Genomic DNA, 144,179 nt, shown 5'->3' with positions numbered 1-144,179 from the left:
GTGTGGAGTGATAGACAGTGTTGACTTGGAAGAGTGAGGGGGTGGGAGGGGAGCTGATGGTGAGAAATTACTTAATAGGTAAAAATGTATGTTATTCAGATGATGTATACCCAACAAAGCCCTGACAAGGATTTTGAAGCAGATGTCATGAACATACTTCAACAAGTAATTGAACACACTTAAATTTTAAAAATTACAATTCAAGAAAAAAAAGACATAGAAGGAAAAAATTTGAAATTTTAGAACTGAAAGTATAATTAAAATAAATTCATTGAATGGGCTCAATAGCAGAACGGAGATGACAGAGGAAAGTCAATTAATTTGAAGATAGATTATTACAAGTTTCTCAAACTGAACAACAAAAAGAAAATAGCTGAAAAAGAAATGAACAGAGATCCAGGAACTTGTGGGACAATAAGAAAATAGCTAACATTTTCAAGGGCTAAAATAAAAGAACTGTTCATCCTAATTCTATACCCAGTGAACTATACTTCAGGAATGAAGGGGAAATAAAAACATTTCTTGTCAAAATATAAACAAAAGTTACCCAGAAGAAACAGAAAGCCTGAATGAATTATTAGCTATAGAGAGAGTGAAATAATAAAGGCCTATATTTTAAAAGGTCGTAGATCCAGAAGATTTTAATCCCTGAATTCTTTCTGGCCTTTAAAGAAGGAACAATTCTTACAATGCCTAAACAATTTCAGTACTTGGAAAAAGTGCAAAGCTTCATTGTTTATCTTATAAGGCTAACATTGCTTTAATTTTTAAAACTAGTAAGAAATATCAAAAAATTAGAGTATATACCATTTTTATAAAGGGATACAGACACAAAAATTATAATCAAATTATTAGAATATGAAATCCAATGATATGGAAAAAGAATAGTACTCCTTAACTAATCAGGGTTTGAGGAATGAGAGGGTGCTTCAACATTACAAACTCAACTGACCAGGATTCCTTGGACAAATGGCTGATTCAAGGACTGCAGCAGGAATAGAGAAGGTAAGCACAGAATCTCTTGAAATGACAGGAAATAAAGAAGTGCTCCCAAACACAACCAAACCCACTTTGATGGAGGTTTGTCAAAGGCACACAGGAGCAAGTGAAAGAACTTCCAGTGGCCAAAGGAGGCATGATTGGAGCAACACCATAAAGTAACATTGGATTCTAACCCAAAGTATGAAATAAGTATCTATGAACAATGATTGAGAAAATAAATAAATAGGGGAGACAAACCTCCCATGCAGAAGAATTCTAAATGATTGATGTCAATATTTCACCCTCAAACAGTGGAGAGCATAACTCTCCAATCCTTAAGTGTGGGCTGGAAAGGGATCGGGATCCTGATCCACACCCTAAGAGAGGATTCTTGAATCTTGCACAAGAAAGAATTCAGGATGAATCTGCAGTGCAAAGCAAAAGCAAGTTTATTAAAGAAAGTAAAGTAGTGAAAGCACAGCTACTCCATAGACAGAGCAGGGCGTTCCTGAAAGCAAAAGGAGGAACACTTCCACCATAGATACAATGTTGGTATACACACACACACACACGATAAATACATACATATGCGTATATATGAGATAAATACATACATATGTGTATATATATACACACACATATGTATATATATGATAAAAAAATCTTGGGGAGATGTGCTCTGCTACAGGGGTTTGTGATAAAGCATTAATTTTCCTAATTACTGTATTTTGCAAGAATCGATATGTTTAAAGCAAAATTAGGAATGCCCTTGTTCTCCAGATATCGGGATATCTGGACACTCCCGAGTCTGCATCTGTTTAGTAAACATTATTAATCTGTTCCCTTAACCATAAACATCTAGGGGCTAGGAATTCCTCACTTTCTGGGAATGCAGCCCAGGAAGTCTCAGACACATTTTCCTAGCCCTCACTCAAATGGAGTCACTCCAGTTCAAACACCTCTGACATAAGGACTTCCTTCCAAAGAGTACAGTAAGGAAAGGGAAAGAAAGAGGGACTTTTCTGTGGAGAAACATAATGGACACCGTCTCAGCCAGGTGATCAAGGTCAGCATCAACAGGAATAAATCTCACCAGTATCCCCAAAACTGTCAAGGTCATCAGAAACAAGAAAAGTCTTAGAAACTGTCACAGCCAAGCGGAGCGTAAGGACACATGACAACTAAATGTAATGTGATGTCCTGGATGAGATCCTTTAACAGAAAATAATATTAGGCAAAAACTAAGGAGATCTGGATAAAATATTCACACTAGCTAATAATAACAAATCAATATTAGTTGAGTAATTGTTGCAAATATACCATACTCGTGTAAGATGTTGGTTATAGGAGACAATTGAGTACAGGGCATATAGGTGCTCTTTGTATGAATTTCTTAATTTTTCTGTAAGTACAAAACTGTCCAAAAAGTTAAGACTATTTTAAAAAAATATTCAACTATCACAATATATTAAATCAACAATTTAAACTAGGATAATACGATTAAATCAATAAATACTAAAAAGCTTGTTTCTGATCTTTTTTCAAAGTTTCCAAGTAAAGTGATTAAATATCATTAGTCATCAAGAGAAAGCTTTATACTAAACAGTAAAACACAGAGCCAATTTTATCCATCAGTTTCAAGCTGGAAATATCAGCTGCCACCATTATTAAACATATTTTTTCAAAATTCTACTCAATATAATTAGATCAAAAATTGAAATAATTGGGGCCGGGCATGGTGGCTCATGCCTGGAATCCCAGCACTTTGGGAGGCCGAGGTGGGCAGATCACTTGAGGTCAGGAGTTCGAGACCAGCCTGGTCAACATGGTGAAACCCCGTTTCTACTAAAAATCCAAAAAGAAAATTAGCCAGGCATGGTGGTGCGCACCTGTAATCCCAGCTACTCGGGAAGCTGAGACAGGAGAATCACTTGAACCGGGGAGGCAAAGGTTGCAGTGAGCCGAGATCGCGAGACTGCACTCCAGCCTGGGTGACAGAGGGAGACTCCATCTCAAAAAAAAAAAAAAAAAAAAAAAATTGAAATGATCAATTTAAATGTGGGAAAGTAGGCAAAACCATCCAAGATATTTTAGAAAAGAAACAAAAACAGGCCGGGCGCGGTGGCTCACGCCTGTAATCCCAACACTTTGGGAGGCTGAAGTGGGCAGATCATGAAGTCAGGAGACCGAGACCATCCTAGCCAACATGGTGAAACCCCGTCTCTATTAAAAATACAAAAAATTAGCCGGGTGTGGTGGCGGGTGCCTGTAGTCCCAGCTACTCGGGAGGCTGAGGCAGGAGAATGGTGTGAACCCAGGAGGCAGAGCTTGCAGTGAGCAGAGATCGCACCACTGCACTCCAGCCTGGGTGACAGAGCAAGACTCTGTCTCGAAAAAAAAAAAGGAACAAAAACAATCTTAAACGAATAAGTAAATTTGGTTAAATAGTTGCACATGTTTTCTCTATGAACAGAAATCAGAAATGGAAATGGAAAACCATGTCATTGAATAGCAACTAAATTCAAAGTGAAATAAAAATAACATCAAGGACATGAGTTTAACTTGAATAAAATTTTGTAGTGGACGTTAAAACTAAGTACATTGAGAGACACCATATCTGAATGGGGAGACTCACTATCATAGGAATAAAAATCCTCCCAACATTAATAATGTATGGATATTGCTACAGTTCTTACACAATGTGTTTGAGCTAGCTAAAAGGATTTCAAAAATTACATGGAAAAATAAATGCTTCAGAATCACCAAGACACTAAGTCAAAGAATAATGAGAGGGAATTGCCTTTATATCCACTATATAGTGGAGAATGCTAAACGCTGCCTGCATTAGTTACCTATTTCTATGAATATACAATCTAATGTTAAAATCTCAGAGAGACCAAAGGATCACAGTCATATTCGGTCACACAAAGGTCCCTTTAAAGAGATTAAGGGTGTTGCTCTCAGATTGTCTCAAACAATTAAACCTCTAGGGAGCTTAAGAGTATTTTTCCTCAGCCTCTCAGCAGAAGCTCAAGATAGTGAAGGGTTTATCCAGAGAGATTTGTAGGGTTTCGTCTAATGTAGTTAACACATTATGCAAGCAAACAAAAAGACCCAAAAATTTCCTGAGAAATCTGTGTGTCAGTTTGGAGTGGAAAAGGCAGACCCAGTACAACATAAAAAGGAATTGTTGGACCTCCAAAATTCTAGCAGGAAGCAGGCTGAGAAAACAGATGCTACCTTTTCTTTAAAAAAAAAAAAAAAAAAAAAAGTCCGGGCACAGTGGCTCACACCTGTAATCCCAGCACTTTGGGAGGCTGAGGAGGGCAGATCGCTTGAGGTCAAGAGCTCAAGACAAGCCTGGACAACATGGTGAAACCCCGTCTCTACTAAAAATACAAAAATCAGCCAGGCGTGGTGGTGGGAGCCTGTAGTCCCAGCTACTCGGGAGGCTGAGGCAGGAGAATGGCGTGAACCCAGGAAGTGGAGCTTGCAGTGAGCTGAGATCGCACCTCCAGCCTGGGCGACAGAACAAGACTCCTTCTCAAAAAATAAAAAAAAAAAACCATTCCATTTTGAACTCACTTCTTGTATTGCCTTGGAAGACATCTGGCCATTGGTACTCATTTCTGTTCCGGGTCGAAGGGACCTCGCCTTCTTTTCCACCAGCCATGAGACAGGAAGGCCTCAACTGGTATCCCTGAAAGGGGGAGAGTTGGACTCTTGCCACAAGTCAGGTATCTCACCTACTTCTCTCTCCCGTCTTGTGACCTTTTCTCAACTACTGCCCCCTAGTGTGGTTCCAATGGTAAATGACGGAATTGGAAGAGGAAATAGACATCCCTTCTCCGGTGGGTTTGGGATTGGAGTCAGAATGGCCACTGTGAGGACACCTGGTGATCCCTGGACCCTCACCAAGACAAGACTCAGAGGGACACCAAGCAGCAGGGGGAAGTCAAGAGAGAATAAAATGCTAAAGACTTTTTGCTTTAGGAGTTGAAGAGATATATATTTGATATATATTTATTATGTTTGGAAACCATAAAATGAAACCAATAGGATGAATGAATGGCTTTTATTCTTGTTAAACAAGTATTTATTTGGTACCCACTACATGCTTTGTATAGTTGGCTCAACCTTCAAACTCTACCCATTATGAAGCCACTGTTTACCATGTCCACTGACTATTTCTAATCTAGCCACCTTCACCTCTCACCTGGAGCGTGGGAACACACTACATCTATAACAGAAAATTATTGTTTAGAAACAACCCCATTGTTCCGCTATTACAGATAACAGTAGTAAATGTCTTTGCCGTAGATCACCCTTGTTTCTTTTTTAATTTCAATTTTTTATTTTATATATATATGTGTCTGTATGTGTGTGTGTGTGTGTGTGTGTATTTTTTTTTTTTTGAGACAAGGTCTCACTTTGTTGCCCAGGCTGGAGTGAGATGGCATGATCTCAGTTCACTACAGCCTCGACTTCCTGGGCTCAAGCAATCCTCCCACCTCAACCTCTTTTTTTTTGAGACAGAGTCTCACTCTGTCACCCAGGCTGGAGTGCAGTGGTGCCATCTCAGCTCACTGCAAGCTCCGCCTCCCAGGTTCACGCCATTCTCCTGCCTCAGTATCCCGAGTAGCTGGGACTACAGGTACCCACCACCACACCCGGCTAATTTTTTGTATTTTTAGTTGAGACAGGGTTTCACCACATTAGCCAGGATGGTCTCGATCTCCTGACCTGGTGATCCGCCTGCCTCAGCCTCCCAAAGTGCTTTGATTACAGGCGTGAGCCACTGTGCCCAGGCCCGCTCCCATCTCAAGCTCTTGAGTAGCTGGGACGACAGCCGTGCACCACCACACCCTGTTAATTTTTTTATTTTTAGTAGAGATGAAGTCTCACTATGTTACCCAGGCTGTTCTTGAACTCCTGAGCTCAAGTGATCTTCCCACCTCAAGCCTCCCAAAGTGCTGGGATTACAGGCATGAGCCATCACACCCAGCCTTGACTCTTGTTTCTTCTTAAAAATTTCATTAGAGTAAGTTTGAAACATGAGATTACTTGGTCAAATGATATGAAGCCTTTATGGCTCTTGCTCTGTGTTATCCTCTTGCTTTTTCAAAGGGCCGTGAGCTAACAGGGAGCACTTCATGATGAACTTTTACTAAAAGTATCACCATTTTTGTTTTCTTATTTTGTAGGTATAAAATGATACACAAAATTCAAATTTATTTTATAATTTTTGATACTGTTGTATCAAAAAATCTGAGTCTGATTCCTAAGGGAGATGAAACAGCATGAGTCATGTGTGTAGGGAAAGAGAAGAAGGGAGCTTTTCCAGGTTGATTTGCAGTTTCTTGTTCAAGAAGCTCACCAGATGGTCGAACAAGTGACAGGAAGAAGATAGTTGAAAAGGGCGTTAACGTTTGGGGAAGGTGGATCATTGAATTAATGAACTGAATTGAATTCATTTATAAAGAAAGCATGAGATCCAGGTAGAAATCAGCTATAAATCTAAAGCATAGATCAGAAGATTCTAGCAAACTGAAACCACAGCGAGCTGTCACTACACTTTTATTAAAATGGTTAAAATAAGAAGTGGTGACAACTCACTAAAGAGTGAGTTCAGCCATATTACGGGATATGAGAGCAACACACAAAACTTAATCACATTTTTATATGCCAACAATGAACATGTGGAAACCAAAGTTAAAAACACAAAACTACTTAGCTGGGTGCAGTGGCTCACACCTGTAATCCCAGCACTTTGAGAGTCCAAGGCGGGCAGATCACCTGAGGTCAGGAGTTTGAGACCAGTCTGGCCGACTTGCTGAAACCCTGTCTCTATAAAAATACACAAATTAGCCAGGCTTGGTGGCAGTCACCTGTAATCCCTGTTACTCAAGAGGCTGAGGCGGGAGAATCGCTTGAACCCAGGGGGCAGAGGTTGCAGTGAGCTGAGATCGCACCATTGCACTCCAGCCTGGGCAAGAGAGCAAAAATTCCGTCTAAAAAAAACCCAAAAAACCACAGTACTACTTACAGTCACCCTAGAGAAAATGTGATGCTTGGGTATAAATTTAACAAGACATGTATAGGCTCTGTGTGCTAAAAATAGTAAAATGATTATGAAGGAAGTCAAAGAGGACCTAAAGAAATGGACAGACATACTGTGTTCATGGATTGCAGGACAGTATAGTAAAGATGTCAGTTCACCCCAAACTGGTCTATAGGTTTATGTAATTCTTATCAAAATCTTAGCGAGATTTTTGTATAGACATGGAGCTTCTTTTAAAATTTACATGGAGGGGCCGGGCACGGTGGCTCACACTTGTAATCCCAGCACTTTGGGAAGCCGAGGCGGGTGGATCATGAGGTCAGGAGATCGAGACCATCTTGGCTAACATGGTGAAACCCCATCTCTACTAAAAATACAAAAAATTAGCCGGGCATGGTGGTGGGCACCTGTGGTCTCAGCTACTCGGGATGCTGAGGCAGGAGAATGGCGTAAACCCAGGAGACGGAGGTTGTAGTGAGCCAAGATCACGTCACTGCACTCCAGCCTGGGCAACAGAGCGAGACTCCATCTCAAAAAAAAAAAAAAAATTTACATGGAGGCCAGGTGCAGTGACTCACGCCTATAATCCCAGCACTTTGGGAGGCCGAGGCAGGTGGATCACCGGAGGTCAGGAGTTCGAGACCAGGCTGGCCAACATGGTGAAACCCTGTCCCTACTAAAAATACAAAAATTAGCCAGGCATGGTGGCGGGTGCCTGTAATTGCAGGTATTTAGGAGGCTGAGGCAGAAGAATCGCTTGGGCCCAGCCTGGGCGACAAGACCAAGACTCCATCTCAATAAATAAATAAATAATAAAAATTCATATGGAAAGGCACAAGCCCTAGAATAGCTTAAACATCTTGAAAAAGAAGAATATAAGTGAAAATGCTACCTGATATGAAGATGTATTTTAGAGCTATAGTACTTAATACACTGTAGTATTCATGAAAAAATAGAAACATAAATCAGTGGGGCCAGGCACGGTGGCTCTCGGCTGAAATCCCAGCAGAGGCCAAGGCGGGTGAATCACCTGAGGTCAGGAGTTCGAGACAAGCCTGGCCAACATGGTGAAACCCCATCTCTACTAAGAATACAAAAAAATTAGCCAGGTGTGGTGGCGCATGCCTGTACTTTCAGCTACTCGGGAGGCTGAGGCATGAGAATTGCTTGAACCAGGGGGCAGAGTTTGCAGTGAGCCGAGATCACACCACTATGTGACAGAGCAAGATTCTGTCTCAAAAACAGAAGAAACATAAATCAGTGGAAGAGAATAGAGAACTCAGAAATAGATCAAAACATATATGCCCATCTGATATTTGAAAAAGGTGCAAAAGCCATTCAATAGAGGAAGGATAAACTTTTCAACAAATTGTACTAGATAAGGTGGATATCAACAGGCAGAAAAATGAACATCAACATAAGCTTCACACCTCATACAAAAACTAACTCAAAATGGATCGTGGACCTAATAATTTTTCAGAAAAGAGGAGATAGGGCTTGGCAAAGAGTTCTTGAGCTTGACTCCAAAAGTATAATCCATAAAAGTAAAAATTGATAAATTGAACCTCATCAAAATAAAACTTCTGCTCTATGAAACACCTCATTAGAGGATAAAAATGAGTTACAAACTGGGTGAAAGGATTTTTAAGTCATACATATGACAAGGGACTCAGATCTAGAATATGCAAACAACTTTCAAAACTTAACAGTAAACAACAACAGACACACAATCCAATTAGAAAAAGAGCAAACAGTAAGACCCCAGCTCTACAAAAAAATACAAAAATTAGCCAATGTGGTGGCACACATCTGCATACCTAGTATTCCTGAGAATTGAAAATATATGTTCACAAAAACTTGTATGCAAATCTTATAGCAGCATTATTCATAAGAGGCAGACAAGAATGGAATCAATGCAAACGTCCATCAATTGATGACTAAATGAACAAAAATGACTCTTCAGCCATAGAAAGGAGTGAACATGATGCTAATACACACTACAATGGGGATGAGCCTTGAAAACTTTGTGCTAAGTGAAATTAGACACAAAAGGCCACATACTGTGTGATTCCATTTATATGAAATGTCCAGATGAGACATCCATAGATACAGAAAGTAGATTAGTGGTTGTCAGAAGCTGGGGTGAGGAGGGAGTGGTGAGTGACTGCTAATAGGTACAGAGTTTTTTTGGGGGGAGTGGTGAAACCGTTCTAAAATTAAACTGTAGTAGGCCGGGCATGGTGGCTCACACCTGTAATCCCAGCACTTTGGAAGGCCAAGGCAGGCAGATCACGAGGTCAGAAGACCAAGACCATCCTGGCCAACATGGTGAAACCCCATATGTACTAAAAATACAAAAATTAGCCAGGCATGGTGGTGCACGCCTGTAATCCCAGCTACTTGGGAGGCTGAGGCAGGAGAATTGCTTGAACCCAGGAGGCGAAGGTTACAGTGAGCTGAGATTGCGCCACTGCACTCCAGCCTGGGCGACAGAGTGAGACTCCATCTCAAAAACAAACAAACAAACAAACAAACAAATAACAACAACAAAAACTGTAGTAATGGTTTAAAACTCTTGAATATACTCAAAGCCATTGAACTGTGCACTTTAAAAGGATAAATTTTTTGTTATATGAATTATACTTCAAGCTATTAAAAAGGATATATCAATTATTTAATGTTAATGGACAATTCCAATGTATCCAGTTTTTTCTATTGCAATGCTGCAAGGGACGTACTTGAACATTCATCTTTATGCCTTTATCTTCCTGGTAGTTCGATAAGATATAGTGAAGGAAGGGGATTTATTGTTGTTATAGTCTTTATTGTGGTAGCCAGTGACCAGTAATAGAATGGTATTTATTTTGAGTGCTTAAGCACTTCGAATTTCTGTAAAACTGAGGTTTCATGGTTGTAGCCAGCCAAGATAGCGTTGACAACCCGTATGGAGAAAGAGTTGGTAGGACAATCCTGGGTGCTCTTGAGGGGAGAAGGGAGCATGTGGGAGACTGGAGTAAGGAAGGGAGGGAAAAAGGTGAGCAGGACATTGAAAGCCTCTTGTGGGGTTTTTGCTGTTCGTATTTCCTTTCTGGCTATACAGAGAGCTCTTGGTTTGAATTGGATTGGTTTCTCTTTTGCTTTCTCCCTGTTAGGTGAAGGCATTCTCATCTCCTCAGAGGCTTCAGAGCTTCTCGATTTCATAGACAACCAGGGCCAAGTGCACGTGATCCAGAAATATCTTGAGCACCCTCTGCTGCTTGAGCCAGGTCATCGCAAGTTTGACATTCGGTAATGCATTCATGTCCATAGCTTTTGTTTTTATTCATCTGAAAAAACTGCCATGGTATGTGGTGGGAAGGGGGACATGGAATATGAGGAAGTGTTTGACCATGTTTAATATATTACCAAAATTGAGCACAGCTGAATGGAACTTACCTTCTGTACCTAATTTTCTATTTTTCTTTCTTGTTTTTTCCATCTAGAAAATGTTACTACGATTATGGATTTTCTTTTTTAAAAAATATTCTTTTCTGGCTGGGCACAGTGGCTCACGCTTGTAATCCCAGCACTTTGGGAGGCCAGGGTGGGCGGATCACCTGAGGTCAGGAGATCGAGACCATCCTGGCTAACACGGTGAAGCCCTGTGTCTACTAAAAATACAAAAAAAAATTAGCCGGGTATGGTGGTGGTGCCTGTAGTCCCAGCTGAGGCAGGAGAATGGTGTGAACCCGGGAGGCGGAGCTTGCAGGGAGCTGAGATTGTGCCAGTGCACTCTAGCCTGGGCGATAGAGCAAGACTCTGTCTCAAAAAAAAAAAAAAACTAACTTGAAAAGAAAATTGAAGTCCCTATAATCCTACTTCCTAGATAGAATCAGTGATCTTGCAGTTTTAGTGTTATTTTCTGTCAATCATAGTTATATGTATCCCAATGTAATACATATATTACTTAACAAGAAAAATTTTAAGCACATAGAAATTTAAAGGAAATATGTTCATCTATGAATATTATAAAGCCACCATCTAGATTTAGCAGTTAATATTTTGCAGTGTTTAAATTTTTTTCACTGTAGTTTGAAGTAAATTACTTTAAACTTTTCACCCCTAAATACTTTAGAATGCATCTTTTTTAAAGAAGGAATTCTTTCACAATATAATCAGACAATTTTCACACCTAACACAAGTGACAGTGCTTTCTAAATGTTGTCTAATAACCAGACTATATTCACCTTTCCCTTTTTGACCCCAAAAAATGTCTTTGAGAGCTGGTTTGTTTAAATAGGGTTCTAATTAAGGAGCATAGGTTGCATTTCATTGTTTGTCTCTAAGCTTTTTAAAAATCAAGTGTAGTACCTGGCCCCCCCTTTTTTTTCTTGACTTTGAACTTATTGGAGAGACCTAGCCAGCTGACTTATAGAAGTTGGGTCAATGTTCTCACTTTCTGTATTTATCTGATTGTTTCCTCATGGTGTCCTTTAACTGTATTCTCTTTTATTTCCAGTAAAGCAGAATTTTAGGCTTGAACACAATTACATTAAACATGTTGGACAACAATTCTTCACCATTGATATCATTTTCTTTCTTTCTTTCTTTCTTTCTTTCTTTCTTTCTTTCTTTCTTTTTCTTTCTTTCTTTTCTTTTCTTTTCTTTCTTATGCAGTTTCACTCTTGTCACCCAGGCTGGAGTGCAGTGGCATGATCTCGGCTCACTGCAACCTCCGCCTCCTGGGTTCAAGTGATTCTCCTGCCTCAGCCTCCCACGTAGCTGGGATTACAGGCACTCGCCACCACACCCTGAAAGCTTTTGTATTTTTAGTAGAGATGGGGTTTCATCATATTGGCCAGGCTGGTCTCGAACTCCTGACTTTAGGTGATCCACCCACCTCTGCCTCCCAAAGTGCTGGGATTACAGGTATGAGCCACCACGCCCAGCCTGATGCCATTTTCTTCACATAATATCTAGTGTACCCACTATTAGAGATTCTAAGATTATAGGGTTAACTATTGATTTATCTTCTTGCCACTGGAAAGTATTCTACGAGTTGGAACACTGAGATCTTTGACATCTTTCCCTTAATGGTTTTAGCATGCAGTAATGATTCTTTCTCACATCAGTTACTTAATTAGAAGTTGCAAAATGGTGATTAAATTATCTTTTTTTTCTACATGTATTAACTGTCATTCTTACCTCTAAAGAACTTTCCCTCATCCACTGGGGTTATTTTGTATCTAAAACTTAGTTCCACTGCAGAGAAAGAATACATTATTCTTTATTTACCTTTAATTACCAAGTTTTAGAATAAGAACTTGAATAACAGCCACCCCCATCAGTGATGATTAAGATGGTTTGTTTTCATCTTTATTGAGTATGATTATGGACTCAAGAATTTTTATGCTTTAAATGTCTTCTAGTCAATTATGGTTCATTACTCTTATTGATGCTCAAACTGTCAAAATGTTCCAGATTTGGCCAAGGGGAGTCCTTTCTGTTGGCTCCTGGGACCTTTTCATATGACTCCATTAGTCTTTTAAATGACTCTTTTCGTCTTTTGGAGTTTTAATATAACTTCATTAGTCCTGGTTCACTTTGTACATTCCTTACCCCAGACCTGAAATAAGCATCTCTCAAGCCTCCTGATTCCTTTTACTATGGAATTATATTTACACATTTATGATTGTTATGTCTTCTTGTTGAATTGACCCTTTAATAATTATGTAATATCCTTCTTTATTCATGGTAATCATCTTTGTTTGAAGTCTACTTTGATATTAATATAGACACTCTCATTTCCTTTTTCTTTTGCTTATTTTTTTAGATACAGGGTCTCATTCTGTTGCCCAGGCTGGAGTGCAGTGGTGTGATCATAGCTTGCTGTAACCTCAAACTACTGAGCTCAAGTGATCCTCCCACCTCAGCCTCCCAAGTAGCTAGGGTACATTATACCATGCATGCCACCATGCTGGGCTATTTAAACTTTTTTTTTCATTTGTAGAGAAGGGATCTCATTCTGTTGCCCAGGCTGGTCTGGAACTCCTAGCCTCAAGAAGCCTTCCTGCCTTGGCCTCCCAAAGTGCTAGAATTACAGGTGTAAGCCACCACACCCAGCCTAATTTCCTTTTATTAGTATTTGCATTTTTCCACTTTTAATTTTATTTTTCTATATATATATTTTTGATATGAAGTCTCACTCTGTCACCCAGGCTGGAGTGCAGTGGCACGATCTCAGCTCAGTGCAACCTCCACCTCCGAGGTTCAAGCGATTCTCCTGCCTCAGCCTCCCAAGTAGCTGGGACTACAGGTGCGTGCCATTATGCCTGGCTAATTTTTTGTATTTTTAGTAGAGACGGGGTTTCACCGTGTTAGCCAGGATGATCTCAGTCTCCTGACCTCTTGATCTGCCTGCCTTGGCCTCCCAAAGTGCTGGGATTACAGGTGTGAGCCACCAAGCCCAGCCCATTCTTTTAATCAATTAAGTCTTTATGTTGAAAGTGATTTTCTTATAAATAGCATGTACTCGGGTCTTGTCTGTTTAATGTAGTCTGACAATCTCTGCATTACAGTTGGTATATTTAGACCATTTACATTTAATGTAATTATTGATTTGGTAGGATTTAGGTCTACCATTTCTAATCTGTCGTCAAGTTCACAAACTCCTATCATTGTCATCTGCATTCTGCTATGTAGCCCATTGAGTGAATTTTTGAAAACTATTGATAATACATTTTATTGTTTGAACAATTTCAGCTTATCAGAAAAGTGAGCAAACAGAAGAGAATTCCCATATGCCCTCTTACCCCAAACCCTCCCACCCCCGTTTCCCTTATTATTAACATCTTGCATTAGTATAGTACATTTGTTACAATTGATGAGCCATTATTAAAACTTTGTTAACAATAGTCGTTTGTGGATTACATTAGAGTTCATTCTTGGTGTTGTATAGTCTACGGGTTTTGACAAATGTATAATGACATGTATTCATCATTACAGAATCAAACAGAATAGTTTCACTACCCTAAAAATCAGCTGTTCTCCACCATTTATCCACCCTCCCCGCCCCCAACTCCTAACTCCTGGCAACCACTGAACTTCTTACTGTTTCTATGGTTTTGCCTTTTTCAGAATATATATATATAATATTATATATGATATATATTATTATATATCATATATAAAGAACTATGTTTTTGCAAAGATTTTTTCCCATTTAGTAGCTTACCTTTTCATTCTCTTAACAGTGTCCTGTGTGAGCAGAAAAATTTAATTTTAGTGAAGTCCAACTTACCAATTTTTTCTTTTATGAGTCATGTTTTTGATGTTATATATAAAAAGTCATCACCAAATACAAGGTCACCTGAGTTTTCTCCTATGTTATCTTCTAGGAATTCTGTAGTGTTGCATGTTACATTTAGGTCTACGATCCCTTTTGAGTTAATTTTTGTGAAAGGATTGAGATCTGTGTCTAGATAAGATATACTTAGGCAGGACTAGTGGCTCATGCCTGTAATCCCAGCACTTTGGGAGGCCAAGACAGGCAGATCACCTGAGGCCAGGAGTTCGAGACCAGCCTGGCCAACATAGTGAAACCCCATCTCTACTAAAAGTACAAAAAATTAGCCGGGCTTAGTGGCGGGGGCCTGTAATCCCAGCTACTTGGGAGGCTGAGGCAGGATAATCGCTTGAACCCAGGAGGCAGAGGCTGCAGTGAGCTGAGATTGCACCATTGCACTCTAGCCTGGGCAACAAGAGTGAAACTCCATCTTAGGAAAAAAAAAAAAAGATATACCTCGATGTAACATTTTTGTTATTTATCCTATATGGTGTTTTTTGAGCTTCCTGGATCTGTTCCTTTATGTCTACCTTAGTTCATTTGGGCTGCTGTGACAAAAATATCATAAACTGGAGAGTTTATAAACAACAGAAATTTATTTCTCACAGTTCTAGGGGCTGTGATGTCCAAGACCAAGGCACTAGCAGTGTCTGGTGAGGCCCTGCTTCCTCATAGATGGCACATTCTGGCTTTGTCCTCACATGGTGTCAGGGGCTAGCTAATTCCCTGGGGCTTCTTTCATAAGTGCACTAATCTCTGTCCTGAGGATAGAGCCCTCATAACCTGATTGACTCCCAAAAGCCCCACCTCAGTACTATCATATTGAGGATTAAGTTTCAATATAACTTTTGAGGAGACACAAACATTCAGACCATATCTTTATATATCATTAATTTGGGGAAATTTTCAGTCACTGTTGCTTCAAATGTTTCTTCTTTTTCTTTTTTTTTTTTTTTTTTTGAGATGGAGTCTTGCTCTGTTGCCCAGGCTGGAGTGCAGTGGCACAATCTCAGCTCACTGCAAGTTTCTCCTGCCAGGTTCACACCATTCTCCTGCCTCAGTCTCCCAAGTAGCTGGGACTACAGGCGCCTGCCACCATGCCCTGCTAATTTTTTGTATTTTTAGTAGAGACAGGGTTTCACCGTGTTAGCCAGGATGGTCTCGATCTCCTGACCTTGTGATCTGCCCGCCTCAGCCTCCCAAAGTGTGGGGATTATAGGCATAAGCCACCATGCCCAGCTTTCTTTCTCTTTTTCTTCTCTTTCTGGTATTTCCAAAAAGTCTCCATGTTCCACCTTTTGTAATTGTCTCACAGTTCTTGACTCTTGTTCTGTTTTTTCTTTTTCATTCTTTTTTCTCATCGTGTGTCAGCTTTTGAAGTATCTGTTGACATCTCTTCGAGCTCACTGATTCTTTCATTGGCCATATCCATTCTTTTGATGAACCCATCAAAGGCATTCTTCATTTCTGTTATGGTGTTTTTTATTTCTAGTATTTCATTTTCATTTCTTCTTAGTGTTTTTATCTCTTTGCTTACATTACCCATCTGTTCTTGCATGTTCTGCCGTTTTTACATTAGAGCCCCTAACATGTTAATCTTAGTTATTTTAAATTCCTGGTTGGATACTTCCAATATTTCTTTCATATCTGAGTCTGGTTCTGATGCTTGCTCTGTCTCTTCAAAGTGTGGGGTTCCTTGTCTTTTAGTATGCTTTGTAATTTTTTGTTTGAGGCTGTATATGATGTACTGGGTGAAAGGAACTGAGTTAAATAAGGCTTTAGTATGAGATTTTGTGTTTCTCTGGCTAGGAGTTAGGCTTTTTTTACTCTTTGCTATATAGCCATGGATGTCAGAGGCTAAAATTTCCTCTCGTGTCCTTGTGTTGTCTCCCCTGTCTTCTCTGGGGAGCTCCCTAGAGGCTTCTTTGTAAAGTAGCTCTGAGTCTTGCAGTGTCTATCCCTAATCATGGGAAAACATCAAACAAACCCATACAGCGGGACATCTGACAAAGTACCAAGTGTCAAGGATCATGGATTGAATCCTGAAACAGAGGAAGGACACTGAAGGAAAGACTGGGAAAACCTGACTGAGGTCTGGAGTTTAGTTAGTGATACTATACCAAGACTAATTTCTTAGTTTTGATAATTTGTTAACAGTTATGTTAACATTGGGGGTAGCTGTGCAAGGGGTGTGAGAAAGCTGTTATATCTTTAACCTTGGCCAATGGTTACGGTATTTCCAGTGTAATGTCACTGTTATTCCTTGTAGTTAACATATTTTTGGCACCACAGGATTCATTCTGGAATTCTCATTGGCTTATTTATAACTTTTTTTCTTTTTCTAGTAGTGAGAAACCTGGCTTTCATGCAGAGTTTACAAATGCCAGTTTAAACTTTTGTTTTGTCATATGCAATGATTTTATTACCTGTATTTATTTCAGAGCTTATGAATTTTTAATTATTCTAAGGGCTAACATAGAACTTTTTCATGTTTTCTACTCTTCAAGAGTAGGTAAGACTTTAGTTTGTAATACATTACAAAAGGAATCCTGTGGTTCTCTAAGAGCTAATTTGTCTTGGCAAAAGGCCTTAGTGAGCTGTGAGTGGTGGCTCATGCCTGGAATCCCAGCACTTTGATCTGAGATGGGTGGATCACCTGAGGCCAGAAGTTTGAGACCAGTTTGGCCAACATGGCGAAACCCCATCTCTGCTAAAAATACAAAAAATTAGCCAGGCATAATGGCATGCACCTGTAGTCCCAGCTACTTGGGAGGCTGAGGCAGGAGAATCGCTTGAAACTCGGAAGTGGAGGTTGGAGTGAGCCGAGATCGTGCCACTGCACTCCAGCCTGGGAAACAGCGAGACTGTCTCAAAACAAACAAACAAAAAAAAACTAAAAAACAAAATTAGACGGGCGTGGTGGCATGCACCTATAGTCCCAGCTACTCAGGAGGCTGAGGCAGGAGAATCGCTTGAACCCAGGAGTTGGAGGTTGCAATGAGCAGAGATCACGCCGCTGCACTCTAGCCTGGGTGACACAGTGAGTATCCATCTCAAAACAACAACAACAACAAAAACAAATTAAAAAACCCAACAACAAAACAACCAGCAAACAAAAAAACTAAACAGGCTTTAGGGAAAGAGCAATCTAATTATCTGATTATATGATTGGCACTAAGATGGGAATGACTCTGGCCTAATTTCTTCAATTTACATTTTAAAATAGGAGCTTAGTTAGCCCCCAAATAATATGTAATTGATGTATTAGGGTTGGGGAGTGAATATTTTTCAAAGCAGAAGATATTTCTCAATTTTTGCTTACTTTTAGAGGTTGAAGTTCAAGGAAGTCCCTGCCTTGGCACTGTATCCCAGGGAGGTATTTGGAGTTAATTTCAGGGCTTAGCAGTGACTCTTTAGAAAAGCAGTATACGATTGAAATGTAATGTGTTACAAATGAGATCACTACAAGTAATTTAAAAATGTGCTAGTAGTGTTTCTTTTTCTGAGACGGAGTCTCGCTCTGAAGCCCAGGCTGGAGTGCAGTGGCACGATCTCAGCTCACTGCAAGCTCTGCCTCCCGGGTTCGCACCATTCTCCTGCCTCAGCCTCCCTAGTAGCTGGGACTACAGGCGCCTGCCACCACTCCTGGCTAATTTTTTGTGTTTTTAGTAGAGACGGGGTTTCACCGTGTTAGCCAGGATGGTCTCGGTCTACTGACCTCATGATCCTCCCACCTCAGCCTCCCAAAGTGCTGGGATTACAGGAGTGAGCCACCACACCCAGCCTCTAGTAGTACTTTTATCAAAAGTAAATAGAAACATGAAATTAATTTTCACAATACATTTTATTTAAACTAATATGTTCACAATATTAAAATTTCAACATGTAATCACTATAAAAACTACTAGTGAGATATTTCACATTACTTTTTTCATGAAAGCCTTTGAAATCTGGTGTGTATTTTATATTTACTGTACATCCTGATTTGGAATAACCACATTTAAATCTTTCAATAGCCACATGTGGCTAGTTGCTACTGTGTTAGAGCAGTTCTAGAACAAAGGAGTCCCTTTCAAACTATTTTGAAGTCATCGTCTATAAGGCAATATGAAAGCTGATCTGAATGATTTCTCCTTTTCCAGGAAAGGAAACAAAAATGAAATCATGTTAGGGCTGAATATTTTATGGATCCCAGGAGAAATACACATAGTCTGAAAGAATGATCTCAGTCAGAAACTCAGAATGAATCATATGAATTAAACATTGGACAATGTCCAATGCTCAGCATGTGTTTTTGGTTGATACTAAGAACATATTATGCCACCAAATACAGATATTTACTATTATACTTAGTGTAGGAGGTATATTGAGACATTGTTCTAGACTACCACAGTTCCATATTTTGTGAAAAGTTATATTGCACTTTTTTTTTTTTTTGAGAGTGTGCCCAGGCTGGAGTGCAATGGCATGATCTCAGCTCACTCCAGCCTCCGCCCCCCCAGGTTCAAGGGATTCTCCTGCCTCAGCCTCCCTAGTAGTTGGGATTACAGGTGCGCACCACCACGTCTGGCTAATTGTTGTATTTTTAGTAGATACGGGGTTTTGTCATGTTGGCCAGGCTGGTCTTGAACTCCTGACCTCAGGTGATCCACCCGCCTCAGCTTCCCAAAGTGTTAGGAGTACAGGCGTGATCCACCACGCCCAGCCTTATATTTCACTCTTTGGGAATTGTATCTTACTGTAATCTTAAACTACACTAAAATAAATAATGTAAACCTTTTGTCAAATTGCTCAGAGTAGGTTTCTACTTTGGTTATAAGGAATAAAATTCATGCTTTTGTGTACACACTAGACATCTAAAGCAACCAACCATAGTTAACAAGCAGTGCTCTTACCAAAAGGTAACTCTTTCTAGAATCTGGCACACCATTTAATATCAGTATGAGCATATGGTGGGTTTAATAATTGTTTTCCATGTTTATAAGTTTTCCTTAGTTTTATAAGCAGTTAAAATGAATCCCTTTCACTGAAATACAATCTGTGGTGGGACTTCTAGCTTTTCTCAATCTTACGCTGCTAGATTTATGTCACTGCCAAAGCTATGCAATGGGTGATATTTACACTATCCTCAAACAAAACAACCAGAAAAACACATCACTGAATAATACAGATATTCTGAAGTCAAGCAAGCCAACTTTCATTAACAGATCAATTTCCTTAGAAAAGTTGATGAAACCAAAGACTGAAGTTCAAACAAAAAGCCCTCTCAAGGGGGTATGAATTTCTGGTAACTTATGGGGTAAGAAAAAGAGCAAGAAACTTGAAAGTAGGGAAGAGAAAAAAGAAAAGGAGCAAGAGGGGATAGCCAGCTCTCAAAAGAGTCTCCAATAGGAAAGCAAAATCTGTATCTAGCCAGTACCAACATGTGAAGAAAGAGTGAGCATAGCAAAATTTAGGAAGGTTGCTTGAAAACCAAACAAAAAACCAAATACCTGTAATCCTAGCACTTTGGGAGGGTGAGGTGGGCGGATTGCCTGCACTCAGGAGTTCAATACCAGCCTGGGCAACATGGTGAACCCTTGTCTCTACTAAAATCCAAAAAAAAAAAAAAAAAAAAAATTAGCCGGGCATGGGCTGGGCGTGGTGGTTCACGCCTGTAATCCCAGCACTTTGGGAGGCCAAGGTGGGCAGATCACGAGGTCAGGAGATCGAGACCATCCTGGCTAACACAGTGAAACTCCATCTGTACTAAAAATACAAAAAATTAGCTGGGCGTGGTGGCACGTGCCTATAGTCCCAGCTACTCGGGAGGCTGAGGCAGGAGAATCGCTTGAACCCAGGAGGTGGAGGTTGCAGTGAGCTGAGACCATGCCACTGTACTCCAGCCTGGCGACAGAGCGACACTCGTCTCAAAAAAAAAAAAAAAAAGTCTCTTTTGGCCAGGTGTGGTGGCTCACACCTGAAATCTCAGCACTTTGGGAGGCCGAGGTGGGTGATTCACTTGAGTCCAGGAGTTCAAGATCAGCCTAGGTAACATGGCAAAACCTCGTCTCTACCAAAAACAAACAAACAAAAATTAGCCAGATGTGGTGGTGCACACCTGTAGTCCCAGCTACTTGGGAGGCTGAGGCAGGAGAATCACCTGAGACTGGGAGGCAGAGATTGCAGAGAACTGAGACTATGCCAAGGCACTCCAGCCTGGGTGACAGAGCAAGACTCTCTCTCTCTCTCAAAAAAGAAAAAATAAAAAGCCTCCTTTAAAAAATGCAGTTTGATGCTATAAATTTATCAGTTAATAGTTTTTGGGGCAAAAAATGTTTTCTGACATTTCAATAAGAGCTATAGATGAAGTCCAGCATTAGTCATGACTCTGGAGTAAGTCTGGAAATCTGGAATCTCTTCCCAGCTCTGGGAGGTACAAAGTTTTAAAAAATAAGGTCAAAATGCTGGAAAACATTCAATTTATTTCCTTATTAACACGATTGTTCACTCATAAACGACAGTAACACTTGGTGCTATGGGTCATGCACTGAGGTCAGAACAAGGAACAGAAGAAAATGAGGTAAATTGGTAAATCTTTTTGCAGGCTGAGAAGGGAGAGAATGCTGGCATGCCTAGTCTGTGCTGGTTTTTTTTTTTTTTTTTTTGAGATGGGGCCTTGCTCTGTCGCCCAGGCTGGAGTGCAGTGGCGCAATCTCGGCTCACTGCAAGCTCCGCCTCCTGGGTTCACGCCATTCTTCTGCCTCAGCCTCCCAAGTAGCTGGGACTACAGGCACCCGCCACCATGCCTGGCTGATTTTTTGTATTTTTAGTAGAGACGGGGTTTCACCGTGTTAGCCAGGATGGTCCCGATCTCCTGACCTTGTGATACACCCACCTTGACCTCCCAAAGTGCTGGGATTACAGGTGTGAGCCACTGCGTCCAGCCCTCTGTGCTGGGTTTTATGATGTCATCCAATAACTCACAACTATGTAATTTATTTCCTTTTTACAGATAAAGAAATGGGGGCTCAGAGCAGTCAAGAACATGCCCCAAGTTATTCGTCAGTGAGGCGGAAATTGTGGTGTCCTTGTGTAAGTTCACAGTTTATACTTTACCATTATACTGTGCTCCAAATTATCTGATATTTACTTTCAAAGCATGTGTAGGAAGTTTACTATGACGATGCAGAGACATTGTACAGAATCCAGTCCCTTGACTCTCAGGTCCCCAGAACACTCACTTCACGATTTTGTTGACCTCTTCTGTCAACTTAAACCTGGCACTCTCTTGGCTGGCTTTCTCTGCTCTTTCTGGGCACTCCAAAACTTCTGTACTTACATGCTACAATTCCAGTCACAGGAAGATGCTGAGTTCTTTAGTCCCAGATCCATATTCCTGAGAAACCCTAATTGCCTAGGCTCAGGTCATAACTCTGTAGTTTCAGTTGACTATGGCTGGGCCTACTGCCCCTCTGTATGGTGGTGGGGCAAAAGTTCCCAGAGAGGCAGGGGTGACAGGGACTGTTGTCTCAAATGCTAGGCAGACATCTGGAGTGGTAACCACTACATCTGTTCACAGTGAGCACATCCTTGCAGGGAAACTGGGTTAATCATCTCTATTATTGAAACTCAGAGGTATAGTGTTTCTTCATAGGAATTTTCTTTCCTTATTTGAGATGGGGGTCTCACTTTGTTGCCCAGGCTGGAGTGCAGTGGTGTGTGATCTTGGCTCACTGCAGCCTCCCCTCCCGAGTTCAAGCGATTCTCCTACCTCAGCCTGCTGAGTAGCTGGGACTACAGGCATGGGCCAACATGCCTGGCTAATTTTTGTATTTTTCGTAGAGACAAGTTTTCACCATATTGGCCAGGCTGGTCTTGGACTCCTGACCTCAGGTGATCTGCCCACCCTGGCCTCCCTAACTGCCGGGATGACAGGTGTGAGCCATCGCGCCCAGCCTATTTATAGGAATTTTCTATAGGTATATAAGTAATAATTTGAAGGTCACAACTAGATGCCTTTTCGTGTAACCGTATCTTGAATGGAACAAACATTTTCTTTCTACATAATTATACATAAATAACCCAATGCTTTTTAACACCCATGAAAAACCATTAGCTCAAAGACACTTGCAAAATTTTATCAGGTTGTTTTCCTTGGTGTGTATTAAGTTTGAAGCAAAGGGGATTTTTAGATACCAAGACGAAGTATAAGTCTTCCACCAAGTTGAAATCATCACATTGCAATTTAATCATATGATACAACCAATTTTTTTATGTGTTATGCCATTCGCCAAATACCAAAAATTTTTTAGGGGAAACTTTACATCCTCAATACTATACACTTCCAGTACATCACCACCTAACATGGACTTTAAAAAGAATACAAAGTACGGTATGCCTTCTCAGTGCCTTGTTAGTAATTCAGTTACAGTTCTGCCGAACTTTCTTTAAAGGAATACAATTCTCAATCTTACACTGTTCAGAGCACAAGCATAGCTTATTGTATACAAGAGATGTGCATCAGTTCCCACTCCTCAGGGACTGTATGAATTTGGCTTTATTTTTATTTATTTTTTTGACGGAGTCTCACTCTGTCACCAGGCTGGAGTGCAGTAGTGTGATCTCAGCTCACTGGACTCTGCCACCCGGGTTCAAGTGATTCTCCTGCCTCAGCCTCCCAAGTAGCTAGGACTACAGGTGCACACCACCATGCCCAGCTGATTTTTTGTGTGTTTTTAGTAGAGACAGGGTTTCACCATGTTGGCCAGGATGGTCTTGATCTCTTGACCTCATGATCTACCCACTTTGGCCTCCCAAGGTGCTGGGATTACAGGCATGAGCCACTGTGCTGGGCCAAATTTGGTTCTTAGAAACCAAGGAGTGATGTGTGCACCAGGCCCAGGGCTGAAGAGCTGCTTCTCACTAGATGCCTCTCTTGGTCTGGCTGCTGTGTCCAGTCCTATCCAGGGTTAGCTCTGTTCCTCCTTCTTGTGGCATCTGTGTTTCTCTTTCTGCTCTGTCTCTCCCCATTTCCTAGTCCAAACATCCAAAGAAATTACCTCCAGGAGATCGAGACCATCCTGGCTAACACGGTGAAATCCCGTCTCTACTAAAAATACAAAAATTTAGCCGGGCATGGTGGTGGGCGCCTGTAGTCCCAGCTACTTAGGAGGCTGAGGCAGGAGAATGGCGTGAACCTGGGAGGCAGAGCTTGCAGTGAGCCGAGATCGCGCCATTGCACTCATGCCTGGGAGACAGAGGGAGACTCTGTCTCAAAAAAAAAAAAAAAAAAAAATTAATGACCTCTGCCCCTAACTGAACAAAGCCCTTCATCTAAGGCCACCCTTTGGTTGGCAGCCTTAGCCAGACATCTGCTTCTGGTCAAATCAATGTCTTGTCCACAGGGAGGCCCAGCACTGTTTCTGGTTTTAGCTGGATGCAGGGTGTCAGACATGGCAGGTACTACGGTCTACCTGGCGGGTATCAAAGAGTTGGTCAACGTTCTCTCAACAACGTAGTAGGGACCAATCATGGAAGGCCAGTAGTAAAGGAGTTTGAAGTTCCCTTTCAGAAACCAATTAACAACCCCAAAGAGACAGTGTGTAACATAAAAGAGCAGCCATAAAAATATACAGTTAAACATATTTAATAGAAATATTAAAATAATCATTACACTTCCTCTCATTGCAGAATCCATGAAAGAATATGCCTTTTGTAATCAAAGTAATTTTTTATCATGCAAAAAAGTATTTTGTTATGACATTCGTAAGTGGAGACTATATTTCAAAACAAGTTTATACAGACTTCAAAAGGTCTAAAGTCAAAGAGAAAGTGAAATATATTTAAATATGATTAGTTACATTGTATGCAGCTGGCATACTCATATTCACAGTTTATAAAGTAAAAAAACTAAACTCTTCATGTCAGCTCTGAAATAGATGCATTTTCATTCATACATTCACTAGTTAGGTCTGTTCTTCTAAGACAGGAGGAAAGACGATATATGACATATTTTTTAAAGAACAAACTCAACATATCAGCAGCAAATTTCCGTTAAACTAAATTGGAAACCAATGTTCTGTGTAACCAAAGTGCAAAGTCAGTTCCCCAGCTCAGAAAGAAAATTAAGAGTATAAACTGAAGGCTTAAGAGAACTTCAGAGAGCATACTGTGTGATTAACACATAAATATTAAAAATTATCCGATTTTTGATTTAAGGACAACACAGTTTGGATCTAGTCATTAAAACACATGCAGAGGTGTCAAAGGCAAGTAACACGACCACCTAAGCTTATTCAGAGGAACTGTGAAGATGTAGCACGGACCTCTAAGGTGTCTAAAATCCCTTCTGATGGAAAGCTTATGGAACACTATCTGCCAAAAACACTGAAAGCACCAGTTTTACATTTAGATCCAATGCTGAGTGATATAGTCACTGTTGGGATAGGTTTTTATTTGGGAAAATGGAGAGGATTCTCAAAACAGATTCATGGCTTGCATGCAGTGACACCCTATCAAGAGCCTGGAAAGACACCATGAAATCACCTCAACTCAAGTGGTGGGCCCACCTATTCATAGTCAGTGTTACACTAGCCAGCTCTAGGGCTCTGACAACATAATGAGTTTTGAGGTAGTATACTTTAAAGAAAAAAAGAAGAGTTTATTTTAAAGCAAATAACTAAACTGTATTTTAACTTAGCATAATTAACTGCAGCAATATTTACTTCATAGCCCCTTAACATGTCACTTTTACCAATAAAGCTTTTTCCTTCATATTCTAATCAGAAAAATTTCTCAACAATTTATAACAATCTGTAAATCTGACCTTGCAATAAATAGTCATAAAATGTTATTTTTATTACTATTATTATTTTTAGAGACAAGGTCTCGCTCTGTTCCCCGAGCTGGAGTGCAGTGGTACAATCACAGCTCACTAGACTCAAGCGATTCTCCAGCCTCAGCCTCCCAAAGTAGTGGGATTTCAGGCATGAATCACCACACCTGGCCTCGAAACATTATTTTTAAAGCCTAAATTCCAGTTGGTATGGTACCAAAATTTAGTTTAAGTTCAAAATTCACAGTACTGCCGAGAAATGGGCAGGTCCTGAGGTTCCAGAGAAGTGGGGAGTGAATTCATTCCTGGTGGTTTTATTCTGGCAGCATGCATGGGAGATCACACGAGTTAGAGGGCTGTGGCCTGGTATCAACACTTCAAGCTGTTGTACTTTTACTTCAAGTTGAAACTTTTAAAATACATCTGTCATATAGATGTACAAATATATGTAAATGTAAACATATATACACACTTTTTGACAAAAGAATGATGGTAATATACATGAACCATTTTTGTAAATAGATTCTATTTGGTTAATAAAAATATTCCTTCCATCAACCTATCGAAGTCCAAACCAACTACGAAGATAGGATGCCCATCCAGAAGAACGGGAAGCATTTTATTCCTCACCTTTGGAAAGTAAAACAAAAAAAAAGAAAAAAAAAAGAAAAAAAAAAGAAAGAAGTATTAAAATTTCTCAATGTAAAATCTATATTTTAGAACCACTCTACAATATAAGCAAATAATGTCTTTTTTACTGATCACATGCCTTTTTTTTTTGGGGGGGGTGGGCGGTTTTGAGACAGGGTCTTGCTCTGTCACCCAGGCTGGAGTGCAGTGGCGTGATGAGACTTCAATGCAGCCTTGATCTCCCAGGCTCAAGTGATTCTCCCACCTCAGCCTCCCAAGCAACTGGGACTACAAGGTGTGTGCCACCATGCCTGGGTAATTTTTTGTTTTTTTTGTGGAGATGCAGGTCTCACTGTTTTCCAGGCTGGTCTCAAATTCCTGGGCTCAAGTGATCCTCCCACTTCAGCCTCACAGTGTTGGGATTACAGTCACGAGCCACTGTACCCAACCATATGTCATTCTTTAGACACATTACTTACTAAATTTCTCTTTTTAAAGGATATACTGAATTTCCGGTTGAGCCAACTTAACAGCTAATTTTATATTTTAGCTTTAAAACATTGATAAGCAACATGAAGCAATCTAGAACTTAACCTTTAAATGGCTTTATTAAAGCAATCCAGCTATGAAAATTATGCAGAAATGATTATCTACAATCTTACCAGCACATAAGAAATTCTTCCTCTATTCTGAAATACCATCTTCTCACAATATACTTTGATGTTATGAATCAATGTCTGTTCTTGAACATTATTTATTGTCTTTCTCTATTAAACAATTCCAAAATAAAATTTCCAGCACAACTAAATATTGTTGGCGATAAGAGGATTAAAAAAAAATTCTTTTAAAACAGAAGCTTATATACAACTTAGAATCTAAAACCAATAGATTTATGGTAAACCTTAAAACTGAACCAAAACAAACAAAAACCAAAGTTTTAATCATTTAAAAATCATGTTTATTGAGGTACAACTTACTTATAGTAAAACCTGCCCTTTTCAGCATATAGCACTGAGTCTTGACAAATGCAGTTATGTACCACCACCGACCAAGGCCTGGCACATTTTCACCTCCTCAAAGTTCTCCCTGGCTGCTTCTCCCACTCCTTGGCAACCACTAACCTGTTTTTTGTCTTTATAGTTCTGCTTTTTTCAGAGTGTCATATAAGTAGAATCACACTGTACATAGTATTTTGAGTCTGACCTCTGTCAACTGGCATAATGCATTTGAGAATTATCCATGTTGCTGTACTGGCAGTGCATTCTTTTTTATTGCTGAGCAGTATTCAATTGCATGGCTGTACCAGTTTGTTTATTCATTTGCCAGCTGAAGGATAACTGAGATCTTCCTCATTTTTAGCAATTTTAAAGAAAGTTTCTATGAATAATTGTGTACAGGTTTTTAATTAAATGTTTTGGAGATATAATTCATATACCACATAATTCACCTTTTTAAAGTGCATAATTCACTGGTTTTTAATATATTCACAAGGTTTGTGCATAGGTTTTTGTGTGAATACTGGTTTTCATTCCTCTTGGATAAAGATTTAATTTGGTATTACCCTTCCAGACACCTTTCTGTGTTTTCATACGTATATATGTATGACAGTTTGACCTTAGGCAGAGTAGCATTTTCAAAATTTTACATGGGGAAACTTTCTAGAGTTAAAGCCATTTTATTTTTCTGTTCTGTCTGGTTTTATCTGTGTGTTATTTACAATCTGCTGCGTAACAAATTACTACAAACTTAGTACTTTAACACATATTTATTTCACAGTTTCTGTGGGTCAGATCAGAAATGGTTCTATTTCAAGGTCTCTCACAGGGCTGCAATCAAGATGTTGGCATGGCTGGGGTCTCATCTGAAGGCTGGACTGGAGAAGAATCTACTTCCAAACTTATGTGGTAGTTGGAAGAATTTAGTTCCTCAAGGCTGCTAAACTGATGGCCTGTGTTCCTTGCCTATGGGATGGTAGCTTGCTTCAACAAAGTGTGCAAGCAGAGAAGACAGAGAGAGTCCGCTAGCAAGATAGAAGCCACAATCTCTTGTAATCTATCATTTTTGCTGTATTCTACTGGATAAAAATAACTCATTAGGTTAGCCTACTGGCTCTCAAGGGGAAGAGATTATACAAAGGCATGAATTTCTGGAGGAGGGAATGAGGGCAAAGAATTCTGAAAAGTCTGTCTTCCACAATCTGAAGAACTTCCAGAAAGTAGGAGGAAGCGATATTGCTTAGGGATGGACAACTTGGCACTAGTTATGTGTTTGAAGTGAAGTAACCTTGTTCCCAAGAATAAAGAGAACCAGACAACTGTAAACATTTCCCTAAACTGAAATGCAGACTGTTGTATGTTCACCTGAAATGAATGGTGTTAAGCTGAATGTAAGATTTTTGACAAAATAAAAATTTTGCTGTGTTCTCAGATCTGGCAGGCTCCTGCCCTTGTGCAAACAATGTTCCTGGCAGCTATTCATCTCCTTAGGTAAATAAGAATTGGAGAAAAGCTGTGCTTAGATAGGGTGCATTTGCTCTTGCCTTGGAAGGCTGTTTTCTGATAAGGTTCTATATCCTCTGCAAATCAAATCAGGCACTTACAGTGTGAGTATGCATTCTCTTCCTGCCAGTCAGTCTGGAGATGATCAAAAAGCCTATAACAGGCTTGGCCTATTTTCCTATTGGGTTGCTGGGCTTTTTTTCCTCTTTATTTACTTGTAGAGAGTTTTAGACCTCTGTGTATGTATGGTGTACAAGTGACATTATTCAGATCTGTAAACTGTAACCCAGTCTGGGAGCAAAGAAGATATAGAAAAATGACTTTTACTTCCTGCTTGAGTGGTAAAATTCAGATTCAAATTTTGCATATAGAAGTACTATATGGCTAACTTATTTGGGGAGCAAAGCTGACTTACCATAAGTCTATCTGAAATAGAAATGAAACACTCAATTTGTGAAATAAGCTGAGTTTTAATGTGTGTGGGGGCAGGGTGAATTAACATTTGTGTTGCAAGGAGAGGAGCAATCTATACTTACCACTGTCTATTTGACATTATTTGGGGACTACTGCTACACTCTAAGTCATTTTACCTTATAACGCAGAGTTGTAACACACTACTCTGAGCAGCTCATGACATCTGCTTGAAATTTAAGTTGGGCCCCTAATATGTGTTTATTATAAGAACTTTGATGCTGCTTTTCAGAGTTGGGTAACCCACTTTACCCGCTAAGCTAATGTTTCCTAAATACACCCAAACCCACAGAAAGGAAAACTATTCCTCATTAACTCACAGCCAACATCATAAACATTTTATATCTACAGCTGATGATACAGTCAGGTATTTACTAACACTCATGTATATATGTAGAGTTTCAAGAAATAATTGCTTATCCTTACTAGATTCAACATATTCTAATGTTTGACATATTATTTTTATTTCTTAATTTTTTTTTAAAGATGGGGTTTTACTCTGTTGCCCAGGCTGAAATGCAGTGGCGTGACCAGGATTTCGACCAGAAGTTTGACTGCAGCCTCAAACTCCTTATAACAAACAATCCTGCTGCCTTAGCCTCCCGAGTAGCTAGGACTATGGGCACATGCCACCAGATCTGGCATATTTTAAAATTTTTGTAGACATAGGGTCTCGCCATGTTGCCCAGGCTGATTCTGAACTCCTGTTCTCAAGCAATCCTCCTGCCAGGTCTTCCCAAACTGTTGGGCTTACAGGTGTGAGTCACTGAGCCCAGCTTGTATTCTTTTGATTTAAAAAAAATATTCTGAATGTGATCCACCAAATTAATTTCACCATCCACTAATAGGTAGCAACCTGAATGAAAAATACTGTTATAAACTTTACACAAAACCAGAGATTATAAACATTTGCTTCCAAGGAGATGAGAGAGGCAAAAGGTACTTGTTTGCTCTGATGGGCCCTGTTTCCTTCAGTGCCAGGAAGAGTGGCTCTCAGACCTTTCTTCTGGCATCCCTCATGTATGCAGTGTTCGTTATTATTTTCAAGGCCTTGGTAACAAAATGCCCCTAGTGTGACCAGTCAGACTGACAGTCCATATCTGTAATATGGTGGTAAGTTTCCTTTGCATGTCTTTCTTTCTTGCATCTTAGACCTTTTACCTAGGAAATTTTCTTTTTGCTTGAAGTACATCATTAAGAATTTTCAGTGAAGGCAGATTCTTAAAGTTTTTGTTTTCCAGAAGAGATCTTGGAAAATATAAAAGGTTGGCAGTTATTTCTTTTAGTACATGAGATAGTATTACACCAATGCTGTTGAGAAGTCTATTGTGAGGCAATGTGTCTTCTTTCTCTGGCTGCTTTTGAGATTTCTCTCTGTCTTTTTTAGGGGCAGTTTTACTCTTATGTGACTAGAAGTAGATTTCTTTTTTTTTTAATACTGCTTGAGATTTTATTGAGTTTTTGAATCTGTGGATAGATATCCTTCAACAGTTCTGAAAGATTTCCAGCCATTCTCTTCATATATTATCTGTGCTGTGTTCTTTTCTCTCCTTTTAGAACTTCGATTAGTAAAAACGTTTGATGTCTTTTCCCACTCTTGTTTTTTGTTTCTCCCATGCTGAATTCTGTGTAATTTCTTTTGAACTATCTTGTAGTTTACATTCTTTTTTTTTTTTTTTTTTTTTTTTTTTTGAGACAGAGTTTCGCTCTTGTTGCTCGGCCTGGAGTGCAATGGCACCATCTCAGCTCACTGCAACCTCTGCCTCCTGGGTTCAAATGATTCTCCTACCTCAGCCTCCCAAGTAGCTGGGATTACAGGCATGCGCCACCACGCCCAGCTAATTTTTGTATTCTGAGTAGAGACGGGGTTTCACCATGTTGGCCAGGCTGGTCTCGAACTCCTGACCTCAGGTGATCTACCCTCCTCGGCCTCCCAAAGTGCTGGATTACAGGTGTGAGCCACCACGCCAGGCCTTACATTCTCTCTCTTTAAGAGAGAGAATGTAAGGTATCTAAATCTGCTGCTAAACCATCATTGTTTTTAATTGTAATAAGGTCTCTTTTATGTACTCACATTGATAAGAGACAAGTAGTAAATAATCTTTAAAGGGCAAACTAATGTAAATATGTTTTCCTGTCTGTTTACAGGACTTAGCAAATGCACATCTTAGAGTTCTGGGTTTCTAATGTGTATCTCCTCTATGAAATTCTTCAAAAATTTCTGTTATTGGTATCCCTTAGGTTAGTCTCTTTTAGAACTTCTAAATCAATGGACCCTTAACTTATAGGAGCCACCTGGACGTTAGCAACATCTACATTAAACATGCTGAGCTTTTAAAAGAGGGCTGTTAGACATGCTGAGTATTCTGAGATAATATCATTGTTGTATTCAAAACTAATGAAAACTTTAATTTTAAAATGCAAATGTTCTTAAAGTCCTGGTTAATTTTATAACTATAAAATTAGTTATAATTCTGAGATTTCTGTCTTGTTTTTTATAGGGGCAGTTTTACTCTTAGGTGACTAGATTTCTTCTTTTTTATAACTATAAAATTAGGTTTACTTTTGTTAGAATAAATTAAAGACAGTGAATTTGTAATTTGAATAACTACTAAAAATATACATGATGTATTCTATTTGGGCCCTTGTGACAAAAATACTATTGTGGCTATAGAAACCTATCCTATAGTTTGAAGAACTGAGATTACTGTCAGTATTGAGAACATTCCTCCTTCATCATTAGAAAGATTATAAAAAACCAGATTCAAAGAAACTATCAATACTACTTATGAAGTATGTCTGTAAAAAAAATTAAGCCTGAATCTTATCAGGCCTCTAGACCAGGGGTTCTCAAGGTATGGGCCCCAGACCAGAAGTATCAGCAACAAACTGCTAAAAATGCAGAATCTTGGGTCAGAAATTGGGGACCAGCAATTGGAATTTTAGTAAGTATACCAGATGATTCAGATGCCTGCTCAATTTTGAGGATGACTCTTATCAGTTTAGTTATTAGGATTTACAGGGGATGGGGAACATGTTAAAGAGCACCAACTAGATAAGGTCAATCAGTCAAAAGTAAGATGTCTGGACATTCTGGGCCTCCTGATGTCTTAGAAAGCACACAATACCATCTATGATGTATTTTTGTCCACCATCCCACCCAATTGCACCTGGATCTTCCTATTTATAGGCAATTGGAACAAGTTCAGTGTTACCCTGTAATGATTAAAACCCAAATATAGAACTGCTATAGCATAAATGACCACTTTCTTCAATTAATAAGTGGCACATTAAAAATATATTTATATATATAATTGTTATAGATAAAAAAACAACAAAATGCCCGGGCGTGGTGGCTCACACCTGTAATCCCAGCACTTTGGGAGGCCAAGGCGGGCAGATCACAAGGTCAGGAGATTGAGACCATCCTGGCCAACATGGTGAAACCTCGTCTCTACTAAAAATAGAAAAATTAGCTGGCATGCATCTGTAGTCCCAGCTACTTGGGAGGCTGAGGCAGGAGAATCACTTGAATCCGGGAGGCGGAGGTTGCAGTGAGCCATGATCGGACCACTGCACTCCAGCCAGGGTGACAGAGCAACACTATGTCTCAAACAAACAAAAACACAACAACAAAATAAAGCTTAAGGAACATCAACCAAATGCAATATATGAGCCCTATTTAGTATACTATAAAAAGACATTCACAATAACACAGGCAAAATGAACATAAACTAGGTATAGGTGACAGAGAAATCCAATAAACATTGAATTATTCACTGAGGAAAGAAATGATGTGTGGGATTTAAGTCTCTAACTCTCCCCTATTTACGCCAAAAGATTGTCCATGAGTTGAAAACTGTTAGAGATGGGTGACAACTCAAGAGAGATTATAGCGTCTTCCTTGTGCTTGTAAATGGCAAAAATAAAAGTAATTTAAAACTAAAACAAAAACGAAACCATAATTCTTAAGATGCAGCTTGAATTCACTTAACTATAGCAGTTGTATATGAAGCATTTCAAAGAAGTTAATGACATCACAGTATTTAATCCATCTGACATGGAAACCAACTCTAACTACATCATAGTTTTTTTTTTTTTATTTTGAAATGGAGTCTTGCTCTGCCGTCAGGCTGGAGTACAGTGGCGTGACAGATCACTGCAACCTCCGCCTCCTGAGTTCAAGCGACTCTCCTGCCTCAGCCTCCTGAGTAGCTGGGACTACAGGCGCATGCCACCATGTCCAGCTAATTTTTGTATTTTTAATAGAGACGAGATTTCACCAAGTTGGCCAGGATGGTCTCGGTATCTTGATCTTGTGATCCGCCTGCCTTGGCCTCCCAAAGTGGTGGGATTATAGGCATGAACCACCGGCGCCTGGCCTATGGCACAGTTTTAAAACTGCATTTGCCTAGAAAGTGGACTGCTGTATATAGACCAAGTGTTGGGCTATATGACTCCATTGTCTTAGGCTATTTGGGGTTGGAGGAAGGAAGAGGGATGAAGTAGAAAAGGAACAAGCTAATAAATGTTTTTTAAAAAGTAGAATTTAAAACAAAACCACGTTCAGCTGAACACCAGAACTCAACACCAGGATAAAAATCCAATTTTCAAAGAGCTAGAAGATCAAGCTAAGCACTTACTGTATTTTGCTGAACGTTAAAATTATATAAATGTACTACAGTTGCCTCAAGATGTTAAAAAGTCAGCTTTTCAAATCTAGTCACGGCCTACTCATATGACAGACCCAATTCAAATGAGCAAAATTGAAAAGTTACACATACAGACAACTTCTCAACCACCAGGCTGTTTAGTTTAAGTTAGAAGTCAGAAGTTCTGAGACTCTCCTTTTACCCACCTTGAGCAACCACAGCAAGTTTTCCCTTTTCTTCAGGGCTGAGCTGCAACATCGTATCTATACCAGGAAGAAGTCTCTCTCTTTCACTACCTGGCTTCAAGAAAATGAACTGCAGCAAGACGTTCTTCAAGTGTTCCACGTTAGCTGCAGACTCCTCTCGCTCTTGATTCCTTTCCAATCTTCTTATTTCACTTTTGAGAAGCTGGTGTTAGAGAAATGAGTTAAAAATGGGCTTTAGGAGCTTCTGATTAAATATGGCAGACTGAACTCATGTATTTTTCTTCTCTTCCCCCCAAATTTCCCCCTTCCCTCCATATGGCAATAAAGGAAGGAATTCAGTTAACTACAGCAGCTGCACGTGAAGCATTTCAAAGGAGTTTATGACATCACCGTATAAAATCCATTTGACATGAAAACCGGAACTCCAACTATGAGATAGTTTCAAAGCTGCATTTGCCTAGAAAGTGGATTGCTGCATATGAACCAAGTGTTGGGCTATATGACTCCATTGTCCTAAGCTATTTGGGGTTGGAAGGAAGAGGGGTGAAGTAGAAAAGCAACAAGCTAATACAAGAGGAGAAAAAGTAGATGAGACACATCAAGAAATTCTCACGAGAAACAGATGAAGAGGTGGAAATGAGTCAGTCCAGCAGCTTACCAGGTATCACTGACAAGAGGAGAGGATGCATCTTGTGCAAATACTGGAGTTCTTGTCTCAGAAGCACAGGGTATCATGGAAATGGAGTTGAAAGCTGGGGAACTGATGGAACGTGTCCATGAGGAGCAACTAACTGGAGCCATGGGTTGGTACCAAGATGTTCCCTCTGCCTTCTACTTTCGATAGAAACTAAGCCAGTATGGCATGGGGCTCTGAAAATGGGCTGAGGGGAACATCGGTAGCCTCCACTAACCTCCTGCCCCTACACTGTTCCTAAAGTCCCAGGCAGTTAAGACGTCCACAGTGAACGGCACTTAATCAAAACAAAAGTTCAGACACAGTGAAAATTCAGGAATATAAGACGATGTAAAACACTATCAGAGAAATGAGGCAAAGAATGATATAAAAAAGGTAATATCATGTTCAAGTCTTTGAGGAAGATTTCCAGGTTGAAACCAAGCCATAGCTTTTAGTATATTTTCATTTTAGGTTAGGCAAGAAAGTTAGCGAACTTTGTCCTTAAACCTAGGACCATTTAAAAAAGTGACAATAAAGAAGACGAAGAAATCATGAAGAGAGTATAAATTTATGAAAATATAACATTTGACCAGGCGTGGTGGCTCATGCCTGTAATCCCAACACTTTGGGAGGCTGAGGCAGGCAGATCACGAGGTCAGGAGATTCAGACCGTCCTGGCCAACATGGTGAAACCGTGTCTCTAGTAAAATAAAAAAAATTAGCCTGGCATGGTGGTGCGTGCCTGCAGTCCCAGCTACTCGGGAGGCTGAGGCAGGGGAATCGCTTGAACCTGGGAGGCGGAGATTGCAGTGAGCTGAGATTGCACCACTGCACTCCAAACCTGGTGACAGAGTGAGACTATCTCAAAAAAAAAAAAAAGAAAATATAACATTTAAATAAGTCATTTAGGTTTACTGGGCTAGTTAGTGATTTGTTAGCTATGATAATGCTTTTATTAGTGGGAAAATGTTATTTTATAGAGATGCATACTGAAGTATTTAATGGTGGAATGTCATGATATATACAATTTACTGAAAATAACTGAATTCGGCTTTAAAATAATCTGACAAGGATAGCTAGTGGCCTTGCACAGTGGCAGGACATATCTATTAGGAGCAGCAAAGTACAGGGGAAAAGCATGTACTTTTCAGACAGCTATGAGTTTGAATTTTGTTCCACCATTTACCAGCTTCAATTTTTCTCTAAACCAGTGATGAGATTAAATAATGCATGTAGAGCCCAGGGCCTGGGTCATAAGAACTCCTCAATAAGCAGTATGACTATATTCTGAGGGGTGATTTATCAGTGAGCCAGGGTGGAAATACCTCATTTGAGTAATCCTCAACTGTTCTGCAACATTCCTAGATGTTTCTGGTGTCTACTTTAAACAGGAAAAACTTCCCATGCCACTTTGCCAACTCCACCTGAAAACTGTTTAGTAGTTCAGTACTATAAATATCAGTTGAATAATTTAAATTCACTGGTTATCTTTAGAATTCAAAGACTCACACCCATTTTTTTTTTTTTTTTTTTTTTTAATTGATCATTCTTGGGTGTTTCTCGCAGAGGGGGATTTGGTAGGGTTACAGGACAATAGTGGAGGGAAGATCAGCAGATAAGCAAGTGAACAAAGTTCTCTGGTTTCCCTAGGCAGAGGACCCTGCGGCCTTCCGCAGTGTTTGTGTCCCTGGGTACTTGAGATTAGGGAGTGGTGATGGCTCTTAACGAGCATGCTGCCTTCAAGCAACTGTTTAACAAAGCACATCTTGCACCGCCCTTAATCCATTCAACCCTGAGTGGATACAGCACATGTTTCAGAGAGCACAGGGTTGGGGGTAGGGTCACAGATCAACAGGATCCCAAGGCAGAAGAATTTTTTCTTAGTACAGAACAAAATGAAAAGTCTCCCATGTCTACCTCTTTCTACACAGACACGGCAACCATCCGATTTCTCAATCTTTTCCCCACCTTTCCCCCCTTTCCATTCCACAAAACCGCCATTGTCATCATGACCCGTTCTCAATGAGCTGTTGGGTACACCTCCAAGCCGGGGTGGTGGCCGGGCAGAGGGGCTCCTCACTTCCCAGTAGGGGCGGCCGGGCAGAGGTGCCCCTCACCTCCCGGACGGGGTGGCTGGCCGGGCAGGGGGCTGACCCCCCCCACCTCCCTCCTGGTCGGGGCGGCTGGCCGGGCAGAGGGGCTCCCCACTTCCCAGTAGGGGCGGCCGGGCAGAGGCGCCCCTCACCTCCCGGATGGGGCGGCTGGCCAGGCGGGGGGCTGAACCCCCACCTCCCTCCCGGACAGGGCGGCAGGCTGGGCAGTGGGCTGACCCCCCCACCTCCCTCCCGGATGGGGCGGCTGGCCAGGCGGGGGGCTGACCCCCCACCTCCCTCCCGGACAGGGTGGCAGGCTGGGCGGGGGGCTGACCCCCCCACCTCCCTCCCGGACGGGGCGGCTGGCCGGGCTGAGGGGCTCCTCACTTCCCAGTAGGGGCGGCCGGGCAGAGGCGCCCCTCACCTCCCGGACGGGGCGGCTTGCTTGGCGGGGGGCTGACCCCCCCACCTCCCTCCCGGACGGGGCGGCTGGCCGGGTGGGGGGGGCTCCTCACTTCCCAGTAGGGGCGGCCGGGCAGAGGTGCCCCTCACCTCCCGGACGGGGCGGCTGGCCAGGCGGGGGGTTGACCCCCCCACCTCCCTTCCGGACGGGGTGGCTGGCCGGGCGGGGGGCTGACCCCCCCACCTCCCTCCCGGACAGAGCGGCTGGCCGGGCAGAGGGGCTCCTCACTTCCCAGTAGGGGCGGCCGGGCAGAGGCGCCCCTCACCTCTCGGACCGGGTGGCCAGCCAGGCGGGGGGCCGAACCCCCACCTCCCTCCTGGACAGGGCGGCAGGCTGGGCGGTGGGCTAACCCCCCCACCTCCCTTCCGGACGGGGCGGCTCGCCGGGCGGGGGGCTGGCCCCCCCACCTCCCTCCCGGACGGGGCGGCTGGCCGGGCGGGGGACTGACCCCCCCCCCACCTCCCTCCTGGACGGGTTGGCTGGCCCGGCGGGGGGCTGACCCCCCCACCTCCCTCCCGGACGGGGCGGCTGGCCGGGCTGAGGGGCTCCTCACTTCCCAGTAGGGGCGGCCGGGCAGAGGTGCCCCTCACCTCCCGGACGGGGCGGCTGGCCAGGCGGGGGGTTGACCCCCCTACCTCCCTTCCGGACGGGGTGGCTGGCCGGGCGGGGGGCTGACCCCCCCACCTCCCTCCCGGACAGAGCGGCTGGCCGATCAGAGGGGCTCCTCACTTCCCAGTAGGGGCGGCCGGGCAGAGGCGCCCCTCACCTCTCGGACCGGGTGGCCGGCCAGGCGGGGGGCCGAACCCCCACCTCCCTCCCGGACAGGGCGGCAGGCTGGGCGGTGGGCTAACCCCCCCACCTCCCTTCCGGACGGGGCGGCTCGCCGGGCGGGGGGCTGGCCCCCCCACCTCCCTCCCGGACGGGGCGGCTGGCCGGGCAGGGGACTGACCCCCCCCACCTCCCTCCTGGACGGGTTGGCTGGCCGGGCGGGGGGCTGACCCCCCCACCTCCCTCCCGGACGGAGCGGCTGGCCGGGCAGAGGGGCTCCTCACTTCCCAGTAGGGGTGGCCGGGCAGAGGCGCCCCTCACCTCCCGGACAGGGTGGCTGGCCGGGCGGGGGGCTGATCCCTCCACCTCCCTCCCGGACGAGGTGGCTGCCGGGCGGAGACGCTCCTCACTTCCCAGACGGGGTGGCTGCTGGGCGGAGGGGCTCCTCACTTCTCGGGCGGGGTGGCTGCCGGGCGGAGGGGCTCCTCACTTCTCGGGCGGGGCGGTTGCCAGGCAGCGGGTCTCCTCACTTCTCAGACGGGGCGGCCGGGCAGAGACGCTCCTCACATCCCGGACTGGGCGGCAGGGCAGAGGTGCTCCCCACATCTCAGACGATGGGCGGCCGGGCAGAGAGGCTCCTCACTTCCCAGATGTGATGGCGGCTGGGAAGAGGCGCTCCTTGTTTCCTAGATGGGATGGCGGCCGGGCAGAGACGCTCCTCACTTTCCAGACTGGGCAGCCAGGCAGAGGGGCTCCTCACATCCCGGACGATGGGCGGCCAGGCGGAGACGCTCCTCACTTCCCAGACGGGGCGGCAGCCGGGCAGAGGCTGCAATCTCGGCACTTTGGGAGGCCAAGGCAGGCGGCTGGGAGGTGGTTGTAGTGGGCCAAGATCACGCCACTGCACTCCAGCCTGGGCACCATTGAGCGCTGAGTTAACCAGACTCTGTCTGCAATCCCGGCACCTCGGGAGGCCGAGGCTGGCTGATCACTCGCGGTTAGGAGCTGGAGACCAGCCCGGCCAACACAGCGAAACCCCGTCTCCACCAAAAAAATACGAAAACCAGTCAGGCGGGGCGGTGCGCGCCTGCAATCGCAGGCACTCGGCAGGCTGAGGCAGGAGAATCAGGCAGGGAGGTTGCAGTGAGCTGAGATGGCAGCAGTACCGTCCAGCTTTGGCTCGGCATCAGAGGGAGACCGTGGAAAGAGGGGAGAGGGAGAGGGAGAGGGAGAGGGAGAGGGAGAGGGAGAGGGAGAGAGCACACCCATTTTTTATTTAAGCATATGTGAACAATGATTTGTGAACATCTCTCTAGTTTCTAAATCTATTACGGTTTCTTAGGAAAAGTAGGAATTAAGAAATAATCTTTATGTAATAGGTGTAAAAGAAGTATTTTGGCTGGATGTGGTGGCTCATGCCTGTAATACCAGCACTTTGGGAGGCCAAGGCAGGTGGATCACGAGGTCAGGAGATCGAGACCATCCTGGCTAACATGGTAAACCCTGTCTCTACTAAAAATACAAAGAAATTAGCCAGGCATGTTGGCGGGCACCTGTAGTCCCAGCTACTCGGGAGTCTGAGGCAGGAGAATGGCGTGAACCTGGGAGGCTGAGGCAGGAGAATGGCATGAACCTGGGAGGTGGAGCTTGCAGTGAGCCGAGATCGTGCCACTGCACTCCAGCCTGGGCGACAGAGCAAGACTGTCTCAAAAAAAAAAAAAAAAAAAAAAGGCAATATTTCTCACCATCAGGAATCTAACATAAAGATCAAGACGTTATAGATGCATCTGCAATGTGAATTTTTAAACTTGGGTGCATGTGTATGGAGGGTCCAGAAAACCAAACTGGCGGTTTTCACGGTGGCCAGGTTTTCTGATCTCACCTTAATTTGCTTCATAAGGACTGCATTGGTTGCCTCTGTTTCCCGAAGCAGGCCGTTTAAGTGATCTGCACTTTCTGTGGTGGAACTGAGCTTCTGAACCAATTCTTCTTTGCTAAATTCAGCATGCCATAATGGAGGCTCTGCAACGTTGTTCCAAGAAATAATTTTCAAAATCATACATTACAGATGAAGATTCTAAATAAGAAAAATCTAAATCTAAATATCTTACTATGTGATATTTTATAGGTCTGCTTTCTTTGCCATTCATCTATTCAGCATACCTCAATCAACAGATTATATGTTGTAGGTGACACAAATAAAACAGTATCTCTGTTGTAAAGCATGTAATCTAACGGAATAAAGCCCTATGAGTCCCAGTTCTGAAATCTGTCAGAATTGTGTTTATAGACAGTTTTATTACACATCTTCTTCCCATCTATTAATATTCCAAGATTTTATGTCATTTCACGTATAAGGAAAGCATTAACATTTACTGGTCACGTATCATGTTCCCTCATAAGAATCTTCTATCAGGCGGGGTAGGTATCATTATTCAAACTTTACAGACGATGAAACAGGCTCACAGTTGACAGGTAATTTTTGCAGAAATCACAAAGTCAAATTGGCTTCTGGAGTCTGCTGCTCTATCATGATGCCTCCATGTCACCACTATTAACTTTGCCTGAAGGAACCATGACTTGTAGCTTCTACCCCACGTGGTCAGTGACCATGAATACAAATGACCCTTACTACAGGTGATTCTGAAGTTTCAGGAAGATGACAGATTCCCCCTAAATTTTGAACAGTAATATTAATTACAGGTAATAAAATATACCAAAACATCACTACAAAAATTTAGCATTACTTCATCAAGAGAAATAAACTGAAACTGTCACTTTCTTGGAAGGGTGAGAGGATAGTTCCTCCTGCTTTCTAATATCCACCACCTATTTGTGACTATAAACTTCCCACCACTTATTTATGGTTCAAGCCTAGGGCAAGAGCTAGCATTTTATTTTAAAAAAGATTTGTTTAATAATTTTTCCATTTGGACAGTGTGATGGTTAATACTAGGTGTCAACTTGATTGGATTAAAGGATGCAAAGTATTAATCCTGAGTGTTGTCTCTGAGGGTGTTGCCAAAGGAGATTAACATTTGAGTCAGTGGGCTGGGGAAGGCAGACCCACCGTTTATCTGGTAGGTACCATCTAATCAGCTGGCAGCGAATATAAAGCAGGCAGAAAAACCTGAAAAGGCGAGACTGGCCTAGGCTCCCAACCTACATCTTTCTCCTGTGCTGGATGATTCCTGCCCTTGAACATCACACTCCTAGTTCAAGCAATTCTCCCGCCTCAGCCTCTGGAGTAGCTGGGATTATAGGCACCCACCACTACGCCCGGCTAATTTTTGTATTTTTAGTAGAGATGGGGTTTCACCATGTTGACCAGGCTGGTCTTGAACTTCTGACCTCAGATAATCCACCTGCCTCAGCCTCCCAAAGTACTGGGATTGGAGGCATGAGGCACCACACCCGGCCAGGAAGGACATACTATTACCATTTTGTTAATTTTTTTCTGTATGTTTTGTAGCTTTTTTGTCCCTCCTTTCCTCTCTTACTGCCTTTGGGTTTCACTGATTTTTGTGTGTGTTACACACTTAGATTCCCTTTTCATTTGCTTTTGTGTATATTCTATAAGTATTTTCTTTGCAATCAATTACATAAAACATCTTAAAGTTATAACTATTTTACATCAATAATGCCAACTGAATACAATAACTCTGCACCATTATGTCTCCACATTCCCACTTTATGTTACTGATGTCACAAATTCTATTTTTTTTTGAGACGGAGTCTCACTCTATTGCCCAGGCTGGAGTGCAATGGCATGATATCAGCTCACTGCAACCTCTGCCTCCCAGGTTCAAGAAATTCTCCTGCCTCGGCCTCAAAAGTAGCTGGGATTACAGGCACATATGACCATGCCTGGCTAATTTTTATACTTTTAGTAGAGATGGGGTTTCACCATGTTGGCCAGGCTGGTCTCAAACTCCTGACCTCAGGTGATCCACCTACCTTAGCCTCCTAAAGTGATGGGATTACAGGCGCGAGCCACCGCACCCGGCCACAAATTATATCTTTATATGTTGTATTAACCCCTAACATAGACTTACAGTTGTTTTTTTTTTAATACTTTTGTCTGTTACATTCTATGCAAGAATTAAAAATCAACTTATATACCAGGATTACAATAATATAGGCTACTTACTATATTTGCCCATTTATTTGCCTTTAACACAGAATGTTATACTTTTATATGGCTTCATGTTGCTGTGTAGTGCGCTTTCATTTCAACCTGAAGGACTCTCTTTAGTAATTTTTATAGGGCAGGTGTAATGGTTACTGAACTCCCTCAACTACTGTTTATCTGAGAAAGTCTTAAGGACGGTTTAGCTGGATATAGTACTCTTGGTTAACAGTTTTGTTTTTTGTTTGTTTGTTTTTTTTTTTTGCACTTTGAATGTATCATCCCACTGCCTGTTGGCCTGCAAGGTTTCTGCTGAGAAATCTGCTGAAATTCTTATAGAACTCCCTTGAATGTGACCAGCTGCTTTTCTCTTGTCAATTTAAAAGATTCTCTTTGTACTTTACTTTTGACAATTTGATTATAATGTATGTTAGAGGGGGTGTCTTTGGAATTGTCCTCTCTGGAGTTCCTTGAGTTTCTTGAACTTGTATGCCCATTTCCTTCCTCAAAAAAAGGAAAGTTTGGGATGTTTTCATCCATTATTTCTACAAATAAGCTCTCTCCTCCTTCTCCTTCTCTCTTCTCATTCCAAGACTTACATTACACATATAGTGGTTCACTTGGATGATCTCCCATAAGTCCCTTAGACTGTCGTCACTTTTCTTTGTTTTTTTCTCTTTGCTCCTCTGACATAATTTTATTATTTTGTTAGAACTTTTTGTAGGCACGGGGTCGCACCATGTTGACCAGGCTGGTCTTGAACACCTGGCTTCAAGTGACCCTCCTGCCTTGTCCTCCCAAAGCACTGAGATTACAGGTGTAAGCCACTGTGCCCAGCCTCTGACTCAATTTTAGATTATCTGTCTTCAAGTGTGTTGATGTCTTCTGCGTAATCAAGTCTGCTGTTGACTTTTACAGTTCAGATATTGTATTTTTCAGCTCCAGAATTTATTTGGTTCTTTCTTATAATTTGTATGTTCTAGTTTATACTGTCACTTTGTTCTTGCATCATTTTCCTGACTTTGCTTAGTTTTTTGTGTTCTCTTTCCATTTTTAAATTATCGGTTCCAGTTTTTAAATCATATATCACAAAGTTCAGAGATCTGCATTTCTTTAGGGTGAGTTTCTGAAGCTTTGTTTTCTTCTTTGATTTGATCAATGTCCCTGTTCCTTTGTATGCCTTCTGATCCTTTTTTAATGGGTATTTGGGCATTTGAAAAAACAGAAAACAAATACCTTTCTGAGTCTTTACAACTGGATTCATACAGGGAAACACATTCATGAATCAGCCCAGTTAGAGGTTTTGGGACCATCCAAATTCTTCTGAGACATGTGTCTTCTCTGGGCTTCTATGTGTGTTTCTGACAGTCTTAATTTCCCTAGCAACTTATCGCTGTTTCCTCTCAGAACCCATAATCGCTATGTCCCTCAGACCTCTTCCAGCAGAAGTGCAGATCTCCGCAGCTCTTACGTGCTGCAGCAATCACTTCTGTTTCCTGCAGCTTCCAAACTATGCTACCATTCCCTTCAGCACTCTGAGTGAGGTGAGATGCAGACCAGTCCTGTGGGCAGACTTTGGATAAGCCAAAATATTGAACATGCAGTCCATTATTTTGTTTCTGTCCCTAGGGAGACGGTAGGGGATAGAAAATTTCCTCCTGGTTGCACTGCACTATACTGGCAGGGGAACACACATGCAAAATGCCACAAACTTTTCCACTCCTTTTGAAGGAGTCCCTTCTTTTTAATGTTTTAGCCTGAGTGCTGCAGCTTCTCAACTGGTCTCTATAATTCTCACTAACACGTCCTTGTCATTATATTGCAATTAACTTGGTGTTTCCACGGAGGAATAAGGGCCTGAAACTTCCTACTCCAACATGTTGATGACGTTAGTCTTATAGCCAAATTTTACAGTCTTTACTTGTAACACATAGTACCTTCCACCTCAGGTTGTACTGAATTTTTGTATCTCAATTTCTTTGATAATATTCCACCCTTATGTTACTGAATCACACAAGAAAATCAGTCTTATAAGGTATACCCAGTATATCAAATTTACTCCTCAATGGCTTTAGGTGTTTTTAAATATTAAATCCATCCTTAAGTAAATTATAACTGTGATCAAATATACAAAAAAAAAAAACTGTCAGAAGTTTCCAAAGGTAATTTCTGAAGAGATTACTTTGCTAAAATATTTTGAGTTATACTAGTATTCTTAGAATAAATAAAATGCTTGCCCAAGTGGTTAATAGAGTCCGATAACAAAAAAAAAGATTTTAAGATAAGGTTACATTATTTAAAATTACAAATTTTACATCTTCCTAAAGAGATGTGAATACCTGCTTGCGATGGCCACAAGTACTTAGTTAGTTAATCTGGTACTACTTACTCTTCTATTATTATATTTAAAAGCTTATTTATACACCTTAAAATTGTTCTACATTTATTATTATATAGTAATTAAGTTGAAAACAATATTTTAACTGAAAGGATCTAGGCTTAATAGAAACTGTAAATCCTGAACATGTCAACAGACAACTTTTTATTTACAGATGTTAAAATGAATCCTGAGAAATACATGTGCTAAATATTATTCTCTTGTGTTATTAGACTAATATAAAAACACAGTATTACATGATCCCGATTCCATTATTTTTCTTCAGACAGGGTCTCACTCTGTTGCCCAGGCTGGAGTACAGTGGTACAATCACGGCTCACTGCAGCCTCGACCTCCCCAGGTTCAGGTGATCCTACCACCTCAGCCTCCCAGGGAACTGGGGTTATAGGCGCGTGCCACCAGGCCTGGCTAACTTTTGTATTTTTTGTAGAGATGGGGTGTCGCCATGTTGCCGAAGCTGATCTCAAACCCCTAGGCTCAAGCAATCCTCCCACTTCAACCTCCCGAAGTGCAAGGATTACAGGTATGAGCCACCGTGCCCAGCCCTCATCTAGTTCTAACAAATAAAATTTCTCTGCAGAACTTTAATACGGCAGGCCTTCCTAATTGGCAGTTACTTCTAAAATAAGGCTAGATTTAGGGAAATAATTGATGTAGGTACTAAGAGACAAAATTCTAAACAAAGGTGTATTTGTGTCCTATTGCTGCCATAACAAATACCACAAACTTAACATTTAAACAACACAAATTCATTATTTTACACTTCTGTAGGTTCAGAAGTCTAAAATGGGTCTCAGCCAGCCAAAATCAATGTATATACAGAGCTGTGTTCCTTTCTGGAGGTTAAGGGAGGATCCATTTCCTTGCTTATTCAAGTTGCATGTGGAATCCAGTTTGCTGCAGTTAGAGCACTGAGATTTGTATGTCCTTTGTGACTGTCAGCTGAGGGCAATTCCCAGCTTCCAGAAGATATCTGATGGCTGGGCACGGTGGCTCATGCCTGTAATCCCAGCACTTTGGGAGGCTGAGGCAGGCGGATCACGAGGTTGAGAGATCAAGACTATCCTGGCCAACACGGTGCAACCCCATCTCTACTAAAAATACAAAAATTAGCTGGGCGTAGTGGCACACACCTGTAGTCTCAGCTACTTGGGAGACTGAGGCAGGAGAATCACTTGAACCTGGGAGGTGGAGGCTGCAGTGAGCCAAGATGGCACCACTGCTCTCCAGCCTGGCAACAGAGCAAAACTCCGCCTCAAAAAAAAAAAAAAGAAAAAAGATTATCTGAATTCCATGTCTCATGGCCCTGTTTCTCCATCTTCAAAAGCCAGCAAGAGGGGGTTGAGTCTCTGACCTACTCTTCTGAATCCTTCTGGTTTAAAAAGTTTGTGTGATTACCAGGACCACCCACATAATCCTGGATAATCTCCCTATTTTAAGGTCAGCTGATTAACAACTTTAATTCCCTTTTGCCATGTGCTATGGTTTGAACGTTTGTTTCCTCCAAAAGTCATGTTGAAACTTAATTCCCAATATGACAGTATTGATAAGTGGGGCCTTTAAGAAGTGACTGGGTCTGGGCACAGTGGCCCACATCTGTAATGACAACACTTTGGGAGGCCAAGGCAGGAGGAATGCTTGAAGCTAAGAGTTCAAGATCATCCTGTGCAATGAAGCCAGGTCTGATCTCTACAAAAATTTTTTTTTTAAATTAGCTGGCAAGGTGGTGTATACCTGTAGACCCTACTCAAAGGGATGAGGCAGGAAGACTACTTGAGGCTAGGAGTTTGGAGGCTGCAGTAAGCAATGACTGGGCCACTGCACTCCAGCCTAGGTGACACAAGGAGACCCCATCTCTAACACAAAAGCTTTTTAAAAAAGAGGTGACCGGGTTATGAGGGATGCCCTCATGAAAGGATTAATTCATCCAAGGGTTCATGGATTAATGGATTATCATGGGAACTGGACTGGTGGCTTTATAAAAGGGAGACAGACCTCAGCTAGCACACTCAGCCCCCTAGCCATGTGATACCCTGCATCACCTCTGGACTCTGCAGGAGACCAGGAAGAAGGGCCTCATCAGAGGCAGCCCCTCAAATTTGTTTTTTGTTTTTTTCTTTTGAAACAGAGTCTTGCTCTGTTGCCCAGGCTAGAGTGCAGTGCTGCAATCTTGGCTCACTGCAACCTCCACCTCCCAGATTCAAGCGTTTCTCCTGCCTCAGCCTCCCAAGTAGCTGAGATTACAGGCACGTGCCAAAATGCCCACCTATTTTTTGTATTTTTAGTAGAGACGGGGTTGCACCACGTTGCCCAGGCTGGTCTTAAACTCCTGACCTCAGGTGATCTGCCCAGTTCGAACTCCCAAAGTGATGGGATTATAGACGTGAGCCACTGTGCCTGGCCCTGGCTTTTCCTTTTTTAATCTTCATATATTCTGAATCACATATTTCAAATTAAAAAACAAACCTTTACACACTTCTCCTGAATATCATTTCTCTGGGAAGCAAATTTGAGTTGTGGTTTTTTTACCATCCATTCCAGATTCTTCATGTTTCACTTTGCTAAGATGATGATCCGAAATCCAGTCCATGAAGACAGTTAAAAGTTCATAAACTTGCCCATTAAGTGGTACCTATATGTCAAAAATTAAATCATTTATTTCAGTTCACAACTTCATAAAACTTCAAAGACAAACCTTAAATTTGTTAAGTAATAAGAATAATTTGACTAAAGTAATTCACTAAAATGTGTTAAGGACAGAGCTTCTCCAAACAAACAAAAGAATTCCAACTCAAACCTCCCCAACCTGCCTGGTGCAGTGGCTCAAGCCTGTAATCCCACCACTTTGGGAGGCTGAGGTGGGTGGATCACCTGAAGTTCCCTAGGAGTTCGAGACCAGCCTGTCCAACATGGCAAAACCTGTCTTTACTAAAAATACAAAAATTAGCTGGGCATGGTGGTGCATGCCTGTAATCCCAGCTACTCAGAAGGCTGAGGGAGGAGAATCACCTGAACCCAGGAGGTGGAGGCTGCAGTGAGCCGAGATCGCACCACTGCACACCAATCTGGGCAAAAGAGCAAGACTCCATCTGAAAAAAAAAAAAAAAACAAACACCAAAAACCTCTCCAACTAATATTAAAAACATGTTAAATGACAACTGAGAGAAGGCAAGAAAAGTCATAATCAGGAAGTTGAAATAACTGTACCTTATTACTAAAATAAAACTTTTCATAAAAATTCTTTATCCAAGTTTGATAAGATGGAAAAAAAGTAAAATTAGCCCTAACTCAAGAGCATGAATCACCACAATTAAAACACTCTAAAAAAAATTAAAGGTTTCCAGAGCTAAAGAATTTCCACTATGAAACTTATCTTTCTCTTCTCACAAAAATTGTTACTTTGTCTTTCCAGTATATCATTCAATACACATATGAACATTTTTTTCCTAGAAATCTTGTCCTCTGACTGCCTACCAAAATGAAAAGTAAAATAACAAAGTAATTTATAAATTTAATTAGACTAAGTATTATTACAAAACACATTTCTAATTTAATTCAATTTTTTTTTAATAAGATACCACTACACATATCCACCTTAAGCAGGGAACTATGTTAAATTTGTTTTTTAAAAAATCTGCAGGCCAGGTGTGGTGGCTCATGCCTATAATCCCAGCACTTTGGGAGGCAGAGGCAGGTGGATCACCAGAGGTCAGGAGATTGAAACCAGCCTAGCCAACATGGTGAAACGCTGTCTCTACTAAAAATATAAAAATTAGCCAGGCGTGGTGGTGGGCGCCTGTAATCCCATCTCTCTGGGAGGCTTGAACCCAGAAGGCAAAGGTTGCACCACTGCACTCCAGCCTGGGTGACAGAGTGAGACCCCATCTCAAAAAAAAAATTAAAAATATTAATAAATTAAAAAATAAAAAAACAAAAAAATTCAAAGACAGAGAAATATAAAAGCAAATTAATAAAAAGGCAACATTAAGCCGATGGCAATCCACAAAATCAGAATGACTAAAGACAAAATGATAAATAGTAGCATTACCACATTATTCTGAAGAGCAATTTTTCACTTTCTCAATTTTTTTCAAATAGAAACTAACTCCCTTTAGATGAAAACTTCGATTATCTTCAGTCCCTGAATATAAAATCTGTACCTTTTCAATTTACTCCAATTTTCTCAATTTATAAAGAACTAGAAAATTTATCAAAATATCAAAATGATCAAAGCCCATAATAAGATACTACTACACACCCACTGGAAGGGTCAAAATGAACAAAACTGAAAACACCAAATGTTGACAAGGTTGTGGAGCAACCAAAACTTTGATACACTGTTAATGGGAGTGTATCATTACACTCCCATTTGTACACAAAACAGTACAACCAATTTGGAAAACTGTCAGTTTCTTAGAAACATACATCTATCTTTATCTACCTTATGACCCAGAAATTGTAGTCCTGGTATATATCCAAAAGAAATGAAAACATACATCCATAAAAACTCTGTACGCCAATATTTGTAGCAGCTTTATTTATTGCAGACAAAAACTAGAAAAAGCCCAGGTGTCTATCAACAGAAGAATGAAGGAACAAACTCTGATACAGTCATACAATGAAATACTATTGAGCAATAGTAAGGAACAAACTACTGATATACTCATAATTATGCTGAGAAAAGCCTTACACAAACAAGCACACACAATACAATTCCACTGACCAAATGTCTCAAACAGGCAAAACTAATTTCTGCAAAACTTCTGGCAGAAAAGAATGACCAGGAAAGGGTATTAGAGAACTTTCTAGGATAGTGGAAAGTTCTATATTCTAGGATAGTGGAAGTATTCTGTATTTGGTTATAGACAACATGAAATATTTATCAAAATTAATCAAACTTTACACTAAAGGATTTCTGCATTATGTTACCATATGTAATTTATATCTCAAATTTTAAAAATTCTTAGGGAAAAAAAGATATATGGAAATCCATTCAGGGATGGGTTGTAGTCTTGACTGAAATATAATAGCAAATGCTTGTGGAGTGTCAAAACATACTAAGCAATAAAGCCATTAATGATGTGTCAATGATACGTACCTGAAACACTGCTGAAATATAATAGTTTTGTTTTTGCAAATGAAAGTATATTTTAAATATTCTTGAGATATTTCCCTATTAAAAAATTATTATGGTGAATCCCTTCCACAGCAAACATTCCAAAAAGAATGTTTGCTAAATCAAAGAGAAAAGATTAAAGCACAAGAGAAATCTTCCTGGCTTTCCATTGGAGAAATTTTCTTTCTTTTTTTTTTTTTTTTTGAGACGGAGTCTCACTCTGTCGCCCAGGCTGGAGTGCAGTGGTGCAATCTCGGCTCACTGCAATCTCCGCCTCCCAGGTTCCAGCAATTCTCCTGCCTCAGCCTCTCGAGTAGCTGGGACTACAGGCGTGTGCCACCATGACTGGCTAATTTTCTGTATTTTTAGTAGAAACGGGATTTCACCATGTTGGCCAGGATGGTCTCGATTTCCTGACATCGTGATCCACCCATCTCAGCCTCCCAAAGTGCTGGGATTACAGGTGTGAGCCACCGTATCCAGCCGAGAAATTTTCAATCATATCAAATCATAATTCAAACTTACCTTGTAAGTTTTTGAAACTGGTGCTTTTTCTTGTTTTAAACTTTTCATTTCATGAACAGCATGGGAACTTCCTTTCAATCTCTGTATTGTCATAAACTCGTACTTCCTCTGCAACAGTATATATGCATGAATTAAAGAACAATTGTATCGAAATGAGTAAACTCAATCATCTAAAAACATACTTCTGTCTGTAGAGAAGAACAGGCAACTTACCTGTAAATTATCTAAACGAGCTTGAACTCTTTTAGCCTGAATGTCTATCTTCCTGTTTTCTTCACTTGCTTCATTTAACTAAAGGGTAGAAAAAGTTAGATATTTCAATAGACACCTTCAACTGGTTTCATACTAAGGGTTTCCCAATCTACTATCTAATCTGGTTGATATTACTAACCAATGTAACAAAACAGAGACAGCATTCATGATTAACTTAGATCACAACTGAAGTTGTCGTTTTTCCCTAAAATATTAATGGTTTGTAAGATCATTTACTTCACTTTATGAAAAATGTACAAGACTCCAGATGTCTTAAAAGCATATACATATATTTTAGTGAAAATGTTTTTATCAATAAGTACACTGTTATTTGAACTATAACACATATAAAGAAAAGTATAAAATCCTAAGTATGCAGTACAATGAGCTATCAACTGGGATTGCATTACTGGGACTATGTTTATATGTGTCTGTGTATATACTGATATGTATATATATATGGAAGAACTGACTTCCTATATATGGATAGGAAGAATATTGAGTCTTCCTATCCATGAACATATCTTCAATTTATTTAGGTTTTATTTTCTTTTAATAATGTTTTGTAGTTTTCAAGTAGAGATGTCTTGCACATCTCTCTTTAGATTTATTCCTGGGTATCCAATTATTTTTTTATTATATTACTTATGGTATCTTACAATAAAATTTGTGATATATATACACCATGAATAGAATACTATGTGGCCATAGCAAAGAATGAAATCATGTCTTCTGCAGCAACATGGATGGAGCTGGAGGTCATTAATCCTAAGTGAAATAACTTAGAAACAGAAAATTAAATAGTGTATGTTCTCATTTATAAGTCAAAGATAAACAATGGGTACACACATATGGACATAAAGATGGAAATAACAGATACTAGGGACTCCAAAAGGGAAGGGGGGAGAGGGGTAGGGGTTGAAAATTAACCTACTGGGTACAATGTTCACTATTTGAGTGAAGAGTACATTTTAGAAGCCCAGACCTCACTGTTACACAATATATCCATGTAACAAAGCTGCACATGTACCCTCTGAATCTAAAATAATTTTCTTAAAAAATGAAAAGTGGCTTTTTGAAAAAATAAAAAAACCAACAAACCATGAGCTAGACTAAGAAAAAAGAAGAGGCTGAGTGCAGTAGCTCAAACCTGTAATCCCAGCACTTTGGGAGGGTGAGGCAGGAGGATCACTTGAGCCCAGTTCAAGACCAGCCTCAGCAACACAATAAGACCTCATCTCTACAACAAAATTAAAAAATTAACTAGAGGTGGTGGTGCATGCCTGCAGTCCCAGCTACTAAGGAGGCTGAAGCAGAAGCGTGGTTTAAACCCTGGAGGTTAAGGCTACATGTAGTAAGCCGTGGTCATGCCACTGCACTTCAGCCTGGGAGACAGAAGGAGACAGTCAAAAAAAAAAAAAAAAAAAGAGAAAGAAAGAAAAGGGAGAGAAGAAATAGTAGCAAGGGAAGGAAGGGAAGGAAACAGAAAAGGAAGGCAGGGTTGGGGGGTAGGGAAGGCAGAGGGAGGGGAAGAAGGGAAGAAGGAAAGAAAAAAGAAAAAAAAAAGAAAAGAAAAAAGGAGAAAAGACCCAAATAGATAAAATCGGAAAAATCGGAAACAAAAAGGGAGACATTACAAGCGGTACCACAGAAATACAAGGATCACTAGAGACTACAGAGATCATTATGAAACAACTATATGCCAACAAACCAGAAAACCTAGAGGAAATGGATAAACTCCTAGGCACATATAACGTAAGACTGAACCAAGAAGAAACAGAAAACTAGAACAGACCAATCATAAGTAACAAGATTGAATTGTAGTAAAAAGTTTCCCAACAAAGAAAAGCCCAAACTAAATGGCTTCACTGCTGAATTAAAACTTTTAAGGAACAAATACCAATTCTCAAACTATCCCAAAAAACTGAAGGGTAGAGAATTCTTCCAAACTCATTGTACAAAGCCAGCACTACCATGATACCAAAACCAAACCAAGACACAACAAGAAAACTCCAGGCCAATATTCCTGATGAACATAGATGCAAAAATCCTCAACAAAATATTAGCAAACCAAATTCAACAACACACCAAAAAGATAATATACCATAACCAAGTGAGATCTATCCCAGGGACACAGGAAGGCTCAAATATGCAAATAAAAAAATGTGATAATCACGTTTTAACAGAATGAAGAGTATAACAGAATGAAATATAAAAACCTTACGATCATTTCAATAGACACAGAAAAAGTATTTGATAAAATTCAACAACATCTCTTCACAGTAAAAACTCTCAAAAAATTAGGTACAGAAGGAATGTACTTCAACACATTAAAAGCTATATAGAACAAACACACAATTAACATCATACTGAACAGGGAAAAGCTGAAAATTTTTCCTCTAAGAACTAGAACAAGACAAGGATGCTCATTCTCACCACTCTTGTTGAACATGGTACTAGAAGTACTAGCCAGAGTAATTAAGCAAGAAAAAGAAATAAAAGACATCCAAATTGGAAATAACAGGCTGGGTGTGGTGACTCATGCCTGTAATCTTAGCAATATGGGAGGCCGAGGCAGGCAGATCACCTGAAGCCAGGAGTTCAAGACCAGCCTGGCCAATACAGCAAAACCCCGTCCCTACTAAAAGTACAAAAATTGGCCAGATGTAGTGGCACATGCCTGTAATCCCAGCTACTCGGGAGGCTGAGGCAGGAGAATTGTGTGAACCCAGGAGGTGGAGGTTGCAGTGAGCAGATATCGTGCCGCTGCACTCCAGCCTGGGCGACAGAGTGAGACTCCATCACAAACAAACAAACAAACAAACAAAAATTGGAAATGAGTCAAATTGTCCTTCTTTGGATGACATGATCTTCAATGCAAAGAAACCGAAAGACTCCACCAAAAATTTCTCAGAACTGATAAATTTGGTAAAGTTGAAGGACACAAAATCAACATACAAAAATCAGTAGCATTTCCAAACACTAACAACAAACTAACTGAAAAAGAAAGAAAGAAATCTATCCTGTTTACAATGGCTACAAAAATAAAATAAAATAGCTGGGAATAAATTTAACCAAGGAAGTGAAAGATTTCCACGATGAAAACTATAAAACACTGATTAATGAAACTGAAGATCACACACACACACACACACACACACACATACACACAAGACATTTCATGTTCACGGACTGGAACAATTAATACTGTCAAAATAACCGAAGTCATCTACAGATTCAACATAATGTTTATTAAAATACCAACAACATCCTTCACAGAAATAGAAAAAAATTCTAAACTGTGTATGAAATCATGAAAGACCCCAAATAAGCAAAAGCGATCCTGTGCGAAAACAACAAAACTGGAGGCATTACACTACCTAAACTCAAAATATACTACAAAACTATAGTAACCAGAACAGCATAGTATTGGCATAAAAACAGACACGTAGACTAATGGAACAGCATAGAGAACTCAGAAATAAATCCACACATTTACAGCCAACTGATTTTCTACAAAGATGCCAACAACATTAATAAGGGAGATGACAGTCTCCTCAACAAATCATGCGGGAAATGGATATCCATATGCCTAAGAATAAAACTAGACCCCCATCTCCCATCACAGACAAAAATCAACCCAAAATGGATTAAAGACTTTGAAATATAAGACCCAAAACTATGAAACTACTAGAGGAAAAAATGGGAAATAGTTCAGGACAATCGCCTGGGCAAAGATACTATGGATAAGACCTCAAAAGCACAAGCAACAAAAGCAAAAACAGACAAATGAGATTGGAAACAATAAAAAGAATAATGATACAACCTGCAGAATAGGAGAAAATATATGCAAACTATTCATCCAACTAGGGTGAAAATCCAGACAATACAAGGAACTCAACAGCAAAAAAATAATAATCCAAATAAAAAATGGGTAAATAATCTGACTAGACATTTCTCAAACAAAGGCATACAAACAGCCAACAGGTATATGAAAAAATGCTCAATATCACTAATCATCAGGTTAATGCAAATTGAAACCATGATCAGGTATCAATCTCATCCCAGTTAGAAAGGCTATGAAAAAGACAAAAAGTAATAAACGTTGGTGAGGATGTGGAGAAGGGAAACTCTTTTACATTGTTGGTGGGGATATAAATTAGCACAGCCATTATGAAAAACACAAGTATTCAGGTTCCCAAAAAAACGAAAACACAACTACCATATGATCCTGCAATACCACTTCTGGGTATATATTCACAGGAGAGAAAATCAGTATATTGAAGAGAGATCTGCACTCCCATGTTTACTGCAGCAGTATTTGCAATAGCCAAAGTATGGAAAGTAGTCAACCCATGTGTCCATCAATAGATAAATTTATAAAGAAAATGTGGTTATACATTTTCTTTATAACCACATTTTCTTTATACATACACAATGAAATACTGTTCAGCTATGAAAAAGAACAAAATCTTGTCATTTGCAGCAACATGGATGAACCTGAAAGACCTTACCACACACTTATGTTAAGTGAAATAAGCCAAGTACAGAATGATAAATACCACATGTTCTTACTCATGTGGAAGCTAAAAAACAAGTTGATCTCACAGAAGTACAGAATATAATATTGGTTACTAGAGGTTGGGATGGCTGTGGAAAGGAAGGAATGTGGAGAAGTTGGTTAACAAACACAAAATTAGAACTGGATAGGAGGGGCTGGGTACAGTGGCTCAGGCCTGTAATCCGAGCACTTCGGGAGGCCGAGGCAGGTGGATCACTTGGTTTGAGACCACCCTGGCCAACATGGTGAAACCCCATCTCTACTAAAAATACAAAAATTAGCCAGGTGTGGTGGTGGGCGCCTGTAATCCCAGATACTCGGGAGGCTGAGGCAGGAGAATTGCTTGAGTCCAGAAGGCAGAGGTTGCAGTGAGCCAAGATCATGCCACTGCACTCCTGCCTGGGCATCAGAATGAGACTCATCTCAAAAAAACAAAACAAAACAAAAAGAAGAACCAGATAGGAGGAATAAGTTCTAGCTTTATAGCACTACAGGGTAACTACAATCAACAATTTATGGTATATTTTCACATAGATAAAGAGAGGATTTTGAATATTTCCAATACAAAGAGATGATAAATGTTTGAGCTGATGGATTAGCTAATTACTGTGATCATTACACATTACTGTATCAAATATCACTGTACCCCATAATTATGCATAATTATGTCAATTAAAAATAATTTTAAAACCCCATTCAATGGAGTTCTTAAATTCAATTGATGTATTTTTTAGTTTTCAAATTTCAATTTAATTCCTTTCCATAGACTTATTATATAGGCAAAAATGGACCTATGCTAGGAATTCTCTAATGAAATTGTCAATCTATTTTTCTACTTTCTTGAACATATTAATCATTATTTTAAAGTCATTGCCTGTTAAATTCCAATATCTGGATCACTCGCAAGTATGCTTATATTCTCTGGGGTTTTTTTCTTCATTCTCAGTTATGCAATTCTGTCTTTTGACATGCTTATTAATTTTGTATAGAATGAAAGACATATTTTCCTCTGCTAGGCATTTAAACTGAGGAGTAAGCACCTTAATCTGATCAGGAACTGCACTTAATCAAGGCCAGGTTTCAGTTTAGGAAAGTTCTGTCTCCCTCTAATTCACCCAGTCCCAAGGCACAATGCTGCTCCTTTCAACTGAGATCCTGGGGTGTTCACTGGGACTATCTCCCTATGATGAGGCTTGAACATTAATCCTTGCCTCCTCAGCTTGGCTAGACTTAATGAGAAATGCTTTTAAATTATTAGAAAATGTATATCCAGTGTTAGCATAAATTACTATGTAAGTCAGTCACAGAAATAACATATCTTTTTCTTCAGCAATTTCAAAGTACATGTTATTCATCTAGCCAGGAGCTGGCTAAATATGCCCATTGCTTGTTTTTATGAATACAGTCGTTTTGGAACACAGTCACGCTCGTTACTTATTGCCTATGGCTGTTTTCGCATTACGATGGCAGAGCTGGGTCACTGAAAGAGAGACCACATGGCCTACAAAGCCCAAAGTACTTACTATCTAGTCCTTAACAGAAAAAGTGTGCTGACCTCTGATCTAATCTTAACACAGAAACCATAAAAAAGCATTCTGCCAAATTTTTTCAGTTTGTACACATTAGCTCATAAATCCAATTATCAATAGGTCCAAATATTTAATAATCCACATATCCACCCCAATTACCACACACTCATGCAACTACATGCAAAATTATTAAGGATTACAGAAACCTAAGAGATAGGTATGGGCAACAGTTTATCTATGCTAGGAATTTTTAAAATCCTCACAAGAGAGTGGTAGAATGAGACTGTAATGAGAAAGAGCAATCTCTCCATGGATAAAGTGGGATTCCAAACAGACAACAGACTGTCAAATTCATAGTCTAATAGTAACAGCCATAAATGAAATGAGGAAGCTAAAGAATTAGATCAGGTGAGAAACAGGGTACCTATGTATCACTGCCAAGGAGGAGGATCACAACAAGTAGAGATTAAAGGGAAACAAAAGCAGAAACAGAAAAGGACAGCTGGCAAAGGAACTCTAGGAGAGTCTGAGGCTTAAGTTACATAATCCATACAGATTCCCAGCCCAATGCTTTCATTTTCAAAGTGACGGGGTTTACTCCAATTTCTGCTCCAACATCTACTCCCCACACAATCTAATATATACATAATCATTCTCTTGTCTCTCTTTAACATACTCCTTTACTTTCACATCTTTCTGCCAAAAACTGGCAGATGGAAGGAAAAAAATAGACATAACTCACAAAACTATTTATGTTATGCAACTCTGGTATTATATATTAATCTAAATTACAATTTTTTTTTTTTTGAGACAGTCTCGCTCTGTCGCCCAGGCTGGAGTGCAGTGGCACAATCTCGGCTCACTGCAAGCTCCGCCTCCTGGGTTCACGACATTCTCCTGCCTCAGCCTCCCGAGTAGCTGGGACTACAGGCGCCCGCCATCACGCCCAGCTATTTTTTTTTTGTATTTTTGGTAGAGACGGGGTTTCACTGTGTTAGCCAGGATGGTCTCGAACTCCTGACCTCGTGATCCGCCCACCTCAGCCTCCCAAAGTGCTGGGATTACAGGCGTGAGCCACCGCGCCCGGCCTGCAATACTTATATAAATAAGTATACCGCAATGTGATACCAGTTTATAACCATGAGAACATGAGCAATGTGAAGGTCTGAGTCTAGCATGATGCCTAGGATATAACAGATACTCAAAAATAAATGAATGTTAAATAAGTAGTGATAAATAATAAGTATTAAAGCCAGAGATCAGTACCTAAAAATGTAATCAGTTCTCAGGTTATCAGGTTTTTTTCTTTTGCTTGTCTTTTTTTCTTTTGTTTGTCAGTTGGTTGCCAGAACAAATAAAGAGAAGAGACCAAAGAGCTAAAGAATATTTTATTTACATTTGGAAGTATTTTAAAATAAAGCTAACAAATGTAATCCAAATTTTCTCTAGCTGAAACGTGTTCTAAGGCTGACTTTAATTTGTTATATATAAAATATACTTCTTAGAATGTCTTATGTTCAGTATATATTAAAACAGGTCTTACCTGTTTTTTTAAGGTATCATTCAATTCTTTCAATGCATCAAAAGAGGACCTCAGTCTCTTGGTTTCTTTATTCTTTTCCTTAAGAACTTCAGTTAAGTGTTCAACTTCTGCATCATGCTGCTAGGAGGAGAAAAAAAAACTCTCATCTAAAACTTGTAAGGACTGTATATCACTAATACTATGGAACGTGAATTAATTACAAGTAAGAACTCCTTCAATCACAAAAACTTTAATCAGTGTATTTAAGCACAAGTGACTAGTGTGGCAAGTAATTTATAAAAACCATGCAATCTACCAAGATAACAACAAAACATCAAAGGCATTTACAACATACTTATTAAAACATATTAGCATTTACAAAGTAGCAATGAGTCTATTTTCTGCTTCTGCTCAGAAAAATCCACTCACACAAACTCATGGAAATATTTTCTTTGACATCATGGAATAATAAAACAGTAAAGAATTTCTGATACTCTTCAAGAGATAAGCTATTTATGGCTTCATAAAGTGTATAGTTTACATTACCTTTGAGAAATGAAAGAAATCTTTCATAAAACGAACTAATTTCTTGTCCTCATAAAGCAGCTAAAATTTTTGATGCCTGCTTTTCATCTCAAAATATGTTAGATACATAAGAAAATTTCTTAGCCCCAAACTATTTGACTCTTCTTAATCAGTTTTATAAATAATTCAAATCAACTTCCCCTCTAATTACATTTAAATGGGATAGCATGTTTTAGATTTTAAATGTGAATACTTAATAGTTTCACCTTTCACTTTCAACTTACTTATAAAGTTTTAAAACAAGTTTCTACAGGAAATCAAAAAATTGAATTAAATCCCTTCTTCCAAGTAGTGATATAAATACGATGAAAATAAGGCAATTATCCTTATACTTAATAAAAATAGATACACAAATCTAAAGAGAATCAAGAATAAGACTAAAATGGAGAGATAAGAGAATCTAAGCATTCTTTAGCCCTGTGAAAAAAATCCAATATTCTAAGAAGTTAATCTTTGTATGACTTTATTACTATATTGATTCCTTAAATAACTTAGGATATAGTCACAAATACAGTTATTTTTAAAACTAATATTTTCATTGTCCAACTTTTTCCATATCTAAAAGATACTAAAAACATATGCCTTCCATTTCTAGCACAGCAGGATAAGCTCAATACACTCTTCTCCCACTGATTATAGCTAAAAGCCCTAAATAAACCATAAAACAACTAACTGACAACTGTGAAAAGAAAAAAGGGGAGGACATTGTGATGGGAGAGAAAACTTGTAGAAGCAACCCTCAAGGGTAAAGTTTCCTGCATTTTTGTTTTTCCTCTTCTCTCAACATTTTGCCTCAGGGTGGGTCCCAGACATGGAGAAGTAGAACAAAAACTTCTACTAGCTGGGCACAGTGGTGCACATCTCTAGTCCCAGGCACTCCGGAGGCTGAGGGAGGAAGATGACTTGAGGGTGCAGTGAGCTATGATGACGTCTGTGCATAGCCACTGTGCTCCAGCCTGGGCAACGCAGCAAGACTCTGTCTCTAAAACAATTAAAAAAAATTTTTTTTTTTTTAATTTCCACTAAAGCTCTAAAAAATGTCCACTAAAGAATGAGAGAAAACCAGTCTTCCTGGCAAGAAAATCAGGAAGAGGGGCCTCTATGAGCCAGAGTGTGGGGAGAATCCCGCAGAAGAGAGACTCAAAAAGAGGATCCTCTCACTCTTGGTGTTTACGAACCTGTACAAATTGGGCTCAACTTTGAGCCGCTCAGGCGGGCACAGGACAGACCAAAAGCAGTAGAGCAAACGCTTGGAGAATGGAGCTCAGTTTAAAACTATTACCTAAGTCTTGGCTAACACTTCAATGCCTCTTTACCTGCACAAAAAACACCCAGAGCAGCATAGCAAAAGCTTTGAGAAATGCATTAGGATTTTAAACTGTTACCCAAGTCTCAGACCAACCTTTAAGAGGCACAGGCACAAGACAACTCCACAGCAACATTGCAAAGGCTTTGAAAGCTAAAATGAGATGAGAACCACTGCCCAGAGGAGGTGAGAAAAAACTGAGGCCTGGCCAGGCACGCCTGTGATCCCAGCACTTTGGGAGGGCGAGGCAGGTGGATTGCTTGAGGTCAGGAATTCAAGACCAGCCTGACCAACATGGTGAAACCCCGTCCCTACTAAAAATACAAAAATTAGCCGGGCATGGTGGTGGGTGCCTGTATTCCCAGCTACTCAGGAGGTTAAGGCAGGAGAATCGCTTGAACCCAGGAAGTGGGAGGTTGTAGTGAGCCGAGATCGTGCCACTGTACTCCAGCCTGGATGACAGAGCGAGACTATCTCAAAACAAAACAACAACAACAAAAAAAGTGAGGCCTAAATCTAATTGCTGAATGCTTTAAAATCAATAATATTCTCCAGAGGGTAACAATAGAACCCAAAATCTATACATTAACCACAAGGTCTTGAATATACCCTAAAAATCACTGAACATACAAAGAAGCAAACAATGTGACTAAGCCTCAAGAAAAAAGATAATCAACAGATCCCTATCTTGAGATGATACAGGTGATATATAGTTTTTAAACTATGCTCCATGAGGTAAAAGTAAATATATATAGACGTAAATATAAAGACAGAAATGCTTATGAGAAAAACAAAAAAAAATTTTTTAAACAACTTGAAATTTTAGAATTTTTAAATATCAAAAATAAAAATTTCACTAGATGGGCTCAATAGCAACATGGAGATTAAAAAAGAAATAATGAACTTTAAGATGGATCAAGAAACTATCTGAAGAACACTGAAGAAAATAATGGGAAAAAAAGGAACGGAGCCTCAGAAATCTGTGGGGAAATAGCACAAGGAGTCACTGGAGATCCAAGAGAAGACAAGAAAGAAAGTGGAAAAAATATTTGATGAAATATTGGCTGAAGATTCCCCAAATTTGGCAAAAGACAGAAATTTCCAAATTGAAGAAGCTCAGTTAACCACAAACAGAACAAACTGAAAGAAAAGCATGTCAAGAAACAGTGTAAATAAACTGCTACTGAAAACCAAAGATAAAGAAAAATCATAAAATGATGCTATTAACATGACATTCTGGAAAAGGCAGATGTACTGGGACAGAAAATAGGTCAGTGGTTGCCAAGGGCTGAGGCTGGAGGAAAGGGATAGCTACAAGAGAGCGTAAGGGAACTGCTGGCGGGCTGAACTACTCTTGATCTTGTTGATGGTTGTGATTACAAAACTGAATGCATTTTTCAAAACTCATAGAAATGTACAACAATGAATTTTACTCCAAGTAAGTTATATGTACAGTAATATATATCTTGATATGAAGCAAGGTATATTATACCACCTATACAATATCCTTGCCAAAAATATTTTGTCTACATATTATCGTTACGAAGCAATCAGGCAAATCCACAATGTGACATATAAGAATGCTGGCCTGAATTCTTCAAAGATGGTGAGGTTGAGTGCTCTAGATTCAAAGAAACCAAAAAGATATAACAATCAAATATAACGCATGAATCTTGTCTAGTTGCTTGATCAAACAAACAACCCCCCCACCCCACAAACAATAAAAGACATACTGAAGACCAATTGAGAAAGTAAACATGGACTATAAATAAGTTATTTAGTTAGCATTAATTTCCTGATATGCTAATGGTCTGGAGAATGTCTTTATTCTTAGGAGATACATACTGAGGTATTTAGGGACAGAATCATGATTTTTACAAACTGCTTTCAAATGGATCAGAAAAAATGTGTGTGTGTGTGTGTGTAGGTGTGGAGAGGAGGAGGAAGGGAAGGAGAAATAAGCAAATGTGCCAAAATGTGCTTTCAAATGGATCAGAAAAAGTGTGTGTGTGTGTGTGTGTGTGTAGGCGTGGAGAGGAGGAGGAAGGGAAGGAGAAATAAGCAAATGTGCCAAAATGTTAGTAACTAGTGAATCTAAGAAGAAAAGAAGAAATATACCACTCTAAAATCAAAGGCTATATAGTTACCTCTTTTATAATTTGAAATCTTTTAAGAACCTCTTCTTCAACACCTTTAATTTTACTCAAGGCATTTTCATGTCTGAAAAGCAGTTGTTCTCTTTCAAGTAAAAAACGTTCTCGCTTTTGAAGTTCTTCAGCAAATTTCTGTTGTGCTGCAGTTTCACACTATATCAAAATGCCAGACTTTAATGCTCTTGAAAAGTCACAAATTCTGCAAATTATATTCCTATTGGCTGACACTGTGGTTTAACCAAGTGGTTTTCAGGAATACAGGGGTACCTAAGGACAATCTGGATTACAGTAGCTAGACTAGTATAGCAAGTAAACTTGCACAGAAATTATATCTTGATTTTAAATGATATGACACTATAGTAAGAGTCCACTGTGATGATGCAAGAGAATTTAGGGTCCAAAATGGATCAGCACTATGCAGATTTAGTTCCCGATCCAGCTTAAATTCCATGCTCTGCTTCCACATCATAGTCCACTATTTTACCTATACCCTCCACTCCCTCATCCTGTTGTCTATCACCTTGGGCTGAAAGAACGAGGTCTAGATTAGCACACTGACCATCTTCCCTGGTCCCATGCTACTCAGCTAAGTACCACTGGAGAAAAAAAAAAAAAAAAATCACACACCGTGAAAAGTGGCCCCATTGCGAATTCATGGTCTCAATCCTGTACTAGATTCTCAATGCAGTCCAAAAATCTTTTTATATGTTCACAGCCAGCTCTCTCTCCCTCATTCTCCAAAGTGTCTATTTTGAGCCTTCTCCATTCTACTAATTTGGAATACATCATGTCCTATATTCCACTCTTTGTGAATAGCCTGGTCTCTAACTTCACAGGGAAAAAACAGAAGACAGCAGAAGAAAACATCAATCTCTTTCTCATAAAATACATATATATATGCTTCTCCTTCCCTCATTAAAAAGGCAGGCTCAGGATCATATTGCCTTAAGCCATCCTGTGAAGACTGCTCTGCTGATTATCCCTCTATTATTTTGAATCTCTCCCACCCCATCTGAACTAAAATCTCTCTTGGCCCCACCCACTCACCTCCTCCCCTTTTCAACCATCTACATTTGCTGAGGTCTCTCATTTCAGAATCACTCCTCAACTCACTTAAGACTGGCTTCAGCCCATATTCCTCTATTGAAATGACTTACCTATTACTAAATCTAAAGGTCACTTTTCAGTCCTCATTTTATTGATTCTCTCAATAGCATTTTATACTGCCGTCTCTTTCCTCCAACTTAAAATGCTCTCCTTCATTGGTTTCCATGACACCATTCTCCTAGTTTTCCACCAACTCTCTCTGGCCATGGCTTCTCAGGCTCCTTTATAGGCTCTGCTTCCTCTACTGTCACTTAATTACTAATATTCCTTATGATTTGGGCTGGAGCAATTTTCCTTCTTATTCCTTATCCTCTTTCTGCTTAATTATATCCACTCAATGGCTAAAATTACCAAGTATATGCTAATTGTTCCCAACCTACAACTGCTCAGATCTTTCTCACAGGCTCCACAGTCAAGTCCAAACAGCCTACTTAACATCCCCACCAAGGTGATGGGGATATCTATTACCTCAAACATTTACTCTTTCTTTGTGTTGAGAACATTACAATTCTTCTCTAGCCACTTAAAATATACAATAAATTATCATTAACTATAATTTCCCTATTGTACTAGTAAATACTGAAACTTACTCCTATCTAACTGTATTTTTGTAACCATTAACTAACCTCTCTTCACCCCTGCTACCCTTCCCCTCCCAGCCTCTGGTAACCACCATTCCATCTCTATTTCTATGAGACCCACTTCCTTAGTTCCCACCCCACACGAGTGAGAACATGCAATGTCTGTCCTTCTGTGCCTGGCTTATTTCTCTTAATATAATGACCTCCAATTCTATCTATGCTGCTGTCAATAAGATTTCATTCTTTTTATGGCTGAATAATATTCCATTGTGTATAGATACCACATTTTCTTTATCTGCCAATGGACACTTAGACTGACTCCATATTTCAGTTATTATGAACAGAGCTGCAATGAACATGGGAGTGCAGGTATCTCTTCGATACACTGTTTTCTTTTTTCGGGGATATACCCAGGAGTGGGATTGCTGGATCATACGGTAGTTCTACTTATAGTTTAAGGAACCTCCAAAGTCTTTTCCACAGTGGCTGTACTTACAAAGTAAATTTTAAAGTCAGATTAAACTATAGACTGATTTGGCCGGGCGCGGTGGCTCACGCCTGTAATCCCAGCACTTTGGGAGGCAGAGGTGGGCGGATCACGAGGTCAGGAGATCGAGACCATCCTGGCTAACACAGTGAAACCCCATCTCTACTAAAAATACAAAAAAAAAATTAGCCGGGCGTGGTGGCAGGTGCCTGTAGTCCCAGCTACTCGGGAGGCTGAGGCGGGAGAATGGCATGAACCCAGGAGGCAGAGCTTGCAGTGAGCCGAGATTGCGCCACTGCACTCCAGCCTGGGCACAGAGTGAGACTCCGTCTCAAAAAAATAAATAAATAAATAAAAATAAACTACCGACTGATTAAACCAGTTAATCCATTGTACTTCATTTTTTTCTTATTTAACATCTTTGTTTGCTACAAATGATAGATATATCCTTGCAATCTTGCCTATTCTTTTTTATCCTATAAAGTGTTATCAAAGGAATCTTCCTAAAACCTGACTTTTTACTCTGACATTCCTTTGCTTAAAAACTTGTAAAATACCCAGCCTGAGTTTTCATTATTTTCTTTCTTCCAGACAGGCTGATAAATGCACAATTGGACAATCACTGCTTTTCAGAACACCTCTCATTTCCAATTCCTTACACCTGGAATGCCCTTTCCACTATTATCTTTCTCAGTCAAAGACCAGATTAAGTCTCTCCCTAAACTTTTCCTGGTGATTTTAGGCTAAAATAATCTTTTTCTAAAATGCTATGGTAATTACAATCTGAATTATTTTGACAAAACGAAATACTGGTTTCAAAGAAATGCTTAACTATTTCATGTGTTTCCAATGGGAAGAATTTCAAACAGATACTGCGCATTACATACACTTCTGCTTCCTTCTCTACTTCTCGTGGATGCTTAATATATAAATTATACTCTTTAGGCTGGGCACTGTGGCTCACGCCTGTAATCCCAGCACTTTGGGAGGCCAAGTGGGAGCAGATCACCTGAGGTCAGAAGTTCAAGACCAGCCTAGCCAACATGGTGAAACCCCATCTCTACTAAAAATACAAAAAATTGGCTGGGCGGGGTGGGGTGCACCTGTAATCCCAGCTACTCAGGAGGCTGAGGCAGGAGAATCACTGGAACCCAGGAGGCGGAGGCCGCAGTGAGCCAAGATCACACCACAGCACTCCAGCCTGGGTGATACAGCAAGATTCCATCGCAAAAAAAAAAAAAAAAATACACTTTAGAAACAAAAAACCCGAAAGGCAGATAATAAGCAAATGTTGAGTTCAATTTTGATGAGAGTTGACAAGAAGACTTTTTATATATAAGTACTTAAAACAATAAAGCTAGAGCATCTACATCAAAAAGCATACTTTATCAGATTTTATTACTTAAGTAAGGATGGGATGGAAATCAAATAAAATACAAGACAGTCTGAAACACACACCTACAAATAAAAACGCCACTGTCTCTATTTTCTCTCAGCCACTGTATTTTTCCCTTCATTAGTCCCTATAATTTGAGTTTGTCCCCTTCCGTCCTTGTCTTGACTAACTTATCTAAAGTAATTAAAATGAAATATATTATATTCAAATTTCATAAATGCTTGGTTCTTAGAACATAAATATTTCTGAATTCTCGATTCAGTATTTAGTTCTTACCTGCAATTTCAGATGTATCTGAAATAATTCGTCATGTATCTGACTGATCTGATGTGGAAGTAAACTCCGCTTGTCTGATGCTTTAGATTTTGGACAGCTGACAGGTTTCAAAGGAGAGTCACCTGCATCACTACAACACTCAGTCCGAGGTCTCGATGAGGTCGTATTAGTTGGCAAGGCAACTGCAAAGAAAATAACATTTGCATTATAAACTTTATTAACTTATTGTTTCAAATATTCTCAGAGTAACCTTTAGGAAGAGATGCTTTAAGTACAAAATATAACATTAAAAAGTTTCAAGAGAGACAAAGAAAAATATAGCAAATATGGTAAAGTGGTAACATCGAAAATTTGGGTGAAGGGTATACAGCAATTGATTGCACTATCTTTGCAACTTTTCTGTAAGTCTGAAATGATTTCAAAATAAAATATTTTAAAGGATATAAAAAGACACTAATCGCCAAGAAATGGAAAGCAACCTCAGAAGCCCCTAATCATGTTCCCCTCTCTCCCCTAAACCAAATTTACCACTAATGCAAATAAGTGTTACATGCTGCTTTGCTTTGCTGTTTAATCTCCACTACTTAATTTTAAAAGTCCTTGCTTGTTTTGCCTGCTTTTATATTTTATATGTAATTATATTAACATAATTTCTATAACCTCTTCTTTTAAACAGGTTCACAAATCTTCACTGTATATCCTATTTTGCAAACACTGTATACAGCATCCTCCTATAGGTGGAAATTTGAGCTGATTTGGCTATACAGATGCTACAGTCTCGTACGTGGCTTCTGGTGTACAAGTTTAAGAGTTTCCTGAGGGTGGCAGGGCGCGGTGGCTCACGCCTATAATCCCAGCACTTTGGGAGGCCGAGGCGGGCGGATCATGAGGTCAGGAGATTGAGACCATCCTGGCTAACACAGTGAAACCCCGTCTCTACTAAAAATACAAAAAAAAAAAATTAGCTGGGCGTGATGGCGGGTGCCTGTAGTCCCAGCTACTCGGGAGGCTGAAGCAGGAGAATGGCGTGAATCCGGGAGGCGGAGCTTGCAGTGAGCCCAGATCGCGCCACTGCACTCCAGCCTGGGCGACAGAGCAAGACTCCGTCTCAAAAAAAAAAAAAAAAAAAAAATTTCCTGAGGGTATATAAGTAGTAGCAAAATTGCTAGATCATAGGGTATATGTGCAGATTCAACTTTACTAGTGATGCCAAATTGTTTTCCAAAGTGGCTGTATCAATTTACTCTCCCAACAGCAGTAGGTGAGTTCCTCTTGCTTGATATCCTTGCCAGCACTATACTGTCAGAATTTATTTTCTTTTAACAATTAGAGTATAAAATGCTCTCGCTCAGTGTTTTTTTTTTTTGTTGTATTGTTTTGTTTTTTGAGACGGAGTCTCACTCTGTCGCCCAGGCTGGAGTGCAGTGGCGCAACCTCGGCTCACTGTAAGCTCCGCCTCCCGAGTAGCTGGGACTACAGGGGCCAGCCACCAAGCCCGGCTAATTTTTTTGTATTTTTTTTTAGTAGAGACAGGGTTTCACCGTGTTAGCCAGGATGGTCTGGATCTCCTGACCTCGTGATCCGCCCACCTCTGCCTCCGTGATCCGCCCACCTCTGCCTCCCAAAGTGCTAGGATTACAGGCACGAGCCACCGTGCCCGGCCTTGCTTTTTTTTTTTTTTTTTTTTTTGAGACAGAGTCTCTCTGTCGCCCAGACTGGAGTGCAGTGGCACAATCTCAGCTCACTGCAACCTCCGCTTCCCGGGTTCAAGTGATTCTCCTGCCTCAGCCTCCCGAGTAACTGGGACTACAGGCACGTAGCACCATGCCTGGCTAATTTTTTGTATTTTTAGTAGAGACAGGGTTTCACCGTGTTAGCCAGGATGGTCTCGATCTCCTGACCTCGTGATCCACCCGCCTCGGCCTCCCAAAGTGCTGGGATTACAGGCGTGAGCCACCGCGCCTGGCCGACGCTCAGTGGTTTTAACTTGCACTAGACTCATGGAAGCCCCAGCTTTAAAAAAGGAGGGGGTTGTGTCTTCCATTATACTCCATTTTGAACAGACAACGGAGAAGCAAAAATAAAACATAGTATGAATTTTTTAAAATGAAAAGCTTCACTTCATTCAGTTCAGCAAATGCCCTAAAAGCGAAAAGCACATTCACAGAGCTCTACTTGCCTGTCTAGGTTCCCGACTCACCAATCCCTGGCCTGAGCATTTCTTAATTTTGTCTACTTTAAAATATGAGGTTGGTGCAAAAGTCATTGTGGCTTTTGCTATTACTTTTAATGGAATACAAGCAACATTTTCTTTATACCTTATCCCATGTTTTCCACTGGGAAAATCGACCATATAGCAGGAAACACAAGTCCCGACAGAATTATTTTTCATCTTCCTCAAATGATGAGAATAATGGGACAAAGGAAAACGAAGGAGAGGGAAAAGAGGAAAATGAATGTTGTTGTGTGTAGACCATAATACCAGCACCAGTATTATCAACAGGGCAACTCAAAGTCTTGTAGCCCAGAGGGTGAAGGGTGCCATTTCTGGTTGTCTCATTCCTTGAAATCCCACCACAACTATGAAATGCAGCCAGATACACAGAAAACTGCTGGCAGTTCAGTGCCCAGAAATCCATACTTCAAATAATCTGGAGTATTTTCTCAAAATATTGTAGTCAAATACTACCACAATCATCTACTCAGTTATTAATTTATTTTGATAAATTTTGAGGGTACAGGAATATTACTGAAAAATAATGAAGTTTAATTTTCTCTGCTCCTTTAGTTTAATAATAAGCACAGTAACTATCTCCTAGCTTACAGAAGTTCAGAACACAGAAATATGCAAACTCTTGGGGGCCAGTGTTATTACTAGGAGGGAAGCTTCATTTACTCTACTTGACAAAGTTACTACTGAATTGATTGTTCTAAAATATTTATTTTACCTTTTTCTATTTCTTTAAAAGACTGCTTGGTTATTTTCGAGGTACTAACTCTATAATCATTTTCAATTAACTCTTCTTCTGTTTCCTGTTTCTTCAAATCATGGAAAGAATCCAGTTCATCATCTAGGCTTTAAAAAAATAATTTTATCACAGCAATCTAGAAGTTTACTATAGCACTTTAAAAAGATAAAACTGCTTTTCAAATATTAACAGCATAACTGAGAAAAAATGTAAAAACATTTTTTAAACTGCAAAATGTAAACATGTAAAAAGAAAAAATGTAAAAACTAACAGTCACTGATCATTGATAACCCACTACAAGCATCTTTTTCCACACATTAAATAGACTTAATTTAAAATGACATATACCTACCTGTGGTATACTCTACAGCTAAGGAACACTTTATTTTGACTCCCAATAATCTGTTATCTATAAGGTAGTTTTAGCTAAAATAATATACATAAGGAAACGAAACCTAAGTAAGTCAAATAACTCATGGGTGACATAACGAGTAGAAAGTGGAGCAGAACTAGAATTCCAGGTGTTGTCTCCAAAAAGACAATCTGAGTTGAAATTTTTGGAACAGTATTGTTCAAAAGCAATATAACACAAGTCAAATAGGTAATTTAAAATTTTCTAGTAGCACGTTAAAAAAATAAATTTTAAAAATATTATTTAATATAATATATCTAAAAGTTTATAATTTCAACATGTAATCAATGTTAAAAATTATTAGGATAGAACAGGCATGGTGGCTCATGCCTGTGATCTCAGCACTTTGGGAGGCCGAAGTGGGAGAATCTCTTGAGCCCAGGAGTTCAAGATCAGCCTGGACAACACAGTGAGACTCTGTCTCTACAAAAAAAAAAAAAAAATTTAAATTACATAAATTAGCCGGGAGTAGTGGTGCACGTCTGTAGTCCCAGCTACTCAGGAGCCTGAGGTGAGAGGATCGTTTGAGCCCAGGAGGTGGAGGCTACAGTGAGTTACAATTATGCTACTGCACTCACAGCCTGGGCAACAGGCTCGCCCCCTGCAAACCCACATACACCCACACAAAATTAAGATATTTTACATTATTTTATCCATGCTTATTTATTTATTTTTTGAGACGGAGTCTCACTCTGTCACCCAGGTTGCAGCGCAGTGGCGCGATCTCGGCTCACTGCAACCTCTGCCTCCGGGTCCAAGCAATTCTCCTGTCTCAGCCTCCCGAGTAGCTGGGACTACAGGCACCCGCCACCATGCCCGGCTAATTTTTGTTATCTATGCTAAGTCTTAGAAAGCCAGTGTGTATATGACACTTACAGCATATCTCAATTCAGACCAGCCCCATTTCAAGTACTCAATAATTGGTACATGTGGCCTGTTGCTACTGTGCTGGACAGCATAGTTTCAGACCAGATCACAACTAGGGGTCCAATGTTATGAAAACCTTCATAGTCCAAAACCTTTAGATTATAGTTTAGAATTATACCCAGGTCATTATTTAAAAAATGATAAAACTCAGTTAAAAAGAAAATAATTTCCATAAATTTATAATTATTACCTTAAAAGCAATTTTCACTTTCCTTACCCTACATTCAACATAGCTCATGTCTAAATCCTAAATCTAGATCAACTAGATTTTATGAGTGCAACATGAAATAGTAATAATAATGATAATAGGTAACATTTGAGTACTTATTATTTACCCAGAACTGTTCAAAGTGTGTTACACAGATTAACTTATTTAAGTAGAGAAAGAGAAAACTGTATTAAAAAAAGTCAAGCTCCCAAATACTAATTATGTAACATACAGATACTTTAGGCATAATTATTTTTTCTCTCCACAATTATCTCAACATTTCATGTTATATATGGATACATCTTTATTTCAAAATGCTTACTCCTTCTTGATACCCATAGCATTTCTTTCTGCCACATATTTTTAGCATTAAATAATATCCAACTTAGATCTTTATTTTACCTTAGCTTCCACTGTTTTTATATTTTTTCCCCATAGTAAATAGTATCTTCCTTACAGAACGGCAACTTCTTTTAACCCAGCACTGTATCCTACATACCCTGTAGTTACCATCTCCCCAGACCGCCTTCTTCAATCTCTCTCAATCACCTAAATACAATGCATACAATACCAGACACACCAGAGATAGTAAAATGTTGCTGCCTAACAAAACCTGTATGGCAGTTTTTCTTGTAGTTCGTTTTTTCTTTCTTCAGGACAGTTTTGCTCGTCACCCAGGCTGGAGTGCAATGGCACAATCTTAGCTCACTGCAACCTCCACCTCCCGGGTTCAAGTGATTCTCCTGCCTCTGCCTCTCAAGTCGCTGAGATTCCAGACGCACACCACCAAGCCTGGCTAATTTTTCTATTTTTTAGTAGAAATGGGATTTCACCATGTTGGCCAGGGTGGTCTCGAACTCCTGACCTCACGTGATCCACCCGCCTCGGCCTCCCAAAGTGCTGGGATTACAGGCGTGAGCCACCGCACCTGGCCCATAGTTCCTTTACTAAAAAAAAATTTTTAAAGAAAGGGAGCAGAGTCTTCATTTGGGTCCTGAATGAATAACCATAAAAATATATTTTTTCATCTTTTACATTATATAAATAACTTTCCATTATGCCACTAAATATAATGCTAGGTCTATGCTTTTATTACAGAGATTCTCAGTAAAAATTAATAAGTGACTCGCTTCAACTATTTAGCAGGCTCCAGACTGCCTTATACTTGTCCTCAGGAAAGAGCAAAAATATAACCTGCCCTTTTCTCTTTCTCAGTTTTTTGAGATACTGAGGGGGCAGCAACAGTAAAGTTTCAGGGTACTTTACCAATTCACATTTACGTGCTTGAATAAGCTGCCCAATGGTGTTCTACAATGCTTGCTTTCATCAGAATATTTTAACGATGAACCAACTTTATCTCCAGAGTAGACATCCAAATCACCTGTCAACGACAAAGAAACCATGAAAGATTACCACAACAATATATCACAAAATATCTGGCACTGGCCATAAGTCTAAATAATACTATTTTTAAAATCTTCTCTCTCAAATTTTTTTTTCTTTTTTTTTCTTTGAGACGGAGTCTTGCTCTTTCGCCCAGGCTGGAGTGTAGTGGTGCAATCTCGGCTCACTGCAAGCTTCGTCTCCCGGGTTCACCCCATTCTCCTGCCTCAGCCTCCCGAGTAGCCGGGACTACAGGAGCCCGCCACCACACCCGGCTAATTTTTTGTATTTTTTTTAGTAGAGACGGGGTTTCACCGTGTTAGCTAGGATGGTCTCGATCTCCTGACCTCGTGATCCGCCCGCCTCGCCTCCCAAAGTGCTGGGATTACAGGCGTGAGCCACCGCGCGCAGCCTATTTTGTTCTTTTTTGAGACTGAGTTTCGCTCTTGTTGCCCAGGCTGGAGTGTAGTGGCGCCATCTCGGCTCACTGCAACCTCTGCCTCCCGGGTTCAACCGATTCTCCTGCCTCAGCCTTCCCAGCAGTTCGGATTACAGGCGCCCGCCACCATGCTCGGCTAATTTTTTGTATCTTTAGTAGAGACGGGATTTCACTATGTTGGCCTGGCTGGTCTCGAACTCCTGACCTCAGGTGATTCGCCTGCCTCGGCCTCCCAAAGTGCTGGGATTACAGGCGTGAGCCACCGCGCCCAGCCTCAAATTAAATTTTTGAAACCCTCAAATATACAAAATACTGGCTTACCTGTGGAGGTTAGAGTTCTTCTCTTAGACTGATAAAAATTTGAAAAATCATACTAAAAAAAAAGAAAAGATATTTAATTTGTATACTAAGAATCAATTTACTGTCTCAAAATATTTCCCCACAATTATGCATTAATTACAAAGGTTAGAGTGGAGAAATCTTGTAGACACCATCTTAACCAAGTGATCAAAACTAATATCATCAATAATGTGACAAACCAACATCATGTTCCTCCCCACAGCAGGCCACACATCACTCATCTCATGCTCCTGCCAAACATGCATAATCAATCTAACGAAAAAGCATCTATAAGATAAACCCAAACGGAGAAACAATCCAATAAATAATTCTTACACTTCTCAAAAAAAAAAACAACCTTACAGAAAACAAAGGCTGTGAACCTGTTCCAGATTAAAGGCAACAAAAAGGACAATCAAATGCAATCAATGCTCGTTCTTGGGTCGGATCTGCACTAGGAAAAAATTTTCCTATAAAAGGTATTATCGAGATAATTGCTGAAATTTCATATGAACTCTAGATTACCAAATATTATACCAATTCTAAATTTCCTGAAAATATTACTGTGGTTATTAAAAGACAACGTCCTTATGCTTAGGAAAAATACACAAGTTATTTCTATTTAGAGGTAAAGGGGCATGATGCCTGCAAATCACCCTCAAATAGTTCAAAGGGAAAAAATGCGTTTGTAGGGAGGGAAGGGGAGAGAACGAATGGTAAAGCCAATGTGGCAAAATATTAATTTGTGAATGCAAGTGAGGGTACAAGGGAATTCTTGGTAATACTGTAGCAACTTTTGAGTAAGTCCGAAATTATTTCGAAATAAGCCGCTTTTAAAAAGCAATTCAATTGTTTTCACAACTCCACTCACATCACTGCAAAAAAAAGCTGAATAGCACTTTCTCCAACACCACACCATGCCCAGTATACCATGAATACAGAGGCATAGGTGAAGCGGCACCCCCGCACCCCCGCGCCCCTGCAGCGCAACGCCCGCCCCTCCCGCCTGCTTCCACTAGGCCCAAGCCGCAGCCACGGCGGGAGTGCCGGGGCCGGGACCAGAGCCGCTGCGCGCCCCCAAGGCCGGCTGCGCGGGGCACGGAGCGGGCCGCCCCCCAGCAGCAGGAGCCCACCCGCGGACCTTAGGCGGCGGCTTCACCTCGTCGGGGCAGCTGCCCCCGAGTCCGTAGCGGCTTTTGAGACTCTCCACTACTAAATCCTGCCCCGGTGGCTTGACGACCCTCGGCTCCATAGCACACAGCAACCGCACCGATCTCCCCGGGAACCGCGTTCATCAAACCCGCGGCCGTCGCGCCGCAGTGCGTCACGACGTGCCAGACCCCGCCCCCCGAGGCACGCACGGCGGCAGGGAAAGGGCAGGGCAGGGCAGGGCAGGGCAGGGCGGGGCGGGGCGGGGCAGGGCGGGGCGGGGCGGGGCAGGGCGGGGCGACCCCGAGACTGCAGCCCGGCTTGTCCGCGCGTCTTCCAAGTTTCTCGTGCTAGCACTACACACCTCGTAACTGAGTAGTATCGCATCTCCCCGCGATAGTCCTGCCCCGGCTGCCTGGGTGCCACGGGTTGAGGGGCACCGAGGCCCCGCACCTGCCTGCAGCGCTCCGGTCCAGCTCCATTTAACCTGTTAAGTTTGGTGTGCGTTTGCGCTCACCACATAGACTGGTCGTTCCATCAGAAGTGACCTTTGCTAACTGCCATATAAAAGAAAAACCAAGAGTATATCTGAGCCGGGAGTGGTGGCGCGCGTGTAGTCCCGGCTGCTAGGGAGGCTGAGGCGGGAGCATTGCTTTAAGCCTGAGAGTTACATCTATCTTGGGTAACATAGCAAGACTCCCATCTCTTAAAGTTAAAAAAAAAAAAAAAAAAAAAAGGGAAAGCTGAGCATAGACAATGCAGATTACCTCACTTTCCCTGTGTTCCATATGGGGTATAACAGGGTATTAAAAAGAATAGTTAGAATGTAAGCACCCTGGAAAAAAAAATTTTCTTTTTTGAAAAGAAAAAAGCTTTTGCCAATACCTACAACAGTGCTAACCATAGTACATAGTATACATCAACCTGAAAACCTATGTTAAAACTGACTGAGGGGAACTGTACAACCACTTCATTTTTCTCATTCATAAAATTAGTGGTGTAATCTTTTACTTTCTAAATTGTGACTGTCAGCTGCATCTCTGGACTAACAACTCCTAAATTCTCTGGATTAAAGTTCCCAAATGCCCAAGTTTTATAAAATCTATACTTCAGCAGTTATTATCTGAAAATTACTTAGGCCATACTTTTTGCCATAAAGTACCACTTAAGATGTACAAATAATGAATTTTATTCTATCTTTAAGCAGATTTTAATGAGACAACATAAAATCCAGTTTAAAAGGAAAGATACATATTATCGTGGGTTTAGACCACATCAGTGATTAAATAACAAAGAGAAATCAAAGTCCTTTCCTGAAATGTGACACAAAGACCTTCTCATAAATGCCACAAGCCACTTTTAAGCATCTTTGGAATACTAATACGGGAAAAGTCAGTTTACATGTCATTTTGTCAAATTTTTGGTCAAAGTTTTTAAAGCTTTTTAATTTGTAACTTTAGTGCTTTAGGAAAGCATACAAATCTGTAAAAAGTCTCTTAAAAAGCACTTGCATTAACTTAAGAATTTATTCTAAAATCATGACGAAGGCATCAACTGTCTCAGCTGAAAAGTTACAACACACTTTACATCAGTTTATATTACATAGATTTCCAAATAAGCCAATTTGAAATATTTAGTGTAAACATATGTAATCCATGGTTCAAGACTGAACTGATACATTTGAAGTAGGTTTATTTCAAGTATCTGGCTTTGTGGCCGAGTGGAATGGTGATGGTATACCATCACTCATTACTCGCACAACATCCCTCCCCTCTTTTGACTGGTGGTTGAACAGTTACTTGCTTTAGGATACCCAATTTCCAAATCCCCATGTAACAGGGAATAAACCTGTCTTTCCTCACTAAATAAAATGAGGTAATTTCACCAGAAAGAACACAGATGGGTGGAAGACAGTCAATATTCATAATTGCAATATACAAAATTTTGTGTTCTACCTGGATTCTTTGTAGTTCCACATTGAGTAGGCCAATAAGAACATCCTCTTTTCTTTAGCAATTTGCCTAACATTTGATACAAGCCATTTCCAAATACGTTTTTGGTGTGTATCAAACTTGAGAAACTAGGAGCTCTGGAAGTTATGCGGCAGTTTGAATTTACTGCCTTTAAATTGTCTTCCTTACTTTAGACTAGAATGAACCCGAAGCATAAGTAATGAATTTTTTGAATGTCAGTGGCTCTTAGGAATTGTCATTTTATTTCTGCTACAAAATTTACCAGAAAAAGGTACTGCAACAATCTTGTATAAAGCAAATCTTTAACAAAAGAACATGGTATAGACTTTCTAAAAATATTCATACTTTATCACAATAACTACAAGGAAAAATTCAATTTCTATCATCAGGACCAAGCTGCAGTTTCTGAGGTAGTAGAGACAGATGACAGAAAAGTTTGAAACAAAACCCCTAAAGGAAATAGTCAACTTGTTTAAAATGTAAAAATTAATTGAATATCTATGAAAGGGCACAAGAAGCTAGATATTTTAAGGAAGGAAGGTACGCTACTTACAAAGTTAACTTGTAACCACACAGGAGGTGTAAAGATTCTAGAGAAGAGCACTTTGGTTAACTCTATACGTTCTGTGGCTCTACCCATTCATAAACGAGTCGCTATGCATAAATGAGTACACCAATAGTTAAGATTACCAAATATATTTCAAATCTAAAATTAAATTATCCAAGTTGTGGTCCCTTTATTCAAATGGTAAGTATATCCATGCAGGAAGTCCAAATATCTTAAAAGGAATTAAAATTAAATTGCATATATCATATTCCTTCAATAGTTTGAGGTCTATTGCTTTTAACAAGATTAGTATTATTCCATTTTAATACAAATACGTCAGGAGTACATAAACACAAGTACACCTGAAATATACCAGTGTTTAAACTTTTATTTCACACCATGCAAGGTCAATTATAACACATTAAAAAGTGACAACAGCTATAAGCTGCAATTTTACATTTGTACATCGGAAACGTCCATTTTCAAAAGCTGAACATAACTATCAAATTGTAATAGCTAAGCTTCAATCCAACTGCTTATACAGATGAAATTTTCTATGAAAAACAATGATTTCATATCTGTCCACATTCTGTGATAGTTATTCTTCGACAAACAGACCCTTCGGGAGAACCAAATGATTCAATCTTTTTCACAGTATCCATGCCATCCTTAACAAACCCAAATACTACATGCTTAAAGTCCAAATGTTCTGCTTTCTTCAGTGTTATAAAAAATTGAGAATTATTGGTATTCTGGCCTTGATTGGCCATGGATAGTAAACCAGGACCAGTATGTTTCACATCAAAATTTTCATCTTCAAATTTGTCTCCATAAATGGACTGTCTGCCTGTTCCATCATGTTTGGTGATATCTCCTCCCTGAAAAAAAGATTTATAATAAAAAAGTTAAAAATTTTTTTCAATTAATAGGAATCCTGAGTAAAATATTAAAATACACACAGAACTCATCACTACATGATAAATCCTAAAGCCCAGCTTTCCTGAGTATAGTTTGAAAACTAAGAAATTCATATTGTTGGAAAGATGAAAAATGAAAAGGTCTTTCCCATCCCTTAGTCTCTACTATATCTCAAGTACTGAAAATTTGATTTTTTTTTTTTTTTTTTTTTTTTTTAATGACAGGCTGTCTCACTCTGTCGCCCAGGATGGAATGCAGTGGTGCAAACCTAGCTCACTGCAGCCTTGGCCTCCTGGATGCTCCCACCTCAGCTTCCTTGTAGCTGGGACCACAGACGCACACCACCACACCTGGCTAATTTTTGTATTTTTTTGTCCAGACGAGATTTTTGCCATGTTGCCCAGGCTGGTCTCAAATTCCGGGGCTCAAGCAATCTGCCTGCCTTGGCCTCCTAAAGTGCTGGAATTACAGGTATCAGTCATTGTGCCCAGCCTCAATTATTTTAGGTTGAAAGTTTTAGGCAGGAGCAGGGAATGGGTAGTGATGCCATGTGATTCCATGTGTGGAAAACCTAAAGAAATCTTTAACGAAACTACAGGATGAGGTCAAGGAAAACCACTCAAATTTCCCATTAGTGTGGTGCACTCTTCAAGACCTCAATTGTGGTATGTACTTAATAATACCTACTTGGCAAACAAAATCTGGAATTACTCTGTGAAAAATGGAATTCTTGAAACCAAAGCCTTTCTCTCCAGTGCATAGTGCTCTGAAGTTCTCAGCAGTCCGAGGAACAATGTTTGAAAATAATTCCATAGTTATCCGCCCTAGAGGTTCACCGTCCGCACAAACATCAAAAAACACCACAGGATTGGTCTCCTTTGATAATTCTGCTGCCAGTGATACATGTCCTTTCTGGAGTTTCATTAAATTCTGCTGACATTCTTCAAATGTTTTCTTGAAACAATCAGCTACTTCTTTAGTTTTAAATCTCACTGCAAGCTGTTCTACTTTTGCTTCTCCATCTGGTAGGGAGGGAAAGGGGAAGCAGTGACCTTAGTATTAAAATAACTGTTATAAGTTGTTTTGTTTGTTATAGATTTTAGAAAAGTCCAAAAAATGAAAAGTAGCATTTGAATGTAAAAACTCACCAGCATAATCTGAGGCAATCCAAACTAAAGCATTATTTGAAACATTTAAGGGCTTTAATTCCATTGTTTTAGTAATAAAGTGGTTTGCACACACTTTAAAAACCTGGTCTCTTCTCATTAGGATCCGGTAATAATTCTTCATTGTATGCCAAAGAATCTTTATATCTCCAACACCACGCTCCTTCCACTGACTGACATCCCGATCCCATCTATAAAGTTTGGCTCTCTCTTTAAACAAAATTTCTTCATCTTCTTCTCCAGATTTTACTTCTACCTATAATAGGAGATGAAATTCTCTATAAGCTGCTGCTTGTAATAAATTCCATGACAAATTTCAAAGATCCAAATTCTTTTAAGGCATTTTCTTTGTGATGACGAAGAGAATTTGTTAATGTGTTAACTGGTTATACATCTTAGGGCTAGGAATATATCTGATTTGGCTGAGGGAGTAAAGACCTGATTTATCATTAAACATTTTCTTTTATATAATATTCATTTTCCCTTTGGAAATTAAATGCTTTTCTTTATAGGACAGAGAGGTTTCAAAAGTGTTTGCTACTGAAGAGAAATATTAGCTACTGACTGAGGTTAAAAAATGACAAAGTAATTTTCCTAGAACAATGTTCTTGTCCAAAAAACATACAAGGTTAACATTTATTGAAAGGAATTTGGTGAGTATGAGGTTAATTTTTCCCCAGAATCATGTTATAAAAACAAACATGATATTCTAGAAACATAAGAAAAAATTATTTCTTACCAATAATTACATATAGAATTTACAAACCAATATTTATGTAAAAACTGCAAAAAGATAATTTATACTTAAAGGCTAGACATCTAATAAATAGTGCTTCCATTTCAAACAGTAAACATTCTTAAATGCAAACAATTATACCCTGACAGATCAAGCCAGGGTAAAACTTAAAAATGAAAAATAAGTTATTAGTAAAAGGTTAATTCCTTAACATTTACCTCTGGTAGTGACACTATTGGTTCAAAATGGATATCTTCATTATGAACTACTTCTTCATCACTACCATCTTCATCTTCACCAACTTTACCGGCTGACTGGGTTCCGACTGACTGTGTTCCAAACACAGCTGCTCCAGTATTTGCCCATTGGAAATTTTTATCTGATGAATAAATCAGGATATTTAAACACTAGTATCTATTTTTTACATTTTTCATCCCCCTCTTATTTTATCAATCCCTCTAATTCCTGATGATGTAATATGTACATCAATTTTAAATGTTTAAAATTATATTATTCTAGTAAATTCCTCACGCCTGTAATCCCAGCACTTTGGGAGGCCGAGGTCACCTGAGGTCAGGGGTTCGAGACCAGCCTGGCCAACATGGTGAAACCCCATCTCTACTAATAATACAAAAATTAGGCTGGGCGCAGTGGCTCACGCCTGTAATCCCAGCACTTTGTGAGGCCAAGGTGAGCGCATCTCCTGAGGTCAGGAGTTCAAGACCAGCCTGACCAACATGGAGAAACCCCATCTCTACTAAAAATACAAAATTAACCAGGCATGGTGGCATATGCCTGTAATCCCAGCTACTCGGGAGGCTGGGGCAGGAGAATCGCTTGAACCCAGGAGGCGGAGGTTGCGGTGAGCCAAGATGGCACCATTGCACTCCAGCCTGGGCAACAAGAGTGAAGCTCCGTCTTAAAAAAAAAAAAAGAAAGAAAGAGAGAAAAGGAAAGCCGGGAGTGGTGGTATGCGCCTGTGGTCCCAGCTACTTGGGAGGCTGAGGCAGAAGAATCGCTTCAACCTGGGGGGCAGAAGTTGCAGTGAGCTGAGATCGCCCCACTGCACTCCAGCCTGGGCAACAGAGCAAGATTCTGTCTTTAAAAAAAAAAAAAAAAAGTTAGCAGTGTGTGGTCATGGGTGACTGTGATCCCAGCTACTCAGGAGGCTGGGGCAGGAGAATCACTTTAACTTGAGAGGCAGAGGTTGCAGTGATGAGATACCGCCACACTGCACTCCAGCCTGGACGACAGAGCAAAACTCTGTCTTTAAAAAAAAAAAAAAAAAAAAAATTAGCCGGGCGTGGTGGCGGGTGCCTGTAATCCCAGCTACTCAGGAAGCTAAGGCAGGAGAATCGCTTGAACTTGGGAGGCGGAGGTTGCAATGAGCAGAGATCGTGCCATTGTACTCCAGCCTGGGTGACAGAGCAAGACTCTGTCACCAAAAAAAAAAAAGCTAGTAAATTCAACTCATACCGTTGAGTACAGAGTACATTTATTATTGTTATGCTTAGCGATACAAAGATAAGACTGTCACTGCCTTGGATAAACTTCCTAATACTAAACTACACAAGGACTTCCAGTAAAGAAGTAGGTTCTTTTTATCTACTTCTAAACTTTCAAGTACCCACCTTGAAATTTTGTAAACTTAGCTCAGCAGGCCAAACCTGCTACTTCCAAATTAGCCACAATGGCCTAAACATGTTTATAATTTCTGCATCTCTACTTCTTCCTGAAGAAGCTAATGCTGGAATGTAGATTTCTTGGCTGGGCTGGTGGATAGCAGCCTTGGGAGAATCTCACTGCCTTCAACTGCCCAAAGGGTATTAGATTGTTAAGCATCCTACTTCTGTATGGGGGAACAATGATGGTCTCACTCTCGCATACCTGCAAGAAGGTGAAAACTAGAAACTTCTCCATCCCATACCTCAATTTAGATGACCAAGTCCCCACTATCTTAGAGGAAAGAAACACCTCTCAACTTTTTATCACTTGCTGAATCACTGTCTTAAAGAACCCTACACCTTCTGCTAAAAACTCTCATGAAAAAGAAAAAATGTCACAGGATACATAACTCAGTACCTTAAAGAACACAATAAAAAATCACCTCTCTTTCAGACAGATTTAATGGAGGGGGAAAAAAATGTTTTTAAAGAGGAGAGAGGGCCGGGCGTGGTGGCTCATGCCTGTAATCCCAGCACTTTAGGAGGCCGAGGCGGGCTGGTCACTTGAGGTCAGGAGTTCGAGACAAGCCTGGCCAACATGGCGAAACCCCATCTCTACTAAAAATACTAAAAGAATTAGCGGGGTGTTGCAGCGCATGCCTGTAATCCCAGCTACTCAGGAGGCTGAGGCAGGAGATCACTTGAACCTAGCAAGCAGAGGTTGCAGTAAACTGAGATCTGCGCCACTGCACTCCAGCCTGGGCAACAGAATGATCGTCTCAAAAAAAAGAGACAGAAAGACAAAAATTCTTAAGGACATGAAATAATTGTATTGCAAACGAATGATCTGAGAACAAAAGCCACAGGTTGCATGGGAACTTCCTGAGAACAGTAACCACTGATCTGGATGAGATACCAACTTGGGGGCTCAAAAATAACTGTTCAGGGCCAGGTGCGGTGGCTCATGCCTACAATCCCAGCACTGTGCAAGGCCAAGGTGGCAGGACTGCTTGAGCCCAGGAGTTTGAGACCAGCCTGCGTAACATAGTGAGACCCCTGTCTCTACAAAAAATGTAAAAATTAGCTAGGCATGGTGGTACACACCTGTGGTCCCAGCTACTTGGGAAGCTGAGGTGGAAGGATTGCTTTAGAGCCCAGGAGGTCAAGGCAGCAGTGAGCTGTGTTCATGCCACTGCACTCCAGCCTGGGCAACAGAGTGACATCCTGTCTCAAAAACAAAAACAAAATTGTTCAGCAACTTTTTTGCCAAAAGCAAAAATTTAAAAAATAACCCCAAGGGACATGTGGCAGAAGAATTCAAAATTATTTCAAAAAAGTGGTTCTCTACCCTGGGAACACATTAGAATCACCCACTTGTAAAAATATTTGTAATATATCAATATCTGGGTCTCACAGGTCATAACTGGGCCTACAGTAATGTTACTGTAAGTGAATAATTAATTTGGCAAGCTTTGAGACATTAGAGAAAATAAGATTGAAACTCTAAATTATCTGGAAATTTACAAAAGTATAAAGATTCCCTATGAAAACCTGTGGATACAAACAAAACTGACTGCAAGGCATTTACAGTTTCAAATACTATTTTTAACAAGCACAATCTAAATTAACTAAAGTAAGCATTCAATACACAAGAGCTTGGTGAATAAAAATGAGTGGTAGTGAGAAGTGAATGTTAATGCATAAGGCTTATTTAGGCATGGTTTCCTCCTGATATGTGAGTACTGACTACTTTTCACTTTAGTGTCCAATATTGACATAATACTTCAAAAAGGCTACACTGAGAAACAAGGAGCCTATGTATTTTTTTGGGATTTTTTTGTGTAAGTGTACCTACTATATTTCTTATTTACTGACACATTACCCTTTGATTTCAGGCTATTTCATAAATTAAAACAAAAATAAACGACATCAGTGAAGCCACAAATTCCAACATAACATCACATCTGAAGGTAATTTCTAAAAGTTTTATGTGTTTCTAGGTGGCAGGAGCTGTGAAAAAAGTGCAAATATAGAGGAGGAAAGAACAGAATTCTGAACTGCATTAACCATTTAAGCACATATCCTCAATAAAATGTATTCCATAAATCAAACACCTTGTACTAGAACTATTTAGTATGAGGTTTTAGGTATGAAGTCGTCTTCCTCTTTTAGCACATTAAGACTCTCAAATGCCTATAAATGTAATATTTGTGACACTGAAGGCTATTTTTAAAAAGTAGGTAAGGTACACAAAGCAATACAACTTAAACTTCCCACTTCCATCCCCAAAATCGAAATGAAAAAGGGAGAAAGCAATACCAAATATGTTACTGTAACTGAATAATTAATTTAACAAGCTTTAAAAGTATTAGAGAAAATAAGAAACATTTAAGTAGTACCATAAAACTTTCTTAAATCCCTATTATAATATTTCTACAATTCCTTCATAATTAAAACACTTCGAATATGCTTGAGTGATAATATAATTCAAACAATATTTAAATGAAAACACTATCACAAAGGAAATTACATGTAACAACACTATTGTCTTTTAAACTCAGGAAAATAGGTCAGAATCATAATGCTTTGTATTCCCTAATAACCACAACTCTATCAATAAAAACATGTTTATTTGTTGGCAAGACAGTATATTTTTTCTGGTTATTATTACTACTACTACTAAGATGCCCCTTTATACCTATCAAAATGTGTTTTAAAGGGAGTTTTCAGGATCAGCCTTTAAAAGTCTATCTTCTCAAATATAAGGTATCCCTTATGTAACACATGATAAACATATATCAAGATTTACCTTGGCTTGTAGAATCTGTTTCAATTTCCTTTCTAGTTGACAAATCTATAGGTTTGTCCATAGTTTCAGAGGAAACAGATGGTGAACTAATGGATTTGGTAATAGAATCAGGTTCTTCAGATTTACAGAAAGAAGGTACCATCACTTCAGTCCCACCTGTATATACACTGTCAGTTGTGCTAGTTATTTCTTCTGTCTGAGATTTCTGCAAAGAGGAAGTCACAAAATACTATGCCACTTAAATACTAATTTACAAAACAGATTATATAATCTATTTCAAAGGGAATTGAGAACTTGGGCTTCTGGAGAAGATAGAATAAACACACTTCACCCTATCTCTCCTCAAAACCTATAACTAAATGCCTACACTGAAACATACAGAGCACCTCTAAGAAGCCTTAGAAAGGTGGATAAAAACAGGAAGAATAAGGATCTTGGGACCAGAGAGATAATCTGGAGGTTAAGATCCACATGGAGTTTTTCTGCCACTCCTGTAACCCAGCCTGGGTGCTACAGCAGCCCAAAAAAACTGGAACTGCCAATGGCACAATGTCAACAAAAAAAGAGACTCTACTTTCTTCTCAAGTGCACAGAAGACATTCACCAAGACAGACCTCACATTTATGAGAACTGAAATTATTCAAAATATTTTCATAAACCATAAAGGAATTAAACTAGAAATCAATAAGAGAATGATATACAGAAGGAAAATCACCAAATATTTGGAAATGGCACAGTAGCATCTAACGTACAGATCAAAAAGAACGTCTCAAGGAAAATAAAATATTTCAAACTGCATGAAAGAGAAAATACCACATATTAAAACTTGCCAGTTGCAGCGAGGAAGTGCTTAGAAGGAAACTTATAGAATTAAATACTTATACTAGAAATAAAGAATGATCTTAAATTCATAATTTAAGCTTTTTTTTAAATTAAGAAACTAGGCCGGGCCCAGTGGCTCATGCCTGCAATCCCAGCACTTTGGGAGGCCAAGGCAGGAGGATCACTTGAAGTCAGGAGTTCGAGACCAGCCTTACCAACATGGTGAAACCCCGTCTCTACTAAAAATACAAAAATTAGCCACGCCTATAATCGCAGCTACTCGGGTGGCTGAGACATGAGAATTGCTTGAACCCAGGAGGCAGAGGTTGCAGTGAGCTGAGATCATGCCACTGCACTCCAGCCTGGGAGACAGAGCGAGACTGTCTCAAAAGCCAAAAAAAAAAAAAGAAACTAGAAAAAAAGTGCAAAATCCAAGGCAAGAAGGAAATAATAAAGAAGAGAAATCAATAGTATTTTTTAAAACTTAAGAAAACTCCAGACGTGGTTTCATTGGTAAAAACTGCTCAACATTTAAAGGGAAAATGGCACCAAGTCAACAACCAAGTCTCTTCCAGAAAACAGCAATACAGAAAATACTTCTCAATTCATTTTATGATACCAGTATTAGCATTTTTTTAAGAGGTGGTCTCACTATGTTGTTGTCCAGGCTGGAGAGCAGTGGCTATACACAGGCACAATCATAGCGCACTGCAGCCTGGAACTCCTGGACTCCCGAGCAATCCTCCTACTCAGCCTCCCAAATAGCTGGGACTACACACACGTATCACGAGCCCAACCAGCATTACTCTTACATGGAAACCAAAGACAGTATCAGAAAACTACTAGTATCCTAATAAATATAAACCCAAAAATTTATAACAAGATTTATGCAAATTGAATGCAACCACATAACAAAATTATACCATGACCAAGTGAGGTTTACGCTGGAATGCAAAGTTAGTTTTCTGAACATTTGAAAATGCAATGTCATTCACAGATTTAATAAAAATCACGATTGTATCAATAGTTAAAAATTTTTGACAAAAAGGTAAAAACATTAGGTGATGATGTGTCAATGTAGATTCATCAACTGTAACAAATGTACAATCTTTTCTTACCATAGAAATTTTAGAATTCACTTGTGTACATCCATAAAGAATTCCTGGCCAGGCGCGGTGGCTCACGCCTGTAATCCCAGCACTTTGGGAGGCCAAGGTGGGTGGATCACAAGGTCAAGAGATTGAGACCATCCTGGTCAACATGGTGAAACCCTGTCTCTACTAAAAAAATACAAAAATTAGCTGGGCGTGGTGGCGCATGCCTGTAGTCCCAGCTGCTTGGGAGGCTGAGGCAGGAGAATCACTTGAACCTGGGAGGCAGAGGTTGCAGCGAGCAGAGATCGCCCCACTGCACTCCAGCCTGGCGACAGGGCGAAATTCCATCCCCCACAAAAAAAAAAAAAAAAAAAAAAAAAATTCCTGGAGGGGTTTTGACTGGTGTTGTGTTAAATCTATAGATCAATTTCCGAAAATTGATATTCTAGTTATTTTGAGTTTTCCAATCCATAAACAGTATATATCTTTCCATTAATTTAGATTTTTTATTTCATCAGTGTTTTGTAGCTTTTGGCATATAGCCCCTGTGTAGAACAAAATTAAAATTCCTTTTTCCTGGCCATAGCTGATTAGTCTAGACCGTTAAACCCATTTAGTAGCCACAACCCATTATTATTATTTGGTAAGAACATTCCAGGTCAGGTGCATCACCTGAGGTCCGGAGTTCGAGACCAGCCTGCCCAACATGGCGAAATCCCGTCTCTACTAAAAATACAAAAATTAGCCAGGCGTGGTGGCAGGCACCTGTAATCCCAACTACTCGGGAGGCTGAGGAAGGAGATTCACTTGAACCTGGGAGATGAAGGCTGCATTGAGCCACGAGCATGCCATTGCACTCCAGCCTGGGCAACAACAGTAAAATTCTGTCTCAAAAATAAATAAATAAGAACATTCTAAAGTTTACTGCATCAACAAAGGCAATGGAACTAGAAGGAAAATTTATTAGAGATGTTCTTACTTGAGCTTCCTGAACTTTTTGAAGCTCTGATTGAAAGTCTTCCCCATTTCCATTGTCTTCATCAGTATCACTACAGACTCCACAAAAAAATGTAGGTGGAAGTTTTAACGTATCTGCTTTTGCCTTCTCTTCAACTGTTGGTTTCTTTTCCCAAACAATAATACATTCTTTCTCATTATCTGAAAAATCAGTACAACACAAGCAAACGAAATTAGATGAAGCCCAACTTCTCTACAACAATGGTAGTCATCAATATAATCCACAGACCCAGGTAACAAGACCTGTACCTATACTAATGAAAAACAAGGACCACCCAGAAAAGAATATTTTCACCTGTTAGTTTTAAGTTTTTTAAATCACCATGGGCATAGTAAAATCGATAATTATAGAAATTATCAGACTAGGTTATTCCTTCTAAATAGAAGACTTGTTAAAAGCATTATAAATGTCCTTTACACTTAACATACCTGCTGTATTTTCTTCCAAGGGTCTACATTTTTCTGAGCCATCCAAATATAGTTTTCCATTAAGTTTCTTGACAGCTGTTTTGAAATCTTCATCTTAAAATACAATTGATTAAAAGAATTTCTAGTTAATTTTGGGGGGTTTTCCTTGCTTAGGGACTACCTCCAACTTCACCATTTCTCACTCTCCACATTTGAATTGCAGCCAATTTTATGTCTTTAATACCTCTCTTTCTGCTAGAGCTTTAGCTCAGCCTCTCATCTTGTTCGAGCTGCTCTCATTTTAGTTCATCTTCCGATCTCCTTGTCCCATAACCCAATACTATATACCACTGTCCAACTGATTCTATTGAGACTTTTATTTAACTGTCCAGTTTAAAAACTGTTACCGCATACAAAGTTTTCCACTGGAACCTTGTCTGCCTTCTCTCTCTCTTCCACATCTTTAAGACTCCAGCAAAATTATAATTATTTTAAATCCCCTCAAAACATGTGCCTGGCACATTAGCCATCCAAAAAATGCTAGCTTAATGATTGCAGTCCTTTTGATCATTATATCCATTGACCATTTACACATACATTTAGGGTAAATATCTACCTGCAAGGATATTAGTGATAAGTTCTAAGAGGCAGGCTTAAAATAATTAAACCATACTCCCAATTTTACTAAGATTAGCGGGAACAGAGGATTTTTGAAATAACAAAAGTTTTACCATCCTCCTCTTCTTTACTAACATAATCTGGTCTATTCTTGTAGCAGAAGAAAGTTGGAGGAAGTTTAAGTTTGGTTGCAAGGGCTTTCTGCTCAGCGGTTGGAGTTAGTTCATATACAATGAGAACATCATCATCTGACGGAGAATCTTCAGGTTTTTTCTTCTCTTTTGCTGTAACACCAGTCAAAAAAATTGACAAAGATAAGGTATTAAGTATTGACGTTAATACTCCACCTGAAAGTAAAAACCATGGAACCTATCTATAGGTTAAAACAGCATACTGATAAAAAACACATATACTTTGATGCAGAGATGTACGATAATCATGAATTAGAATTAGCATCCTGATTTAGTGTTCTACCAAAAACCCTAAGTGAACACAGAATCTATTTAAAACCAAAGAAAACAAAAAAAAAATCTTGTGTTTACTTAATAGTCATTGAAAAGAATTACTGCAAATTTCTAGAATTTAAAAAGGTTAAAAATTTTAAAGTGTTGCCTAACTATACTTAGCATACAATAGTTTACCAAAATATCCATGCATTTGCAGCAATTGAAAAAAATTTTAGAACATAAGCAAGTATTAGTATACATATGAAACTAATCCAAAGCCAACTGTGATTAGTTCCTGTAAGGAAAGTTAACAATTGCCAAGAATGGAAGGTGACTAGAGTTGCATCTAGTTTGCCTGTGTTCAAGCATGATACTAGATAAAATTAAATAAAAACTGTTACTCTATGGGTAGCTAACACTATAAAATCTAAGACCATTCATATGGCTGAAAACAACCCATCCCCAGCCACCATCAATGCAAAGGGCAAAAAATTAGAAAGAGAAAAAACTTCTATATGCAACCTGTTCTGATCTATTAATGTAAAGAAGAACTTCTGGCTAAAGGAGTTTAATAAAGTAAGCCAGTCATGAAGCACGCCATGTATACCAACTGGTGACAGGGAAACATTCTGAGAGCTATGGTGTCCAATATGGTAGCCTAGCCACATTCTATTAAAACCTCACAAGGTGGCTAGTCCAAATCAAGACATGCTAACAGTAAGTGTAAACACACACACTGGATTTTGAAGATTTGGTGAAAAACAATAATGTAAAATATCATTAATTTTTATATTAATTAGAAGTTAAAATGATATTTTGGACATAACGAGTTAAATCAAATCTATCAATAAAGTTACTTTCATCTGTTTCCATTTTTAACTGTTTCTTTTTATTCTTTTTAATATGGCTACTAGAAAATTTATTTATTTATTTATTTATTTGAGATGCGGTCTTGCTTTGTCACCCAGAGCTGGAGTGCAGTGATGTGATCATAGTTCACTGAAGCCTGGAACTTGTGGGCTCAAGTGATCCCTCTGCCTCAGCCTCCCAAGTAACTGGGATTATAGGCACAAGCCATTGCACCAAATGACAATTTGAAATTACATACACAGGTTATATTTTATTTCTATTGGATGACACTGCTTTGCAGAACCAGTGCCCTTCCTTTTACAATGTTAAATTTGTCCCTCTCCTTCGTTATAAACGAAAACTTAGTATCATTTTCTAGCTAGGAGAAATAACAGTACACCGTAAGATACAGATTCTTGTTCCACTTCTGCTATTACTCAGTAAAGACACCTTGGGTAAATCAGATAGCCTCTCTTGGCCTCAGTTTACTCATGTCTAAAGTCTTCATTTCTAAGGTCCCTTGGGACAATGACATTATCAGATTCAAAACAGAATAAGGCTCTATGTTCTACAGTAGTGTATAGGCACATTCGTTCTTAGGTCAGGGATTCCTAACCTAGAGCTCACAGAAACTGTATGCAAGTATACATCCACTTTTAAGTTAACACTTTTCACATTTCTCAAAGACCGTATCTTTAAAATAAAAGATTAAGAGCTACCTTAGCTAGTAATAAAACTGGTATACTTAAAAAAAAATCAGAGATTGTTACTTTATCATTTTACTTGTTTGGCGTGGCTAAGATGTGTTACTGGTCACTAAGGGTGAGATTTCACTTCCCTAACCTGTTCTTGAAGGCCTTCAACAGATCCCACTTCTTGTTCCACTCTAGTAGCCACACTTCTAAAAATGATCTGTGCAACATATATAATATGCAAGCTATAGAACGCTGGCTGTTAAAAATGGGGTCCATTTTCAAATACAACATTTTTCTAAACCATGCACTAAAGAACAGCCCTACAGGGACACTCTTCCATATTGTATACATGCCGTTGCCACTACATGTGAATACTGGCAGACGTTAGTGGCTAAAGATAAACATTAGATAAAACATAGGTCTTCATTGAGCAGATCTGAAATAGCAGAGCAATGAAGTACATTACAAATCAGCATCCCAGTACATTTTAAAAAGCAAACCAACAAGGGTGTCATGCCACCAGTCAAAAGGTACTTTGCTTAAACTGGCATTCTTTAACATGCATGTTGTAGTGGTAAGTACTTAATTTCATACATCCACAGTTATTAATACTTTGCTAAGGGCTACCAGCTGCTAAAAACTGCTGTTATCTCATACTGAGAATGCTAGTTCTATACCTTTGCTCTCAGGCTGTGAGGAAGGGGTGCTAGTCCAAAAGTCCATGGGATTAGATTTAAAAAGGCTAAAATTAAATCCTAGAAAATAAAGAATATTTCATTTTTTAACATTTTAGGAAACAAAATGAATATGCTTTTAAAACATAAAAAGCCAGAATCCCTCAATTTATACCACCAATCTGATTGTCTTACATATTCATTTATCCCTGTAGTTTCATTCTTTGCTGATTTAATACATCAGCAAGACTGACATATAACATATAAAATGAGAACATCTCAGTACCATGTTTGTTTGTTTTTTTTTTTGTTTTGGAGACAAAGTCTCACTCAGTCACTCAGTCAGGCTGGAGTGCAGTGGCATGATTTCAGCTCACTGCTACCTCCATCTCCTGTGCTCAAGTGATCCTCCTGCCTCAACCTCCTGAGTAGCTGCTAATTATACGCACGCACCACCACGCCCGGCTCATTTTTGTATTTTCAGTAGAAACAGGGTTTCACCATGTTGGCCAGGCTGGTCTCGAACTCCTGAGCTCAAGTGATCTGCCCACCTCAACCTCCCAAAGTGCTGGCATTCTAGGAGTGAGCCACCGTGCCCAGCCTCAATATCATGTTTTCTGAGTGACAAAAGAAACTGAACAAATGAAAATGAACACTTTAAAAAAAGACTCACGTTAATGCGCATGATTCAAGCATGAGTCCGTATACTGTACCGAGTTCTTTTGCTCTGCCCTAGCATGATAGAAGTATCTTCCAGTTACTGAAATGTCTTTAACTAAGTTCTCTTGCTCTTTGAAACCTCACCATGAACTTATTAAGGGAGAAAAAAAATTGCTCAAATATTTTGGGGGTGTTCACAAAGCATCGTTTATATCCCAACGTTAGTATCCCACAAAGAGTCTGCATCAAGCTAAACATTAAAAGAAAGAAAAATTGTGCTTAACTTTAACAACAAAGTACTTACCCTTTTCTGGTGTTTTAAATGTGTAGTTGATTGAAGATTCTTCCGTTGGAAAGGAAGCAAAGAGATTTTTGACTTTGCTCTCTGAAGACTGTTCGATATCAGAGTTCTTTGACAGTTCACATTTGTCAGGTTCCACTGTGCTTTCAGATCCACTCTGGGCTACTGAACTAGTTTCACTATTGTTAATTTTCAAAGGTGCATTAAAACTAAATCCAAACAAAGACCCAGTGGCAGAACTGTTGCCAAATGCAAATGGTTTTGATTTTTCACTACTAAAAATGCTTTTAACAGACTCTGAACCAAATACAAACTTTGGAGGAGAAATCACTGCTTTTGTTGTTGTTTCAGATGTGCTAGACACTTCAACTTCTGAAGTTGCATCTGCTACATCATCACCCTGAGTAACATCTGTCCTCTCTCTTGTGGTTTCTTCTAATACAGCTACAGCAATTTTGCCACATGGTGACTCTCTGGGAGTGCTTGACTGAGAAACATGAGGTGTTATCAAAGAATCTTTTTCCTGGGCTGTTTTTGCTTCATCAAAAATTTTCTTAAACGTGTCTGCAACATCCTGTAGTTTAAAACGAACAGCTAAATGCTCTACTTTTCTTTCTCCATCTGCAAAATCACATGCAGTCCACATCCATACTCTTTCTGTCCCTTTCATATTTTGCAAAGTCATGTCTGGAGTTATTCTGTGATTGGCACAAAGTTTTAATACTTGGTCCCTTCTCATCACTATACGAACTTGCTTATTATCATAATTCTGTAAAATCTTTATATCACCAATGCCCCTTTCTTTCCATTGACCAACATCTTTATCGTATCTGTAAAGTTCTGCCCTGTGACTAAAAACAACTTGTTCATTCTCCTCACCACTGGATATCTCAACTAGATCAGGTAAACGAACAACAGGTCCAAAGTACTGTCCATCTCTCTCTTCTTCTTGAGTAACATCAGATTCTTCATCAGTGCCAACTGAAGTCCCACTCTGATTCAACTTGGCAGGAGACTTAGATAGACTCAAAGCAGATTTAAAACTGAAGTTAAATCCTGTTGTTGACTCACCAAAGCGGAAAATATTTTTTCTCACAGGGCTACTTGCCAATGGAGAATCATGTACTGAGCCACTTCTAACACTATCATCCAAAGCATCTTTCCTTAAATCATAGTTATCCCATTCTAATGTGGGCCCAGTGTTTTCAGGATTGGGTTTTATTGTTGTGTCTGAGGCACCAGCTGCACCTGTACCTGAACCCTTATTTTCTTCCTCAGTGACTTTTGTTTGATCATTTGTCAAAAATGTTTTGAAATCTTTCAGTCCACTCTTCATTTCTTCAGCTCTCTGTATTAACTTGGCAGCTCTGCCAGTATCTACAAGTTTATGGGGAGTTTGAAGTGGTATGTCTAACAGAAGCCGCTGGCATTCCTCAAATTTCTGCTTGAATTCTTCAGCCAGCTCTGGGGTTTTAAATTTTGCTGCCAAGTGCTCTAGTTTGGCATCACCATCAGAGAAATCACTGGCTGACCATATCCACGCTCTATCTGATCCAGAGAGAGGCTTCAGGTTCATTGTAGTCGTTATCCAATGATTAGCACACACTTTTAGTACTTGGTCTCTTCGCATCAGCATTCTTGGTTTGCCATTGACCTCATTTTTGAGAATTTTTAAGTTCCCCAAGCCCCTTTCTTTCCACTGACTTATCTCAGCATCAAATCTAAATAGTTTTACCCCCTGTGAATACAGAACTTTTCCATCTTCTTCTCCTGTTACAAGTTCTACTTTTTCAGGCATTTGAACTACTGGTTCAAAATGGATGTCATCGCTGTCCTCAGTCTTATAGGCATCATCATCTTTCTCAAAGTCACCAGAAGTGTTTGCTTTATTGGCCATTTTACCGTATTGTGATGAGACTAATTTTTCTCCAGCACCTGAAAATCCCTTGAAATTGGGGTCTTTTTTGCCAAACTGAAATCCTTCTCCTGAAGTTGATTTTGCAAGATCTGCAAATGTAAAAGTGCTACTTGTTTGGCCAAAAATCACACCACAGCCATTCTTCTGGCCACTAATATCCTGAGCCTGGAAGCCAGTATCATTTTCAAGAGGCTTTTCACTTTTCTTTTCTTGATTTCCTGGTTCCGAAATGCCAAATTTAAATCCATCAGCAGACACAGGGATGGAAAATCCTTCTTTGGTTGACTTAAATTCTGTATTAGAAGAACCCTGAAACGTAAATGAAGGTGAATTTTCTTGATCCACATGCCCAAAATAGTCATAAAATAAATACCTTCTTCATTCCTAAACAATTTATGAAATGATGTTAACAATAGTGATGATGATGATGATGATGATAACATTTATTGAGCATTTATTAATGTGCCAGCTGGGCACTGTTCTAAGCACTTTACATTATTATCTCATTTTAATATCCTCAAAAACCCAATGAATTAGGGTATTATTATTATCCTCATTTTACATATGAGGCAACTGATGCATTGAGAGGTTAAGAAACTTGCCTGTGGTCAAAATAAGCAGAAGAACAAGGGTCTAAATGCACCCCAACACTCTGTCCTCAAAGCTGTCACATTCAACTACCACTGTAATATTGAGTCTTCAATCAATTGTTATATATACAGCTGTATCAGGCCTGAAAGTACTTACCACATAGTGGGTCAGCAAGGGCATTACAGTTCTATTTCTGTTAAAACAGAATGATGAAGGATCCACCACCACCACTCCCATTTTTAAAATATTCTAAATATTCACACTTATTAACACAAAAATAAGGTGACTAAGAAGGATAATTTCTGTATTTGGAGATAAATTTAAAATATCTACATTTTAAGGGACATAAAAGTTTTAATAGTGAACTGCTCTCTTGAATTTATTTGAAGGAACCCTAAACAATTTAAAAAGAAAATAATTATAAATGTATAAATTATTCCTTTGTTACCTTTGTGGGAGTAACATTAGCTGCTGGTCTGAGAAGATACTGGGAATTATATGCTGGTGACTGACTATAATATACTGAAGGGCCAGTAGTTGCAACTAAAAAAAAAAAAAGAAAAGAAAGAAAACACTGTTAAAGTCTATACTACAGTTAAGACTATCTAGGCAAGAGCTATAAATACAAAAGCAATAGAAATTAAAGAAAGATTTAACTACATAAATTTTAAATTTCTGTACATCAAAATACACCAATCAAGATTATCAAATGACAAACTAGAAAAAAACTGCTAAATATGACATGAAGAATAAGAGAATAGCATCGCTGTGATCAACAAGAACTACCTCACAAGCATTTAAAAAGAATAAAGAAGAAAGTAACTGTTGCCTTTTCTAAGAAAGATCAGTATGATGTGGAATTATGGACATTCAGTCACAGAAAGGACGTAAGGAACCAAGATGCCATCTGATGGTCAATGCATTTGAAGTGGGCCTAGAAAATATGCAGAAAGACTAGGTTGTATTTTGTAAACTAAAGCTATTACTGAGAATGTTCAGCTCAAAAATCACCTGACAAATTCATGGAAAGGATGTCATAAATAACATAAAATGTGTTCCCTGGCTTAAAATAAAAAGCACATCAACACTCATGCAGATGTACAAACTGTCTGCTCCCTCTGTTTGGTGTGTTTTACCAGGAAACAAAACGACTAGAAGGCACCCATGTTAATGACAAAACTACCAATAGTCATTTGCTTGAACTGTTTTATGATAGTTTTACCAGAAAACAACCAAAAGACCTTTTATGCCTGTACATGGAAGAAGAAACAGAAACTGTGCCAAGAGGTTCCAAACAATTGCCTCTGGAAAGCACTGAAAAATCAAGACCTAGAAAAGGCTAGCCAGAAGCCCAAGTTTGATTTTGGAAACCTTACAGAGGTGAGGATAGCTATTTTGAAATTACTATGGGGGGGAAGCAGGCACAGAACACAGAACAACCTGACAGAAATGGCCCAAGAATCTTAAAGTCTTGCAAGATGTCTGTCTGCATGAAAGCAAAAAGAAAAAATAAAATATTAAATTAAAAAAAAATCTTAGTCTGAAGTTTAAGTAGGGACTTTAATTGACTACTGACTCTAAACTGTGCGGCTCTAATAAATCTACTAAAAGTAATCTAATTTTTTAAAGCACCGTATGAATAGACAATTTAGGAAAGAAATGTAATAGGCCTCAAGGAACATGTTTTTGAAGTGAGCCGTGAAAATCCACAAAATGACGAGGTTGCATTTTGCAAATTGAAGCTATTATGAGAATGTTCAGGTCAAAAAAATTACCTGACAAATTCATGCACAGGATCTCACAAGGAACACAAATGTGTTCGTTGGCTTTAAAAAAATCACATTAACATTCATGTTGATATACAAAAACTCTTCTCCATCTGTTTTGTGTGAGTTTTACCAAGAAACCAAACAACTGGAAGGTACCCACGTTGAAGATGGCAAAACTACCAACTGCCATTTGCATGAATTGTTGAGCATGACTAGTATTAAAAAAACTTAAAAATTGATATCACTTTTGTTCCTACAAATTGGCAAAGGATTTTATAAACTAGTAAGTCAGCATTAGCAAAAGTGCAAAAATGGCACTATCAGATACTAGTGGTAAGAGCATAAACTGAATATTCTGAATACCCTACAAAACTAGGACAGTGTCCTAGAATTTGTAATGGCATAAACCAGAAACAACATAAATAAAGGGACAGAATTTACAGTACTTCCATGTGATGGGATACCATGAACTCATTAATATTCAAAAAACATTTAAGTTTAAAAATGCTCAGAACTAAAGTAACATTTAAAAAACAGGCTAGCTCATCTACACACAACATAGTAACATGGTAACAATCTCATAAAAAATACTATATGTACAGAGAAAGAACCAGAAGGAAATGCTCTCAAATATAAGAAATGTTAATAAGGTGGTTAGTTTTTAGTTTTCTTCACCCTGTTCAGTACTTCCGAGTATCTCCTATGAGCTCATTAATCTTTAATTTTAATCATCTTATTTTAAAAAAACAAGGACCATCTTGATATATGTTTACTTTCATTAAGGAAAAAGAATCTATGAACACAGGAACAGAAATCAGGAGATCTTGGCTCTCGCCCTTTCAGTGCCACAAAGCTGTTTTGTGAACCTGTAAATAATCCATTTGGAGTCTCCATGTTTCTCAATTGTAAAATGAGGATGTGCTGCTTCTACACATTTCACAGGGTCATTGCAAGAATAAAATGAGACAATGAGAATGTTGGATTTACATGCTTGTATAAGAACAGAAGACCTTTTATGCCTGTACACAGAAGAAATGGAAATCATGACCCACAAGGCACCAAATAACTGACTGCACACATCACTAAAAAAGCCCCAGGAAAGGCTAGCCGGTTTGTTTATCCTCTTACAAGGACCTATATGATGTGTAAGGTTTTAGGAAAACAAGGTTTGAACGTCAGACATTTCATATACTTATCTATGACTTACGACATTTAATAAGCTTGACTTCACAAAGATTTTCTGTTATTTTGCTTGTGTTGAGATGATACTATCACAAAAGGCTAGTGGAGTTGCCTTAACTATATGAACCATCACACAAATGTGCTAATCTAAACTAGATTTTATTCTAAATCTTTCCTGGGCTAAAAAGAGAAAAAAAAAAGGGCACTACTACTACCATTTCAGAAGTCTGTCGTACGTAAAAGGAACAATTTTGTTATTTCTGGCTGCCTGGGAGCAATGTATTATACTGGCAAGTGCTTTGGAGTTACACCACTGGAGTGTGAATCTCGGCTCTATCAATAACTAGCTGTATAATAATGAGTAAGTTACCTAACCTTTCTTTATCCATTTCCTTATTTATAAAAAAGGGATTAATAATGGTACCGGCCATTCTAAGTTACTGTAATTAAATAAAATTACATTCACAAAGCACTTTTGCACATAGCCAACCCACAGTAAACACTATTAGTAACCTTAGTTCATTAACTGTTTACTGCATACTCTAATAAATGTCTGATACACACCCACGCCCACCGGCACATACACAAATGCTCATAGTAATTATGTAAGGCAAGTATTATCTCCACATTTCAGACAGGTTAACTTACACAGCTATTATAGTAAGTGATAGAGCAGAACTTAAAAACCCAGTATGATTCAGGTCCAAACTCCTTTTCTTTCTTTATATAACCATAATATTTCAAATTAAGTAAGATTTCCTATATAACGTCCTGCCTCTCATCATTATCATCAAAATAATTCCCCAGAGGTGTAGGTTCTTAATTAAGCATTTCTTAGTGCATAACTCTATTCAATAACATTTTTCAATTTAAGGAATAATCTCATCTCAGCTCATCTGAGGTGTGGATTAAGTGTTCTTTAAGCCTTTATATACACGTGATCACATACGGCTCATTTTTTCTGCTTGGGATTATAAAAATCTCCGTAACACCAAATACAGCTTTTGAAGTCACATATAAACAGACGTTGACATGTATATTAACAAACATATATAAACAACGTGATTTCACACGTTATCTACTTAAAAGAGGGAAGTAAAGTAGTTTTACTAAAATATGCGATTATCCACTTGCCAGCTCACCTGTTAGTGGAGCCCCATGAAATGTCTGTGACCCCTGATATCCATCAGGCACCGAGTCTGGTCCATAATTCTCTGTGGGCCAACGATGACGGGATGCTGACTTACTGCTATTTAGTTTCAACTCCTGCATTTCTTTCTATTGGAAGAAAAAAAATCAAATAATTTTAATCATTTAATTATATCATGCCAGAAACAGTGCTGGGGAAACTTACTCTTTTAAATTTAAATGACTGATTTTTTCTTTTTTTCTTTTTTGAGATGGTGTCTCGATCTGTCATCCAGGCTGGAGTGCAATAGAACAATCTTGGCTCACTGCAACCTCCACCTCCTGGGCTCAAGCAATTCTCCCACCTCAGCCTCCCGAGTAGCTGGGATTACAGGCGTCAGCCAGCACGCCCAGATAATTTTTTGTATAATAGTAGAGATGGGGTTTCACCATGTTTGCCAGGCTAGTCTTGAACTCCTGACCTCAAGTGATCCACCACCTCAGCCTCCCAAAGTGCTGGGATTATAGGTGTGACCCACCACGCCCGGACCTGATTATATCTTTTGAAAGTTTCTATTTGCCAATGAGTTCTAGGTACCTGGTGCTGATTTTAAAATATGATTCTTAAACTGTTAAAAATTTATCTGCTCCCATTTTCATTCATTAATACAAAACCTAATTCATTAACTCTCTCACCTAAACAAATAACCTCCTAAATGATCACACCTTCATTTCCATTCTACACTTGCCTACATTAACCTTTCTGACGTTCACCTCCAGCCAAGACAATTCCCTGCTCAAAAAAACAAGTACCTACAAACTAAACTTCTTTCCCCAACTTTCACAGTCCTCTAACATTACACTGACCATCCTTTCAGTGTGTTCTTTCTACACTGCAATCTGGACTACCTGACATTCCAAATCACCTCCCCAAATTAGCTTTTCACTTAACCCCGTGCTGAAACAAAATACAACTAATTCTCCAGGTGATGTTCAAATGCTCCACCAGGAAAGGGAAAAAAGCAGTAGCTGCAGATAATTTATTATGTATATAATAATACGTCCAATGCACTTAAACTCTTAATTTTTATACTATCTACACTGTTAGGTAAACAATATTAGCTCCTATCTTAAAATGAGAGAAAGGGATGCAGGGAATAACAGCTGGAATTTGAACCACATCTGACTCCAAAAATGTTTTCTTAACACAACTCTGCTGCCTTGACAAGATGGCAGATAGATACAATGCCATCTAGTATAGTTATGTGGCTACCTGATCTCCGCTGAAAAAAACTAAATGACAGCACCATACCCAACCCTAGAACCTACAAAATGTCCCCTTACAAAACAGACACTTAACAGGAAATTCTTTTTCCAAAGAAATTGTAGAGGTATCAGAAAACAGGTAAATTGTGAAAAGTTTCAAACTTCTCTGTATCAGCCCAGGAATCCGACCAGTTCTAACAAGTGAGGTCAGGGACAGATCTAGCATGTCTGCTTTCTTTTTCTACAAGTGTTTCAAATAAAAATTTCCCAGAAAGACCTAACCATGAGGTCCAAAACTATCTCAACTTTCAAGCTAAATAAAATTTCCCCCACTCATCCATCTACAGTGCCTAGTCCAGATGCTACACATACACATCCAAGAAATAAGAAACTAGTGGAATCACCTAGAAAACTTTATGGTCACTGTTGGTATCCACACCAGAGCTTTGAATTTGCAATCACTGCTGTAACTGTAATTTTTAACATTCAGTGTGATGAGAACTGGCTTCAATAATTCTCTCATTTTAAAGATAAGAAGCCAAACAGTCACAAAGGAAGTGACTGGCCCAAGATCATTAATTAATGGCAGAGTCAGTACTAGTACCAAGCTTTTCAAGCTCATGGACTAGTGCTCCACTATACTTCCACAGAATACAATGTTGGGAGCCTGAAACCTGTATGTTAAGTCAAAATTGTATGTAATTGTCATAGGCCATGACTACACAGAATTAACATTCAAGATTTTTGTGCAAATTCAAAAATGTCTTCCCCACCAAATAGTATTCTCTTAATTTGCAAATACTGCTGATCACACTGTAATAATCGCCACACATCAGCATATCCTTGATGTAACTTTAGCAGTATAATTTAGTTCTTGCCTGATAAACATGAAAGAACCTACTTTTATTTCCAATTCCAAAAAAGTCAAGCTCCTTTGAACCCTATTGTTAAAATAAGATATATATACATAACTATTTCCTTACATAATGAAGTCAAATTCATATGGAAGTATTAAAATATAGTAAGACTTTTTGAAGCTCAGACCACTTTTCAATTCCTAGCTATACATTTGAAACACATGTAATCCACAGCTAATCTGAGAATGAACTCATAGACCAGAGTATGATTAGTACATTATAGCAGTTCAATCACTCGGGAACCTTCTCTGTGTCAGGAACTCTTATATTTTAAATAAAACAGTTTCTACCTTTGAAGGTCTCAAATTTTGTGGAAGATGAGGAGAGAGACATATAAAGTACTTTCAAAAATATAGTAAAGGGCTGGGTGTGGTGGTTTACACCTGTAATCCCAGCACTTTGGGAGGCCAAGGCGGGCAGATCACCTGAGGTCAGAAGTTCAAAACCAGCCTGGCCAACATGGTGAAACTCTGTGTCTACTAAAAATACAAAAATTAGCTGGGCCTGGTGGCGGATGCCTGTAATCCCAGCTACTCGGGAGGCTGAGGCAGGAGAGTCGCTTGAACCTGGGAGGTGGAGGTTGCAGTGAGCCAAGATCGCACCATTGCACTCCAGACTGGGCAACAGAGTGAGACTCCATCTCAAAACAAAACAAAACAAAATATGGCAAAGGGTCAAGACCAAGGTATGTAGGCTGGGCACAGTGGCTCACACCTGCAATCCCAGCACTTTGGGAGGCTGAAGCAGGAGGATTGTTTGAGCCAGGAGTTCAAGGCCACCCTGGGCAACATGGCAAAATCCCATCTCTACAAAAAATACAACAATTAGCTGGGCCCAGTGGCGTGTGACTGTCTGTAGTCCTGGCTTCGTGGCAGGCTAAGCCAAGAGGCTCTCTTGAGCTAGGAGGTTGAAGCCGCAATAAGCTGTGATCATACCACTGTATTCCAGCCTGCACAACAGAACAAGACCCTGCCTTAAAAAAAAAAAAAAAAAAGACCAAAATGTCGCCTTGCCATACTATTTGGATGGCAAGAGGACATTTTGACCAGCTTCAGAAAAAAAGTGAGAGAGTGGCCAGGGAAGGAATCTTGGAATAAAAAGTACAGCTAGAGAAATTAAGTGACTTACCGTAACGGCCTTTACTTCTTGGCAAATCATTTTCAGTAAAGAATTCTGATCTTCTGACGATCGAGGTGGTGTTTTGGGAGAATACTAAAAAAAAAATAAAAATAACAAAACAGCATTTAGAACAGAAACAATTTCACAATGAAATGATTCCATTCTTTCCTGTTTACCTTGTAACTTTTACTTGGTGATAGTGAATATTTGGTAGGAGACAGTGTAGAATGTTTTATTTCTGAATCTGCATTTCGCAAAGAACCATTTTTATAGAGAGGACCTCCTTCACTATAGGCTTTGAGTTCCTCCATGACTGACTTAAGCATCTCTTTTACAGACTCCAGAGGCACAGGCAACTAAAAATAAAAGACATTAATTAAGGGCTTTCATTTGCAAAAAATTCCAAAAGTAAAAACTCTAAAATGATATATTTTATCTTATTTACATTTTTGTCACTTTAATAAGCACTTTACACTTTAAATAATAATACACGTGAAAGTGTTTTTTAATTATCTTTTTTCTTTTTTTGTTGTTTTGTATTATTTTTATTTTTTTGTTTTTATTCTATTTTTTCTTCATGAACACAGAAAAGTGTTGTACAATCTAACATCTTCTGATTCTAAAGTCCATGCTCTTTCTATTACTTCTGTTAACCATGATAATTGTAGAGGAATGTTAACTTGGAAAGCTTTTCCAAGTGAACCAAATAAGTTACTGATGTTTTCTAACTGATTTTCAATGGTGACAGAAATACAGATGCTACAATACACCAGACAACATAAATCCTAATAAAAGAGTAGTAACACAAATTAATCAACAAAACACTCAGAAGACTGAACATAATTTAACATCATCATGACAATCTCAAACAGCTGACAGCAAGAAAACAAGGGCGGTCATAATGGCTGATGACGATGAGAAGAAATGCTCTTAAGTTGTCAGCAACAACTTTCAATTTCAGCAAAGTTCATTAAGAATTAGTCCTGAGGTTATAATATTTGTTTTGATTACACTGCTAAGAGAACAAAATCAATGTCTTATCTTAGAAATCTTTTCTAATTCCCCAAGAAGTACTTTTTAAGAGCATATACCTAGATTCCCAAGTTTAAAAAGACACACCAAACCTAAGACAAAGCAAGCAAATATAAGCATTTAGACACACACATCCCTTCTATGCATTAATAACAACATATTACTGAGTATTTTTGAAATTACCAAAATATAACACCAACGCAAAAACACTGACCAGTGGGTTATCAGTAAGAACATACATATAACAACCTGATACTTACTTTCTTGACCACTGAAAGATTTGAATCACTGTCATCTATAATCTTTATTAGGTAGTCCCTGGTCTTTCTCAGATAATTTTTGCATTCTTCTTGTTCTTCAGGAAAAACGGCATCATTTTCAATGTCTTCTGCCTTCCTGTGAAAAATCTATACAAATAGTGCTTTTATGAAATCATTAGCTTTTTAAAACAAAAAACTTTCAGCTTGGCCACGCATGGTGGCTCATGCCTGTAATCCCAGCTACTCGGGAGCTGAGGCACAAGAATCGCTTGAGCCTGGGAAGCAGAGGTTGCAGTGAGCCAAGATTGTGCCACTGCACTCTAGCCTGGCCAACAGAGAAACCCCGTCTTTTAAAAAAAATAATAAATAAATAAATAAAACTTTTAGCTCAAGTACTGCATCTACTTACCAGTGCAAGATTCCAATAAGAAACAACACTTTTGATAGATTCAAAAGCAGTCACAGCATCTTCTATATTTCCATGTACTGCATCCAATATAGCAAAAGTTATGTGTGCGTCTTCTTCATATTCAACAATTTCTGATGCCTAAACACACAGAATAGTTTTTAGTCAAATTGTTTATACTCAGAATATAAAACCCAAATGATTTTCCAAAGATTTTATATGATCTTAAGAGACAAACATCTCATTACTCTTCTCTGTCATATCTTATCTGTGAGAGCTAGTGAATTTAGAAAACAAGATTACCGTTAAATAACAAGGCAATTAATTTAAGCAGTTTATAGCTCCACGTCTTTGTTTATAAACTGGAAATTCCCATCTCCAATAAATTCATAAAGGAACTCTGTTACCTGAATGTCTACACTATGAAAATGTTTAAACAGAGGATCAATAGGTTCAGGAATACTGTTCTTCTTTATTATCTTCAACAATGGCAAAACTTTCTTCCAGTAATGAACACTTCTCCCTATGTATTCTTGTTGATCATAAAAAGAATTAAGACCGCTGCCCTAAAAAAGAAAGTTAAAAGCACACAACTTTAAGGAACACGCATGATTAGATCTAAAGTTCATTTACAAGTTGTAAGAACTGGCTAAAATTTCAAGTCAAAACCAAATGGTACCTCAACAGTCATTTGTTCAACTTCCAAATACTGTAATAACTAAACCACCTTAATACCAGTGAACTCACTGCAACCTCTGCCGTGCAGGTTCAAGCAATTCTCCTGCCTCAGCTTCCCAAGTAGCTGGGATTACAGGCACCTGCCACCATGTCTGGCTAATTTTGTAGTTTTAGTAGAGTTTTTTTTGTATTTTTAGTAGAGACGGGGTTTCACCGTGTTAGCCAGGAATGATCTCCATCTCCTGATCTTGTGATCTGCCCACCTTGGCCTCCTAACGTGCTGGGATTACAGATGTGAGCCACTGCACCTGGCCTCTACACTCAACTTTTAAACACTTCTAATGATACCACCCTAACATAGCAATCCCAACTACTTTTTAACAGTTGCCATTTTTAGATAGCTGAAACCTGCCTCTTCTGTAGTGTCAGTTTGTTCAAAAGGCTGACCATCTACACCTAACGGTGACACAAAACAAACCTTAAATATTTAGAAAGATCTATAATGGTCTTACCTACAAAGCCTTGTGCTAATTTTTTTTTTTAATTTTCAGGCTGAATAATTATCAGAACTTAATTATTAAGGAATAACAGTTAACAGCTCAGCTAATATGTAACATTCACTGTGTGCCAGGCATTGCTCCTCTAAGTGCTTATATTTAACTACATTAACTATTTTGCAGCAATAAAAAACACATCTGTCATAATATGACCAAGCTGCTGTTTTCAGAACAAAAAAACTTTCAATAAAAAGTGCATGATTTTAAAAAATTAAGGTAATGTTCTTTAAAAATGCTTATACTTTAAAACTCACCATTTTCTGAAGGCATTTTGCCCAATGTATAAGCAGAGCAGGTTGAAGGCCATGTTTTTCCTGGGCTCTTAGAGTGTTTATTTCATGCTGAACTACAAGTCTCAATTCTGCTGAGTTTCCAGGTCTAAAAAATAGTTCAATTTACTAAAATTGTTTTCTAAATACACAGTTCAGTGCTTACATACATATATGTTAATGGGTCACATGACAAATTAAATCTTCACATGAGGATTAAATCCCTGGTAAAACCTACGCACTAAGTGAAAGCAATATTTTTGTTTTACTACTTACACTGCTTTTCTGTGAATCAGAGTACAAACCGCATCCCACCAAGATTTTTGTCTCTCTGTACAAAGCTGTTTACACACAGGAAGGGGCAGGCATAACGGCTGATAGGAGCTGTGGTGAGAATTACATTTCTCCTTTAATTGTAAGTGGCTGGTATATACTACTCCAAGGAGAAATACCTGTTTTATTTAACGAAAAGTTAAGTTAGAAAAAAAAAATTAAACAAAATTCAGAATATTTAATTTGTTAAAATCTTTGCTTACTTCAAGATCTAAAATACATATTGATTCAGGTGCATTTGTTTCAAGCCTTGAGGTTTCCTGGGGCAAATGATGGAAAAGCTGTTTTAGCCATTTTCGGATTCCAGGTAAAGCAGGCAATGAATTCCACTGTAAGCCAAGCCAAGTAAGGTGCTGAAGACTACCATTATGTGCTTGAATAGCACCTGAAATAAAATTTAAAAATTGGCTTAAGGGTTTGAAATTTTTCTTTGTGCCATTAGTTTTGCCAACATAAACAATTCACATTATATATATCTTAATTATATAACTGCTTTTCTATATCAAAGCTGGAGGGAATTCTATGTTAGGCAAAATCTCATGTTCTTATTAAATGCATTCTCACTTGATTATTTCTAGAAATTTTAATAAAAATAGTAGTGATGAAGAATGTTTAAGTCCATCTTAAAAAATGACACTGACTAGAACTCAATAAACCAAAATCAACTGACAAAAGCCAAATAAAGAATACCTAACCTAATAAGAAACCCCAAAACAATGGGTTTTCCTTTAAGTCATTAAAGCAATGGAACACCACTATATTAATCCATCGGTACAGTAAAGAAATCTGTTTTTCTACAAGAAAGTCAATATTGAAAAGGTTATGCGCAGTCAGGAGTTCGAGACCAGCCTGGCCAGCATGGTGAAACTCCGTCTCTACTAAAAATACAAAAAATTAGCCGAGCACGGTGTCACGTGCCTATAGTCCCAGCTACTTGGGAGGCTGAGGCAAGACAATTGCTTGAACCTGGCAGGCGGAAGTTGCAGTGAGCCGAGATTGCGCCACTGCGCTCCAGCCTGGGTGACAGAGTGAGACTCTGTCTCAAAAAAAAAGAAAAGAAAAGAAAAGAAAAGGTTATGCGCTTCTGGAAGCATGAAGAGGTATAATCTTTCTGTCATTTTGGCAATTTGCAAGACTTAAAGATGTTCATGTCCTTTGTCTCAGTAATTCTGTTTTTAGGTATCTCTATGGAAATAACTTGCAATGAAGACACTTTTTGTTGAAGTTTTTATCAGAGTATGATTATTAACAGTGGAAAAGTTGAGAAAACCTGGATGCCCAATAACACAAAGTAGCAAGCAAATTATGACTACTTCATAAAAAAGATTATATTGCCAATAAAAGTAATATTTACAGTTTTAATACACAGACTATGGGAGAGAATTCATGAAGGAAGCAAGATAAATCATACATAAACAACCATTTAGATGAAAAATATGGCCAGATGCAGTGGCTCATGCCTATAATTCCAACACTTTTGTTTTTGAGACGAAGTCTCGCTCTGTCGCCCAGGCTGTAGTGCAGCAGTGTGATCTTGGCTCACTGCAACCTCCACCTCCCGGGTTGAAGCGACTCTCCTGCCTCAACCTCCTGAGTAGGGACTACAGGCACATGCCACCACCCCTGGATAATTTTTGTATTTTTAGTAGAGACGGGGTTTCACCGTGTTAGCCAGGATGGTCTCAATCTCCTGACCTAGTCATCCACCTGCCTCGGCCTCCCAAAGTGCTGGGATTACAGATATGAGCCACTGTGCCGGGCCTAATCCCAACATTTTGGGGGGCTTAAGCAGGAGGATCACTTGAGCCTAGGAGTTGGAGACTAGCCTGGGCAACAAAGGGAGACCCTGTCTCTACCAATTAAAAAAAAAAATTATCTGGGCCAAGTGGCATGTGCCTATGGTACCAGCTACTCAGGAGACTGAGGCAAGAGAATCCCTCGAGCCCAGAAGTTCAAGGCAGCAGTGACCTACGATCACGCCACTACACTCCAGCCCAGGTGACACAGCGAGACCCTGTCTCAAAATACAACAAGGCTGGTCGCGGTGGCTCACTCCTGTAATCCCAGCACTTTGGGAGGCCAAGGCAGGTGGATCACCTGAGGTCAGGAGTTTGAGACCAGCCTGACCAACATGATGAAACCCCGTCTCTACTAAAAATACAAAAAATTAGCCGGGCGTGGTGGTGGGCATTTGTAATCCCGCTACTTGGGAGACTGAGGCAGTAGAATTACTTGAACCCGGGAGGCAGAGGTTACAGTGAGCCGAGATCGCACCACTGCACTCCAGCATGGGCGACAAGAGCAAAACTTGGTCTCAAAAACAACAACAACAACAAAAAATACATGCCACCCCCACAGCACCACATTCAAACTCCCCCCAGCCCAACCCACACACAAAAGGAATACAGGAAAATATTAAGTCGTTATTTCTGGGTAATAAGATTATGGGCAATTTATAAGAATTAAGACGGAGACCATTTCCTCTGAAACATATAACTTACCAACATCGTATCTAGTCAAATCTTCAAGCTCTGGTTCTTGTACATCAATATTTCCAACATCATCGCTACCAAGAAAAGATGTATCCTTAGGTGACTGACTAGAAAACAGAGCATCATATAACGCAGACTGCCCGCTTTTGTTGGCAAAAGTTTCAACAACCTCTTTTAAAAAATCTTGCTTGCCACGACTTAAGTTTAGCAACATGTGCCCTGAAAAAAAAATTTATTTCCATCACTTTAAAAATACAGATTGTATTTGCTCACATTGTCTCATTTGTATACCCAAAGGGGAAATAACATGATTATTGCAGACCTAACCCTCCAACCCAAAAAATACAGCTGGACAACAAAACGGGTGCTTATGTAGCAAATGAAAAGAGTACAGGTTTAATATTCTCAGTATCTACATAAGACAGCAGAAGGGGGAAAAAAGACAGGAATGTGTATGAAAAATGCCAAACATAGTTGCATTTTAGATGAAAAGGTCTGGATTTAAGTGGCCATAGGAGAACAGGGACAAGCTCTTATTCTCTGATCTGATACACTGATTTCTGAACCTGGCTGATCAGAATCCTCCTTTAAACAGCTCTTAAGAATTATTTCCGTCTGGGCACGGTGGCTCATGCCTGTAATCCCAGCACTTTGGGAGGCCAAGCTGGGTGGATAATGAGGTCAGGAGATCACGACCATCCTGGCTAACACAGTGAAACTCCATCTCTACTACAAATACAAAAAAAAAAAAAAAAAAAAAAAAAAAAAAAAAAAATTAGCCCGCCCTGGTGGCGGGCGCCTGTAGTCCCAGCTACTGGGGAGGCTGAGGGAGGAGAATGGCGTGAACCCGGGAGGCGGAGCTTGCAGTGAGCCGAGATCACGCCACTGCACTCCAGCCTGGGCGACAGAGTAAGACTGTCTCAGGAAAAAAAAAAAAAAAGAATTATTTCCAGGCCTTGTTCCCAGAGATTTTTATTCCATAGGTTTACAGTAAGCAATCAAAAAATCATAGTCCTCGGATAAAATACTGATACATGCTATAACACAGATGAACCTTGAAAACCTTGCTAAATGAAAGAAGCCAGTCACAAAAGACCACATACTATATGATTCCATTTATGTAAAATGTTCAGAAGAGGCAAACCTACAGAGACAGATTAGCGGTTGCCAAGGCTGAGAGGTTTGGGTAAAATGGGGAGAAACTGCTAATAGGTAACGAATTCCTCATGGAGTGATGAAAATCTTCTAAAACTGACTGTGGTGACAATGGTAATACTCCATGAACATACTAAAAGCCACTGAACTGTGCACTTTAAATGGGTGAAGCGTATGGTACATGAATTATATTTCAATTGAACTTTTTTTAAAAACCCTCCTTCGAGTTAATTCTGCTGGGCAATTAGGTTTGGTTACCACTACACAGTTGTGTCTCAGCACACTTACAGAGGCACCCTCGGGATGCCCAGATCAAAGACATAAAAAAAAAATACAGGCAATTTTCATCTAACTGTGACACCATGCAAAGGCACTTATGAGAGCCCTGCAAGGGTAGAAGGAAAAGAGAAAAGGAAAAAAGTAGAAAGTCACTTTAAGGACTGAAAGCCTAACTCCCACAAAAAAAGTGGGCTATGGAATAAAAGAGCAATGTGAGCTTTGGCCAACAGCCTAACTATACACCAAAGCTTATAATAACTTTGATTTAATATTACATCTTGCTCTTTACAAAATTCATCCAATTTTATATCAAAACTGCTCCTTATAGAAAGCATTATGTTTCTTCAGTTCACTGCTTGATTCAATGGCCATCTAACTACCTTAAAGTTTGTATCTTAGCAAAATCACAGGTAATACGCAACAGACCTTTAGGATTCATCCCAAGCCAAAAATGGGGGAAAAAAATCCACAAATTCCAAGAGCCTAATATAAGGTAAGTATATATCTTCTATCTTCCTCACTATGCTCTCAGCTCTTTAAGACAGATCCATATCTTCTTCATCTTTATATCCCCACAGCAGTGTTTTTAGAATCAGCTGGTGTTAAATGGTTGGCAAACCAATAATTACACTTAGTTCAGGAAGTGACTAAATATTCAGGCTAGAGGCTCTAGCAGCCAGATGAAGAAAGAGTTAAGAAATCCTCTCCACATAGGAACAAACAATATCAAATATTCGTTTTTTTTAAAGAATGTGCTATTTCTTCGCATCTCTTCCATACCTATTGCTCTTAACTGATACGGCAAAAAGAAATAATTTTGACAAATTATCTCCTGGACAGATGAAGATTTTATCATAAGATATGCCTTAACAGAAATTCCTTTTTCTTTTTAAATTAAATTAGTTTAATATTACTATTACCTGATTGGCTCAGTCGGTCACAGGCCATCATTTCCAGCAGATTTTGTCCAGCTTCACCTTTTATTAATTTAATCTTTGGTCTTGGAACCTAATAATTTTAGAATCAAAAATCTTAATTTGATGATACCCATACTTCTAATAGTAACATGGTCTTATCTATTACACTGTACTTTTTTTGATAATGAATAAACAGTTAACCATTAATTAAACTGAATTGGAAAAGACTGCAAAAACTGGGAACCAAGGAATTTATGTAACCTATGAAAGGCCAGGTACAGGCATGGTGGCTCACACCTGTAATCCCAACACTCTGGGAGGCCAAGGTGGGCTGATCACTTGAGGTCAGGAGTTCGAGACCAGCCTGGCCAACATGGTGAAACCCAGTCTCTACTAAAAATAATTAAAAAAAACAAAGAGCCAGGCGTGGTGGCACACACCTGTTAATTCCAGCTACACGGGAGGCTGAGGCACAAGGATAGCTTGAACCTGGGAGGCAGAGGTTGTAGCGTGCCGAGACTGCGCCATTGCACTCCAGCCTGGGTGAAAGAGTGAGACTCCATCGCAAAAAAAAAAAAAAAAAGAGGGGCCAGACATGTTGGCTCACACCTGTAATCCCAGCACTTTGGGAGGCCAAGGTGGGGGGATCACTTGAGCCCAGAGTTCAAGACCAGCCTGAACAGCACGGTGAGACCCTATCTCTAAAAAAAGTTTTTTTTAATTAGCCAGGCGTGGTGGCACACACCTGTGGTCCCAGCTACTCAGGAGGCTGAGGCAGGAGGATCACTTAAATCCAGGAGGTCAAGGCTGCAGTGAGCCATGATCATGCCACTGTGCTCCAGCTTGGGTGACAGAGTGAGACCCTATCTCCAAAAAAAGAAAAAAAAAAAAGCATACACAGAGCAGCTCTGAGAAATTAGTTTCTACTAAAAGCACATTCATGTTACATTCAGAGAAATGGAAAATTTAATTACATTACTTTTCTACCCTGCATAAATAGGACAACAGCAGATGTTGTCCTATTTGAGTAGATATGACACCCTACTTTAAAAAGTACAGGTAAAATGACACTTGGAAATGCCACATTGTAGATAACACATTTTCAGAGTATGGATAATAGGGGATAGCACTAGAATAAATGGGACAACCAGGAAATTAAAGAGATCCTAATGCAATAACCTATGAAAAAAAAAAAGCATGATGAATAGAATGGCGAAGGGAAGACGTGACAGCTGCCTTCAAATATTAAAATTATTTTATAAAAGAAATCATCAAAAGAAGAAACAAGACCAACAGGTAGAAGGCTTGAAGAATATTTTTATTCTATATAAGGAAGTACCAAGAGCCAAACCACCTAAAGATGCACTGGGCTATCTTGAAAAGTAATGAATGTCCATCACTGAAAACGTCCAGTCATAGGCAATGCCCACTTACTAGAAACATGCCAAAAGTAACTATATGGGTGACTAGAGCATCGGCTTTTAATTCTATCACCACTTTCTTAATTGGTGGTGGAAATGTAATTTGATAGCTCTTTAGGGTTAGATATTTGGCAACAGCTCTAAAAATTATAAATGCACAGATATACTTTGATACTGCAATTCTTTCAGGAATTCATGGCACAAGTTAATCATTGCTAAATTACTTGAAGTAGCATTAAAAAAAAAAGTAAAAGCAAGCTAATGTCCTGGTTTTAGGACCCTGGTTTTAAAAACTCCAAAACTACAATACATCCATACAATGGAATAATATGCAAGCATCCAAACTAATGAGAATGCCCTTTATATATACTGACATGAAAACATCTCCAAGATACAGTTAATGGAAATAAAGTAAATGCAATGTTCAAATGTTTTCCTCCTTCTTTTAAAGACAGGGGATATATGTGTGTTTACTTGGAGATGCATAAAACGTTTCCTGAAGAACACACAAGAAAGCAATAACACTAGTTTCTTTGGGGGTGGAGAAAGTAAATAACTAGGGAACAGAAAGGAGTCTTCATAGCATATTCTTAAGAGCCGCCAGAATTTTAAACCATGTATATATAATTCTTTCCAAATATGCTCATTTTTCAAAATATATGATTTATGAACCTAAAAGCTTCTGATTTTGAATTTTAGAAATATTCGTATCGCCTATCCTTTTACTCACAAGTTTTCCAAACATCATGTCAAAGTTTGTCATCTATATGTTGAAAAGAGCACACAAAATAAGAAACAAAATGTTGACATCATTCTTTTTGTTTTGAAACTGACCTCAATTCATAAACCCGGCCTCTTTTACAAAATTATTCAACAGTTGAATCTGTGACCAGTTAATTAGTTGTGAATCCACTCAATCAAATCATCTCAATTCACTATTTCCTTTTTTTTTTTTTTTTGAGATGGAGTCTTGCTCTGTCGCCAGGCTGGAGTGCTGCAGTGGCACGATATCAGCTCACTGCAACCTCCGCCTCCTGGTTTCAAGCAATTCTCCTGTCTTGGCCTCTCAAGTAGCTGGGACTACAGGCACCCACCACCAGGCGTGGCTAATTTTTGTATTTTTAGTAGAGATGGGGTTTGACCATGTTGGTCAGGATGGTCTCAAACTCCTGACCTCAAGTGATCCACCCGCCTCAGCCTCCCAAAGTGCTAAGATTATAGGCGTGAGCCACCGTGCCTGGCTATTTCCTCATCTTAACTAAAAGGTTTCAAGATACTTTGTTAACTACCTAGCTGCAATGCAGATGCACTTACTAGAACCACAGTATTCCTCTGATTAAGAGTCTGAAAATCTTGCCATAAAAGTTAGCCAATTCTTAAATACCCAAATGCCAGCACATAACCTACATTTTATGCTTATAATCATTTGATCATTAAGCTTTAAAATAAACTGATAAAATAAAATACAAGCATCTAAGATGTTTCTATTATATATTCATTCTACAGAAATATGTGGTAGTTAATAAAGACTGAGGTAGGTATCTCTGTGCTGAAGTGGAACAATGAAGAAACATTTAGAAAAGCAAGGCATCTGGCAATAGGTAAAGCACACCCACATTGAGGCACAATATTTTCTAAAAGCAGAGAAAGAATGTATTGCACATTTGCATATGCAAAAAATATTTCTGAACACACAAGAAACTCCTAACAGTAGCTGTCATCTAGGAAAGGAGACCTGAGTGAATGGATTAAGAGGGAAACTAACTTATTATTATTAAAAGTTCACAGTCAGGTGTGGTGGCTCATACCTGTAATCTCAGCACTTTGGGAGGGCAAGGCAGAAGGATCACCTGAAGCCAGGAGTTCAAGACCAACCAGCCTGGGAAACATAGCAAGACCTTGTCTTTACAAAAAATTTAACAATGTAGCCAGGCATGGTGGCAGGCACCTGTAGTCCCAGCTACTGAGCTGAGGCTGAAATAGGAGAGGATCACTTGAGCCCAGGAGTTCGAGGATGCAGTGAGCTATGATCATGCCACTGCACTCCAGCCAGAGCAAGAGTGAGACTCTGTCTCCCAAAACTACATATCAAAAAATTTTAGGCTGTGCGCAGTAGCTCACACCTACAATCCCAGCACTCTGGGAAGCTCAAGCCCAGTTCAGTGTTACAGTGAGCTATGATTATGCTGCACTCCAGCCTGGGTGACACAGCAAGACTCTAATAGACACACAGACAGATAAATTTTAAAGTTTCCATTAAAAGTAAGAACTATTGGCAGGGCACAGTGGCTCACGCCTGTAATGCCAGCACTTTGGGAGGCCAAGGTGGGCGGATCATGAGGTCAGGAGATCGAAACCATCCTGGCTAACACGGTGAAACCCCATCTCTACTGAAAATACAAAAAAATTAGCCAGGCGTGGTGGTGGGTGCCTGTAGTCCCAGCTACTTGGGAGGCTGAGGCAGGAGAATGGCGTGAACCCAGGAGGTGGAGCTTGCAGTGAGCCGAGGTCGTGCCACTGTGCTCCAGCCTGGGCGTCAGAGTGAGACTCCGTCTCAAAAAAAAATTAAATAAATAAAAATAAGAACTATCAGTTACTTGAGAATTTCTATAAGAACCTTTTAATGTTTGTATTACCTAGTGAACCTCACTAAATCCACTAATTTTCACTAATCCATTCCTTATGAACACAGAAGTTTCTACTGAGCAAATATTAGCACTTAACATGTAAACTGTCTATCAACGGTGTTTTTAAAAGATTTACAGGCCGGGCTCGATGGCTCATGCCTGTAATCCCAGCACTTTGAGAGGCCGAGTCGGGTGCATCACGAGGTCAGAAGATCGAGACTATCCTGGCTAACATGGTGAAACCCCATCTCTATTAAAAAATACAAAAAATTAGCCAGGCATGGTGGTGTGTGCCTGTAATCCCAGACACGTGACAGGCTGAAGCAGGAGAATCACTTGAACCCAGGAGATACAGGTTGCAGTGAGCTGAGATTGCGCCACTGCACTCCAGCCTGGTGACAGAGCGAGACTCTGTCTCAAATAAAAATAAAAAGATTTATATTAGGCAGGGCATGGTGGCTCACTGCCTGTAATCCCAACACTTTGAGAGGCCGAGACGTGCAGATCACCTGAGTTCAGGAGCTCAAGACCAGCCTGACCAACATGGAGAAACCCCGTCTCTACTAAAAATACAAAATTAGATGGGCGTGGTGGCGTGTGCCTGTAATCCCAGCTACTCGGGAGGCTGAAGCAGGACAATCGCTTGAACCTGGGAGGCGGAGGTTGCAGTGAGCCAGATGGCGCCATTGCACTCCAGCCTGGGCAACAAGAGCAAAACTCCGTCTCAAAAAGAAAAAAAGATTTATATTAGAAGGAGGGGCCTTCCCTAAAAGTAATGAATCCTTTTTTTTCCCTCCCCAAGCAAAAAATCCTTCTCTAAAATTAATCATTTTTCTAAGCCTGGTTTAATGCTTTTTTGGAAGACTGCTTATTTCTTTTCCTTTCAAAAGTTATGCAAGCTCATTAAAAAAAAAAAAAAGAAAAAAAAAAAAGGCCAGGCATGGTGGCTCATGCCTGTAAATCCCAGCACTTTGGGAGGCCGAGGCAGGTGGATGACTAGGTCAGGAGATTGAGACCATCCTGGCTAACACGGTGAAACCCCGTCTCTACTAAAAGTACAAAAAAAAATTAGCCAGGCGTGGTGGCAGGTGCCTGTAGTCCCAGCTACTCAGGAGGCTGAGGCAGGAAAATGGTGTGAACTCGGGAGGTGGAGCTTGCAGCGAGCCAAGATCGTGCCACTGCACTCCAGCCTGGGCGACAGAGCGAGACTGCGTCTCAAAAAAAAAAAAAAAAAAAAAAAAAAGCCAGGCACGCCAGGCACAGTGCCTCGCGCCTGTAATCTCAGCACTTTGGGAGACCAAGGCAGGTAGATCACGAGGTCAAGAGATTGCGACCATCCTGGCCAACATGGTGAAACCCCATATCTCTATTAAAAATACAAAAAATTAGCTGGGCTTGGTAGCACAGGCCTGTAGTCCCAGCTACCCGGGAGGCTGAGGCAGGAGAATCACTTGAACCCAGGAGGTGGAGGCTGCAGTGAGCCGAGATCATGCCACTGCACTCCAGCCTGGCGACAGAGAGAGACTTGGTCTCAAAAAAAATTAAAAAATAAAAAATAAGAAAAGGTTTTATGTTTTCAAAGATTAATAGATATACTGTTACATATATACAATACAGTCATAAATGTTATATACATGTGTTTCAATTAACATGTTAAATTGCAATCATATTCTTCTATCATAGGCTATAAAGCCATTGCCCTACGTCTACTTATTGGGATTTTGTCCAAGTAATACATCTTTTTGAATCGAGCTTTACCCATAATACGAGATTACATCTTTATCATGTTCCCAAAAATGGCAGAGTAAAAAGATCAAACTCTTCAAATTTGTCTACAAACAAATCATGGCAATGCAGGCTTTCAACAAGAGTGCATTCAACATCCCTGTTTCACCAGCCTCACCAGTATTGTGTGTGCTAGTTATTTTCCACTGTATCAAATTGACTATTTCATTTTAACTTTAATTCCACAGGTTTGTTCACATATTGTCATTACATACCAGAGCACACCTTCATTTAAAACACATCAAGACTCCATGAAATGTCAATTGCTCCTAGAAGTGGAAGACTTACCTGAAATGCTATGAGATAGCACAATGCAGCCAGCTCAGAAAGAGCTCGCCATTGAACATTATTACCATGCTGACCCATCTTCAAGAGCAGAGAACCAGCATGCATGTAGAAATGTCCTTTCATTTCTAAGAAAGTAGCTGACAGTTCATCATTTCCACCCAAAGAAGATTTCGCAGACTGAAGAGCACTATCAAAACTGTAATATGAAAATATCAAACAGATGATACAAACTTACCGCACTGTGAATAATCATGGTTCATTTAATTCAAAACAAAATAAAAATTTTATTTCAAGCTTCATCTTCCACATTCAACTTCTAATAATTCTTATTCCCCATGTTATAAATTATGAATCATCTAATGCTTATTTTTATCCTGCATACTTCCTATACTTCATGCTTAACCTCTCAAATGATGTCTTATTCCCAGTTATTTCCAGCCCTCCAATCACAGGATAAATATAAGATTAGTGATTATAGGTGCACATTTCAAAATAAACCAGGATAAAGTTGGGAGACTATTTTGTAGTTTCTTCCTGATCATATAATTTCATTATTTAATTAACAGTTGTAATTTCTCAAATTAGACATACCATTTCCAAATTGTAAGTAAATAACTGACAGGTATTTGAGTATCAATACAGTAATTGCTCTTTTTACTATATAGATCATTACAACGTTAAATAAATTGTCTTTTTTTTTTTTTGAGACGGAGTCTCTCACTATCGCCTGGGCTGGAGTGCAATGGCACGATCTAAGCTCACTGCAACCTCCACCTCCCAGGTTCAAGTGATTCTCCTGACTCAGCCTCCTGAGTAGCTGGGATTACAGGCACCTGCCACCATGCCCCGCTAAACTTTTTTTATATTTTTAGTAGAGACAGGGTTTCACTATGTTGGCCAGGCTGGTCTCGAACTCCTGACCTCACGATCCGCCCGCCTCAGCTTACCAATGTGCTGGGATTACAGGCATGAGCCACTATGCCTGGCCTATTATTTGTAATCTATATTCTAAATTAGTTCTTCTAAATCCTAATGTTTCTCCAAATCCTCACTTTGGAAGAAAAGTAAAAGCAAAAAGCAAACACTTAAACGTGAAGCATGATTTTAAAGTGGCTTACAATAAAGCAACCAGAGCAAGTGAGGTCTAAAGATCTCTGAGGGTGCTACTAAAAATACAAAAAATTAGCCAGGCGTGGTGGTGGGCACCTGTAATTCCAGCTACTTGGGAGGCTGAGGCAGGAGAATCGCTTGAACCTGGGAAGCAGAGGTTGCAGTGATCCAAGATCACACTGTTGCACTCTAGCCTGGGCAACAAGAGCAAAACTCCGTCTCAAAAAAAAAAAAAAAGCTATTATTATTAACACACAATAGGGCTTATTACATTTTTAATGGATTACATTTTTTATTTGTTTTAATTTCTAATGTAATAAACACTGACAGAAATAACCCACATACGGCCGGGTGCAGTGGCTCAGACCTGCAATCCCAGCACTTTGGAAGGCCAAGGCAGGCGGATCACGAGGTCAAGAGATTGAGACCTTCCAGTACTTTGGAAGGCCAAGGTAGACGGATCAAGAGCTCAAGAGATCGAGACCAGCCGGGCGCGGTGGCTCATGCCTGTAATCCCAGCACTTTGGGAGGCTGAGGTGGGCGGATCACAAGGTCAAGATATCAAGACCATCCTGGCTAACACAGTGAAACCCCATCTCTACTAAAAATACAAAAAATTAGCTGGGTGTGGTGGCGGGCACCTGTAGGCCCAGCTACTCGGGAGGCTGAGGCAGGAGAATGGCGTGAACCCTGGAGACAGAGCTTGCAGTAAGCCGAGATGGTGCCACTGCACTACAGCCTGGGCAACAGAGCGAGACTCCGTCTCAAAAAAAAAAGATCGAGACCATCCTGGCCAACATGATGAAACCCTGTTTCTACTAAAAATACAAAAATTAGCCAGGTGTGGGCTGGGCGCGGTGGCTCACGCCTGTAATCCCAACACTTTGGGAGGCCGAGGAGGGCAGATCACGAGGTCAGATCAAGACCATCCTGGCTAACACGGTGACACTCCGTCTCTACTAAAAATACAAAAAAATTAGCCGAGCGTGGTGGTGGGCGCCTGTAGTCCCAGCTACTCAGGAGGCTGAGGCAGAAGAATGGCGTGAACCTGGGAGGTTCACAAGGGGGATAACAAAGGGCCCATGAGGCCTGATTAACTGATCTGACAAACCATCTGTCACCCACAGCCCTAAGCCACACTGTGAAACTGCCTAGGGTGGCACCAGCTTTTTATCTTCCTCAGGGTCCTCCCCTCAGGCCCCCAAGTCACCCCCTCATGGTCCAGATTCTCCCCTGAGTGACTCCATCCCCATGGTCATCTCCCCTCCTGAGCCTCCCCCTCTGAGGGCCAAGGGCTGTCCTCAGGGCCCTCCTGGGGCTTCCTGGTGGGGAACAACCTGAGGCAGGAGGATAAGCTCTTATTCAGAGCATTGAGAGGAAATTGTGAAGCTTGCAGTGAGCCGAGATTGTGCCACTGTACTCCAGGCTGGGTGACAGAGCGAGACTCTGTCTCAAAAAAAAAAAAAAAAAAAAAAAAAATTAGCCAGGTGTGGTGTTGGGCACCTGTAGTCCCACCTATTCAGGAGGCAGAGACAAGAGAATCACTTGAACCCAAGAGGCAGGGGTTGCAGTGAGCCGAGACTGCACCACTGCATGCCAACCTGGCGAGAGCAAGACTCAGTCTCAAAACAAAAAAAAAAAAAAAAGAGAGATTGAGACCATCCTGAACCCCGTCTCTACTAAAAATACAAAAATTAGCTGGGCGTGGTGGTGTGCGCCTGTGGTCCCAGCTACTCCGGAGGCTGAGGCAGGAGAATCGCCTGAACCCGGGAGGCAGAGGTTATAGTGAGCCAAGGTCGTGCCACTGCACTCCAGCCTGGTGACAGAGCAAGACTCCATCTCAAAAAAAAAAAAAAAAAAAAGAAAGAAAGAAAAAAAGGAACCCATATACAAAGATCTTTGATGTCCTTAAGAAAAATGTAAAAGGAACTTGTGACCAAAAAATTTGAGTATACAAAGAACACAAAATAAAACATCCTACATGTTTTCTAAAATAATCTTAAAGTTATGTTAGTTCTTTTAGATACTGCTCTTACCCTACCAATTTAGGACACTATGTACTTTTTTAAGAAAATTACCTACTCCCTGCACTCAGTGAAATGAACTTCTTTCCTTATACCAGATGGGGAAATAAATTAACTTCCAAACAAAGGGACAGCCTAAACTAGCAATCAGTAAACTTTTTCTACAAAAAGGAGGAGAATACTAATCTGGCTTTACAGGCATACAATCTCTGCTGCAACCACTCAACTCCAACCCTGTAGTATGTAAGCAGCCACAGACAATACATAAACAGAGGCATGCTGTATTCCAATAAATATTAACAAAATTAGGCAGGGGCCATATTTGGCCCACAAGTTCTAATCAACCCCTGCTCTAAACTAACATCTTTATACAAATCCAAGTGATGTTTTTGTTCAATGGAATTTATTTTCAAAATGGAGACACTGGTTTTCAAAATCAAAATTTAGGAAAAAAGGTAAATCACATAGTTGAGTTATTTTGTTTCTTAGCTAAAACAGTATTTTCTGAAATACCAGTGATGCTAAGTGCTTATACTAGTACATGTGAACCTAGCCATCTGATGACAGATGAACTTTAATTTTCACTCAAGATTACACTATTTTAAAAAATAAAATATGAAATAGCAGTTAGAACATTCATTTTAAGCTTGACTATGACAAAACTGAGTATTTAACCATATGGCTAATTTTAATGAAGCTTGAACTATAAGAGTTCTCTAAAAAGGAAAGTCATATAAAACCAATCAGAACTTCCCCGTAAAAGAAGAAAAATAAGATTGCCTCCTAGTGGTTCACTGTATTAACTATAACTCCTACGTACATTATAGAAATAATGATTCAGTAAAGAAGTTTAGAGCAATGAACTTACTGCAAAAAGAAAAACTACAATTTATACTAAAGCATTCTTCTCAAAGTCAACGCACCTTTCCAGTAATTCTCTACTTTCCTGCACATCTCTAGTGGAAAGCTTAAGAAGCATAAGATTAGCATAGGCCAGTAGTAAGTCTGTATTGGTTGCTCGCCAGTCACTTTTATCAGACTCCAAACACTGTAAAGACTCCAGATATTCCTATTTTGTGGAATGAATAGTAAGTTACAAAACTTAATCAAGTATTAACTAATTAACCATTTTACGCCTAAAAATTCCTTTTCTCACTCCAACCACGTTTGTGAAACTACATTGATTTTTACATCAACCTTATAAATGAAAACACCAAAAATATATACATTTATCATAGTTATCTCCCCAATCTTCCCATTATAAATTTAACTGATCCTGGTAAAAATTTCATTTTATAACTGTTCTACATAAATAAAAGAAATTTAAGTCCTGCGGGGCACTGCTGCTTTAGTACAAAAAGATGTATGCTAATTGCCTACATAGAAATGTAAAGACCCAATAGCTTTTATCTACCTTAAGGGTCTGTACAACACACGAATTCCACTCTAAACTTGAACGCAAAGCTATGTTCCTCTCTGCCTCACGGCAGCGGGCCACAGCATCCTTCAATCTTTTATTTGAGCGATACAACTCCACTAGCCGGATGTTCACATGGACGTCATCAGGTCTTACATAAAGTTCTGACTGAATCAAGTCAAAAAGTTTATTCCGTCCATCTTCACCTTCACAATCTAGAAGCTGTTCCTATTTAGAGGGGAAAAAGAAAAATTATTAGAGTAACACTTGTGCAATTTTAAACAAGTCATGCTCCCAAAGAGCACCATTCCACTATGTCTAGTTTTATGATGATGCCACCAAAAACACCATCCTAAATACCTTATTCGTCCCTTCTGAGAGTTGCTTACAACCCAGAAACTAAGCCTCAAGAACTGTATGTGAAGAAAAGCATCTGTGATTACTGCAGTAGCTCATACTCTCTTCAGAGACTACCAGGACTATTGCCACACATCCCTGTCCATCTGAGTCACCACCAGAAGCCTAGACCTCCCTAGTCAATCCTCAGCAACAAGGTCCTTATGCTCAAACTGCTCTGTATCTCCTTAAATCTGACTCAATCCCACATCCCCTCTCCTCCCACTGTTCTGTTACCTTCATCATCATCTCAAAGCACTGTCATCACCTCCTGACCTTAAATGAAGACAGTATCATCTCAGGATAACCCCCACTACCATGATGGCTTTTTCTCTCTGAACTTACATACAAGGAGAGGAGGTAGGGTTTGTGGCCACTCGCTTCTCATTTGCGATGCTCTTCCATCAGCCTCTCAAGAAGCTAGGACCATAGGCATGCACCACCATGCCCGGCTAATTTTTTTTTAACGTTCTGTAGAGATGGGGTCTTGCCGTGTTGCCCAGGCTGACTACTCAGTTCCTTAATCACCTCATCTCCAGTGATGTTATCCTCTACTCCAACCTCAACCATCCACTTGCCACTGACACAGGTCTTCAAAATCTGCATTTTGGTTATACCACCGAAACCACCATACCATCCTTCTTATTCTTCCACCTCACTGAGGGCCTACATACCCTTACTTTCAGAAATATACTTCTCCACCACATGACAAGTTCCCTTCAAGACAATAACATCATCAAGTTTTAAACACCTGTAAACACATATAAATACACACACTTTCTTCTGTCAGGCCAAAAATGCTATAATCCCTTATATCCATAATTACTGTTTGCTTACAGATCCCTTCAACTGATTCCCTCTTTTCCTCAGAACCCTCCCAACTGGTTTCTGTGTGCTTAGATTTGGGAAATCATAACCCCAAGCTAACTGATTTCATTTGCATTATCTCAACCATCAAACTGGTGCTGCCTAAAACAAAATACCATTTTAGTACTAACAGACTCACTTTCTCCACTCCCTGACACTTCACACCTCCTCCTATTTCCCCAACTTCCCCATACCTTCCTTTGACCCTCACTTTCAACTTATAACCTAGATTCATCCTTCACTGAGAAACCTGATGCTATCACATATAAATTCCATTTTACCTTACCTACTTAAACTCGTCTTTCCCCAGCTCTCAAGACCAAGCCGCCCATTAGTACTCTGTATTTCATTCCCCTCTCTCCTTTACCAATTTCTCCTCTTCTGGATGAGATGGATGATACCCTGGCCTCTCCCTATTGCAAAAGCCCTAGTCTTTGACTCTATGTTAAAAATTTTTTTAAAAACCACTATGAGTGCTTTTAAAAAGTTCTATCTCATACTTGAGAGAAAAAACCTTCTCAACAGTAATACTCTCATTCATTAAACAAATGTCAGAAACTGTTTACCTTAGCAAGCCTTAAATTTTAGGAGAAATGGAATTACTTTGCATGACAGTTATAAATCTCATGGATTTCAATTCCAAAAAAAAAAAATCTGATACAGGAAAGGTGTAACAGTGCCTTCAAGTTATTAAAGAAAATCTTTAAAGAATGCTTCAAAGTATCTAACTTGTTACACTGCAAGAAAAGAATCTCCTACCATTACATATGTTCTTCAACACTACTGACACCAGATTAACTGGATTGCCACGCCCAATATGGGAGTTATGTTTGAGGCATAACACCTAAGAGAGTAAAGAAATCTGCACAATTAGACCTCACGTTTTAGACTAACATTTAAAATCCAGCTGCTTATTACTGGGGAGAAAAACTTATCAGTAACATTTATCTTTGGAAGCATCTTCAATGCTTTTTCAGCTTCAAAAATCTGTACATGATTGTTCATAGCAGTTGAACAATAGCCAAAACCTAGAAATAACCAAAATGCCCCTCAAAAGTGAATGGTTAAGGCTGGGCACAGTGGCTCACACCTGTAATCCCAGCACTTTGGGAGGCCAAAGTGGGTGGATCACCTGAGAACCCGGGAGGCAGAAGTTGCAGTGAGCCGAGATAGCACCACTGCACTCCAGCATGGGCGACAGAGCAAGACTCTGTCTCAAAAAAATAAAAATAAAAAAAGTGAATGGTTAAATTGTGGACCATGAAATACTACTCAGAAGTAAAGGAACCAACTATGGATATACAAAACTTAATATGGATCACAAATGGTATTATGCTGACTGAACAAGCCAACCTCAAAAGGTCACATGCTTGGCTGGCCGCGGTGGCTCACGCCTGTAATCCTAGCACTTTGGGAGGCTGGGGTGGGCAGATCACATGAGGTCAGGAGTTCGAGACCAGGCAGGCCAACATGGTGAAACCCCGTTTCTACTAAAAATACAAAAATAAGTGGGACATGGTAAAATGTGCCTGTAGTCCCAGCTACCCAGAAGGCTGAGGCAGGAGAATCGCTTGAACCTGGGAGGCGGAGGTGGCAGTCAGCCGAGATTGCGCCAGTGAACCCCAACCTGGGCAACAGAGCGAGACTCTGTCTCAAAAACAACGAAAAAAGAAAAAAAAAGTCACACATTTCATGATGACATTTACATAACATTTTGAAATCACCAAAGTATAAAGATGGAGAACAGATTAATGGTTGCCAGAGGTCAGGCATAGTGAAGAGAAGTAAATAGCATGACTACAAAAGGGGCAGCATGAGGAAGATCTCTGTGGTAATAGAGTAGTTCTGTATCTTGACAGCAGTGGTGGTATGAATCTACACATGTTAAAATGAAATAAAACTATACATGCACATTGTACCAATGTCAAAATTCCTGATTTTGATATTGTGCTTTGGTCGGGTTAAACAGGTTGAGTATCCCTTATCCAAAATGCTTGAGACCAGAAGTATTTCAGATTTTGAACTTTTTCAGACTTTGGAATATTTGCAGGATACTTAGCAGGTAGAGCACCCCAAATCTGAAAATCTGAAATCCAAAATTTTCCAATGAGCATTTCTTTGAGCATCATGTCAGTGCTCAAAAAATTTCAGATTTTGGAGCATTTAGGATTTCGGATTTTAAATGCTCAACCTGTATAAGCATTGGGGAAAAATGAAGTAGCATATAGGATCTTTCTGTGCAATCTTTGCAACTTCCTGTGAAAAAACTCTGTAATTATTTCAAAATTAAATTTTTTTAAATTTCTATCAGAAACATATATAATGGGGGTAGGAGGAAGCTAAAGGCAAATATACATTTATAATTTTATATTGTACATACACAATAAAGTATACATTAATATATAAAACATTACAATATACATTTTAAATGTTTGCCAAACATATTTGTGTAGATTTTCTCCAGAACAGTTACTTAGTAAACTATATTTTACTCTATAAAGAATATCAGGACCAGTCAACACACTAGCAAGAACTTCCTACCATTTTTAGTAATTACGTCTTATATACTACAGAAACCACCTTTTATCTTTTGCTTGAAAACCTTACTATCTCAAAATACAATCCCTTCCACTTTCAGACAATAGTTATTAGAAAACTCTTCTTTAAAATATCCCTAAATTGTCATCCTGTAGGTAATTTTCACTTAATGAAGCAAAAATTGTATACCAGACAGAACTTAATGTAAATCTTAGCTCTACTTAGTTTACAGCTACTAAACTGTAAAATCCCTAAAATATTAATTATTCCAGAAGGGTAAATGAGATGTCACTTATAAAGTATAACAATGCCTAATAAGACAATAGATGCTCAGAAAGGTTTTAATACACTTTTTAAAAGAAAAATGTTAAAGGAAACACAAACACCTGGGCTTAAGGTTTGCTATTGAAAAGTAATTTAAACTCCAAATATTAGAAATGGTTATGTCTTAAGTTTTCTCCCTTTATGTTTTGTTTGTTTACCTTTAGTTTATAAATTGCAGGACTTCCTGGGAAAAGTTTGGCTGTTCTTTCAACCCAGTATTTTGCTCTTCCATCAGTAACATCATTTTTACAAAGCAATTCTGCAATCTTCAACACAAGATCTTTTTGTGTTGGGTTTAATTCCACTGAACGCTAATATCAGAAAAGAAATTAAAGATTAGTAAATAAATTGTATGTATGTATGTAGGAGTATATATACTTATATACTTATTTAGAAAGGTTAAAAATTATCACTCCAACCCTTAAAGAATTCTACTTCTAGAGAAAACATGTTACTTCAAAGGTGTTAAAATAAAAGTGTCTTGGAATTTTCTAGAAACGAATCAAATAAAAATTATATTTGTGTCATTTGAATACAAAAAACACAAAAGAACACCATTTCTGACCGTGTTAGACTTACAATTTATAGGTGTTAAACAATTCTAAATCTGTTCCAAGCTGTGTCACATAATTGTACTATGATACCAATGCCTGTTTTATGATATTCATAAAATATATTTGACTTACTTATATAAATTTCTCTGGGCATCATGTGTTTGGCTATGCAAAGGCTATATTTGAATCCTATAACTTACCCTGTAACATTCAACAGCTTTCTCTGTGTTTTCTTCCAATTCATAAAGAAGACCCAGAAATCTGTGAGCTCTGGGATCCCTCTCTTGCACATTAATGTAAGTACATATGTATCTGTTTTTTAAAAGTAATACAAAAGTAAATTAAACTTAGAACTGTACTTTTAAATGCTAACCGAAGAATACATCTTAAACCAAAGCAACCACTAAACTCGTTTATACTGTTACTCAAAACTACCACTATTTATGCAGATAACTCAAAAGTATTCATAGAAAGAAATGGGTAATACTTAAAAACACGTACATAGAGTTGACCACATACTCGTTTTACCATTTAATGTCACATTTACCAAATTTTTCTCTAGTGTTATCCACACATAAGAAATGAACATATAGATTGCTTTTTCTTCCTGATCACATTTTAATAAAGCACTAACAGTTTTGCCAATAAATTAGAAGTGATTATAATAAACATTTTTAAAGTTATCATAATGCAAAATACTAAACAGCAACAATTTCCCAAACAACAAAGGGAAATACATTTACCCTTTAAGCAAGAAAGTAATTTCTAACAGTACTATATCCAGCTAAAATCGAACAGAAGAAAAATTACTAATTACAGTACCAAATACAGGAAATTTCCATTTCTCAAATCAAGTAACAACTAAAATAAGTAAATATCCTCTAGGTTCCTTGACAGTATTACGATCAGAGAAATTAGGCCAGACCCAAACTAAGGGATTAAAGTCTCACAGTAAAAAGGTACAAGAGTTAACAGTCACAGTGCTGCTAGTTACATAATTTATGTACCACCATTTTCCTTTCTTACCAGCATGTCCATCTTCCCTTGGATGCCTTTAAAAGCCTGCCTCCCAGCTGGGAGCAGTAACACACACCTGTAGTCCCAACACTATGGGAGGCCGAGGCAGGCAGACTGCTGTGCTCAGAAGTTCAAGACTAGCCTGGGCAACATAGTGACACCTGTCTCTACCAAAAAATGCAAACCTTAGCCAGGTCCACATGGTGGTGCGCATCTGTATCCCCAGCTACTTGGGGCGCTGAGGTGGGAAGATCGCTTGAGCCCAGAAGGCAGAGGTTACAGTGAGCAAAGATGGAGCCAGCTGCTGCACTCCAGCCTGAGCAAGAGAGACAGATACTGCCTAAAAAAAAAAAAAAAAAAAAGCCTGCCTCCCTCTTAATTTCCTGCTTTAATCCACTCCAAGTCAGGAAATCAGAATCACCAAGCTTCTTATCCCTAGGATAGAGCCTTAGAGCATCACATATTGTGTCAATTAAAGATCTTTTATACAAGCTATTCTCCTGCCTTACAATTACAGTTTAGTTTTTTATTCATTGCTATTTTCCATCTGATTAAGGTATCAGATATCTAACCAAAAACAAATTAAGATATAGGCATGGTCCTCTTTTACTCCAACAGAAGACAATTTTTAGAAAAAGTGTTTTAAGCCAAACAATTTCTTGCCCTTGGTATAAAGCAGCAGCATGCAGAAAACACTAATTACAGTTTCAATCTCAATGGAATCTAGGCTGGTCCTTAGCATCAGTCTGAGTGATAAATCCCTTATTCCAGAATACACTTAGGAAGAACTACTAAGAACATATTTTTACCTATTTCAAAGAAGAAAATGAGAAAAGGCATTGATTTTAAAAAAAAGAATACATGTTACGGTTTGTACTTACTTTTTAGCAAGATCATATTCTTTAGCTTCATAATGCAGCTTTGCAAAATAGAATCCTCTCATTGACTTCTAAAAAAAAATTAAAAGTTGTTTTACGTTTCATACAGAAATATTTTCCAATATTTTTTCAAAAGTAGTAAAAATCTGTCCTAAGTTTATGTTCAAATACGCCATTTTCATTCACTTAAAAGTTTTTTTTAAAGCCTGACAAATGCATAATTCCATGTTTTATAATTTCCTATCACAAAACAAAAAATAGAGCTGGGTGCAGCGGCTCATGCCTGTAATCCCAGCACTTTGGGAGGCCGAAGTGGGCAGATCACCTGAGGTCAGGAGTTTGAGACCAGCCTGGCTAACATGGTGAAACCCCGTCTCTACAAAAATAGAAAAATCAGCCAGGCATGATGGGGGGTGCCTGTAATCCCAGCTACTCGGGAGGCTAAGGCACGAGAATCAGTTGAACCCAGGAGGTGGAGGTTGCAGTGAGCCAGAGGTTGCAGTGAGCTGAGATCGTGCCATTGCACTCCAACCTGGGTGACAGAGACTCCATCTCCCAAACATCATCATCATCAACATCATCATCATCATCATAAATAAGCTGGGTGCAGTTGGTCACACCTTTAATTCTAGCACTTTCAGAGACCAAGGTGGGAGGCTAGCTTTGAGGCCAAGAGTTTGAAACCAGCCTGTGCAACACAACAAGATCCTGTCTCCAGGGGGAAAAAAATAGCCAGGCATAGTGGAGCATGCCTGTGTTCCTAGCTACTCAGGAGGCCAACGAAGGAGAATCACTTGAGCCCAGGAGGTTGACACTGCCGTGAGTTATGACTGTGACACTGCACTCCAGCCTGGGTGACACAGGGAGATCCTCTCTCTAAATAATAAATACATAACATACAAAAAATAAATTCAAGAAAGCAAGACAAGCAGACAACAGAAGTTAAGAATTTTCATCAGCCTTGGAAATCTTGGAAACCCTGTGGTACCACTCTCTCACTTAACAAACAAAAGAGACCAGCTTTCTTTGGGGAGGAAAGGTATTCCAGAAATCTCTTCTCCTACCATGTGTAAGCCTCTATGGGAAAGAATAAGTAAGTACTTAGGATCTATTAAGGCACTGAGGATTCCCTAGTCCATGTACTGTTCTCTCTACAGATCAGATCAGTATTTTACAGTCAAGGAGTCAAAAAGGCAGAAATAAATATTGAATTCTTCAAGTAATAAATGAGGTCCACAGCCTGGCTCCTTGGTTACATAAACTCCAAAGTCCAAAATGCTGATGCACACCAGGCTGGGTGCGGTGGCTCACACCTGTAATCCCAGCACTTTTGGAGACTGAGGCAGGTGGATCACTTGAAGCCAAGAGTTCGAGACCAGCCTGGCCAACATACAGAAACCTCCTTTCTACTAAAAATACAAAAATTAGCTGGGCATGGTGGCACACACCTGTAATCCCCGCTGCTTGGGAGGCTGAGGCAAAGAATCGCTTGAACCCGGGAGGCAGAGGCTGCAGTGGGCCAAGATCACACCACTGCACTCCAACCTGGGCAACAGAATGATTCCATCTCAAAAAAAAAAAAAAAATGCTGATACAACCAGAGTATGTTCCATCCATGTGATAGAGTATACAGCTACTCAAACATCTTATTTTTGAAATTCCAAGACCCCAGTGAATGTCCAAAACGATGAATAGTATCAAACCAGGTTGCCATCAATCGAAACATGTTTCCTGTTTGTGTCCTCCACCCACAAATTTAATGTCTTGTCCATCTCAACTAAGCACTTATCACACACTGTGGCTGTAACTTTTGCAGTTTGGGGTGTCACAACAAAACCAGCACAAATTTCTTTTTCCTTCTTCACAATTTCATGGACAAAAGATTTGTTCTCACCATAGATCTTAGCAACCCCAGTATATGATCTTTTTTCTTTCCTAAGTCAAAAACTCACCTCTTCACTTAAAGGAAGCACTATATGGCTTCTCTCTGCATATGTGAACTGCCAGCATCGCTACTCTTGCTCTTTGGTGCCATTTTACATAAAATAAGGGTTACTTGAACACAAGCACTGCAATACTCCAACAACTGATCTGATAACTGAGATGGCTAGTATGTAACTAGCGGGTGGAGAGCACATACAGCATGAATATGTTGGACAAAGGGATGACTCGTGTCCTGGGTAGGACGGAGCAGGAGGCCGTGAGATTTTTATCATGTTATTCAGAACTGTTTGCAATTTAAAACTCATGAAATGTTTATTTATATAATCTTCCATTCAATATTTTTGGACCACGGGTGACGCAGGTAAGTAAAACCACGTAAGGCAATACTGTGGATAAGAAGGGACTACTGTACCAGCAACGAACAATCAGAAAAGGAAATTAAGAAAGCAATTCCATTTACAATCGCATCTAAAAGAAAAAAATGCCTGGGAATAAATGTAAACAAGGAGGTGAGAGACTTGTATGCTTAAATTACAAAACGTTGCTCAATGCCAGGCTAACACCTGCAATCCCAGCACTGGCGACAGAGCAAGACTCCGTCTCAAAAAAAAAAAAGAACTATAGCAATCTTAACAAAAATAATACACAACAGTCAGGACAGCACATAAAGGAACAAGGCTTGTTCCCCCCTTCCTTTTTTTTTTTTTGAGATGGAGTCTTGCTCTGTCGCCAGGCTGGAGTGCAGTGGCTCGATCTCAGCTCACTGCAACCTCTGCGTCCCAGGTACAAGCTGGGACTACAGGCACACGCCACCATGCCCAGCTAATTTTTGTATTTTTAGTAGAGATGGGGTTTCACCATGTTGGCCAAGATGGTGTCGATCTCTCAACCTTGTGATCTGACTTCCTCCGCCTCCCAAAGTGTTGGGATTACAGGCGTCAGCCACCGAGCCCGGCCAGTTCCCCCTTTTCAAAATGAAGAAATAGATTCAAGGTACAATGCCAAAACATAATAGAAAAATAATTCCATTACCTTCTTTGCTTCCAACTATGTTATTAAAGTAGACAATCTTAAGATAATTAAACAACTTTACAAATTATTCTTGTATATGATCTTTTGCCTCTAACCTGCTCACTTTACAAGGGAACTGAAGCTCAAGCAGGTAAATGTCTTGTTTAAAGATATACAGCTAGGAAGGAGCACAGCCCATGTTATGTAAACAGGACAATATCTGATTCAAGCAGTACTTCTTTACATGACAGCAGATGTCACTATAAGCAAATACCTGAATTCACTTAAGCTGCCAAATATCAAGAACTGATGCAGGGCTGAAAACAGGAACAGTAAGACCCTAAGAGATGCCACATCATTGCTATCTTGCACAGTAAGATAGAGATGTAATTGTAATTGTCCAAAACTTAATATTTGTGGCATACTTTTTCATTATGCAGTTCTAAATTTCTCTCTCTTTTTTTTTAATTCAAATGGAGTCTCGCTCTGTCACCCATCTTGCACAGTCAAATGAATCTCCCTCCCCCTAAAATCCTCCAAAAAAGCTGCTGTTCTCAACAAACCCATCTGATCAGCTCCAAATCTGTGGAGTCCCAACAAGGGTGAGGGCCGTGATTATACAGGACAATGAGGAAAAGTCTAGATACTGAACCATGAGTTCCCCAATCTTCTTCCCCAGGAACATAAGGGTAAGGAAATCTCTCAAAAGGCAGAACAAACAAAAGAGAAGAATAAGAGAAAAATTAGAGAAAGTCCAGCTTTCAGGTAAACATCATTAAAAAAAGGGTAAGAAATGGTCAAAGAAATAATACAAGAAATGCTACAGAACTGAAAGAAATGAGTTTCCCAATTGAAAGGACACTTCCAGAAAACCTTTAAGTTACCAAGAACAAGAATCTCATCGGACTCCTAACAACAGAACTTCTAGAAAATGGAGCAATGCTTTCAAAACTGCGAAAAAAATTATTTCAAACTCAGAATTCGATAACCAAATGATCAACCAAATTAAGTAAAGACGTTTTAAAGACATACCATTAGTTTCCAGACCAGCCTGACCAGTATGGTGAAATCCCATCTCTACTAAAAATAGAAAAAATTAGCCGGGCGTGGTGGTGCACACCTGTAATCCCGCTACTCGGGAGGCTGAGGCAGGAGAATTGCTTGAACCCGGGAGGCGGAGGTTGCGGTGAGCTGAGACCATGCCACTGCACTCCAGCCTGGGCAACAGAGCAAGACTCTGTCCCAAAACAAAAACAAACAAAAAAACCTCTCATCCACTTTTCCTCAAAGCAAGTGAGACTATGCTACACCAAAACAAAGTAAATGAAGAGGACATGAGATACAAGAAACAAAGGGTCTAACTCAGAAAAAAGATGAAGGGAATTCTCAAACTGGTGATAAAGGGAAGTCCCAAGAGCACAGCTGTGTAGCAAAAAGGAAGAAAAACCAATCCATGTTGGAGAAGTCGGTTAGTAAGGGTATTCCAGGTAGACAATCAATCAATCAATGTTTTAAGCTGAAATTGATGGGATTATGTGACCAGTCTGACCACATTTGAGGGTTTAAATTGCTGAGTTTAAGTAAGCAAGTAGTAACACAACATACAAGCAAACCAAAAAATAAAGCAATTATTCAGTCCAGGAAAAACAAAACTGCACAACAAGGGCAATTCAAATGCAAAAATATTTACCTTATATTTATATAAATGTTAAATATTCATTTAAACAAAAACTGCAATAACAGTACTGAAAGAATGAGGGGCAAACCAAAGTGTCTGAGGACAGTTTTGGAGGCGCATAATAGCCAGTACAGAATGTCTAAAATGGGGCCGGGCGCGGTGGCTCACGCCTGTAATCCCAGCACTTTGGGAGGCTGAGGTGGGCGGATCATGAGGTCAGGAGATCGAGACTATCCTGGCTAACACGGTGAAACCCCGTCTCTACTAAAAATGCTAAAAAATTAGCCGAGTGTTGTGGCAGGTGCCCGTAGTCCCAGCTACAGGCTGGGGCAGGAGAATGGCGTGAACCCCGGAGGCAGAGTTTGCAGTGAGCCGAGATCGCGACACTGCACTCCAGCCTAGGCGATAGAGCGAGACTCCGTCTCAAAAAAAAGAAAAGAAAATGTCTAAAATGGGAGAAAGGGAATTAAAAATAACAAAAGTATATATGTGTGTTACTCAGAAGTATGAAGTATAGATGTAAAGGGCAGAAAAAACAGCTAACAGCTGTCAAAGGTGCCTGCCTGTAGCCCTAAGTACTCAGGAAACAGAGGTAGGAGGATCATTTATGCCCAAAAATTTGATGGGCAACACAGCAAGACCCTATTCTAAAAAATAAATAAATAAAAATAAGAGCTGTCAAGTAGACTTCGAGAAGTAGGAATCAGCTGCAGAATAAGAAACCGACTTGACAGAACATAGAAAAACTAAACAGAAGCCATCTGGAAAAAGAAAAACTAGAGAAAGAATTATATATTTTTTTCTTTTTTTCTTTTTTGGAGACAGAGTCTCGCTCTGTCACACAGGCTGGAGTGCAGTGGCGCAATCTGCTCACCACAACCTCTGCCTCCAGGGTTCAAGCAATTCTCCTGTCTCAGCCTACTGAGTAGGTGGGACTACAGGCGCTGCCACCACGCCCGGCTCATTTTTGTATTTTTAATAGAGACAGATTTTCACCATATTGGTCAGGCTGGTCTCTCGGCCTCCCAAAGTGCTCGGATTACAGACGAAGAATATTTTTAAGAAGGGCAAAAGCACATGTGAGGGAGTAGAAAAATGGCAAAACAAGAGAAGACTAACAAATGAAAGCACAATGGAAGACTAGAAAGATATGATATACAGACACATCATCACACTCCAAAACTGAGACATTCTAGAAAGCATGGGCAGTTCACAGATGGCCAGCCTCTGCCAAACTGGGGGAGAATACTAACCTCTTTATATTCTTCACAGCCACTGCCTCTTCTCCCTCCATTCTTTACCTTCTATCCAAAGCACCCTGTTTTGTCATTTCACTCAAACCTAACTTTACAGAATAGCTTCACATGTTCCAAAGTTACTCACTAGTTAATCCATATTCCGCTGAAATCCCCAGGTTCTAATGTAAATGACTTTAAATTTGGGGGGAGGAAAAAGACTCTGTAAGTGTAAGAGAGGTGGTCATAATAACCAATCCTCAAAATTTTGCTACCACTCCACTTTATTTAATGTAAAAGTTATGTAGTTGAAAGAACATTCTAACTTCTGTCTAGACCAGTGGTTTTTAATCTTTTGGAAGCCAAGGTCCCCACTAAGAATCTCAGAAAGGCTCTAAGCTTGCTTTTTTTTTTTTTTTTTTTTAAGCTTGTTTAAAAAAAAAAATCAGGCTGAGCAGAGTGGCTCACACCTGTAACTCAGCACTTGGGGCCAAGGCGGGAGGATCACTTGAGCCCAGGAGTTGGAGACCAGCCTGGGTAACATGGTAAGACCCCATCTCTACATTAAAGAAAAAAGCCGGGCATGGTGGCGCATGCCTGTAGCTGGCATGCCTGTAGTCTCAGCTACCCAGGAGGCTAAGGTGGGAGGACGGATTGAGCCCAGGACGTCAACGCTGCAGTGTGCCACGATCCCGCCACGTTCCCGTCGGGAACAAGCCGGGAGAAAGAGGAAGCGCCGGCGCCAACGGTCTCCCGCCCACCGCGGTCCCCCCAGGACTCTTCCTGCGCTTGCAAGCGCCACGCCGCCCACAGGACTGCGCTAGCCGGCCGGCGCCTCAACAGAGCGCGCCAGGGAGCAGGGCCCGTCGGGAGCCATGACGCCTGAGCCATCGAGGCCGCCGCCCGGCCGGGGGATCGAGGCCGCCGGGGGGTCGAGGCCGCCGCCCGGCCGGGGGATCGAGGCCGCCGGGGGGTCGAGGCCGCCGCCCGGCCGGGTCGAGGCCGTCGGCCTCTTCGAGATCCACTCACCTCTGGAGTCGACGGGGCGGGGCCCTGCACCGAGGCGACGTACCGCTCCACATCGGCCTTGCTGCGCCTCATCGCGCCACCAACCTGGCTCCCGAGACGCGTGAGAACAGCGCTCAGCCCCGCGGCAGTCGCCACTTCCAAGACGAAAGCGCCAACAAGCCACTGACGCAGCGGTGTAGCCGGCGGAGAACCACTGTGACGAACTTGCGTTCTGCGTCAGCGCTGTGTATCCTTGGCGACGTCGGCGCTCGAGCTGCACTCGGCCGGGCTCTTGGCAGCGCCCTGTGGTCTGAGGGTGTCTTGACAGGATCTTATGTATATAGAAAACCTTAATGAAACCTAAAAAAAAAAAAAAAAAAAAAGACCTAAACTATCAGTGATAATAAATGAGTTCAAAGAGATTGTACCATACAAGGTCAATTAAAAAAAATGAGTTGTCTACTTATACACTAGCAAGGAACAATTCAAGTAAAATTAAGTAAACAATTCCATTTATAATATTATCAAAAATAATAAAATAATTATGAATAAATTTAACCCAAAAGTGTAAGACTTGTAGACTGGAAACTACACAACACTGTTGAAAGAAATTAAAGAGGAGCTAAATCAATGGAAAGACATCCTGTGTTCATTAATTGGATGTAAACATGTCTACACAAAAACTTGTATACAGGCCAGGCATGGTGGCTCACGCCTGTAATCCCAGCACTTTGGGAGTTTTCGATGGGAGGATCACTTGAGTCCAGGAATTTGAGACCAGCCTGGGCAACACAGTGAGACCCCCATCTCTACAAAAAAGAAAAAACAAAAACAAAAGAAAACCTATACATGAATGTTTATAGCAGTACTATTTTTATTAGTAAAAGGTGGAAACAATCCAAATTTCCATCTACTGAAGATGGATTTTTAAAATGTGGTATTATTGGGCACAGACACACGTGCCTGTAGTCCCAGCTACTGAGGAGGTTGAAGCAGGAGGGTCGCTTGAGCCGGAGAGTTTGAAGCTGCAGTTTGCAGCTGCAGTGATGCTCCTTGATCCATGCAGGAGCTGTGATCAGGCCTGTGAAGAGCCACTATACTCCAGCCTGGGCGACATAGTGAGATCTCTGTCTCAAAGAAAAATGTGGTATAGCCATACAATAGAATATTACTTTTGCATAAAAAATAATGAAGTACCAATGCATACTACAACATGAATCAGCCTTGAAAACATTATTCTAAATGAAAGGTGCCAATCACAAAACCTCATATATCATTTCATTTATATGAAATATCCAGAGTAGGCAAACTCAAAGACACAGAAAGTAGACTAGTGATTGCCAAGGGCTGGGCGGAGGGCAAATCTGGGAGTTCATGTGACTGCCAACGTGAATGGAGTCTCTTGTTGGGGTGATAGAGATATTTTGGAATTAGATTTTGGGGAAGGCTGTAAAACATTGCAAATTTACTAAAAAAAAAATCATTGAATGAAATTAAATCCTATGGAGATGATAGGTATTTTCATTTTGGCCAGGCAATCTACCTGATTAGGTTCAAGCCACAAGTTCCCACCCCTCCATTCTGCAGTCTGGTTCCAAAGTCAGTCCAGTGTCCAAAGTCTTCACAGGACTATTCAGTTCTGTCTGACTTGTGCACCACCCAGTGGCCAGTTGTGTCTGTGGGTGATGGTCTCTCAGTTCAGCTGTCAATCTTTGGTGTGTTGAACAGGACCAGATCTACGCAGGAGCAGCTCAAGAATGAGCCCTGGGGTTTATAGACAGGTTAATGGGGTTGCTTCACTGATTAACTCTCTCTCAGCAATTACCCTGTTGCTTTCATTTGCTGAGGCTTCTCTTTTTAGTCTTCCAAGCAGAAAACAGGCTTTCGGTATCTGGCTCTACCATGCATTTCTACATCTGAAGCCAAGCAGTGGGAGGACTGAATTGGAAGAGAAGCAACATGGATTGTTTCTGCCCTCTTGGGACCACAGCTCTGTCAGTTGGAGAAGGTTCCCTCCTGCGTCTTGGCTCCTGGGCTCCTCTTGGGGCTGGTGCCAGTGCCACTGTGGGACTGCTTGTGGGCTGAGGTATGAGAGAACAGGGAAAAGAAAAATGGGGAGGAACGAACTTCTGGATTCCCTCGGAATGTTAGGAGACCCTTTTCCCGTTACTTGAGCCAGAAATAGAGGGCATCTTCTGGAGCTCTTTCTATCTGCACCCTGGTGCCCACTGCCAGTTTAGTCACGGGATGCCATAGGGGAAACATGGTTATCTCACCACCGGTTTGGTGGTACTTCAAGTTCTGGTCTTCTTGGGAAAGCTGCCTGCAACTATTTAGTTTTCAATGTCTTCCAATAGCTGCTCCATGCATTCTGTACTGTCTCCTGGCTGGACTCCATGCAGGAAGCCTGTCTCCTCCACAGTGTGCACTCACTCAGGTCATTGCTAAGTTTTATTGTTGGCATTTGTTTGCTTTAATTTTTCAGACTGACTCCCTAGAGGTCGCTTCTTGTTTGCATAGTTCGTCAGTCAAACATCAGTTAAAGCCAATATGGTTTCCACCATCTGCTGCTGGATCTATGTGCAATGGGGAGGAGGCACGCCCCGGGCCATTTGCAAGGGTGTTCTGGCTTTTACTTCCTAACACTGGCACCGGCACACACACAGGCTGTGTGCCCTGGGCATATGGACATGGCTTGGGCTTGCTCTAATCTCTACCAGCTATGAGCCTTCAGTCCATTTGGGTAGTGTGAAGAGTTTACTAAGCTCCCTCTGGCTCTCCGACCTCCCGGAGCTCCCTCTTACATCCATGACTAATCTGCAGATCATTTGCTCGTCTCCAAAGGCCCAGAGCCTCAGGCTAGGAGTCAGTGGCCTTTCTTCCTCCTGGTCACTGATATCACCACCTTAACTAGCCATGCTGCAAATCAAAACCTTCCTCACTCTTGCCTCCAGCCCCTGCAGCGAGGTGGCAGGGGAGCTTATTTCCACAGGCTGCCCTGCTGGGGGCCGCTGTGTGTGTTATCAACAGCTAGGGTAAATGGGGGTACCAGCCTGGGCAAAGATGCCACGGACACAGGCTGGTCTTATCCAAGGCTCACTTTCTTTTTTTTTTCTTTTGAGACAGGATCTGTCTCACTCTGTTGCCCAGGTTGGAGTGCAGTGGTGTGATCACAGCTCACTGCAGCCTCAACCTCCTGGGCTCAAATGATTCTCCTGCCTTAGCCTCCCATGTAGCTGGGACCACAAGTGTGCACTACCATGCCTTTTTTTATTTTATTTTTTGTAGAGACGGGGGTCTCACCAAGTTGCCCAGGCTGTTTTTGAACTCCTGAGCTCAAGTGATCCTTCTACTTCAGCCTCCCAAAGTGCTGGGGTTACAGGCGTGAGCCACCGCGCCTGGCCAGCTTTCATTCTTAAAGACATCCCCATTTGTGCTGTGCCTTTGGTAAAATAACAGAATGCTAAATGGTTTGTCCAGCTATACAGTTACATTTTGGAAAGATTTGTTGACCTCCTCACTTCATCATGCCAGAAGTGGGAACTTTGATTACTCTTTAAAGAATCTGAAGATGAAGGGAAGACCAACGCATAATTTGAGAGAATGGCAAGACTGAGAAAGGTTTCTGTAGCATGGTGCATGCATGTGTGTGTGCGTGTGTAGGGAGAGGCGAAGGGTTCTGACAAGAGGAAGAGGCTGAGGAAGCACGCTCATCTCCACAACGTGCTGCTGCCATCCAATCATAGGGTCTCTTGCAGCAATACCAGTCCTGATCTCACAAACCTCATACCCTAACTACGGTCCCCCTAATTGGGGTCCCTCCTCAGAGCTTTCCTAAGGCTCCCTAACTTTTCCCCTCACCTCGGTTGAGGCCTCCATGGTTTGGACTTGCTGGTTTTGCCTTGCTCTTCCCTTGATAAATACACCATTTATTCCGGTTCAGCCCTTGGAACTTTAAACCTTAACCCAAGCCTCCTCCACCCCACTATATTAGCCCAAGCCTAGAGTATCAGATCTGGATATTTGGGTAAAGATGCAGACAAATTTTGAGTTGGAAAAGAAAGAACTTAATTCATTACTAAAAGATAACCTTGATAGCTATATATATGGGAAACAAGAATGTATCAGGAAGTTAATCCTTTGCTCACACTACACCTGGTGCATGTAATTCCATCTCTGAGTTTTCCCCTTATTATTATTATTATTTTTTTGAGATGGAGTCTCACCTTATTGCCTAGGCTGGTGTGCAATGGCACAATCTTGGCTCACTGCAACCTCCGCCTCCTGAGTTCAAGCGATTCTCCTGCCTCAGCCTCCCGAGTAGCTGGGAGGCTCAGACACAACCTCCTGGGCTCAAGTGATCCTCCCACCTCAGCCTACTTAGTGGCTGAGACTACAGGAATGTGCTGCCCTGTCCGGCTTGTTTTTGTTGTTTTAATTTTTATTTTACTTCCCAGGACTCTAAAAGACTTGCTGACCTATTAACACACAAACTAGTGCCCACATCCCTACTCCCCATCTTGTCACTTTGTCCCCACCCAGTCCCTTGCTGCCCCTCCCATCCCCTCAGTGTGACTAAGTTGCTGGAGGTACCCTGCCCCATCCTTAATTTCTTGCCCCAGGCCCTGCTGGGCCCCCCGTCTCTGCCCTGCCTGCCTCAGCTCCCCTCTGTCTCTCGGCCTTTTCACCTCCATGCTCCCAGCCTCACATCCTTGGAGCCGAGTTTGCCTCTCACAAAGCATGGCCCCCTACGGTCCCCAGCACCGCTGGTGCCAGGGCCATCCTGCCCCGCCATTGTGTCCTCACATTCCCCAACACTGAACTCAGGTTTCCCCTGGGGGGCTGAGCTGTCTTCCCTCAGTCACGCCTTCCTCCCCATCCAGGCTCATCCAGTCCCTCTGCCCTGCCCCAGTACCCTCTCCCCACCTTTCACCGTGGATCAGGCCCACAAGGTCACCTAGGGACATTTTATATCCAAAGTAACATGACAACATCTCCTCCTGCACTGTCTGGTCACATGCTCTGAGGTCAACAGTGGTGCGTCCACTAATAACACATTTCATACTATTCAGCACAACTCACAACCCTGCAAACATAGATTAAAGGAAAAATGCCGGAATATGGGACGGATAGCTAAGCATTCTAATTTGAATGAGCACATTTAAAACTACAAGGGAAAACTATCACTAGGTTCACCTCAGAGGACATCTGGGTTTTCTTTCAAGGCAATGAGCAACTGGACACACTGAGACCCTCCTTCTGGGTTAAGGGCCCAGCATGCTTCCCCTGGGCTGCCTACCATATGCTGTTCTCCTCTCCCTGCTGTTCCTCAGTCTGACACACACACCTGCAGTGGTGGCCTGGTCAAGGGATGCACTTGCCTCCTCGGCACGAAAGGAAGATGGGCAAACAGGAATCCCACAAATGTCACCGTCAAAGTAAGAAGTGCGGCAAAATGAACTGAGGGCAGGTGCTGTCGTTCGGCAGTCTGTGATTCTAAGACCTAAGACCAGGATTGCTTTTGAGACTGGAGTGAAACAGCAAAGACAGAAGACAAGAGTGACTCTGAGGCCTTTACTTGGCTTCCACACTAAAATGCCTTAGCCCCAGGAACCAGCTTCTCTTTTCTTCCTCTTCATATTTAGATGGTGAGAGAGGTAGCGTTTAAGACATACATTAGGGCCCCAGATGAGGGCCAGGAACAGGCTGGACCAAGACTCAGACAGCCCAGCTCCATGGCAACCTGATGGCCCCTGTGGGGGTGGACAGGTATCGGGCTCATTCTTTCTCAGGGCGACTTCAGCTCTTGGAGGGGAGGGTTCTGGTTAAGCCTCAGGTGGGATAGTTATGGTGAGTGACAGTTGCTAGAAGAACACTGTGACAATTTCTGTTATTTTCAATTGATCCAGTCTCTTGTCCACCACACAGACTCCTTGATGGAAAGCCCTTCAGGAATAAGAAAGGGTTCAGGTTCTCAGGGTAAAACAGGCTTTGCAATTCTCTAATTTGCTAATTGTCAACTTCTGAAGACTGTGTTTCCTCATGGCAGTAGGAGCTAGTATGAGTAATTTACCAGAGTGAAACAGGCAAGATTCCATGCACCTGCGGAAATACAGCCTGAGTTCCAGCACCTCCTTTCTTGAATTCTTGGATTTCTTCCTCAGCTCCTTTCCTAAGTCAGTTCATCTCTGACTTAACCCGCAACGGGCATCCAAGGGAATTATTCCAAGAAGTGTCTTCCCCATCACTCTTTACCGGTTTTTTGTTTCCTTTTTGATGTTTTTGTTTTTGTTTTGACACAGCACACAGCGAAACTGCTGCAGGAAGCAGAAGGATGTGTGTGACATATCATCACCTTCCATTTTGCATTAATAAACATCACCCAAAATTTGCCTATCCGCTGCTAAAATAAAGATCCAACAGAATAGAAACTCAACAGGAAAACTCACTGTCACTAAGGCCAACAAAAGACAAACTGGAGAAATACTAGTCATAAATACAGAAAATAAAGGATGGGTGAACAAATTGAGATCTGGCTTGCTGGGCATCATGTGGAGACCGTGTGCAGGAAGAGCCAAGACACCAGAGCTGGGGGGGCTCCGGTGATCCCTGCCGCTCTCTGCATCCTGGGCTCATGGTTGGGGCCTGTCCCCCTCCAGCTGGTGGTGCCATCCTCTCTGTGCCCTACCAAGCTCACCAGTAAACTGCAGCTACAGGGCACATAGCATGGAAGAGGGTGACTTCGGGCAAGGTCTCTCCGGCTGGGGTGGGCCCAGGGAAACCTCCCTGAACGGAGGTGGCAGGTGGGGGACCCACAGGACATCACTGTCACCAATGCCCCATTGTGATGCACCCACCTGCTGCCCCTGCCCTCGCATGCAGACCCCTGTGGCCCCCTGGACACCTGCGAGGTCCTGAAGCCTAGCAAGGCAGCTGCCCTGAGGCCTGAGCCTCTGCAGGGACAAAGGAACATGCCATGTACGTGACAAAACCTTTCCCTAAAGAAAGTGTCCCGTCCACCCCTTGAGGTTCTAGAAAACATTTCTTAAGACCCATTGAATGGCAGGACAAGATAAAAGGAATTGAATTTAAAGCAGAGAATGAAATACTGGAGCTTGATTTCACTGCAGAGGAAAAAATGAGTCCCAGAGAATGAAGTTGTTCCCATCTGTGCGTCTTCACCTGGCTAAAACGAAGAGCTGGGCCTGCGCCCAAGGATGGGTCTCCACGTGGTCCTGAGAAATCACAAAGTGTGGGTAAAATATCCTCCCCAGAATGCCCCCAAAGAGATCCACTTGTGATGGGATCCCTTCCTAGGGAAAAGTAGCCGCGCTCACGCTGGTACGCCAGCTAAGCTTCTTCGCAAATGCTCCCCATGGCTGACAGCCAGAGGAAGCCCATGGCCCCCTGGCCCCAGGGACCTCCTGCCGTTCCCCATTCCCCTATTCAACAGCCTCCTCACAAACCACTAGCAAGCCCAGATCTCCTTGTGTCTCTACCTTCACCTTTCCAGAAGGGCATCTAAATAGAATAGTGCAGCCTCTTCTCTCCACCACTCTCACTTGGTCATATACATTGAAGGCTCACTCCTGCCTTTGAGCGACTTGACAGCTCATTCCTTTTCATTGATGAGTAGTATTCCATTGTGTGAATGTGCTTCAGCTTGTTTTTTATTCACCTATTGAAGGACATCCTGATTTAAAATGTCTGGAAACTTAAATATCTGAATAGAGGGTGCTGTACATAACTGCATGTTTTTTTGTTTGGACATAAGTTTTCAAAGCAGTTGATGACCCAGGAGCACAGCTGCTTTCTTAGACCATATGGTGAGACTATGTTTAGCTTTGAGACAAAACTACCATTGGCACTGCCAGTGGCTGTACCATTATGCCTTCCACCCGCAGTGATAAGCTCCTGTTGTTCCTAATCATCCATAGCAATTGCTATTGTCATTTTTTTATATTTGAGTTGTTCTAAGAGAACCAATAGGAATTTTATATTTATATACTTATATATATTTACATATATATACACACATATCTCTATATAGAGAGAGATATTTGTGCCCAGTGCAGTGGCCCATGCCTGTAATCCCAACGCTTTGAGAGGCAGAGATGGGTGGATCGCTCAGGAGTTAGAGACCAGCCTGGACAACATGGTGAAACAGCGTCTCTACAAAAAATTAGCCAGCGTGGTGGTGCACACTTGTGGTCCTAGCTCCTCGGGGAGGTGAGGTGGGAAGATTGCTTAAGCCCAGGAAGTCAAGGCTACAATGAGCCGAGATGGCGCTGCTGCACAACAGCCTGGGCAACAGAGCCAGACCCTGTCTCAAAAAAAAAAAAAAAAGAGAGAGAGATTTATTATGGGAATTGACTCCCATGATTATAGAGGCCAAGAAGTCCCACAGTCTACTGCCTGCAAGCTGGAGAACCAGGAACACCAGTGGTATAACACACAAGCCTGAAGACCTGATAGTCAAGTGGGGAGCCACTGGTGCAGTCTCAGAGTCCAAAGGCTTGAGAACCAGGAAGGACAGAAGACGAAAACTGCAACTCAAGAAGAGAGACTGCATTGTTCTATTTGGGCCCCCAGTGCATCGGATGGCACTCACCCACACTGGTGAGCATGGCCCACCCTCAGTCTACCCATTCAGTGCTCATCTCTTCCAGAAACACCCTCACAGCCACACAGCTACCTCACTGTTGTTGTAACTTGCAATCCCCTGATGACATATGCTATTGAGCTGCTTTTGGTAATGCTTATTTGCCATCTTTATATATTCTTGGTGAGGTGTCTGTTCAGATCATCACCCATTTTTACTGGATGGTTTGTTTCCTTCTGGTTGAGTTTTACTTTCTTGGTATACTTTGAATAATAGTCCTTTTTTAGTAGATGTTTTCCAAATATTTTCTCCCAGTATGTGCCTTGCCTTTTCATTCTCCTAATGGGGTCTTTTATGGAGTAGACATTTTCAGTTTTAATAAGGTCTACATTATCATGTTTTCCTTTCCTGGATTGGCTTTTGGTGCTGTGTATAAAACCTCATCACCAAATGCAAGGTCAGGTAGATTTTCTTCTATGTTCTATCCTAGAATTTTTACAGTTTTCTACTTTAAATTCTAAGTCTATGAATAATTTTGTATGTATTTTTGTGTACGTTGTAAAGTTTGTTTGTACATTCGTTTTATCCCACAAGGTAATCTGGCTGTTTCATCACCATTTGTGGAAAAGACTCTTTTCTCCACGGAGCAGCTTTGCTCTTTGACAGAATCAGTTGGCTATATTTATGTTGGTCTATTTAGGGGCTCTCTGTATTGTTCCATTTGTCTGTGTGACCATTTCTTCCCCAATGTTACACTCTCTTCATAGATTTATAAGTCTTGGAATCTGGATGTGTGAATTCTTCATCTTTGTTCCTCCTCAGTCTTATATTGTCTATTTTAGGTTTAGAAACATTTTATTGGTGTCTTTGCTGGGATTTTGATTGGAATTGCACTGGGTCTATAGATCAAGTTTGGAGGAATTATTTATTTAGCTTTTGTCTAATTTTTTTTCCAACTGTGTTTCAAAGTTTTCTGAATGCACATTTGTACATATTTTGTTAGGTTTATACAAGGACTCAATTTTGGGGGTGCTATTGTAAATTATTTTTCTTTCATTTCAAATCAAATTCCAATTGTTGTTTACTGACATGTAGGAAATCAATTAACTTGTATTATTGCCCTTTTACTTTGATTCTTATATCCATCCATTCCGATCAAGATACGGAATAGCCGGCTCCATTTCAGTTTGAATTTCCAAAATTACCGCGTGGCATAATCTGTACACTGAATTTCAGTGATGCATTGGTGCAGCCGTGAAGCTATGAGCGCAACTCACTCCAAAATAGTGGGCTCAAGTAGTCCTGCACTGTGTGCTGACCACCGGCAGGGCGCGCCCGATCCTGCTATTTTCCACCCGCGCGCCGTGCATGCGTGCTTGGTGTGCAGCCGGGGCACTGCGTGCTCGGGGAGAACCGAGCCCTCTTCTCAGGAGTTCGGTCGTGCGGAACGCGGAGGGGAGCGGCCCGGACCGAGGAGGGAGCTTTGCCGCGGCTTTCCCGACCGTTCCTTTTTTTTTTTTTTTTTTTGAGACGGAGTCTCTGTCTTCCCGGCTGGAGTGCAGTGGCGCGATCTCGGCTCACTGCAACCTCCGCCTCCCGAGTTCAAGCGATTCTGGTGCCTCAGCCTCCGGAGTAGTTGGGACTACAGGCGCGCGCCACCGTGCCCGGCTAATTTTTTTTTTTTTTTTTTTTTTCATTTTTTGGTAGAGATGGAGTTTAACCATGTTCGCCAGGCTGGTCTCGAACTTGACCTCAAGTGATCCGCCCGCCTGGGCCTCCCAAAGTGCTGGGATTACAGGCAGGAGCCACTGCGCCCAGCCCTCCGACCGCTCTTAAAAACTGCGCACGGAAGCGGTCACTTTTCTGGGATTTCCGCACGTGGTTCTTTACTTTGTCAGAGAACATTTTTAAAACACTTCCTTTTTAGAAGTTTCGCCTCCTTGAGGCTTTGCCCCTCCTGGTCATCGCCAATCGCGGTATGTTTGCAGATTCTGGCTTGTTTCTGGGAGAGTCCCCGATGCAGAGACGCTGGGGCCGGCGGGGTGGGCGTCCCGGTTGCCCAGGTTTTGTTGCTCTGTTTTCCCACAGCGCCAAAGCCCTGCACACGCGTGGAAAACAGCTGCGCGGAATCCACTACATTACATTTAAATATATTATTTGTAACAAAATCAAATCTCACTACAGTCTTCTTTTCCTGGCTGTAATGGAAGTAAATGCATCAACAATACTTATCGTTCCTTTGTTAAGAAAGTCACAGTTTAATTGGCAGCAGATTTGTAGGGGTGCATAGGTGATGCATGTTTTTAGTCATCGGAGTCATGGATTAGAGGAAATGTTAGCTGTGTCAAGTATTCATATTAAAATACAAGATGAATTCAGGAGAATCTCATTTTTTTGGTTTG

The 144,179-nt window shown here is 40.3% G+C and overlaps 2 protein-coding genes across 6 annotated transcripts; both read right to left on the bottom strand.

Annotated features, from left to right (window-relative positions):
• Nucleotides 1-23,978: 23,978 nt before the first annotated feature.
• On the bottom strand, nucleotides 23,979-133,535 carry LOC109025447 (RANBP2-like and GRIP domain-containing protein 2). 3 transcript variants are annotated; one of them, XM_031007934.3, is made up of 29 exons: nucleotides 133,197-133,535; nucleotides 126,303-126,370; nucleotides 124,605-124,716; nucleotides 124,009-124,161; nucleotides 119,723-119,953; nucleotides 119,232-119,377; nucleotides 115,175-115,370; nucleotides 109,057-109,144; nucleotides 106,712-106,921; nucleotides 104,414-104,595; nucleotides 104,154-104,329; nucleotides 103,863-103,986; nucleotides 102,781-102,939; nucleotides 102,377-102,514; nucleotides 101,968-102,114; nucleotides 100,852-101,031; nucleotides 100,685-100,768; nucleotides 97,388-97,523; nucleotides 93,743-93,837; nucleotides 90,789-93,012; nucleotides 89,828-89,905; nucleotides 87,274-87,444; nucleotides 86,564-86,656; nucleotides 86,097-86,275; nucleotides 83,202-83,406; nucleotides 78,947-79,107; nucleotides 77,975-78,248; nucleotides 77,514-77,848; nucleotides 76,279-76,786 (listed from the first exon to the last, which is right to left on the bottom strand). In XM_031007934.3, the coding sequence occupies exons 1-29, from the start codon at nucleotides 133,266-133,268 to the stop codon at nucleotides 76,481-76,483; spliced, it is 6,723 nt and encodes a 2,240-aa protein (XP_030863794.3). In that variant the 5' UTR covers nucleotides 133,269-133,535; the 3' UTR covers nucleotides 76,279-76,480. The 3 variants fall into 3 exon arrangements, with proteins under 3 accessions (XP_063551760.1, XP_030863794.3, XP_055234287.2); XM_055378312.2 differs by lacking the exon at nucleotides 89,828-89,905 and having other exon boundaries at nucleotides 133,197-133,482; XM_063695690.1 differs by lacking the exons at nucleotides 76,279-76,786; nucleotides 77,514-77,848; nucleotides 77,975-78,248; ... (4 more) ...; nucleotides 87,274-87,444; nucleotides 89,828-89,905 and adding an exon at nucleotides 23,979-25,812 and having other exon boundaries at nucleotides 133,197-133,482.
• LOC129531693 (coiled-coil domain-containing protein 138-like) lies at nucleotides 33,632-73,575 on the bottom strand. 3 transcript variants are annotated; one of them, XR_010129903.1, is made up of 13 exons: nucleotides 73,381-73,575; nucleotides 72,222-72,273; nucleotides 71,345-71,459; nucleotides 68,511-68,638; nucleotides 65,563-65,744; nucleotides 61,710-61,868; nucleotides 57,693-57,812; nucleotides 50,021-50,098; nucleotides 49,808-49,915; nucleotides 46,696-46,798; nucleotides 39,522-39,661; nucleotides 37,961-38,812; nucleotides 33,703-33,841 (listed from the first exon to the last, which is right to left on the bottom strand). XR_010129903.1 is itself a non-coding variant. In XM_055378314.2 (12 exons), exons 1-12 carry the CDS (start codon nucleotides 73,489-73,491, stop codon nucleotides 33,632-33,634), a joined length of 1,506 nt encoding a protein of 501 aa, XP_055234289.2. In that variant the 5' UTR covers nucleotides 73,492-73,575. The 3 variants fall into 3 exon arrangements, 2 of the variants coding, with proteins under 2 accessions (XP_055234289.2, XP_055234290.2); XM_055378314.2 differs by lacking the exon at nucleotides 37,961-38,812 and having other exon boundaries at nucleotides 33,632-33,841; XM_055378315.2 differs by lacking the exons at nucleotides 33,703-33,841; nucleotides 37,961-38,812; nucleotides 39,522-39,661 and having other exon boundaries at nucleotides 46,637-46,798; nucleotides 73,399-73,573.
• Nucleotides 133,536-144,179: the final 10,644 nt, after the last annotated feature.

Source organism: Gorilla gorilla, chromosome 12 (genome assembly GCF_029281585.2).
Source record: "Gorilla gorilla gorilla isolate KB3781 chromosome 12, NHGRI_mGorGor1-v2.1_pri, whole genome shotgun sequence".
In the NCBI taxonomy this organism is placed as follows: Eukaryota; Metazoa; Chordata; class Mammalia; order Primates; family Hominidae; genus Gorilla; species Gorilla gorilla.
The sequence above is the reverse complement of the archived record's forward strand: the minus strand, read 5'-3'. Positions and strand labels throughout refer to the sequence as shown.

Excerpts from the sequence above, each read along its gene's own strand:
- LOC129531693 (XM_055378314.2), bottom strand. The coding sequence starts at position 73,491 with ATGGAGCCGAGGGTCGTCAAGCCACCGGGGCAGGATTTAGTAGTGGAG. Across the intron at positions 65,745-68,510 it reads TTTTAAAGAAATAGAAAAAG|TTGCCTTGCCAACTAATACG; the intron begins GTAAAATAAATA and ends TTTTCTTTGCAG. Across the intron at positions 50,099-57,692 it reads ATGATACCTTAAAAAAACAG|TTAAATGAAGCAAGTGAAGA; the intron begins GTAAGACCTGTT and ends TCTACCCTTTAG.
- LOC109025447 (XM_031007934.3), bottom strand. The coding sequence starts at position 133,268 with ATGAGGCGCAGCAAGGCCGATGTGGAGCGGTACGTCGCCTCGGTGCAG. Across the intron at positions 124,717-126,302 it reads GAATATGATCTTGCTAAAAA|ATACATATGTACTTACATTA; the intron begins GTAAGTACAAAC and ends TTTAAAAAACAG. Across the intron at positions 86,276-86,563 it reads CTTGGAAGAAAATACAGCAG|ATAATGAGAAAGAATGTATT; the intron begins GTATGTTAAGTG and ends CTGATTTTTCAG.